This window comes from Neovison vison, chromosome 4, assembly GCF_020171115.1.
Source record: "Neovison vison isolate M4711 chromosome 4, ASM_NN_V1, whole genome shotgun sequence".
In the NCBI taxonomy this organism is placed as follows: domain Eukaryota; kingdom Metazoa; phylum Chordata; class Mammalia; order Carnivora; family Mustelidae; genus Neogale; species Neogale vison.
This window is the reverse complement of record NC_058094.1, coordinates 79766316-79910494: the sequence shown is the minus strand read 5'-3', so window position 1 is coordinate 79910494 and position 144179 is coordinate 79766316. Positions and strand designations below refer to the sequence as shown.

The 144179-nt window shown below is 41.0% G+C and overlaps 1 protein-coding gene, 1 long non-coding RNA gene and 3 pseudogenes across 3 annotated transcripts; 1 reads left to right on the top strand and 4 right to left on the bottom strand.

The window, feature by feature from the left end:
- The first annotated feature begins 3753 nt into the window (after window positions 1-3753).
- On the top strand, window positions 3754-10564 carry MRPL15 (mitochondrial ribosomal protein L15). The gene is given in 5 exon segments (XM_044245588.1): window positions 3754-4098; window positions 5112-5266; window positions 6065-6230; window positions 9398-9521; window positions 9968-10564. Coding segments are annotated over 5 exon segments (1128 nt in total). The 3' UTR covers window positions 10306-10564.
- A 13913-nt stretch (window positions 10565-24477) lies between these two features.
- Window positions 24478-24794, bottom strand: LOC122905352 (annotated as a pseudogene).
- A 12596-nt stretch (window positions 24795-37390) lies between these two features.
- LOC122904595 lies at window positions 37391-74574 on the bottom strand. 2 transcript variants are annotated; one of them, XR_006384237.1, is made up of 4 exons: window positions 74444-74562; window positions 56098-56205; window positions 40055-40931; window positions 37391-39293 (listed from the first exon to the last, which is right to left on the bottom strand). It is a non-coding gene; the product is annotated as an uncharacterized LOC122904595 (long non-coding RNA). The 2 variants fall into 2 exon arrangements; XR_006384236.1 differs by lacking the exon at window positions 37391-39293 and having other exon boundaries at window positions 40028-40931; window positions 74444-74574.
- Window positions 74575-92866: 18292 nt separating this feature from the next.
- On the bottom strand, window positions 92867-96189 carry LOC122905351 (annotated as a pseudogene).
- Window positions 96190-112345: 16156 nt separating this feature from the next.
- Window positions 112346-112717, bottom strand: LOC122903965 (annotated as a pseudogene).
- Window positions 112718-144179: the final 31462 nt, after the last annotated feature.

Here is a 144179-nt window from a genome sequence, read left to right as displayed (position 1 = left end):
ATCTTAAGACAGGGGAATATACAATGTCAAAAATTGATCAAACAATTAGTGATGTAGTTTAAATTATAAATATGGAGACAGGGGCGCCTGGGTGGCTCAGTGGGTTAAGCCTTTGCCTTTGGCTCAGGTCATGGTCTCAGGGTCCTGGGATCAAGCCCCACATCAGACTCTCTGCTCAGTGGGGAGCCTGCTTCCAGCCCCCTCTCTGCCTGCCTCTCTGCCTGCTTGTGATCTCTCTCTCTGTGTGTCAAATAAATAAATAAAATCTTAAAAAATAAATAAACATAAAAATATTTTAACAAAATAAATGTGGAGGCAATCACCAGATGAAATAAAAATGGAAAGTTAAAAGTGATTGCCTATGGAGAATTCTGGTTTCTCATTAGAAACTCTTCCTATACTATTTAATTTTTCTCCAAACAAATGTATGCTTTACTATACTTTAATAAAATTAAAGCAAGAACTATTTAGGTGTGAATGAAGACCTACGTCAGGACCAACCTTTGATAAAAGTTGGTAGGTTTTATCAAAGTGACATTTATTTCCATCCCCTTTCCATGTCCACTTCTTAGCCATTTGGGTACTGTTTCCTCCCAATATCAAAGGGATACACTCACTCCCGGCCCTGACTTCCTCCCCTCTTCACTAAGGAAAATCTCATCTCCAGTTTTTTTCTGATTCTCAACTTTGATAAACACAAAATAAGCCTATTCTTGGGCTCATTCTAAAGATGACTTGTTCTTGGCTCATACTAAAAGTCAGTAATGATCTAATAACTAAAATTCTTTTCCTCCTGTTCCCATCCCTGCCAAATACTCTTTAATGTGTGATTCCACTTAGGAAGAGAGTTTTATGTGCATGTTTTTGTTTTGTTACTTTTTCATCTCAGAAACAGAGGTAAATTCAGTGGATCAGACTCTTCACTTAGTAGTCTATTACATATGGTTCATGTAAAGTACCTTGTATGATGGATTTATCCCTCTATTTTCACCCCCCCAACTCTTACTCTCTATTCACTTTGAGAATTTTCATTTTAAATGAGTTCAAAGGAATTAATCTGTATTAGACTGTTAAAGACCCTTGGATAAGTGGAGGAAGATTATTCAGAAGTATGGGAAAGAGGCCTTCCCAAGGGATTTTGAGTCATACCATCTTTACAGGATTCATTTCATTCTTTTTATATAAGGATTCAGTAGTCATTATTAACTCAGGCTGGAATCAGGATAAAAGTTATTGAGATGTTTTCTTATTATGAGGTCTACTTGAAGATTTAAATAGGGTATAGTGTAATATCGCAGTTCTGGAGGTGCTTAACAAACTGATTCCTGAAAATGACCCCTAAAAATATAGTCTTGCAGGTGCTTAACAAATATTCTCATGCAATAATGATGGTGTATACTTATATAGGTGAAGGTTAGGATGAATGACTGACTTATCACACGACCTTAATTTATGTTTGTACAACACAGATGATACTCATCAAATTGATAGTTTTATATGCTTCATAAACATTTTGGATATGGGATAAATAGGTAGCTTACAATTAACAATTATTTCCACTATTAACTGATGTCTAGTAATAACATTATGTAACCTACACATTGAAGAACATCTACTTCCAAGAAATGCAGCACATAGTTTTATGTTTCCTGTATCTCATTTATTCAATAAAAGTTTTTGTCTGATTAAAAAATGTTATTAGTATTAACACTCTACTTAATGCAAGCAATGACTTTCTAGGTGAAGAAAATAATTGACTCTTTCTACAGATTAGGGCATATTATGCAACATATTTTGCGGTTTCCTTCCCAGAAGTGTATGAAATGTCTAACAAAAAAAAAAGATAAAATTTATTGAATTGAGGCACTTCAAGTCAGGAACTAGCTTCTATTTTCCTGTATTTTCTTTTGTATTTCCATATAGTCTACACTGTGTATTATTTCACAGTCATATTTGTAGTTTTCATTTAACTTTTATTTTCATTTTTATAAAAAAGATTTTTTTTGGGGGGGGGAGAAAGAAAGAGAGAGAACGAGTGGGGAAGTGGGGAAGGGGCAGAGGGAGAGGGAGCAGACTCCCTGCTGAGCAGGGAGCTGGACCTGGGTCTCAATCCCAGGACCCTAGGGTCATGACCTGAATGGAAGGAAGAGTTTTCACCAACTGAGCCACCCAGGCACTCTTTTACCTTTTAAAAAATACTCAATTTGGGGGCACCTGGCTGGCTTGGTTGGAGTCAGCAACTCTTGATCTCAGGGTTGTGGATTCAAGCCCCATGTTGGGTGTAGAGATTACTCAGAAACAAAATCTTTAAAAAAAAATACTTAATTTTGTTAAGTTTCCTCTCCTAGATTTGGGAGCAAGATCCTATTTGACTTCATCTATGTATATTTCTTAGGAACAAGTTAGTGACTTGCTCATAAATATTGCTTAAAGAAATAAATGCACCTTTTTTTTTTTTTACACTTCATTTCAAATAACTTCAAAAAGGTTTAGTCAAACATAGTAGTTCTCCTCCAATCGTTTATTTCTCACCTTCACTATTCGTTATCACTAACAGAAGAACAACTCCACATTAAGACAGTGAAATGTAAAAAGAATAAAAAAGGAACATGGTCTTCTGTATTATACTCCCTTAAAACAAAAATAGGGAAGCTGATTATTTTTTGAGTGAAAATAATGGTATGTGTTTTGGGCTGCAATTTTATATTAAAAAAAAAAAACCTACTACTTTGTAAGGAGGCAGTGCAAGTGAATCCTGGCTCCGCGGTTTGTTGTCAGATCTTGGTCCAACTACTTGACTTCCGAGCCTTACCTTCCCCGAGTGTAAAAATACAAACATCTACCTCTAGGACTGGTTTTTCAGGAAAATCTAATCAGGCTGACTCAACGCATTTGACACACAGCGCCCATATGGCTCCTAACATTTTAAATAGTAAGTGAAGTTAGTTATCTCAGTGTTTCCGCCAAGGCAGTATCTGTAGGTAAACAGGAAAAAGAACGCACAGTTTAAGTCTTATTCACAGGTTGGCATTTTATTTTCTTTTTTAAAGATTTACTTATTCCAGAGAGAGCGAGCGAGCGTGCGAAGGCGCGCTCAAGCGGGAGAAGAGACAGGAGGGAAGGAAAAAAATCAAGCAGACACCCGGCTGAGCAGGAGCCCAGGGTGGGGCGGGGCGTGGTGCTCATCCCAGGACCTGGTGATCGTGACCTGAGCTAAAACCACCAGTCCGATGCTCAACCTACAGTCACCCCGGCGCCCCTGCCAGGCCTTTAAAAAAACTGATCTTGGGTATTATTTTCGTATCTCATAGCGTGTAATTAAAACGAAGTTCAGGGGCGCCTGGGTGGCTCAGTGGGTTAAAGCCTCTGCCTTCAGCTCAGGTCATGATCCCAGGGTCCTGGGATGGAGCCCCGCATTGGGCTCTCTGCTCAGTGGGGAGCCTGCTTCCTCCTCTCTCTCTGCCTCTCTGCCTACTAGTAATCTCTGCCTGTCAAACAAATAAATAAAACCTTAAAAAAAAAAAAAACCTTAGTTCAAAACTCATGGTTTAGCGCTCACGTTATTTTATTCCAGGCTCTACGTGGAGCTCAGGAAACACACTGCCTCACAAGGACTACAAGACCCCAGGACAAAATATTCCAGGCCAAACACTGACTCAAAGATTCCCTACCGCACAGCGTTTTCAATGCGTGCATTTACGAAGCGGGAGAAAACGTACGTTCAGAGACGAGGCCAACGCACGATCTTTAACTATGCTCACACCACCAGTGAACTAAAAACAAGAAACGTCGAGAAACACTGAGACAACAATGTTGCATAACGCCCGACGCTATCCAATTACTCCGGGACACTGGCGCGGCGTGCGACAGAAAGTTCAGCAATTCCTGCGGTACGACAGGGGCGGTGCTACGGCCGTAAAGGAGCTCCGGGAGACCACGTGGGCTTTGAGACCACCCCCGCGACCTTGGAGGGTCTTGTCCCTGCTGCTAATGGCTGGCAGGGTGCAGGGCGCAGGCTCTCGGGCCCTGGACCTGCTCCGGGCTCTGCCCCGTGTGAGCTTAGCCAACCTAAAGCCGAATCCGGGCTCCAGGAAACCGGTAACTAGCTGGTGGCGGTGCGGGGAATCGCTGGGGGATGGGACGATGGAAGCGGCCATTCCCTCCCCGTCGTTTTCCGGGGCTCTTTTTTCCAAAAGGGTGTTGGGATGAACTAGGGTTGCCGAACCCTTGTTCTCCTTACCTGCACAGAGGAGAGTCTTCCCATATGGCCCCAATTCTTAGTAAGTTTTATATTTTAAACCATAATTACGTTAATTAGGGCGGAGGAGTGAAGTCACACAAACTACAAAATGATAGTCTCAGTGAAAATTGAATTTAAAATGAAGTTATGTTCTTAGTATCTTTATTTTCGTGGGAAAGATTTTAACTGATTAGGGTAAATGCCTCTGCAAATCACTGAATATAGATAGAAAAGCTGTTGACATACTGCCTTTTATTTATCTAATTTTTGAAAGCTTTTATTTTTAAGTAATCTCTGCACCCGATGTGAGGCTCTAATTTACAACCTTGAGATCAGGGGTCGCTTGCCTGGCCCACTGACGAGCCAGGCACGGGGATATGCTGTCATTTTTAAGAAATCAGTTACTTGTTTTCAGGAAGTGAGAGAAAGTTAATTTTAGAAAAATATTTTCTGTACAAATTAATGTTTCAATAATATACATGCATAACGCTAATGTATTTACAATTCCAAAATAAATGTTTCAGAATACGGTATAAACCTTGTTTGTTGGGGATGTTTGATTCTAGGATTTTTTTCAGTTGCAGTCTATCACAGAATTCTTAGGTCCATCCCATCCTTGGGACTTTGCCTTTGAAACACAGCTTGGACTTCGGTTACAAGAATTCACTACATCTTTAGAGGCAAAGATGCTAACTTAAGAGTGTTTGGGGGTTAGAGAAACAGAACAGTGCTTGACACATAGTAGTGTTAGCCAGTACTGATTGACTGAATAAATGAATGGCATCATCACAAAAAAATAGGTGGTGAAAAGATAAAATACAATTTAAAAATGCAGCTGCAGATCATACAAAACTCTCTTCTGTCCTCCTAGGAAAGACGACGAAGAGGTCAGAGAAGAGGTAGGAAATGTGGTCGAGGCCATAAAGGAGAGCGTCAGAGAGGAACCCGGCCCAGACTGGGTTTTGAAGGAGGCCAGACTCCATTTTACCTTCGAATCCCAAAATACGGGTTTAATGAAGGTCATAGGTGAGATTGCTTTGCTTTTTAAAGTAAAAATCCCTAATTTTCACTCTCAATCACCAAAACAAAACAAAACAAAAAAATAGCTTGGTAGAAATTTGAATTCACTTTGAAACAAACTTTTGTTGCTGTTTCTCTGAAATATTTTTGGTAATGAAATTTCAGCTGGATTAGTAGGAAAAAAAGCACAGACTTTGTACTCAGACCTGCAAATGGAGATAGGAATGCCTGCTTCTGTGGTTGGTTAGAGGCTGAGCAACAATATATATAAAAATTTGGAAAATTTTAGTCACTCAGTAAAGGAAAACTACTCTTGTTACTTTGAGCTCCATTAATGCATCATTCGAGTAAAGGGTTACATTTTTGACAAATTTGTTTAAATGAGTGAAGTAAATGGAAGTGGCAAGTTATTTTAGTGAAATGAAATACTAGTTTTGTTTCACTAGCAAAAATCAAGCAATATTATATTTCTGTTGTACTCAGGAGGGTTTTATTTTATTTTATTTTAAGATTTTATTTGACAGAGAAAGAGATCATAAGTAGGCAGAGAGGCAGGCTGGAGGGGGAAGCAGGTTCCCCACAGAGAGCCTGACATGGGGCTCAATCCCAGACCCCGGGATCATGACCTAAGCCGAAGGCAAAGACCCTAACCCACTGAGCTACCCAGGTGCCCCAGGAGGGTTTTATTTTGTTAAGTCATCTAAATTGATGGAGGAAAATACAGGACAAAGCTTTGAGTTGATTTGAAGAAATTTTAGGAAGATAAGCTTGACTGAGTTTTCCAATTGTTACTTTGTTTTGTAGCTTCAGACGCCAGTATCAGCCTTTGAGTCTCAATAGATTGCAATATCTAATTGATTTGGGTCGAGTGGATCCTACTCAGCCTATTGACTTAACTCAGCTTGTCAATGGGAGAGGTGTGACTGTCCAGCCACTTAAACGGGATTATGGTGTCCAACTGGTAGAGGAGGTAAGTCTGGGCTAGATTTTTTAGTGTTAATAGAAGGCTGTATCTGAATTTCATATAATCAGTACTCTGCTTTTTAAATTTTTTTCTTTTGAGTTGTCAAAAACCCCATACATAGTAGTGATTGTATTTTTTTTTTAAAGATTTTATTCATTTATTTGACAGAGAGAGAGAGAGATCACAAGCAGGCAGAGAGAGGGGGAAACAGGCTCCCCGCTGAGTGGAAAGCCCGATGTGGGGCTCGATCCCAAGACCCTAAGATCATGACCTGAGCCAAAGGCAGAGACTTAACCCACTGAGCCACCCAGGTGCCCCGTAGTGATTGTATTTTGAGGAAGTTGGCATGCTGTATTGAGGGACCTTTGTACTCTGTTTCTGGGGTTCTTTATCGTGTATCTGTTCAGCTTGGTCCCTCAGTCCCTTTGGTTCTCTGTTAAGTGCCCTATCAGGAAGATCTTTTTTGACATCCTTTTGTAAAAGAATTCTCACCACTGCCCCCCACCCCCCACAACAGTCATACTTTTGTCTGCTTTACCTTGCCCAAAGTACTTTTCTTTGAATATATGGCTACCTGACCTTTATTATCAAGTAGGGCATTTATGTTTTCACTCCCTTCTTCACTATAGTGTAAGTTCTTTGAGGACAAGTACTTTGGTTCATTGCTATATTTTCACTATTGGAAATACTGGATCATGATAATTAGTTATGGAGAAAAGGAATGAATCAAATCCAGTTCCAGTTGCAACAAAGTTTTCTATTTATAGAAATTGGCCAAGAGTTTCATCAACAATTAAACTTGTTCATTAATACTTTTGTTTTTTCTAAGTCAGTGATACAGTTATGTAAGTAATGTCATGTCCACTAGAGGGAAGCATGTGTTTATGGAAAAACCTTTAAGAGTCCTTTGAAAAAGTGAACCCTCATGGATAAAAGTTTTCCAAATAAAATGATTTGAAAAGAGAATACAAAATACTCAAGTCTCAGTATTCTATTCTGGCTGTATAAGGGAATACACATGTAAATTAATAAGGAAAAATCTTTGACTTTGTTAGCCAATAAATGCTACATTCCAACAGTTTTCAGTGTCTATATTAAATAAGGAAAATAATCCTGAAAACTATACCAGGGCAACCTTTTCTGGATTTCAGATTTGCCATAAGTAATGGGTAATAAGACTGTTTTACTCTTTCAGCACAAAATTACCAACTTCAGAACATATGTTTTCAAGGAATACTAAAAGAAACCTAACTAATAAAAAGACATTCCTAAAAATGCTATTATAATACTGAAAATGCTGGAACTAACTCTAATGCCCAAGAATAGGGAAATAGTTGGGCAATTTAGAGTAGTTATTAAAATTCACGAATAATATGACAAGACCTTATTTTATTGAGTCAAAGGGGCCATTGATTCTGAAAATGCAGACCAGTATCATGGATGGAAAAAAATGTGAGAAAATGTGTCTTAGCACTGATGGAATATTTTTGAAATACATGAAAACTTCATAATTAATAAAAGGAACTTGATTGGGAGCCAGCTTGTTTCAACCACCACAATAGCAGAAAAATTCTGTCATCACAAAAAGAATGATAATACCAGCATCTTTTAATTAGAATCTGTTTTGTTTTTTTTTTTTAAAGATTTTATTTATTTATTTGATAGGCAGAGATCTCAAGTAGACAGAGAGAGAGAGGAGGAAGCAGGCTCCCCGTCGAGCAGAGAGCCCGATGCGGGGCTCGATCCCAGGACCCTGAGATCATGACCTGAGCCGAAGGCAGAGGCTTTAACCCACTGAGCCACCCAGGCGCCCCTAATTAGAATCTGTTTTGAAATTAGAGTAAAATGTGGTGCATCCTAATAAAAGTGACTAAAAACAGGATTTTGGAAAGTTCAGTTCTACATTTTTTAGTATTGACTGTACTAGGGAAAAGTAGACTTATATTTTTGTCCTTTTAGAGTCTGTAATAAAATCAATAGCAAATGTAAAGTGAATCTCTGTTGTATTCCTATGCCTTTTTTTCCTAGAGTGGGCTGATCCCTCCAAGGTCAGATACTGTTGTCAGATTTTTAAAAAATTGTTTTTATTTTTTAAAGATTTTATTTATTTATTTGACAGAGAGAGACCACAAATAGGCAGAGAGGCAGGCAGAGAGAGAAGAGGAAGCAGGCTCCCACAGAGCAGAGAGCCTGATGTGGGGCTCGATCCAAGGACCCCTGGACCATGACCTGAGCCGAAGCCAGAGGTTTTAATCCACTGAGCCACCCAGGCGCCCCTGTTGTCAGATTTTTTTTTCAACATTTTATTTTTAAGTAATCCCTATACCCAAAATGGGACTCGAATTTACAACCCCAAGATCAAGAGTCATATGCTGTATTGACTGAGCCTACTAGGTGCCCCTGTCGTCAGAGGTTTTGTTCTTCAGAAGATTCCAGCCCACTTGTCCACTTGCTAATAATCTCTTGGTCTTTTGCTAACTAAAGGATGAGGAAGGTAAGTTTTTTTTCATTTCAGTATGGCAGAATGTTGTGTTTAAGAACCCAGGTGCTGTGACTAGACCCCTGTGTTAGAATTCTAACTGTGTGAGGGGCGCCTGGGTTGGTTTTGCCTCCTGACTCATGGTTTTGGCTTGGGTCCTGGTCTTAGGGTCTTGGGATTGAGCCTCGTGTGGGGCTTGGTGCCCAGTACAGAGTCTACTTAAGACTCACTCTCTATCTCTCTCTCTCTCTAAAAGAAAGAAATAAAACTTAAAAAAAAAAAAAAAAATTCCTAGCTGTGTGATCTTGACAAGTTACTTAACCTTTCTGTGCTTTGGTGTCCCCATCTATGAAGTTGGCCTAGCAATAATTTCATCATTAGGTTGTTAGGATTAAATAGTCTACTATTAATGAAGTGCTGGAGATGGATGCTTATATTGCTATTTGCTAAATAGATAAGATGAAAATGTAGTCATCCCTGCTTATGGAGGATGAAAATTGGTAAAACAAAGTGGCCTAAAAACATATTAAAAAAAAAAAACAACTGCATATTGTTTGGTAGGACCTTAATGCAGAGGTATGTACTGTTGCATTATAAGCATTTTGGAGGAGAAAATGCAGTGTAAAAAGGAAGCGTGCCATGCTTACTTTTAGCCATGATGTCTACAAACAGACTTTGCTTTGACCTATTACAGGGTGCTGACACCTTTACGGCAAAAGTTAATATTGAAGTACAGTTGGCTTCAGAATTAGCCATTGCTGCAATCGAAAAAAATGGTGGTGTTGTTACTACAGCCTTCTATGACCCCAGAAGTCTAGGTAAGGTCGTCCTGCAGTCCCTTTCTTCTCCCTCTTTGTCTCCTGCCAGCTTTTACTTGAGGATTTTAAAAGTATTCCCAGCTCTTTGACTTGTGGTTTAGATACCTCAGATTTCTGTTTTAGGGCCTCCTGTTAATGGTGTGATTTCTTCTAATATACCTCAGTCAGTATGTCATAAAGTTTTTTGTTTCTAAATATGGGACTTCCATTTGATGTTACCTGTGTTTAGAAATTCAGTAATTGTTGGTAACCCAGGGATAACTTTGATTTTCAAGATGCAAATATTTGAAAATGAAGTATATCAATTTGCTTACTTAAGATAAACCTATTTAATAAAAAAAAAAGTTCTTGAATGAAGTTCTTGGCAGTATTCAGAAATAATTAAAAAGAAAATCATATGTGTATAGCCATTATTTGTATCTCTTTTTTATTTAATTTTTTTTCAGAAATTCTGTGCAAACCTGTTCCATTCTTTCTACGTGGACAACCCATTCCAAAACGAATGCTTCCACCGGAAGCACTGGTACCGTATTATACTGATGCAAAGAATCGTGGTTACCTGGCTGATCCTGCCAAATTTCCTGAGGCGAGACTTGAACTTGCCAAGAAGTATGGCTATGTTTTACCTGATATCACTAAAGATGAACTCTTCAAAATGCTTAGTACTCGAAAGGATCCAAGGCAGATTTTCTTTGGTCTTGCGCCTGGATGGGTGGTGAATATGGCAGATAAGAAAATCTTAAAACCTACAGATGAAAATCTCCTCAAGTATTACAGTTCATGAATTTCCTTCCAAGAAAGCAGAGTTGTAAAAGTTCTGGAAGAAAATGGACTGAAACATACATATTTCTCATCATCTTGTCTTGACTTGTGATTCTCTAGATGTTGATGTTAATTTTCTATGTAGCCCTATTTCCATTTTTGTCTAAAATTGAAATAAAAAATGGGATAAGCAAGGGCTACGTAGGGGAACTGAATCTGTGTGGGTTCTTTCTCAATTAAAGAAACAAACTCCCTGGTTTTCTGCCAGAGGAAGATGGTAACTTTTAGGGTATCTCTTGTTCATTTTTTCGTGATCTTTTTGTCCAGGTCTTTTGTTTCTGTTCTTGTAAATCAGAATGAATGTGCAGGTGGAATGGGATTGACTTTTTTTTTTTTAATAGTTTTTTTTTTTTTTTTTAAGGTATTTATTTGAGAGAGGATGAGAGCAAAAGAGATCACAGAGGGAGAGGGAAAAGCATACTCGTGGCCGAGCAGGGAGCCAGATGGACTTGATTCCAGGACCCTGAGATCATGACCTGAGCTGAAGGCAAGACACTTAATTGAGCCACTCAGGTGCCCCTGGAATGGGATTGATTGCTAAGCCTGCTCTGTCAAGGTTAAAGCAGTTACTCATGGTGGCCCATCTTAATCAGTAGCCTCAAGGAAGCTCTGCTATCCAGTGTCAAAGTGGAAAGTCTTCAACTCTGGATTATTAAGATGTGGGGTATGAGCTTAAGGGCTAAACCCAGTAAATAAGTAGTACAATATTTACTAGCAAAACTGAAGTGAAAACTCCCAAGTGAATTCATTTTCTTAACTCATCTGATAAGAGGAGACAGTAATGATTAAGCCATTAACCATTTTCTTGAAGAAGTGTTTAATTCTAACATACTTTACTTACTTCATTGATACTGGAGACTTGTTTTTCAGTCATTTTTAAAAAATTTTTTTAATACCTTTTTTTTTTTAATTTGACAGAGATCATAAGTAGGCAGAGAGGCAGGCAGAGAAGGGGTGGGGGAAGCAGGCTCCCTGCTGAACAGAGAGCCCGATGCAGGGCTCAATCCCAGGACCCTGGGATCATAACTTGAGCCGAAGGCAGAGGCTTTAACCCACGGAGCCACCCAGGCGCCCCTTTTTCAGTCATTTTAAATGATTTTTGAAAACCTCTTCAGTGATTATATAAGCCATAAAAACAACTGGTAATGTGAAAATTAAACTCAGTTAATGTAAAAGATTGAGCAGTCAGTAAGCTTCTATAGTTCTGCAAAGATGTGTTGACCTGGACCATACAAAAACTCAATTTATCCTGCTGCAATTAAATTTTGAGTAATTTAAATCTTGAGTAATCATAATTTTTCCACAGGAAAATAAAATTATTCCTGGCTGTTTATTTTCTTAAAATAAAAAATTTAAAAGCCTAAATGATACAATATTTTGTTTTGTTAATTTATCTATCTTCTATATTGCTGATCTGACATTCAATTTATAAAGTAATATATGCACCTAGAGTATGTATATTTAAATTTTTTTTTCCAGGATTATATAAATTGGCTTATTAAGCCATTTCTTCATGAACCAGAACTTACAAGAATCACTATTAGGACCGTCTTCTATGATAATCACCTATGAATTTCAAGGAACAGGCAAAAGTTTTTAAAAATTTTTTATTTTTCAGAGATTCCAAGTGAGAGTTGGGTTTTTAGGATTAGTTTTGGCTCCACCGATAGGAACCACAAATCACAGTGCTTTGAATGAGATAAAAGTTTATTTATTTATTTTCTTTCACAGAAGTCTGAGACCTTTCAGAGCTGATTGCTGGCTCAGCTCCACAATCTCAGAGCCCATGGCTTCTCCCTGTTTAGCTCTCCCACCCTTAGAGTGAGATGTGCATCTTCATGATCCAAATAGGAATCAGTAAGAGCCAACTTTTCCTAAGAAAGTGTCCCAGCAGCTTCCACACAAAACTTATTTGTAAATCCCATTGGCCAGAACTTGGATAAAATTCTCTTCTGCAGGGGAGCCTGAACTTTTTACTTTGGTAGCTTATGTTCTTAGCTGAAAAATTCCTTTAGGATGGATAAGTAAAAGTGGATATATCAGACAACCAGCAGGGGGATGACATCTGTTTGGGTACTGACCAAACTTCAACCTAAGACAACATAAAAAGTGCAGAATTCTTAAATTTGCTTAATAGTATATTCACCATTCTGGAATGCTGAGTTTAGTAAGAAATACTATGTCAATAAGTTGATTGATTCATCAATATTGGTGAGGAAAATGTTTCCAAGGAATGATGATAAAGCTCCAAAGAGTGTCCAAAGAGTGATTTACTTTTTCTCTGCTTGTTTTTTCTAAACATTTTAACAATAAATCTCTCTTACACTTGCCATGTTAGGTATCTAAACAGATATTTAGTATAATGTATGGAGGAAGAGAGATGATAGGTTGCAAGGAAAAACAGCAAGGTACAAAAATGTTTTGGTTTTTAAGGTTTTATTTGAGAGAGCTTTTGCACAAGCAGGGGGAGGGGCAGAGAGAGAGGGAGAAGTGGACTTACTGCTGAGCATGGAGCTGAACTTAGGGCTCCATTCCAAGACCCTGGGGTCATAACTGGAGCCAAAGGTGACACTTGCCACTTAGGTGCCCACAAAGAAAATGTTTTTATTAATGATTATAGTGAGTCACTAAATGTTGAGTAGAATACATTTTTATTTTTTAACATTTTTTAAAAAACCACTGCTGGGAAAAGTTCCCCCAAAACTTTCTGTCATGAAAGATACTTATTTTGAAATGATGTAAAAACAAAGCATAAGAAGTAAAATCCATTACCCATTTCTCAGAGATAACTTAACCACTGTTAGTTTAGGGTCTTTTATTTATTTTTAAATAAAAAAGGGATAGCCTGTTGCACTGTTCTGACTTTGCTTACTACATCTAGTGTATTTCAAAAACACTTTTTCTGAGTATTTTTCATTAGGGTATTTAAAATTGTGCCTTTTTTTTAAAACCATTTTCAAATAGGATCCATTAGAGGAGTTCTTTCACCTTAACTGTGTAAAATGCAGTGACACTTTGTATAATCCAAGAGATGTTTTAAGTGACCTCTAAGGTCTCTGAGCTCTAATGCCCTTATGATAAAGTCTGCTTCTCCCCTCTCACCACCCACTCATGCTCTCTCAAATAAAATGTTTAAGAAAGAAAGAAAGAAAGAAACTTCCGTAGGTGCACCTGGGTGGCTCAGTCAGTTGGGTGTCTGAGTTGATTTTGGCTCAGGTTGGATCACAGGGTCACCCTCTGGCCATATCTGGCTCCACGCTCAGCAGGCAGTCTGCTTCTCTCCCACCTCTCTCAAACAAACAAATAAATCTTTAAAAAAAAAAGAAATGAATTTCCTTAAACTTAAACACATCTATTCTGTATCTGGGCATGAGATATGGAAACAAAGCCAAGAGATACCATTTTTTGTGTACCAGAGTGTGGGGACATTGCTCTAGGCAAGTTAGTGCCTCAACTTATTTGTGCTGCTGGATGTTTTCCTTTTGTGATTCAGTTCACAACTGCTCTTTCTGAGGAGCTGGTATTGCCTCCACAGGAAAAGTTCATAATTGGAAATGAGGGAGAAGTTAGTCATGTAAAGATGAATTCCCCCGGCAAAAGCCCTCTAGCCTCACAAGCACTTTTGAGGGCCCTTAGGTTCTCCTTCCCCTTCCCCTCCATGCACAATGACTAAGTCACTCTGTGTTAAAGATGGAAAAGGACACAGGCAAACACAAGACTTGCTTAATTGTAGTTATGGCCTACAGGTGAAGGGAAATCAGGATAGAACGATAGAGGGAATAATGAAAACAGGAAACAGATGCCTGGTGATGTAATGCTTGGACAGTACTTATTCGGTGAGTCTAGGCTTAGTCACAAACAGCTGTATCCTGATCTTAGTATTATAATTGTGCAGATAATTCTCAGCCCAAACAGGCACATTCCACAAAATCTGTCCATTCTGTTTTTTTTTTTTTAAGGTTTCAAATGTACTTTATTTCTTCAATCATGCCATATGTTAATGGGTACACAGTGCTTTCACTTGCCATCAATTGTGAGTTGGCTTTACACCAGTATTGCACCAATTGGGATAATTACTGATTTCTCCATTCTTTTGGGGCGACTCTGCCAACAGGGGATAGGGTCCATGCTATTCCAATTTGTGTTGCTGTACATGCCCACACAGCAATACAGAAAGTGGCTCCACTAGCTAATACAGTATTACCATATTTGTCATGAAAATCAGGTGTCCTTTTCTGGTGGCTCTGCCTTGCCAATTTTTGCGGAATGCTTTGAACTGCTCAAAGGGCAAATAAATTAAAATTACCAAACAATTCTGCAACATCTCATGAACTCAAAATTCAGGTCCCCCGAGTGGATTTCTTTAGACTTCTCTTTGAGATGGCTTAGAGTGGTTCTGGCCACGGGAAACATCCTGAAGCTGAAGACAGAACGTGCAAGAGCAGCTGCTGCTTTACTACAACTTCTTGCCAAGTCTCCTTGCAGAAAGTGTCCATTCTGTTTTACAAAGGCAGTCCCTAATTTGCTGTATAGCAGGGAGACACGAATCTATTTTAATTATGTAACAATGCTGGACTCCCAGGTCCTGGTCTATTGCTGGTCATTTACAAGGATTATGAGGGCACAAGGATTATGAGGGCAAGAACACAGTGGCAAATGGTAGAGTAGCTTTATCTTGTTAAGATCACATCTCTTGGAAATCTTCAGTAGAAAAGCAAGAAACTTTCTGTCTAGATTGAAGTCCTTACCTGGTGTGTGGCTTCAGCCTGTTTTCGGTATACAGAATGGCCTATTTGCATGAAAGACTATAGGAAAGTTGAAGCTGATATGCATTAAAAAAGATTTTTTTTGATATCTTAGAAATAATTACCATGGATTTCTTGTTTATTGAGTTCCTGAGTTTATTTTCTTTTTTAAATGTTACTCTTCATTTATTGGAAAATGGAGTGGCTCTGGAATAGTGGGAAAAATGTCAGCTAACAGCAGAGTAACCCAACTTTGTGTCAGAGAATAAAGTATGCTAATGCTAATACAAGTCCCAAACTGGCTGTATCTCTAGATGCTTTGCTGGAGACCCATATAGCGTGGTGGAAGTTAGCACAGCTTTCCCTGTCAGTTCCCTGTTTGGTTGTCTGAGGTGTGAAGCTGGGATCATAATTCCCACCTCTTTTTCTTTCTCTCTGTGTGTGTGTGTGTGTGTGTGTTTAAAGATTTTATTTATTTATTCGTGAGAGACAGAGAAGAGGCAGAGGCAGAGAAGCAGGCTCCCTGTGGAGCAGGGAGCCTGATGTGGGACTCGATCCCAGGACCCTGAGATCATGACTTGAGCCCAATGCAGACGCTTAATCAACTGAGTCACCCAGGCATCCCGTAATACCCACCTCTTTCTGTGCCTGGGGACCCCACGAGTTTATCTGTGGAGAGGCACCAAGCCCAGAGAGCCAGTTTGCAGAGCCACCAGGAGTGATTTACTTGGGCTCAGATCCAAGTAACGTCCTTGTGGCCACGATTTAACTTCTCTGTGCCTCAGTTTTCCCTGAAAATGGAGATAATAATAGATTCTAACACATGGTTATGATGACGGTTGGAAGAAGTCACTACTTGTAAAGCACTTAGCACAATGTCTGGCACATAAGCGCCTGTGTTTGTGAATTGTCTCTTTTACAGTCCCTCTGATGTGGTAGCCATTCTGTACATGTTACTTCCTTTTCTCCTTAAGATTTTCATATATGGGGCGCCTGGGTGGCTCAGTGGGTTAAGCCGCTGCCTTCGGCTCAGGTCATGATCTCGGGGTCCTGGGATCGAGTCCCGCATCGGGCTCTCTGCTCAGCAGGGAGCCTGCTTCCTCCTCTCTCTCTCTGCCTGCCTCTCTGCCTACTTGTAATCTCTCTCTGTCAAATAAATAAATAAAATCTTTAAAAAAAAAAAAAGATTTTCATATATGGTCAGTATCTTCTTAATGAAAGGGTTGCTGAGTCTGCTGAAAAAGTATACTTCGGAGAGTCAGCATGGTAGGAATTAGACCCAGAACCAGGAGAATTAAGTTGAGTTTCAGTGATGTAGCCACTGATTTGCTCTGCCATTAATTTATAAAAGGCATCTACCTATCTGGAAAAGGTACTGAAATTGAGAGGAAAAATAAAAAATCTGGAAACTAGGGGTGCCTGGGTGGCTCAGCTGTTAAGAGTCTGCCTTTGACTCAGGTCATGATCCCAGGGTCCTGCGATCCAGCCCTGAGTTCGGCTCCCTGCTCAACGGAAAATCTGCTTCTCCCTCTCCCACTCCCCCTGCTTGTGTTCCCTCTCTCGATGTCTCTCTCTCTCTCTGCCAAAGAAATACAAAAAAAGTCTTTTTTTTTTTTTTAAAGATTTTATCTTTTTATTTGACAGAGAGAGATCACAAGTAGGCAGAGAGGCAGGCAGAGAGAGAGGAGGAAGCAGGCTCCCTGCTGAGCAGAGAGCCCGATGCGGGACTCGATCCCAGGACCCTGAGATCACGACCTGAGCTGAAGGCAGTGGCTTAACCCACTGAGCCACCCAGGCACCCACAAAAAAAGTCTTAAAAAAGAAAAGAAACCTGGAAACTACAAAAGAAAAAAAGGAAGTGTTTTCTTTTAAGGTTTAGTTTTTTTATTCGAGAGTGTTAGAGAGATGAACTGGGGGAGGGGTAGAGGGAGAGGCAGACTCCCCACGGAGCAAGGAGCTCTACAGGGGACTGGATCCCTGGACCCAGGGATCGTGACCTGAGCCGAAGGCAAATGCTTAACCAACTGAGCCACCCAGGCATCCCAAAAAAAGGAATTCTTATATCCTAAGTGAAGAGGCAATAGGAGTTGTTTATGTGTTGTGCCATTATCTTCAGATCTCTCGTTTTATAACTCCACAGCTTTGTACCTTTGGTCTGCCTTTCTCCTTTTCCCTGCTGCCTCCGTGTTTGTTGATCCCCTGGCAAACCATTACCACTGCAGCCCCATTCCAGGGTAAAGATGATTCTATCCTCCTCTTCAAAGAGGCTCTGTGTCCTTGGCCTGGCTAAGGCCTGTGCCTCTCCATCAAGCACTAATATCACTGTTTTTAAAAGGTCAGGTTCATAGAGGTGTGATTTTGCATCTAGTAAAGGTGTTTGGGTGTGCAGCTGAATTATAACAACTATATAACCCTGTACCTGACACTATCACCACAGACTATTTCCATCACCTGTACAGGTGCCTCTTGTTCTTTAGTAGTCAGTATCTTTACCCAAATCCTAGCAATGAGCAACCAGTGACTTGATTTCTGTCCCTGCAGTCTTTTTTCCATTTCAGCGATTTTAATAGGCAGGCAGTGGTATCTCACTGTGATTTTGAATTGTATTTCCCTAATGACTTAATGATTCTAACATCTTTCATGTGCTTTTATTACCATTCAAATATCGTGGATGAAGTATTTTCCTAATTTTGTCCATTTTTACATTTGATTGTTTTCCTGTTATTGACTTTTGAGTGTTTTTAATATGTACTGCACACTAGTCCTTTATCAGGTTTGTATTTACAAATATTTTCTCTTTGGGACTTGTCTTCATTTTCTTAATGCTTTTTGAAGAAGAGATTTTAATTTTGATACAGTTCAGTTTATTAATTTTTTCTTCAACAGATCATGCTTTTGATATTGTATCTGGGGTCTCTGCCCAACCCAAGGTCACAAAGATTTTTTTCTAATTTTTCTTCCAGCAGTTTCCTTAATTCTAGGTTTTACTTTTCATTTCTATGATGCTTGTCAAGTAAATTTTTGTTTAGGGTGTGAGAATGGGTCAAAGTTATTAAAATTTTTTTTTGACACATGAATTTCCTATTGTTTCCAGCATCATTTGTTGAAAAGGCAAATCCTTTGCAACTTTGGGAAAAATCAATTGATCAAATGTGTTTGAGGGCGCCTGGGTGGCTCAGTGGGTTGGGCCGCTGCCTTCGGCTCAGGTCATGATCTCAGGGTCCTGGGATCGAGTCCCGCATCGGGCTCTCTGCTCAGCGGGGAGCCTGTTCCCTCTCTCTCTCTCTGCCTGCCTCTCCATCTGCTTGTGATTTCTCTCTGTCAAATAAATAAATAAAATCTTTAAAAAAATGTGCTTGAGTCTATTTCTGGACTCTTCTGTTTCATTGGTCTATGTGTCTATCCTTTTATCAATATACATGATGTCTGGGGAGGAGTCAAGATGCCGGAGAAGTAGCAGGCTGAGACTACTTCAGCTAGCAGGAGATCAGCTAGATAGCTTATCTAAAGATCGCAAACACCTACAAATTCAATGGGAGATTGAAGAGAAGAAGAACAGCAATTCTAGAAACAGAAAAACAACCACTCTCTGAAAGGTAGGACTGGCAGAGAAGTGAATCCAAAGCGACGGGAAGATAGACCCCGGGGGAAGGGGCCGGCTCCTGGCAAGCGGTGGAGCAACGGAGCACAAAATCAGGACTTTTAAAAGTCTGTTCCGCTGAGGGACATCGCTCCAGAGGCTAAACCGAGGTGAAGCCCACGTGGGGTCAGCGTGGCCTCAGGTCCCACAGGGTCACAGAAGGATCGAGGGTGTCTGAGTGTCGCAGAGCTTACAGGTATTAGAACAGGGAAGCCGGCTACAGAGACAGAGCCGAGGAGTGAGCTCTCAGCTCGGGGTTACCTTGAACAGGTCACAGGCTTGGTGAGCTCGGAGCACCGCCGGAGGTCAGGCAGACGGGAGTTACTGGGCGCTATACTCTGAGGGTGCACTGAGGAGTGGGGCCCCGAGCTCTCGGCTCCTCCGGGCGGAGACTGGGAGGCTGCCATTTTCATTCCCGTCCTCTGGAACTGTACGGAAAGTGCTCAGGGAACAAAAGCTCCTGAAAGTAAACCCAAGTGGATTACTCAGCCCAGCCCCTGGTAAGGGCAATGCAATTCCACCTGGGGCAAAGACACCTGAGAATCACTACACCAGGCCCCTCCCCCAGAAGATCAACAAGAAATCCAGCCAAGACCAAGTTCACCTACCAAAGAGTGCGGTTTCAATACCAAGGAGAGCAGCAGAATTCCAGAGGAGGAGAAAGCAAAGCACGGAACTCATGGCTTTCTCCCCATGATTCTTTAGTCTTGCAGTTAATTTAATTTTTTTTTCTTTTTCAATTTTTTCTTCTCTTCTTCTGCTAAATTCTCTTTAACTTTTACCCTTTTCTTTTTTAACGTTTTTAACTAGTTTATCTAATATATATATTTTTTCTTTTTTATATTTTTTCTGTATTTGTTTTCCTTTTTTAATTGTTTCTTTGTTTTTTTTCTTTCTTTCTTTCTGAACCTCTTTTTATCCCCTTTACCTCCCCGCCACGATTTGGGATCTCTTCTGATTTGGTTAAAGCATATTTTCCTGGGGACTTTGCAACCCTTTTAGTATTTTACTTGCTCCTTCATATACTCTTATCTGGACAAAATGACAAGGCAGAAAAATTCACCACAAAAAAAAAGAACAAGAGGCAGTACCGAAGGCTAGGGACCTAATCAATACAGACATTGGTAATATGTCAGATCTAGAGTTCAGAATGACGATTCTCAAGGTTCTAGCCGGGCTTGAAAAAGGCATGGAAGATATTAGACAAACCCTCTCCAGAGATATAAAAGCCCTTTCTGGAGAAATAAAAGAACTAAAATCTAACCAAGTTGAATTAAAAAAAGCTATTAGTGAGGTGCAATAAAAAATGGAGGCTCTCACTGCCAGGATAAATGAGGCAGAAGAAAGAATTAGTGTTCTAGAAGACTAAATGACATAGAATAAAGAAGCTGAGCAAAAGAGGGACAAACAGCTACTGGACCACGAGGGGAGTATTCGAGAGATAAGTGACACCATAAGACGCAACAACATTAGAATAATTAGGATTCCAGAAGAAGAAGAGGTGGGGGGAGCAGAAGTTATATTGGAGAGAATTATTGGAGAGAATTTCCCTAATATGGCAAAGGGAACAAGCATCAAAATCCAGGAGGTGCAGAGAACCCCCCTGAAAATCAATAAGAATAGGCCCACACCCCGTCACCTAATAGTAAAATTTACAAGTCTTAGTGACAAAGAGAAAATCCTGAAAGCAACCCGGGACAAGAAGTCTGTAACATATAATGGTAAAAATATTAGATTGGCAACAGACTTATCCACAGAGACCTGGCAGGCCAGAAAGAGCTGGCATGATATATTCAGAGCACTAAACGAGAAAAACATGCAGCCAAGAATACTATATCCAGCTAGGCTATCATTGAAAATAGAAGGAGAGATTAAGAGCTTCCAGGACAAACAAAAACTGAAAGAATTGGCAAACACCAAACCAGCTCTACAGGAAATACTGAAAGGGGTCCTCTAAGAAACGAGAGAGCCTAAAAGTAGTAGATCAGAAAGGAACAGAGACAATATACAGTAACAGTCACCTTACAGGCAATACAATGGCACTAAATTCATATCTCTCAATAGTTACCCTGAATGTGAATGGGCTAAATGCCCCAATCAAAAGACACAGGGTATCAGAATGGATTAAAAAAAACAAAACCCATCTATATGTTGTCTACAAGAAACTCATTTTATTTTTATTTATTTTTTAAAGATTTTATTTATTTATTTGCCAGAGAGAGAGTGTGAGCACAGGCAGACAGAGTGGCAACAGAGGCAGAGGGAGAAGCAGGTTCCCCGCCGAACAAGGAGCCCAATGTGGGACTCGATCCCAGGATGCTGGGATCATGACCTGAGCTGAAGGCAGCCGCTCAACCAACTGAGCCACCCAGGTGTCCCAAGAAACTCATTTTAAACCTGAAGACACCTCCAGATTTAAAGTGAGGGGGTGGAAAACAATTTACCATGCTAATGGACATCAGAAGAAAGCAGGAGTGGCAATCCTTATATCAGATCAAATAGATTTTTTTTTTCAGATCAAATAGATTTTAAGCCAAAGACTATAATAAGAGATGAGGAAGGACACTATATCATACTCAAAGGATCTGTCCAACAAGAAGATCTAACAGTTTTAAATATCTATGCCCCTAACGTGGGAGCAGTCAACTATATAAACCAATTAATAACAAAATCAAAGAAACACATCAACAATAATACAATAATAGTAGGGGACTTTAGCACTCCCATCACTGAAATGGACAGATCATCCAAGCAAAAGATCAACAAGGAAATAAAGGTCTTAAATGACACACTGGACCAGATGGACATCACAGATATATTCCAAACATTTCATCCCAAAGCAACAGAATACACATTCTTCTTTAGTGCACATGGAACATTCTCCAGAATAGATCACATCCTCGGTCCTAAATCAGGTCTCAACTGGTATCAAAAGATTGGGATCATTCCCTGCATATTTTCAGATCACAATGCTCTGAAGCTAGAACTCAATCGCAAGAGGAAATTTGGAAAGAACCCAAATACATGGAGACTAAACAGCATCCTTCTAAAGAATGAGTGGGTCAACCAGGAAACTAAAGAAGAATTGAAAAAATTCATGGAAACAAATGATAATGAAAACACAACGGTTTAAAATCTGTGGGACAAAGGCAGTCCTGAGAGGAAAATATATAGTGGTATAAGCCTTTCTCAAGAAACAAGAAAGATCTCAGGTACACAACCTAACCCTACACCTAAAGGAACTGGAGAAAGAACAAGAAAGAAACCCTAAACCCAGCACGAGAAGAAAAATCATAAAGATCAGAGCAGAAATCAGTGAAATAGAAACCAAAAAAACAATAGAGCAAATCAATGAAACTAGGAGCTGGTTCTTTGAAAGAATTAATAAGATTGATAAACCCCTGGCCAGACTTACCAAAAAGAAAAGAGAAAGGACCCAAATAAAGGAAATCATGGATGAAAGGGGAGAGATCACAACTAAACAATTATAAGAACATACTATGAGCAACTCTATGCCAACAAATTTGACAATCTGGAAGAAATGGATGCATTCCTAGAGACATATAAACTACCACAACTGAACCAGGAAGAACTAGAAAACCTGAACAGACCCATAACCAGTAAGGAGATTGAAACAGTCATCAAAAATCACCAAACAAACAAAAACCCAGGGCCAGATGGCTTCCCGGGGGAATTCTACCAAACAATTAAAGAAGAACAAATTCCTATTCTCCTGAAACTGTTCCAAAAAATAGAAATGGAAGGAAAACTTCCAAACTAATTTTATGAGGCCAGCATCATCTTGATCCCAAAACCAGACAAGGATTCCATCAAAAAAGAGAACTACAGACCAATATCCTTGATGAACACAGATGTGAATATTCTCACCAAAATTCTAGCCAATAGGATTCAACAGTACATTAAAAGGATTATTCACCACGACCAAGTGGGATATATTCCAGGACTGCAAGGTTGGTTCAACATCCGCAAATCAATCAATGTGATACAACACATCAATAAAAGAAAGAACAAGAACCATATGATACTCTCAATAGATGCTGAAAAAGCATTTGAGAAAGTACAGCATCCCTTCCTGATCAAAACTCTTCAAAGCATAGGGATAGAGGAAACATACCTCAATATTGTCAAAGCCATCTATGAAAAATCCACCGCAAATATCATTTTCAATGGAGAAAAACTGAAAGCTTTTCTGCTAAGGTCAGAAACACGGCAGAAATGTGCATTATCACCACTGCTATTCAACATAGTACTAGAAGTCCTAGCCTCAGCAATCAGACAACAAAAGGAAATTAAAGGCATCCAAATAGGCACAGAAGAAGTCAAACTATCACTCTTCGCCGATCATATGATACTATATGTGGAAAACCCAAAAGACTCCACTATAAAATTGCTAGAACTTGTACAGGAATTCAGTAAAGTGTCAGGATATAAAATCAATGCACAGAAATCAGTTGCATTTCTCTACACCAACAACAAAACAGAAGAAAGAGAAATTAAGGAGTCCATCCCATTTACAATTGCACCCAAAACTATAAGATACCTAGGAATAAACCTAGCCAAAGAGGCTAAGAATCTATACACATAAAACTATAAAGTACTCATGAAAGAAATTGAGGAAGACACAAAGAAATGGAAGATGTTCCATGCTCTTGGATTGGAAGAAGAAATATTGTGAAAATGTCTATGCTACCTAAAGCAATCTACACATTTAATGCAATTCCTATCAAAATACCATCCATTTTTTTCAAATGAATGGAACAAATAATCCTAAAATTTATATGGAACCAGAAAAGACCTCGAATAGCCAAAGGAATATTGAAAAAGAAAGCCAAAGTTGGTGGCATCACAATTCCAGACTTCAAGCTCTATTACAAAGCTGTCATCATCAAGACAGCATGGTACTGGCACAAAAACAGACACATAGATCAATGGAACAGAATAGAGAGCCCAGAAATAGACCCTCAACTCTATGGTCAACTAATCTTCAACAAATCAGGAAAGAATGTCCAATGGAAAAAAGACAGCCTCTTCAATAAATGGTGTTGGGAAAATTGGACAGCCACACGCAGAAAAGTAAAATTGGACCATTTCCTTATACCACACACGAAAATAGACTCAAAATGGATGAAGGACCACACAAAAATAGTATAATAAAAATTCCTGTGTACCCATCAAAAAAAATAAAAAAAGATGAATGAATAAGCAAAATGTGGCATATCCATAAAATGGAATATTATTCAGCAAGAAAAGGATGAACTACTGATGCATGCTACAGTGTGGATGTACCAAGTGAAAAAAATGAGATGCAAAAGATCACATCCTTATGATACAATTTATGTGAAATTTTTCAGAATGGGCAAGTCTACAGAGACAGGAGACAGATTGGTAGTTGTTTTAGGATGGGAAGGGGAGAAAAGAATGGGTAGTGGCTTCTCATGGGCATGGTTTCCCTTTGTGATGATGGGACTGTCCTATAATTAGACTGTGGTGATGGTTGTATAACTGTGACAGTATACCAAAAACTATTACACACCGAGAATCAGTAAATATTATGATATGTAAATTACCTCAATAAAGTTGTTTTTTTCATTCCCACCACAGCTTCATGCCCGGTCACCTGGCTCTTTTACACATACTCAGTCTTACACTTTTCCAATGAGTATTTATTATTAGTTAGGCCATGATTCAGAACCCCGGGGCGGGGATCACCATGCACCCAGGTGCCCCTTCACCACCCTGGGAGAAGGACGGAGGACAGAGGAGAGGTGGGAGGGGCCAGTTCAGATCTTCCCAGGCCTTCTGCCTGGCGGTTGTCCCAGGCCGACACCCAGGATATGGGGCAGAGGGACTTGTACGCACACCAGTACCATTCACACACAGAGACATTGCCCCCCTTAGCAGTCATTGCCTTCTCACAGCGGTGGAAGTCCAGGTAGTTCTGCCTGCAGTTCCTGGTCTGGTTTTGGTTGCGAGGGGCTGTCATAAGGAGCAGTCTGGTAGTTCTTGATTTTGGTCTTGAGGTCTTCTGCCATGGTGCTGACTCTAAACACAATACAGCAGCACCTCACAGCTCAATGTGACCCTCAGCCTCATTCATCTGTTGATGCACGTTTGGGTTGACTTCACCTTTTTGGCTCTTGTGAATTATGTCACTATGGATGTGTGTGTACAAGTATCTGGTTCAGTCTCAGCTTTCATTTTTTTGGGGGGGGCTGGTGCATACCTACAAGTAGAATTGCTGGATCATATGATAATTCTTTAAATTTTGACCAAACTATTTTCCAAAAATGATTTTTTTAGATGTAAAAACACCTCATATATGCAAGGCACTGTGCAAAGAATTTTCAAATATTCATTTATTCTATTGAGCTTTCAAATGCTTGTTTATTGAACACCTCCTAAGTACTGGACCCTGAGTACGCTGTGCTGAATCAAACAAAATCTTGCCTTCCCACAGTTTAGTCTGATTGGCAGAGATACTCAAGCAAATGGATTTTACATGGTAATGGTAATAAATGCTGGAAATGGGACAATGAGAACATATAAAAGGAATTTAATTTCATTGGGGAGGTCAGGGAAAGCATTCACAATGGTGTGTGTATGACTACTGCTTCTGTCTAATTCCAGAGCATTTTCATCACTCCAAAAGGAAAACTGCACCCATTAAGCAGTCACTATCCATTCTCCCTGTCCCTGGCAACCACCAGTCTTTCTATCACTATGGAATGATCTATTCTGGATATGTCCTATAAATGAAATCATACAATATGTGGTCTTTTGTGCCTGGCTTCTTTCACTTAGCATAAGGCTTCCAAAGTTCATTCATGTCGTAGCATATATTTAACCTCATTCCTCTTTATGGCTGACTGATACTCCACTGTACGTATGTACCACAATTTTTTTTCAAAAGATTTTATCTATTTATTTGACAGACAGAGATCACAAGTAGGCAGAGAGGCAGGCAGAGAGAGAGGAGGAAGCAGGCTCCCCGCTGAGCAGAGACCCCCAATGTGGGGCTCGATCCCAGGACCCTGGGATCATGATCTGAGCTGAAGGCAGTGGCTTTAACCCACTGAGACACCCAGGTGCCCCATACCACAATTTACTTATCCATTCACCTGCTGATGAACATTTGGGCTATTTCCACCTTTTGGCTATTGTGGTTAGTGCTGCTATGAACATTCATGTGTAAGGATTTGTCCATTTGATGGTTTTCTTGGGTGTATACCTAAGAGTTGAATTGCTGGGTCATCTGTTAATTCTATGTTTAACTTTTTGAGAAAATGGCAAACTGTTGTCCACATTAGCTGTACCACTTTACATTCCCACAAGCCAATGTACCAGGTTTCCAATTTTCCACATCCTTGCCAAGACGTTATTGTCCGTTTTAAAAATTTTTATTTATTTATTAATTATTTTTTTATTGTAGTCTTTCTAGTGAGTGTGACACAATTTCTCATTGTGGTTTTGATGTGCATTTCCCTAATACCTAGTGATGGTAATCATCACCTTCATTAGTTTATTTGCCACATATATTTCTTCTTTGGAGAAATACCTATTCATGTCCTTTGCCAATTTTTAAAATTGGCTTATTTGTCTCTTTACTGTTGACTTGTAGCAGTTTAAAAAAAAACTTTTAATTTATTTTTTAAATTGCTTTTCAGTGTTCCAGAATTCATTGTTTATGCACCACACCCAGTGCTCCATGCAATACGTGCCCTCCATAATACCCACCACCAGGCTCACCCAACTTCCTACCCCCCTCCCCTCCAAAACCCTCAGTTAACTCCTCAGAGTCCACAGTCTCTCATGGTTTCTCTCCCTCTCCAGTTTCCCCTAACTCACTTCTCCTCTCCATCTCCCAATGTCCTCCATGTTATTCCTTGTGCTCCACAAGTATGCGAAACCATAGGATAACTGATTCTCTCTGCTCGACTTATTTCACTCAGCATAATCTCTTCCAGTTTTAGCAGTTTTTATACACTGAAGATACAAATCCTTATTAGATATGTGATTTGCAAATGTTTTCTCTCATTCTGGGGGCTGTTGCGTCACTGTTTTGAGCATATCCCTCCATGCACAAAAGTTTTTAATTTTGCTGAAGTCCAAATGATCTATTTCTGTTGTTGTGTTTTGGTGTCATAATCTAATGATTTCCTAATCTGAGATCATGAAGATTTCATCATAGGTTTTCTTCTATGAGTTTTATAGTTTTGGTTTTTACATTTAGGTATTTGACTTACTTTAAACTAACATGGGAGTCCGTCTTTATTCATGTGGGTTTCAGTCACCTCAGCACCATTCATTGACATGAGTATTTTCCCCATTTAACTGTCTTGACATCGTTGTTGAAAATAAATTGACTGTAAGTGCAAAGGTTTATTTCTGGCTTCTGAACTCTATTCCATTAAGCTACATGTATAATTTGGTGCTAATACCACACAGTCTCAATTACTATAATTTTATAGTAAGGTTCGAAGTCCAGAAATTCCAAGTTTTTTCCTTTTCAAGGTTGTTTGGGCTCTTCTGAGTCCCTTCTATTTCCATATGCATTTGAAAACTGTTTGTCAATTTCTGCAAAAAGACAGCTTGGGTTTTGATAGCAATTGCATCAATTCGGTAACTATTTCCACTTTAACAATTTTAAAACTTCTAATCCATGAATGTGGAATGCATTTCATTTAAATCTTCTTTAATTCTTTTTCATATTTTGTACAGGTTTTATTTTTTTTTTGATAAATTTATTCCTAAGTATCCTGCTATTTTTAAAGCCATAGTAAATTAAATTGTTTTCTTAATTTCACTGTTGAATTGTTTATTGGTAGTGTTTAGAGAAACATATGATCTTTGAATATTGCTCTTGTTATCTTATAAGCTTGCTGAATTCATTCATTAACTGATTTGTTGTCGTGGACTTTTTTTTGGATTTTCTTTTTTTTTCAAGATTTATTTATTTATTTGAGAGAGAGAAAAAACATGAGTTGGGAGAAGGGCAGAGGGAGAAAGAGAGCAAGAGAGAATCTCAAGCAGATTCTACACTGAGCGAGAAGCCCAATGCGGAGCTCTATCTCATGACCCTGAGATCATAACCCGAATCAAACGCTTAACTGACTGAGCTACCTGGGCACCTCTGGATCTTCTATATACAGGATGACATCCTTTATGAATAGTTTGCCTTCTCTTTACAAATTGGATGCCTTGTGTTTCTTCTTTTTCTCTTTCTTTCTTTTTTCCCTCTCCCCTCCCTCCCTTCTTTCTCTTTCGTTCTCTCTCTCCTTCCCTTCCTCCCTTGCCTTCCTTCCCCTCTTTCTTCCCTTCCCTTTTCTCTCTCTTTCTTTCTTCCTTCCTTTCTTTCTTTCTTTCTTTCTTTCTTTCTTTCTTTCTTTCTGTCCTATCCTAATTGTCCTTACTACAACTTCCAGGACAATGTTGAACAGCAGCAGTGGATTCAGTCAGCCTTGGTCCCAATCACGAGTAAAGCTTTTAATCTTTTCACCATTGACAACAAATGTGGGCTTTTTATACATGCTCTCTATTAGGTTGGGGAAATCTCTGTTTCTATTTTGTTGAATTTTTTAAAAAATCATGAAGGGGCATTGGATTTATCATCTTTTATCATGAATGGGTATTGGATTTTGCTCTTTCTGTTCTTTGAGATGATCATGTGGTTTTTGTCATTCATTCTTTTAAAGGTATATCACTTTGATTTCCAGATATATTAAGCAAACCTTGTATATCTGGGATAAATTCCACTTGGTCATAGTATATAATCCTTTTTATATATTGTTGGATTTAGTTTGCTAGTATTTTGTTGATTATTTTTACATACATAATTACATTTGTCTGATTTTTAAAAATGTTTTGATCTTGTTTAGTATTGTAATACTGGGGAAATGGAATAATTTGAAAGTGCTCTTTCTTAGAGCGCCTAGGTACAGGGTGGCTACCTTCAGCTCAGGTCATCATCCCAGGGTCCTGGGATCAAGATCTGTGTTGGTCTCTCTGCTCAGTGGAAAGCCTGCTTCCCCCTCTCCCTCTGCCTGTTGCTCTGCCTACTTGTGCTTTCTATCTCTCTGTCAAATAAATAAATAAAATCTTTAAAAAAAAAAGTGCTCTTTCTCCCCCCCACCCCACTTTGAAAGAATTCACTAGTGAAATCATCTGATCCTGGACTTCTCTTTGTGGGAAGTTTTTAAATTAAATTAAAATTAAATTTAATTAAGTGATTTATTTGAAAGTTTAAAAAATTACTTATTTAATCTTTCCAAATTTTCTATTCTTTTTGAATCCATTTTGGTAGTTTGTACCTTTCTAGCAGGTTACCTAATTTGCTGGATACTACTATTTACAGAGTTCTCTTATAATCTTTTTTATTTTGGAAGGTTGGTATTAATGTCTCTTATTCATTACTGGTTTATTAATTTGCTCTGTATGTGGCAAAGATTACCTTTTCTATTATTTTAAGTAATATTATTTAAGTAATCTCTACGCCCAACATGGCGCTCAAACTCCTGACCCAAAGATGAAGAGTCAAATGCTGTACTGACTGTGCGAGCCAGGTACTCCTTATTTTAAAATCAAGACATTTTCCAGTGTATAATGCATTTAAAATGGGAATAGTAGACATACTACATGCCATGCCCTAAAACCGCATCCATCCGGTTTGTTAAAGTGTAAGAATTCTATACTTTTTCTTGTGTACTTCCTACCAGTCTTTAAACTTTTTCTTAGCAATGCCTTTTCACACAGAAGCTTATTGGCCTTTCTCTTCTCTGCCTCCAGTAGTATTACGTAACATCAAGTCATCACTCAAAGATGATTTCATAACACAAGACCATAGATCTCAAGGGCCAAAGACTTATAACATAGTAGGTGTTACAATGAGTAAGTTTATCTTGAGCAGAAAGAATGACTGTGGTCCAGGGAAGTTCTTAGGGGAGGTGAATCTCTTTTTATTGCCTCTCCAGTGTGTAAGTAGGGACAATTCCTCAGGTAAGAGCTGCCCCAGAAATAGGTCATGGTTATCATTCTTGTTCCATGGATAGAGAAGCTGCTGAAGGGAGAGGTAGGGATTTGCTCTTCCTTGATGAGAATTTGGGCACAGCCCACCTGCCATGGAATGATGTTGGTACTGGGGCTAGTGTTGCTGTAGAGTCACATTGATTTAACAAAACTAATGGAGCAGTGGGGGTGCAGACGTCGTTCTAATGTACACTTATTGTTTCTCATTTATGAATGTCATTTGTAGCATTCCTGTAATTTCATTGTATTGATTGAAGAATGAGAAGGAAGAATTTCAGAGAAAGTGTTAGATGTTGCTAGAGATTGAAGTTGGAGAAGAAGCTGGTGTCCATTCTCAAATGAGCTGAATGGATTGTTCATGCCCTTTTCCTTATTTACCTAACAATCTCTTGGCCACGTGTACACAGTAGCTATTGAGAGTGAGATGTTAGCCTTCTACTTTGATAAACGGAGTGAAGGACTCACAAAAGTAATGAACAATGACCTCTTTGCAGCTCGAAGTGGTTTCAGATGGTTCTCCTTTCTTCAAGTGGAGATTCAACATCTTTTTTTTTTTTTCTTTTTTAAGATTTTATTTATTTATCAGACGGAGATCACAAGCAGGCAGAGAGGCAGGCGTGGGGAGGGGGTGGTGGGGGGAAGAGGGCTCCCCACCCAACAGGGAGCCCAATGGGAGGCTCGATCCCAAGAACCTGAGACCATGACCTCAGTGGAAGTTAGAGGCTTAACCCACTGAGCCCCCCTCCCCAATTCAACATCTTTAAAAAACAAAACAAAACAAACAAAAAAACCCCTAAAATTAGGCAAGGCTGCCACCTAGTGGCCAAATATAAACATTTCTAGGGGAATTTCCCCGTTTGACCTTGGCCTGACTAAATTACTTATTATTCATGAATTTATATATTCAACAAGCATGAAGTGCTTACACACCAGACACAATGCTAAGCACTGGAATACTAAAATCAGACAGGCAGAGTTATTGTCATACAGGCACACACAGATCAGTAGAAGGGAACAGATAATGAATGAACAATTAAATTGTAATTATCATATGGATTCACTTATTTGTGAGCATAACAAATAGCATGGAGGACAAGGGGAGTTAGAGAGGAGAAGGGAGCTGGGGGAAATTGGAAGGGGAGGTGAACCATGAGAGACTATGGACTCTGAAAAACAATCTGAGGGGTTTGAAGTGGCGGGGGTGGGGTGAGGGTGGGAGGTTGGGGGAACCAGGTGGTGGGTATTAGAGAGGGCACGGATTGCATGGAGCACTGAGTGTGGTGAAAAAATAATGAATACTGTTGTGCTGAAAATAAATTTAAAAAATTGTAATTTGGGGGCGCCTGGGTGGTTCAGTTGGTTGAGCAACTGCCTTTGGCTCAGGTCATGATCCTGGAGTTCCAGGATCGAGTCCCGCATCGGGCTCCCAGCTCCTTGGGAAGTCTGCTTCTCCCTCTGACCTTCTCCTCTCTCATGCTCTCTCTCACTCATTCTCTCTCAAATAAATAGATAAAATCTTTAAAAAAATTGTAATTTGGTAAATGCTATAAGTGATTTACTCCCAACACTCAAGTCTGCCTTTAATTTTAAAGGAATTAGAACTTCAGTCTAGGTATGGCAAGCCTAAGTTCTTCACTGCTTGTAGATAGTTACCATAAAAAGGAGGAGGAGGAGGGAAAGGGAGGGGGGCATGAGGATGGGGGAGGGGAAGAAAACCAAAAGTAAAAGCAATGGCGTTTACACTGATTTTCACTGAAGTCTCCCAGAGATATTATAAAGCTGTTTAGATGTTGACTTTCCCAAGTTTCCAAAACTGACATTTACAGTACTTCCTAGCCCTATACAGACAGAATAGATAAACTCTTCCTTTTTGAGATCATATATTACGTATACATATTTGAAATTCAACAGCAAGCTAACTAAGGAATAAAAGCCCAGAAGTTGTGCATTCACAAGCTAGTGTTAAATGTGGTAGCAAAGGGGTTTAAAACAAGAGTTTTTGAATGAGGTGGTCCTGGGTGTGTGTCAGGAGTCAGCAACTTACTCTGGAGGGCTACCAAAGAGCTAAGCCTCAGCAGCTTCCTTGACCAAACAGCAAGAGTCGAAGTGAATTCCTCATGAGGCTGTGTGCTCGTATGATGGTGAAGGTATAGAGATCATTTAGTGAAGGTCCCATAAGCATTACTCTGGTGAAGACATCATACTGATCACTTCAGGGAAGATAGTCCCTGACAACACAAACTTCTTCCCGGATGTAACCTACTCTCATAATAAATTGCTTGGGTTAGGTGTCCCCGCAACCTCATGGCCAGAGGTGAGGCATTTCGTGCCCACCTGCTTTCCTTCTCTCACCTGGAAAATTAATCCCTCTAGACCAATAGGCTGGGCATCTGCTATAATTTAATCAATGCCAGCTGCTAAGGAGATAAATTAGAACATGGGAACATTGCTTTGAGAACGGTTTTAATGGTAAAGAGTGGGCAAAGCAGTAAGTGGGTATGTTCTTAGGTGTTGTAGTTACAAAAGTAAGGGCTGATCATTAAAGGAATTTCATTTAGGGAAATTAGCTGCTCTGAAATTTGTGATTCAACATCACCATTTTAAGATTTTATTTAGTTATTTGACAGAGATCACAAGTAGGCAGAGAGGCAGGCAGAGAAAGAGGGGGAAGCAGGCTCCCCGGGGCGCAGAGAGCCTGATGCAGGGCTCGATCCCCAGGACCCCGGGACCATGACCTGAGCCGAAGACAGAGGCTTTAACGTACTGAGCCACCCAGGCGCCCCAAGACTCTGCAAGTCTTAACAAGATCCACAGATGATTTCTGCAGGCTTTCAAGTTGGAGAAGCTGTGTTACAAGTTAGGACGGGCAGACTGCAGTAGCACACGAAGAACGCTAGGAGGACCCATTTCTTCATATTTCCTACGGCTTCTAAAGGGTGAATTAAAAACTGCCCCTCTAAGTTGTTTCTACATTTTCCCCCCATTGGAATAAATAACATTTTGCTCTTTAAACGAAGACAAAACAAAGATGATACAAAATATGTTATATATGACATACAAGTTGTATCTGATGAATGACTGTGGAGAGGACATATTTTAAACATTCTCTGTTCAAGTCTAAGACACTTTAGAAAGACTAAAACAATTACTGTTCTGAAAATTCTGGCAAATATTTGAAAATAATATGATACTATATGTACCATAGGTTGGGATGGAGCTGCAATAAAAATGAGTAAATAGAAAAACTAAAAATAAAACCAAAAAAACCAAAAACAAAAACCAACAAACAACCTAAAAAACTAAAAACTAAAAAAAAGTAAATAGAAAACATTTTGCTTTAAATTGTGTATGTGTTATAACTTATTACAAGAGGTATACTCATTAAATGTGAAAAAAATATAAAAACAAGGATGGCGTCATTTTATAATGACATAAATAAACTCCGATGAACCTTTAACCCATTAAACTTCATCATCAAAGACATCTAGTCAAGGTCACCGGTAAAAATGAACTTCCTGCTTCTTTCCTTTAGAATAAACAAAGAAATCTATAAATTGAGACTCCAGGCTTACTAGCCACAGGGAACTCCAAGGAGAGGCTAAGTGACCAAATAAAGAGCTTGTAATCACCCTGCAGGACCCCTACACCCTCCCCCCACCTCCGTTGCCAGGGGCCACACTCCCCTGGCTTTAGTCTTCACCCAGTGAGGGCTGCCCTACCTTTTTAGGAAGACTGAGACCCTGTAGTTGCTCCCTGAGGCACTTTTGTCTTCTCTGCCTCCAGACGGGAGGAGCAGGCTTCTAGGGAAGAGGTTCTCAGGTCCTTTTGGGCCTCAGCCGCTGAGAGCATTCAGTCTCGTCTGTCACATCAGTTTGTTAGCTTGTGCTCCCCGCTGCCCAGTCAGTTAGCATGGATATTCATCTCCTAAGTTACTATGGCAAACGGCACATGACTATCGATTCTAGAAGCCATCTGAGAGAGAAATGAGAAGTTCAAAGAAGTTCCTAAGTCTGAAACCTCCATAACCTTATCAATGAGGGAATAATCCTCAAAGAATCCAGTGTTGGTGATAATGTGTACAGATGGGTTCTCTGTCACCATTGTTGGGGCTGTATTTTGGCACAGCGTTTTAGAGTATTTGCTAGGATAAACATAGTCCTACGTTTCCCCTCAAAGCCATATATTATGCTAGAAATGGTGTTCTAACACGAGGAGGCTGACATGCTGGCCTACAAATGCAGACAGAAGGCAAGGGCTCCCAACTACTTTCGTTTTCCTGTGCGCCTGCCCCCCAGATCTAAGCTGTTTATTTTCATTATACAGATAAAACCAGAAAGAGCAGAATTTTGTTCCCTGGAATGAATGAATGGTCACATCAAGATTAAAAATACTCTTCAATTATTTCCATTAGAAATACCAAATTGCACCAAAAGCAAATGCAAGGGAATGGGACTGAGGGTTTTTAAAATGTCGTGTGTGTGTGTGTGTGTGTGTGTGTGTGTGTGTTTTTAAAGAAGGATTGTGAAATAAAGGCTTTTCCAGTGGGCCTGAGCAACCCCATCAGCCAGCTGACCTCACGCCCTTCCCCTACCCCACCACGGTCTCCTCCCCGCTCTCTGATGATGCGTGTGGCACGTGGTCAGAACTGGGAGAGGGGGTCCTGGTCTTTGTTCCACACCCTCCTCTGACAGGTCTTCCACAGCCAGAACCTTTTCCATCCTCCCCACCCTCACCACCCCCAGCTCTTGCTTGGTGAGAAAGGTGTATGGTCTCATGGCCAGAAATAGAATTCAGTGTTCCAAGTCTTATAACACAAAAGAAAACCAATGAGGCTGTTTGGGGTTCCCAAGTACACTACATACTAATGAGCTAAGTTTAAATAGAGATGAAAAAAAAAAAGTTATTTAGTCACTTGTATTGAACCGTAAAGAATGTCCCTCCCTCCTTGCCACCAGCCCTTTGAGCTGGCCTGAATCCTAGCTAAATGGTTATACACATTTAATTGTCATCAAGAGGAGAGCAGATCTCAGGGTCTCTGGCAGAACTAAAGAAAATCGGTTCCAGGGGTGTCTGAGTGGCTTAGTGGGTGAGGCATCTTCCTTTGGCTCAGGTAGTGATCTTCGGGTCCTGGGACCAAGCCCTTCATCAGGCTCCCTGTTCAGTGCGGATTCTGCTCGTCCCTCTCCTTCTCCCTTTGTGTTCTCTCTCTTTCTCTCTCAAATAAATAAATAAATAAAATCTTAATTAAAAAAAAAAAAAGAAAATCTGTTTCACTTATCCATCTCCCTCCCGAGAGTCACTGATTGCCTTACAGATTTCTTTTGAAAGCTTGCAAATGGGAGAGCGGCTCATTTTACCCTGTCCTCCACGTGCCCTGTTCAATCTAAATAAAGAGGTGCACCTCTATAAAACAGTTCTAATTTGCTGCATCATTTTATTTTATTTCATTTATCTGAGAGAGAGAGGGAGTGAGAGAGCACAAGCAGGGGGAGAAGCAGTCTCTCCGCTGGACAAGGAGCCCAACTCAGGGCTGAATCCTGGAATCCCGGGATCAAGACGTGGGCTGAAGGTAGACGCTTAACTGACTGAGCCACCAGTCACTCTGCTACAAGTATTTCTTGAAGGTAGAAAATACCTGAAGGACACCTGCGTGGCTCAGTGGGTTAAGCCCCTGCCTTCAGCTTGGGTCATGATCTCAGGGTCCTGGGATCAAGTTCCACATCGGGCTCCTTGCTGGGCAGGGAGCCTGCTTCTCTCTCTGCCTCTGCCTGCCTCTCTGCCTGCTTGTATTCTCTCTCTGACAAATGAATAAATAAATAAAATCTTAAAAAAAAAGAAAACAATTAAAAAAAAAAAAAAAGAAAATGGCTAACATTTGTGGAGTACTGACAGCGCGCGGACCAGGGCTAAGTTCTTCACGTGAATGAACACAAGCCTCACGGTGGTCCCCTGGGTGGACGGTCGGCTGTTGCTTGTGAGTTCTGAGGGATGGTGAGTGGGGTGGGAGTTCAGGTCATGCCTGGTGGTCGTTACTCTTGTCTCATTGCATACACCTACTTGTCTTATGTGGCATAAGAGGATGCCCACAGACCCTTGATGTTTCAGGCAACAAAGCCCTGGAGGACCATTTGGGAAGGCCTGTGTGTGTGTTCTGAAAGCCTCTTGATACCTCTGCTAAGGTCAAGAAAGCAGCAGCGCCAAACCTTAGAGTTGGGTGTCTGAGGCTTGCTGCAGCTCCAGGAGAAATCGGTGGAGCTGTCTTTGAAGAGATGCTGCCAGTGACCATGATAGCCCAGAGACCAGCAGCCAAAGGTGGACACATGCGGAGATTATGACCAGGCCAGGGGTGCCTGGGTGTCTTCATCAGGGAAGCTTCTGACTCTCGATCTCAGCTCAGGTCTTGATCAGTCATGAGTTCAAGTCCCCCGTTGGGCTCTAGGCTGGGTGTGAAGCTTACTTAATGATGCGAGCAAAACCCCTGCGTCCCGCCAGGAGGTCGCGGCATAAATCAAAGGAAAAGAGAGAGAGAGAGAGACGGATGCGATGTAACTCACTTGATCTTTATTGGGACGAGGTCCGCACCACAATTGTCGCGGTTTGGCAGCTCGTCAAGTTGTCATGATGAAGGAGACGTCGCCTCACAATCTAGACAGAGAGGTCACTGCAGAAGTTGAGACTGGGCACCAGCGAGTGGTCGGCAACGAAACTGTCGGGCGTCGGTAGCACCGGCGATGATGTTCTCCCGACAGGGAACTCGCTTCGCCTCAGTCCAACCCGATGCCTCTTTATATCCTGTGCTAAGTCTCCATCTTAAACACATTACATCACTTGTTTTTCTCGTGCTGGCACATCACACACACATACATTGTAAACATGTTTTTGCAACATCATTTCACTGGTCAAAATATTTACAATTTATTACTCCGCGCTAATCTTATCGCTACACGCACATTTGGGCTAAGCTTGTTTTTTACCTGTTTACGTTTAGTTGGAGTAGGGGAGGCCTACTCCATGTTTATTTATTTATTTATTGCATTTATTAATTAAAGGTTCACACTCACTACACTTAAAACAAAAACAAAAACAAAATGACGAGACCAACAAGCCATTTGGGAGAGTTGGGCTCTGAACTGAGAAAGATATAGAAGTACCCTAATTTATTTTTATTATATTTGCCTTTTTTGTATGTATGAGAGTGACATGATTAAAAAAACCCTGTATCTAAATAGATCTACTAAGGATCTTTAATAAATAAATAAATAATAATAATAAATGAATAAAACAAAAAAAATGTGAAGTGATGAGAAAGCCGTGTGGCGTAGTTTAATTGGCAGTGTTTTCTTTTAGTGGCTCATAAAAGAACAGTACATCTTACAGCTGGCAACATTTCAGACTTGTTAAAATATGGAATTTATTAGGATTTATTTACTTATTTGAGAGAGAGAGGGAGTGCAAACATGCTGGGGTGGGTGGAGAGAAAGAAGAGAGAAGCAGAGGGAGAAGGAGAGAAAGAATCTTTAAGCACATTCCCTGCTGAACACAGAGCCAGACATGGGTCTCAATCTCATGACCCTGAGGTCATGACCTGAGCTGAAATCAAGAGTCAGTCACTTAACCGACTGAGCCACCCAGGTGTCCCTGGAATTTCTTCGTTTAATTTTGCAGACGATTTAAACAATTTACTCAAGGTTGCCCAGCTTGTTGGTGATAGGATGGGAACAAAAGAGTCTGCCTCCAGGATCTGAACCCTGAGCTCCTGAGGTACATGCTCATGATCCACATTGGTCCGGTTCTGTGCTGTGATTTGGGCTGGACTCTGGCCTGACTTGCCTTTGTTCCTGTCCATTTTCTGGACCCAGCTCTCTAGCCTCCACACCGAGCAATTCAGTGTGTATCTTTCCATTTGAATCAGCCACGGTCAGTTTCTTTCACTGATGACTATGCCCTTTAAAAGGTCCCCTGTAGATTTCACCACAAAGTGACTGTGCCCAGGGGGAGGTTCAGTTTCTTGAGAATGAAAGGGGCCTGTGGACTTGGGAAGTAAGAACCTAAATGGGCTCCTTTGCTTTACCTTTTTTTCCTTCAAGTTCTGGTCCCAAGTTCTGGTCCCAGTGTTATCATTAGGCCTTCCATGTTTCCCACTGAAACTTGGGATTTTCTGCACATTTCCTTCACGTGTACATTGATGCCATTTCCTCAATCCAGTGAGTGCTATGGGGTAGTTGCAAAAATTTATGCCATCACAATATCCAGACTGGATTATTTGCTTTTAGAGCACTTTCAGTTTTCTTCTGTAGTAATTCAGACTGTTGTAGGTTTATTGTTTATAATTATTTGTTTGATATCAGCTCTTCCCATTATGCTAAGCTCATGGGGCTAGGGATCTGGGCCGTTTTGTGCCTGGTATTAGGTAAGTGCTCAGAAGTCATCTTATTGACCTGGAATTTTAGAGCCTGAATTCTGAGACACCCTCTGATTACACACTGTTAGTTCACAAAGGAGGGAGCCGGCTGAGGTCTGGCGAGATGATGCACCTTGTTCTCTGTCACAGAGGGGGAGGGGAGGGGCCGCCTGCCCTGGATCTGGATTACATCACTCCTAGTTCCTCCTTCAGTCCTCCAGGCCTGGTCTCTGTCTGGGTCCCATTGTATATATCCTTCCTGCATATTCTATAGAGAAGTCAGGCCAGTTTATTATACCTAAACAAATGTGTTTGTAAACGGTAATTTGCAGTGGTTCAGCCACAAGTTAAGAGATGGGCTAGAAGGAAGCAAAACAATGGATGAAAGTCAAGGTTGAACCCAGGCATCCTGGGAAAGGAGAAACAGCAGTAAGAAATGGAGGGGCAGCTCTGGAAGGGAACCTCTGCAGACCTGGACAGGAGCCTGCATTTCAGGATAAAGCAGCCTCTAAGAGCAGCTTATGTAGCTTCTGAGAAGCCGGGAGACTGGTGTGCCTCTTTGCCCCATTCCCCACACCTTACAATATGTCCTTTGTTCCCTTACCCGAGGCAGTTCTGCTTGGGGGGCTTTCTGAATTGGGGGATGGCTACAGAGAAACCTCTGAAGATTTAAGCAACCCTTGGATACAGGTGGCGTCTGGAGTCCTGTCGTGCATGTACCAGATAGCTCCTTTTCCTGGACCGTGTCCCTAGAGTCCCCTGCCCATGATGTCAGCTTGACCACTATGACCAGACATGGTGGTCACGGGGAGCCTGGGTCACCCACACTTGTAGTCTAGAAGACAGCCACTGTGGAATCAGCAGTGGGTGAGTCACAGGGAGGCAGTGGAAATGACATCAAAAGCAAACTCTATTTTGCCTCAGAAAAGGGGTAAGAGGTGCTCAAAGTCCTGCTGTGATTCCACTTCATACAGAAACAAGGGAAAAAGGAAGGAATGGACGAAGCTCTTCTCTTCTACTTGGAAACCTTCAGGAGAACCGACGAATCCAGCCCCATGAAGATAAAGGGGGTGGGACTGGCTGTCTCCTCGTCCCTTGCAGGCGATGGGGCCTCAGGGATGCTGCGGACAGGAATTGAGGGAGGTGGTCAGGGTGGGTGCTCACTTCACCTATAATCAGCCCACTGCTATCACCCTTTCCCAGAAAGCCTGGTGAGGCCTCTAGATCCTCCCCACCACTGTCATGTGGGCATGCCCAGGAAAACACAACTGATCAAACCACGAACTCCTATTTTACAAAGAGGAGAGATGCTTATATCATCTACCCGAGGAAACTAATCATATGAACGGGAAATATTAACCATTGTAAATGAGCGGAAGTGGGAAGTTAACCCCCTCAACTAGCTGGAAGCAGCCTAGTGTGAGGGCAAGCAATCTTGCTAAGAATACAGATTGCTGGGGCGCCTGGGTGGCTCAATGGGTTAAGCCTCTGCCTTCAGCTCAGGTCATGATCCCAGGTCCTGGGACTGAGCCCTGCATCGGGGAGGGGGGGCCTCTGCTCAGTGGGGAGCCTGCTTCCCCCTCTCTCTCTGCCTGCCTACTTGTGATCTCTCTCTCTGTCAAATAAATAAATAACCTTTAAAAAAATACAGATTGTTGTCAAAGATCCTCCAAAATGCTGAAGCTCACCTGGAGCCTTTTTTTTTTTTTTTTAATATTTTATTTATTTATTTGAGAGTGAGCATTGGGAGGGTGGCAGAGGAGAAGGAGGAGAAGAAGACTCCCTGTTGAGTGGGGAGCCCAACTTGGGGCTCGATCCCCGGGATCATGACCTGAGCCAAAGGCAGACGCTAAACTGACTGAGCCACCCAGGTACCCCTCACCTTTAGCTTTTGATGGATCCATCCTCTACCATTTACCAGGGATAATGCCAACAGCTCCTGAGAATGAGATTTTGGTGGGTGGGCATCCGTCTCAAAGGTTAAGTTGAGGAGAGTGCAGTATTTGAGAGACAGAAGAGGAAATGTTAAGGAAGCTTGGCTTGCAGGGCTACCTCCCATTGTGGTAGATGCCTGGCTGCCCCCTTCCCTTGGACCACTGTCTCCCAGATGCGTAGAAGACCAGATAGGTCATAGGTGTGCACCTGCTCTGATTAAGCATGTCTGGTTTTTGTCTTTAGTAACTCTCTTCTGAACGATGGCTTTTGCGATGGCTGTTGGAGAGGTAGACTTCTTGGAATATGGCGTTGGTCATTCCCCTGCTGCTCCCAGGCCTCCTGTGGGCACAAGGCTGATCACGGTGCCAAGGAGGTGCCCTGCTCTTCCCCCTTCAAGATGCTGAAGTGTCTTTGAGTCATTTCACAAGCCTCTGTCCCTCACTTAGGAACTGTTGAACTGGCTTGCCTGTTTGCTTTATACAACTTATGTTCTCTTAAAATCCTTTCTAGGTGAGCTTCCTCTTCACTGCTTTTTACGACGATGCTAATATCCTAGGAACGCGTAGGCAAATTCACTCTGAAGAACAGATAACCTCTTACAAATTGTTCTGTTTCTTTCTCTGCTTGTTTGGTGTCAATAAGACAAGTGGCTCATAGGTGTGGGGTCTGTGTAGGAAGTCTCCTACATGGCCACACTAAGAATGTTTATTGTAGAAAGGGAACTTTTGCCCTGTGAAGTCACCTCCTCCCAGTCACCAGTAGCTTTCTGATATTCTATCACAGGAAATTCCTGGTGGTCCACAAAAGCAGTCTTCTGAGCACAGCTGCAGAGAGAGAGAGAAAATAATTGCTGAATTTGACAGTCAGGTCTGGGGACCCATGTTCAAGGGTGGCCCAGCACCTGGGCTCTGTGAAATGCACACTGGAGGCTCTTTGAACAATGTCAAAATAATCCAAGGAACCAAGGTCAACTGACCTCTCATTGTAATGCATTTAATGCAGAGAAAAAGGTACGGGAGGATGTCTTTTGTGTCCTAACATGGTAGTGGGGGAATTATATTTAGATTTGGTTTCTTTGAAACTGTAGTGACTTCTCCCCATCCTTACCTAACACTTGATGTTAATTATCAAAACCTTAGCTTGAACATTTGGATGAATTTTTGACGTGTTTGACGTGTTCGAAGCATCAGATTTTGAATGAAGAACTATTTTCCATCAGTGATTTTGACTCAGAACGTCAACCTGCCCAAATACCTTACAGATAGTTCTCCAGCAGACTCACTTCACAGCATGACACAGGCCCAATCCCTTAATTCCCCAGGCCTTAGTTGTCTCATCTGTAACTAAAGGACAGTCATGAATCTCTAAGGGCTCTTTCAGAGTTCAGATCCTGTGATCTAAGCCTTTCTATGTCTCTTGCTAGGAGAGGAGCAGGCAGCATCTGCTCTGCTGACTGAGTAAGGAGCCAAAGCCATGTTTCTCTGGGTCATGCCCAGGATTGAGAATGTTGTAGTGCAAGTGTTTTTTTTTCCCAGAGTATCTGTGGCTCCAACTGTGGTACAAAAATTAGAATGAGCAAGGCAAGCCTGGAAGAACAGTACAGATTGAATTAGAAATGGACTCCCCTCGGGGTACCTGGCTGGCCGGTTGGTTGAATGTCTTAACTCTTGATTTTGGCTCGGATATCTATTTCAGGGTCCTGGGATTCAGCCCCACTTTGGGCTACACACGCAGAGCTGAGTCTGTTTGAGATTTCCTCTCTCCTTCTCCCTCTGCCTTGGGCTCTCTCTAAATACATGAATAAATAAATCTAAAAAAAAAAAAAAAAAGAAAAGAAAGAAAAAAAAAAAGGAAATTGACCTCCCTAAAATAATTATGACCCTTCATTTGAGGTTGATTCTGGGCTCTTTGAAGACCACTTCTCTAGCTATTTTTTTGGGGAGTCCCATGGGACAGATGTAGACTTTGCATTACATCTTTAACGTTCTCTACCAATATGTTTTGAGTGCCTTCAATGTGCCAAATAGTTTGCTTGATGGCAAAAATCTCATCTGGTATTTTCTGTTTTGCTGCAGTAGGACTGGCCCAAAGAACACTTAAATGTCTTCATTTTTCTCTCTGTGGTAAGCTAGAAGGCCAAAAAGTGCCATAAATTGGTAGGACCCAAGGTACCGATGAAGTTGGGAAGGAGCGATTCAACAGTCTTTGTGGCCTTCTGTTGGCAGTTGGCATTTTCCAGCCACAGTACTGGCGGCTGCTACATACCTCCCACCAGCCACAACAATTCGTGGAAATTAATAAATGCATTTATTGGGAGAGGTCATGGGTAAAACAGGAAAATCAGTCCCCCAGCTTCCCAGACAAATACTCTGGGATCGAGTTTCAATAGAAACCAGCAGCTCCTTCACAGCACTGAGTATTTATAGCAAACAGAAGTGGTTCAAGTTCTTAGGTAGTTCAGCAAGGTTAAGTATGGTTCTTGTATTTATTTAGTTAACAAATGTGTTTGGAGGAGGTTTGTCCCACAGAATACCAAGTACTAGGAATTTTGGAATGTGAGAAGACTGAATTAATGAACCTAATTTTCCTCCTGTCAGATTGTGCTCATACAGAAACAGAACCTTTTTTTTCCCCCTTAAAATTGACACACAGTTCAATGGGGTGAAAATAATCTTTTCAATAGGTGGTGCTGGAAGAAGTGGATACCCACATGCAAAAGAATTAGATCGAATCCCTTTCTTATATCATACACAAAATTAATTCAGAACAGACCACAGACCTGAATGTAAGAGCTAAAATGATTACATTTTTAGAAGAAAACATGAATAAATTTCTGTGATCTTGACTTAGTCAAAGGTTGTGTAGATAATGACACCAAAAACATAAGGAACAAAAGAAAAAATAAACTTGACCTTATCAAAATTTAAACTTTTTGTGCTGCAAATGATATATCAAGAAGGTGAAAAGACAGAATGAGAGAAAATATTTAGAAATCACATATCTAATAAGAAACTGGTATCCAAAATATATAAAGAACCCTTATAAGTCAAGAACAAAAAGATAAGTAACCCAACTAAAAACATGGGCAAAAGATTTGAATAGACATTTCTCCAAAGAAGATATATAGCTGGCCAATGAACACATGAAAATATGCTCAACATTGTTAACCATTAAGAAGAGGCAAATTAAAACCACAAGGAAATACCACTTCAAAACCACAGGACAGCTATAATAAAAAAGAGAACAATACCAAGTGTTAGCAAAGATATGGAGAAACTGGAACTCTCCTATACTGCTGCTGGGTATGTAAACTGATGCAGTTGGTGTGCAAATTAGTTTGGTGGTTCCTCAAAATGTTAAACATAGGGTTGCCCTATTAGCCAACAATTCTACTCCTAGGTATATGCCCAAGAAAATTCAAAGCATCTATAAACTTGCACATAAACATTTATAGCAGCATTATTCATAATACCTCAAACATGAAAACAACCCAGATGTCCACTAATTATAATAAATAATAAATTATTATATAAATTATTAAATGAATTAATTATATAAACTAATCAGTAATTAGTGGACATCTGGGTTGTTTTCATGTAAATATAAATATATATAAATATAAATATAAATTTTGTAATTTATATGATAATTAATTATATCCAAATGTAGCACACTCTGTCATTTGGCTATAAAACAGAAAAACATTCCAATGCATGCCACACCATGGATGAACCATGAAATCATTGTGTTAAATGAGAGAAGTCAGGTGCAAAAGACCACATATCCTAGGATTCCATTTATATGGAATGTCCACAACGGGCAAATCTATAGAGACAGAAAGTACCTTAGTGGTTTTCTAGGGCTAGGGATTGTGAGGGAAGTTTGAGGAATGATTGCTAATGGGTTTCAATATTTGGGGGGATGTGATTATCCTAAATTCCGCTCATAGTAATACTTGTACGTTTCTGTAAGCATATGAAAGTCATGGAACTGTGTACTTTACATAGGTGAATTTTATGATATATGAGTTGTACCTCAATAGGTCTTTAAAGTAACTAGGTGGGTATGTGATAAGATATTATGATGTACCTGTTCTCTCTGGGCCTGCTGTGCCCCCTGCTGCCCTTTTCTCCCTCTACCAGATCCTGGTCCCAGGCAGCCCAAGGGAAACCTTTTCCAGCTGGGCCATGAGAAGAGGAGGGGTTGTGTTTTCCTGCTCGTTCTTTCTACTTGTCTGAGTTTCAGAAATAGAAAAATCTTGAAGAAATCCCTCCAGCTGTTTGTAGTTACCAGGAAAAGAAAAAGGTGATATGTCACGTTGAAAAAAAACATACAGGGCACCTGGGTGGCTCAGTGGGTTAAGCCGCTGCCTTTAGCTCAGGTCATGATCTCAGGGTCCTGGGATCAAGTCCTGCACCGGGCTCCCTGCTCAGCAGGGAGCCTGCTTCCCTTCCTCTCTCTCTGCCTGCCTCTCTGCCTACTTGTGATCTCTCTCTGTCAAATAATAAATAAAATCTTAAAAAAAAAAAGAAAAAAAACCTACAGACATATTAATGTGCCTTTCTCTCTGGAGCTTTAAAGATGGCCTTTAGTTTTTCATGGAATTTTCTGAAAGTGTAAGTATTTATGTATTATGCATACTTAAATATGTTTTGTAAATAATATTTACAAAACTGTCACTACCATGTTAGGACACAAAAGGCATCCTCCGGTACCTTTTTCTCTGCATTAAATGCATTACAATGAGAGATTAGTTGACCTTTCTTCCTTGGATTATTTTGACATTGTTCAAATATGTAAATATAAAGATGTTATTTATTACATGTAAATTGACATTATATATGACACTCAGTCTAGTTCTTTTCCTTTTATGTATCCACAATACTCATATAGACATTGATATGCTTCTGCAGTTTTGCTATTTGATTTTTTCTATTTCAGAGTCTTAGTACCCTTTTCCCTTATAATGTGATTTAATGTGGAATCCTTTTTATTAACCATAACTGGTCATGGTGGCTGTAAAAATGCACATCTTGGGATTTCTACTTGCGGAGAATGTGGTTGGACACAGCCTTATTTGCTGAGCAAATATTCATGTCTACATTTGCACAGAAAGCAATGTCCATGGCTGCTTTCAGCCAATGGCTGAACACACCAGGGATTCTAAGACCCATTCCTGGGATACCTCGGATGGGTTACTTTGCCTCTAGGACCCCTTGTCAGCCTTGCTGAAGCTTTTCCAGAACAACCCTTTCATCACCCGACCCTACTCCCCTCACAAAGTGGGAGACTGTATCACATGGGACATTTGTCCTTGATTGCTCCTGATAGATAGACTACATTGGCCACTTAAGCCCTTTCAGGGCTGTTGATAGTGTCTCACTGCTGTTGATACTTTTTGAGGTTATGATGTTTTTGTTCTAGTTCAGTCATCAACCTCTGCCAGAGCATTGTGGCTTGTGAAACTGATCCATGCCCCGTGTTTGGCTTTCTGGACCATTTGCATTGGGACAATGGTGAACCTTTTATGGCAAGAGCTGCTCAACCCTGTGCTGGTAGTCAAGGATTTGATGGACCTCCTGTGCTTTCTACCACTCAAAAATCGACAGAAGAAACTTTTCGACTCTATTTCCTCCCCTTTGCTTGGTCTACACATCTTAGTGAGACATTTGGTCACTGAATTTGGCAGTCCCCAGGGAGGAGTGGTCTTCTCCTTGTATGCTTCTGGGTAATGATCAGGACGAAAGAATTGGTGGGGGCAACCATCGAGAACTGTGAAGGGTTTATCCTACTTGCAGACTAAAAACCGTAGCCTGCTATCATTTCAGTGTTGCTGGCAGAAGACATGAGACTCCCGGGTTCCAGAGGGGGAGGACTTATTACTTACAGCAATAGCAGTTGTCAGAGCTCCTGAGCCCAATTCCCACAATGTGGTGAGGGGCAGGTGAAATCTGCACATGCCGTGGGTTGCATACATGAAAAGAACCCCAAGTTCAAGGAGCCCAAATCTTTAATAATGGGCAAAGAGACTGTCTGATGATTGCCCTAGAGAGAAGCATTATTATGCTGGAAAGCTAACATAGCTGTCCTTTGCTCTGGAGGGAGACAAGGTCTTCATCCTTCAGGGCTGTGTGGTAGACAAATATTCTGGACTAAAGAGTCCAGACCAAAGGCAGTCAGTGCCTTTGCTCACAAAGTGTGCAGAGAGACACCCTGGGGAGCTGTCTCCCAAGAGTTATATAGACCTCTTTTTAAAAAATTGGGCTATTTCCCTTAGGATAACTGATCGGCATGCTCCTTCCTTTTACCTATTGGCAGTTCTAGGCTGGCCTGTGGCCCACTTCCTAGGGCAGGCCAGCCAAAAGGAAAAGTCTTACACATGCAAAATTCTGATTCTTCCACCTAGATTCTCTTGTTGGAGTAACACAGCCCTAGGTGAAAAAGATAATGGTCACATGATTGAGTATATTGCTTACCAATTCTTCCTACAGTGGCCCACATAGGCCAAGGTGGGGGAATAAGTGTTGTTATGGGCTGAATTGTGTCCCCCTGCTACCCCCTCCCCCCTCCCCAGTCATATGCTGATATCCTATCCCTCAATGTGACTTTATTTTTAGATATGGCCTTTACAGATATAATTAATGTTAAATGAGCTCATAAGGGTGACTTTAATCCCGTAGGACTGGTGTCCTTATAAGAAGAGGAAGAGCCACCAGAGATTTGCCTCTGTTCAAGCACAGACAAAAGACCATGGAAAGACACATTGAAACGGTGGCTGTCTGCAAGTCTGGAAGAGCGGTCTCACCAGCAAGCAACCTTGGCACCTTAATCTTGGACTTTTCAGCTTCCAGAATTGGGAGAAAATATCTGTTGTATAGGCACGGAGTCTGTGGTATTTTGTTACGGCAGCCCTAGCAGAGTATCACAACTGTTCTTGTACATTTTATAAAAGTGCCCTTGTCCCTCTTGGACTTGACCTTTCCAGAGAATCATCTTGGTTTGAATGGTGAAATATCTCACAAAGGGTGAAGTTATAGGTACTAGAATGAGTCCACACTAATTTTCTGGTATTGATAGAGGGAGAGCAAAAACCTGGCACTTAGGGAGGGAACATCTGAGAGCTCTTGAGGGGAAATGAGGGACATTAGTGATTGTTCTCTAGAGGATCTCTCAAAAAGGAAACTATCCTGGTGCAGCTTCTCTGTACTGTTGCAACTTACTTAAATCTAAGACTGTGGGATCTGCCACCTTCCTCCAGGTGACTCTGACCACAACTGATCATCATTTACTTTTTTTTTTTTTTTAAAGATTTCATTTATTTATTTGACAGAGAGAGATCACAAGTAGGCAGAAAGGCAGGCAGAGAGAGAGGAGGAAGCAGTCTCCCCACTGAGCAGAGAGCCTGATGTGGGGCTTGATCCCAGGACCCCGAGATCATGACCCGAGCCGAAGGCAGAGGCTTAACCCACTGAGCCACCCAGGTGCCCCCATCACTTACTTTAATCTTACTGAGAAATTTATTGGGCATGGCAGCGAAAGACTCTCGTGCCAAACACTTTTAGCACCAGTGGATTTCCCACCCTCATTCCCGGAGTCATTGTCCCATCATTCTGTGGGGGTGAGTGAATACGGCTCTTCTGGTGCCATGTACAAACAGGATAGATTTCATTCTAAAAATAATGACTGGGATCATTTATTTGAACTAAACTGAGACCCATATGAGCTACCCAGGAGGTGTGTCATTGGAATTGTCAAACTTTTCACACACACCCCGGTGATGTAGGTGTCCTGTGAATGGGCTCAACAATTACAAATGACAACAATTACTTTTTTTTCTGGGAGCACCATGTGCACGCTCAGTATTGTATGTCTAGTCTGGAAGCCAGGTGTTAATTTGCCTTTCTCATGAAAATCCAGGGACTTCATGTCTAAGGGTGGCCATAGACCACTTTCCAATATAAAGGAAATATTATCAGGGGGTGAGGTAGCACTCAAACGACTGGGGAGATCTCTCACAAAACAGCTATGCCTTGGTTCTCAAGGGAGTGTCATGGAAGATAATTGGCTTATTATTTATATGCACTTCACAAGCGATTTTTCTTGTGATGGGAGACATCCAATTAGAAGTGGCATGGAATCTGCCCCTGATTTTAGCTGGAGAGAATAATGATATGATCTTATCCTTGAAAGTCAGTCCCAACTCATTGGCCAGGTTACAAGATCAGTACACTAAGGTAAAGAGAAAAAGACCCTGGTGATTTTTGGGATTTGTTGAGCTTCTTTGGATCCAGGACACTCAGGGGCATGGCTGAGGTCAGTACTGGCTTCATCCTGCTGTTTGGAGTTCCTTAGGCATTAGTTTTAATGAAATGCCGAATGAGATGAATTGAATGGTTTTTTTCCTAGCCTCTGTTGGTCAGATAAATTGGAGAGGATGAAAGAGTGGCATATTCATGGGAAAACTTACCAGAAACCAAGATGGTGCAGAAATGAGGGGTGAATATTACGGGGAAACAGTTTTCCACGGATCTCTTGAGTTCCTGCAAATCTTGCCTGCAGAAGTATGAACTGCCCTATGTTCCAGATTGTCTTTTCAAGGATACTTATGCAGCAAATCTCCTTGGATGATACAGATAATGTCTCCCTGGGGAGCAAAGGGCAGATAGGCCTACTGCTGGGTATAGAGGATTCCCTAAGCTCAGGATTCTCTTTTGTATTTTAATGCAGCTTGCTGTGTGTGTTCAGGTATCATCTGGGCTCACCTCAAACAAGCTCAATGGTGACTGGTGATTGCAAGAAGATTTTATTTGGGGGCTAGAGTAGCATTAATAAAAGACTAAGACACTTGGGATGTTTATTTTATTGTGGTAAAATACACGTAACACAAAATTTACCACTTTAGAGTGTACAATTTGGTGACATTAAGTATATTCGCTATGCTGTGCAACCGATTACCACTATCCATTTCCAGAATGTTTTCATCATCCCAGATAGAAACTCTGTATCCATGAAACAATAATTTCCCATTCTCCTATCCCTCCAGCCTTTGGTAACCACTATTCTACTTTCTTTTTCTATGAATCTGACTATTCTAGGTACTGCATATAAATGGATCCACACAACATTTGTTCTTTTGTGTGTGGCTTAGCTCAGGTCGCATATGTTTTCAAGGTTCATCTATGTTGTAGTCTGTATCAGAATGTCATTCCTTTTTTTTTTTTTATTTTTAAAGGTTTATTTATTTGAGAGAGAGAAAGAGAGATGGAGAGAGCCTCAAATAGACTCCCTTCTGAGCACAGAGCCTGATGTGGAGCTCAGTTCCACAGTCCTGAGATCATGACCTGAGCCAAAGAGTCAGATGCTCAACTAATTGTGCTACCCAGCCTGTGTTTTATTTTTTTCCAATTTATTTATTTTCAGAAAAACAGTATTCATTATTTTTTCACCACACCCAGTGCTGCATGCAATCCGTGCCCTCTATAATACCCACCACCTGGTACCCCAACCTCCCACCCCCCCGCCACTTCAAACCCCTCAGATTGTTTTTCAGAGTCCATAGTCTCTCATGGTTCACCTCCCCTTCCAATTTACCCAAATTCCCTACTCCTCTCTAAAGCCCCATGTCCTCCATGCTATTTGTTATGCTCCACAAATAAGTGAAACCATATGATAATTGACTCTCTCTGCTTGACTTATTTCACTCAGCATAATCTCTTCCAGTCCCGTCCATGTTGCTACAAAAGTTGGGTATTCATCGTTTCTGATGGAGGCATAATACTCCATAGTGTATATGGACCACATCTTCCTTATCCATTCATCCGTTGAAGGGCATCTTGGTTCTTTCCATAGTTTGGCGACTGTGGCCATTGCTGCTATAAACATTGGGGTACAGATGGCCCTTCTTTTCACGACATCTGTATATTTGGGGTAAATACCCAGGAGTGCAACGGCAGGGTCATAGGGAAGCTCTATTTTTAATTTCTTGAGGAATCTCCACACTGTTCTCCAAAGAGGCTGCACTAACTTGCATTCCCACCAACAGTGTAAGAGGGTTCCCCTTTCTCCACATCCTCTCCAACACATGTTGTTTCCTGTTTTGTTAATTTTGGCCATTCTAACTGGTGTAAGGTGGTATCTCAATGTGGTTTTAATTTGAATCTCCCTGAGGGATAATGATGATGAACATTTTTTCATGTGTCTGATAGCCATTTTTATGTCTTGATTGGAGAAAAATATACAGTGGAAAAAAGACAGTCTCTTCAATAAATGGTGCTGGGAAAACTGGACAGCTATATGTAGAAGAGTGAAACTCGACTATTCTCTTACACCGTACACAAAGATAAACTCAAAATGGATAAAAGACCTCAACGTGAGACAGGAATCCATCAGAATCCTAGAGGAGAACATAGGCAGTAATCTCTTTGATATCAGCCACAGCAACTTCTTTCAAGATATGTCTCCAAAGGCAAAGGAAACAAAAGCGAAAATAAACTTCTGGGACTTCATCAAAATCAAAAGCTTCTGCACAGCAAAGGAAACAGTCAAAAAAACAAAGAGGCAACCCACGGAATGGGAGAAGATATTTGCAAATGACAGTACAGACAAAAGGTTGATATCCAGGATCTATAATGAACTCCTCAAAGTCAACACACACGAAACAGGCAAACACATCAAAAAATGGGCAGAAGAGGGCACCGGGGTGGCTCAGTGGGTTAAGCCGCTGCCTTCGGCTCAGGTCATGATCTCAGGGTCCTGGGATCGAGTCCCGCATCAGGCTCTCTGCTTGGCAGGGAGCCTGCTTCCTCCTCTCTCTCTGCCTGCCTCTCTGCCTACTTGTGATCTCTCTCTGTCAAATAAATAAATAAAATCTTTAAAAAAAAAAATGGGCAGAAGAATGTCATTCCTTTTTAAGGCTGAATATTTCAGCTCCGCCTGATGTGGGGCTTGATCTCACGACCCTGCCATCATGACCTGAGCTGAAACCAAGAGTCTAATACTTAACCGACTTAGCCACCCAGACATACTTCAGTTTCCTTATTTTAAAAAGCAGAATAATAACATTTATTCTTTTATACAATAAACACTTACAGATACCTATTCAGTGCCAGGCATTCTTATAGAAGATACGGTAGAAATGGATAAACAGAGAAATAAATCTATGCCCTCATGGGGCTTACATTCTGTGGTGTGAGAAATGAAGCAGAATAATTCTCAATTCACGTGTTCAACAAGGAAATGGTGTTTATTTATCAAGACTAACAGTTCATTCACTAAGTCCTACGAGCCTCTCACTTCAGTTTTCCCAGTAGAGCCATCTGGTCCTCAGCCATTTGGCCCAGGCTAATACATCATAAATTGCCTACTCCTGGCCAATTCACCACCTGTGAGATCATATTTGACATCACCTCGCTCAGGCCCTAAACCCTTAAAAATACTCTTTAACTTTTAATTTTTAAATACTACTTAGATTCTGTCAAGGTGGTCTGCTCCCTTACTGCAAGAAGTCTAAGAAACTTGACCTTTCGGTTTTTCCAGTGGGTGGTTGGGCAGTTGGGGTTACAAACAAACAATAAATTAGGGTTGTTATAAAGAGAGGAGGGGAGAGAGCTAATGGGAAGGGGCCTTGCAGGGCAGATTATTTGACTCATTTGACTTTACTCTGAGTAAGAACGAGAAGCAGTTAGAAGGTTTGGGCAGGAGAAGTGGCATGATCAGATTGATTATGTGGCCGGAGGGTTCCGGCACCCGCGTTGAGCAATGCGTGAAGTCAAGGAGGATGCCAGGCCACTTAGGAGTCTCAGCCTGGGGGGTAGGAATGGACTTGTCAAAGGTAGTTGCACTATCTGTTCTGATGTGGAACCCACAGGATTTGCTGATGGATTAAATGCAGTATGCAAGGAAGAAGCATGCTCGCCTTACAGATGTCATGAGCTTTCGATGCCATGATGCTTGTCACTTGTCAACAGCAGCCTCTTGGAGGATTTATACATGCTTCTCCCGTGCCTGGAGCCATGTTTCCTTGCCCTTGTCATTTGGCAAACTGAGATGTCACTTTCCCTGAGGCTTCTTTCCTGATACCCTCTGTCAGGCTTCCGAGTCTTCTTTGTGCTTCCATCATTCTCGCTCCTTCACATGTGCCTCCTTGTAGCCCGAGCACTGTAGACTGATACTGGCCCTTACTTGTGTTTCTCCCCCTGCAGACTCCCTATGAGCTGGCTTCATCTCCCTTGTTCATTATTGAACATACTGCACCCAGGACAAAGTCTGCAACATAGTCAACAATCAGCCCAAATTTGACTATTATTGGCAGCTTAATCATCGTCTGTCGTGAGGCGCCTGGTTGGCTCAGTCAATTAAACGTTTGACTTCAGCTCAGGTAGTGATCTCAGAATCCTGGGATCGAGCCTCATGTGGGGCTTTGCACTCAGCAGGGAGTCTGCTTTTCCCTCTCCCTCTGCCCCTTCCCTGCTCATGCCCTTTCATACTTTCTTTCTCTTAAACATAAAAAATCTTTAAAAAGATTTAAAAAATCATCTGTCATGGGAAAAAAGGGTAGTTCCTTTATCTCAAAAATGGAGTTTGGGATTCACTCACAGGGGTACCACTTTCATTGAAAAATCAGGGTCAACTATCTCTCAAGCATGGCTAGATGTGGGCGAACAGGCAAAGTAGCAAACATGGATTTTTTTTTGCACTAACTGATTTAAAACATGTTATTTGTCTTAATTACTGAATTTTTTGGCATCTTTTGGAAATTATTGTTGTGTGTGTGTGTGTGTGCCTGGTGAAAGTGCCTTTCCTTCCTCACCTTAGTCCTGATCCTGCTGGAGGGCAAGTAGGTGATAAGGAAGGTGCTGTGGGATATGGAGTTAGGGCATGATATCTTTCTGACTGTTACATGAGGAGCTTTGAAAAGAAAGTCTTGGAGGCCCCAAGCTGGGCTTGCTAGTCTGCTCAGGTAGCCATAATGAAGAAACAGACTCGGGGGGCTCTGGAGGCTGGAGGTCCGAGACAAGGTGCCAACAGGGTTGGATTCTGGCTTGTAGACAACTCTCTTCTCTCTGTGTTTTCATGGTTTCTTCTCTGTGTGCTTCGAAAGAGAAGATCTTTAAAGTCTCTTGCTCTTCTTAGAGTAACCTCGGTCCTATCTGGTTAGACCCCCACCCTTATGACCTCATTTAAACTTAACCATCTCTCTGAAGGCCATATCTCCAAATACACTCACTTTAGGGGTTAGGGCCTCAACATATAAATCTTGGAGGACACAGCTCGGTCTGTAACAGTGGGCTCCCTGCTTCCAGGCACACATGCTGCCTGGGTGGCAGTTTGGCACTGGAAGATGGATGGATCAGGGTTGGAATTTGGATTCTCTCTCTGATTAGCTGTGTGTTTCCCTTTGGCAAACCAGTTGGAATTCAGGAAACAGAAACTGGCACTGTAATTAAATTAAGCAGTTCTGCTCATCATCTTTAGGTAGCCAGAGAGGTTACACAGAAACTATCTACTATTGAATTTTAGTAGCTGCACATCGTTATCACCAATGTTAGATCTTTGAGCAGGCATTGGTCCAGAGTCCAGGGCCCCACAGATATCTGCAGGTCCAGTAGGAACCTTTCTAATGCAGCTGAATAGGAGGGAAAAGTGCCGAGTCATGGATTTGTTTCCTTCTGAGTCTGTGTGGTTCTTATCATGTTCAGGAAACATTAGCACACCCAGCTATTAATAATGGTGATGAAATGAAGTTTCTGACTAAATCTGGGGTGGAGGTAAGGGTCACCTGCCCAGCTAAACTACACTTCTATCTGTTCAGGAAGGAAGGGATCTATCTGAAGGCACGCTGTTAAGATAGGAATGTACATTCTGAGAACCCTCGACTTCACGCAACAGGGCAACCAGAGCCTCCTAAAGGTCATGGTTGAGGGGAAGGTGAGGATGTTGTCATTGGCAGATTTTTCTCAACCATTTCCAGAATCCCTTAGTAGGCAAAGAGTCCAGATAAAAATACAGTATCTAAGGCCTTACAAAAAGTAGGATAATGGTCCTTGTCATATTGAAGAATGAAATATTTGTTTAAATTAATAGAAGACTCTACTTAACCCTCAAAATTGATGAAATATTTTTCTTGGGAGACTTGTTCTATTTATTTATTCCTCTCTGAGTGCCCCCCCCTTAAAAAAGATTTTATTTATTTATTTATTTTTAATAAGAGAGCAGGAGTGGAGTGGGGAGGGGGCACAGTGGGAGGAGGAGCAGAGGGGAAGAGAGAGGGAGAGAAAGAGAATCTTGAGCAGACTCCACACTGAGCACAGAGCCTGACTTGGGGCTTAATCCCCCAACCCTGAGATCATGACCTGTGCTGAAACCAAGAGTTGGATGCTTAAATGACTGAGCCATCTAGGCACCTCTTCCCTCCCCCGGCCCAACTTTTTTTTTTGTTAAAGCATGAGATTTCGCAGATGAAAGCCCATTCCTTCCTGTACTCCTTCTCCTGCTCTCTCTAAGTCCCCTCAGTGGGTCTAACTGGTGTTGATAAGCAGGAGTAGTATCAGATAACGATTTCTGTTTGGTGCCTAGAACCTTCTGGAATTTATGGATACCAGAGTGAGTCACAAGAGAGACTTTGACTCTTATTTTTTTCTCTCAGAAGGTGAAGGACAGTTATGGCTGTGCCCCTCAGTGAATAGGTATCTTATGCAATTGCCTGCACTATTGGGTTCAAAAGCTCATTCTTCTACCTACAACCTGACTGGAAAACTTCCCTCAGGTGATGGAATATGTATTATGCTCCTATTGTCCAACAAATTCAGACCTAACTGACATAAGGGAAAGTTTATTTCAACTATTTTTGTTCCCTTCCCCTTATCAAATTCATACTTGAGAAGTTTTCACAACAGAATTTAATTTCCAACACTTAAATCGGGTTGATAATTAACTCAACGAACCTGGGAAGAATTCCTTTTGCAATGAGTTACCACAAATAGAGTTGTAGAACTTACTAAAGCAACAGACTTGCGTAAGTCACTCAACACCTATGGCTGCACCGCTCACTTCAGTAGCCACTAACCATACACGGATCTTTAAACTTAAACTACAATTAGTTTAAACTAAAAAACTCACTTCCTCAGTCACACTTGTCACATTTCATGTGCTCAGCAGCTACATGTGGCTTGTAGCTACTGTATTGGGCAGACAGGTACGTTTCCATCGTCAGGGAAAGTTCCTGGGTCAGTGTTGGTTTACAGCCCAAGTTTCATCATCTGAGAGGAATTAACAGAAGAGATACTGTACTATTACAAGTGGAAACACTTTGTTCATTGTGAAGTGCAGCACAGACTGTGTCATTACCCTTGATTTGTAATTTGGGTGGCTACAGAGTGGATTCCAGATTTCCTGAAGCAAAGTTTCATGAAATAATCTGACTCCCTAGCATACATGTCTGATAGTTTTACAGGTCAGCTCTGTTTCTCCCATTATAGTCAGCAATGCTGAGCATTCACTTTTCCTGGGCAGAAAGAGATGGAAGCCCTGTGCTCTCTAACTCCTGGTTTCCCATGTCCTCAAAGAGCCAGCAGCTCCTCCTGCACAAACTCTAGGACTTCTTGGTACCTATACCCTTAGCCATATTCTGAAACAACACAGTACCTGGGGGAGGACATAAAACTATCCTCCCCCCAACCTCCCTCCTCACCCAGAGACCCTATCAGCCTCTGCTTGCATGTGCTTATTTTAGGAATTTTATGATAGAGATGTATACTGGAGAAGTAAGAGCTTTGACCCTAACACTCACCTTCTGCACTTGACTGTGTAACTTTGGCAAGTATGTTACCTTCCTGAAGCAAAGTTTTTGTTTTCTTTAATTTGTGTAAATGGGGATAAGGTTTTCACTTTGCATAGCTAGATGAGCTAATAGACTTGGAATGCTTAACAAAGTACCTGGCACATAGCACCTGGCACATAATAGATGCTGTGAGGAGCAGTAGATGTATTTACCCAAGAGTTGTCCTCAGTTCTGGGGGAAATGGTGCTTTTTCTTTCTCTTGCAGTGCAGTGGAAGCCTCCCAGATATTTCATTTTCCGGATCTAGATCTGTCTAAACATCTGTGGGATGGGTATAAACAGCTTCAAGTAAAAGCGCCAGCAACAATAGGCATGTTGCAGTAAATACTGTTGGTAGTCCACCTAACAGCCTCCCCCCCCCTTATTCTCTTTGATAACAGAATCTAGATTTTGTTTCTGCGTCTGGCATCCAGGATTTCTTCCCCAGGTCCAGAGTGTTGAATATATTTTTTTAAGATTTAATTTATTTATTTTGAGAGAGAGAGAGAGAGAAAGAGGGAGAAAGAGAGAAAGAGAGCAGGGGGAGGGGCAAAGGGAGAGGAAGCGGGAGAGAAGCAGACTCCCAGCAGAATGGGTAGCCCTTTATGGAGCTCATCTCATGACCCTAAGTTCATGACCTGAATCAAAATCAAGAGGTAGCTTAACTAACCACCCAGGCATCCCCAGAATGTTGAATATTGATTGGTCCAAGCTTTCAGGTTAATATTACTTGTATTGCTAGTGACTGATATAAGAAAATGATATAACTCTGACAAGTAAGATACAGAGGAAAGTGTGTGTGTGTGGAGGGGGCAGAGCCAAAATATATTTTTCTGTCCTTAAAAATGAAGGAAAAACAAAAGAAGCATTGGACAATGTTCTTTCCATATTTTGAAAGGAACGTGGAAGTGAAAAATGGCCCCTGCAATTACAGACCACTTCCACCACAAAAAATTAAAATAGAGGGTTGGTGGTGATGGAAGGCCTGAGATTATTAATATTTTGATAGATTCTACTTTTTTCTATTCTTTATGTGGTTTATCATCCTTCTAGGAGCTCTGAATTAGAAATTTGATACTGTCTTTGACTCTTTCCTCATGATTTACCCCTCATATCTGGAGAGTTGCCAAGCTCTGGTTATATCATCTTGGTTTTTCAGTTTAATCAAGGTAATCAGGTTTTAGGAAAACACTGGATTACACTGTCCAAGCAAATGAAATTGGCCTGAGACAGAAGGGCCATGTAATTTTTTCTAATGGGGGCTGTGTTTTTTCAGGAAGGAAGTCTACTTGGGAAGCTAAATCAAGGTCAAAAGCCTTCCTGGGGGATGGATGGGAAAGGAGACAAAGGTGCCAGAGCAATTGCCTGATATCCCCAGTGCCCTACATGGGTCTCCTGGTCGGGGCGGCTCTGCTCTTCCTACTGCTGGAAACTCACTCCCCCCTCCCTCTCCCTGTCTCCCTGCAGCTGCTCTCTCAGCCCTTCTCATTATGGCAATGAAAATGTAAAGATGTTAAGAAACATCAGGAGACTTGAGGCTTTCTTCTCAATTAGCAAACATTTCTGATGATCTGATAGGGTATTATCACTCTTCTGAAAATGCTCAGCATCATGAAAAGCTGTGTTTTCTCCCACCCCCAACAGCAGGATCTGCTCCTAATTCATCACACCCATCCACGCGTCTTCCCAATGGGCTGTTGGGCAGTTAATACACCTGTTTGATGAACTTCCTAGTAGAGTTGACCCCAGAGAAGAAATGTTGCAGCAGGCAATGAGAGCCTTTCTGTTGGATGTGAGTCAGAAGATTTGGGCACATGTAAAGGTCTGAAAAGCTCTGGTTCCATGCTGAGCTCTTGCGTTTTCCTCTCTAGCCATGCAACTTGCTGTTACTACTCTAGTCTGACAAAGGTAAGCAGAGAATTTTCAGCATGAGGTTTCATTGGAATGCTGTAACTGTAATGCTGTAACTGATTCCATCTTTAGAACAAAAGAACTTTGGCTTTTTCATCCCAATGAGAGAAGAAAGAAATGAATAAGAGGAAAAAAATGTATAAGGGAGAGGAATAACAAGGTCAGGGAAGAGAGCTTAGTAATTAAAAAAGTGGTAAAGAAAGACAAAGAAGGGGCGCCTGGGTGGCTCAGTGGGTTAAGCCTCTGTCTTTGGCTCAGATCATGACCCCAGGGTCCTGGGATCGAGCCCCACATCAGGCTCTCTGCTCAGTGGGGAGCCTGCTTCCTCCTCTCTCTCTGCCTGCCTCTCTGCCTACTTGTGATCTCTGTCAAATAAATAAATAAATAAATAAATCTTAAAAAAAAAAAAAAAAGAAAGGAAGACAAAGAAAATACCTGGTTAGAGGCTTAAAAACCAGGAAAGAATAACGACAAACAACACTGTTAGCCAAAAATTTTCAAATACAAATGGTCCATGAAATAGGAAAAACAAACAAACAAAGAACCACAACAAACAACTAGGTAGAAACCAAAGTGAAAAAAATAGAGGTATAAAAAAGATGAACACCTGTCAACTTGACTACTTTTGCTAAAATAATTTTTTCTAGTGTGTTTTAAGAATGATTTACTGTATTATAATTAGCAAAATTTTCTGATACCACTAATATTGTAAGATAACTTTCTTGCTATTATAAGTGGCAGTTGTCTGCTATGCTTTTCATCATCCTTTCCTTATAGAACCTAGAATTTTATTTTTTTAAGATTTAAAAATTTATTTTAGAGAGGGATGAGGGGCAGAGGCAGAGGGAAAGAGTCTTAAGCAGACTCTGCACCGAGCATGGAGCCCAGCTCAGGGTTTGATCCCATAATCCTGAGATCATTACCTGAGCCTAAACCAAGAGTCAGTTTCTTAACCATCCAGGTGTCCCAAACCAAAAATTTTAGAAATGAAAAGGGGTTTGGAGAATATCTCATGTTTGATCATTTTAGAGAAAAGGAAAACTTAGTCTGAAGAAGGGACTTTCCTAGAGTTGTGTAGCTGGTAATGTAGGAAAGCTAGGACTTGACCTTCCCTGAGGTGAGCTGGGAGCTGGTCAGATGTCCACTAGGGCCTCTTTTCTTCTAGGCCTCCCAGTTTCTATCCCTCTACCTGTTAAAATTTATTTGGCTTGTGGCTCATTCTGACTAAGTCTTATGAATTTATTTATTTATTTATTTAGATTTTATTTATTTTTTTGACAGAGAAAAATCGAGGGATCGAGTCTCACATCAGCAAGAGAGGGAATACAAGCAGGGAGAATGGGAGAGAGAAGTAGGCTCCCTGCTGTGCAGAGAGCCCGATGTGGGACCTGATCTCAGGTCCCTGGGATCATGACCTGAGCCGAAAGCAGACGCTTCATGACTGAGCCACCTAGGCCCCCCTGAGTCTAATGAATTTAAATTGGTATTTAACAAACTACTAAATAAGTAACATTCTAACAAGTGTATCAATTAGTATTTAACAATTGCTAATTATTTAGTATGGTAACAAGTTACAATTTCATAGCTAATATTTATAGAAATTTTACTATATAAATTTTGCTATTTATAGAAATTTTACTATTACATAGCTAATATTTATAGAAATTTTACTTAGTGTTGTGTTTAGTATTTTACATGCATTAACTCACTTAACTCCTAAGTGAGTAATGATATAACATGTTAAGCCTGGAATTATTGATAACTTAGTTAACATTTATAGAAATTTTACAGTGTGCCAGGTTTTGTGCTATTATGGGTTGAACTGTGTCCCCACAAAATTTGTTTGTTGAAGTTTAAGCCCTCAATGTCTCAGAATGTGAACTTACTTGGAAATGGGGTCATCGTTGATGTGATTAGTTAAGTTGAAGTCATTAGGTTAGTTCTTTATGACCATATGCTCTATATGACTGGTGTCTTTGCAGAAGGGGAAAACTGGACATAGAAGTAGACACAAGTGGGCGCCTGGGTGGCTCAGTGGGTTAAGCCGCTGCCTTCGGCTCAGGTCATGATCTCAGGGTCCTGGGATTGAGTCCCGCATCGGGCTCTCTGCTTGGCAGGGAGCCTGCTTCCTCCTCTCTCTCGCTCTGCCTGCCTCTCTGCCTACTTGTGATCTCTCTCTGTCAAAAAAAAAAAAAAAAAAAAAAAAAAAAAAAAAGAAGTAGACACAAGTATTGGAAAAGGCTGTGAAGACACTGGAGAGGATGACCATCTACATGACAAAGAGAGGAGCAGGTCCTTCCTTCTTGGTCCTCAGAAGAAACCTACCCTGCCTGCACTTCGATGATGAACTTCTGACATCCAGAACTGTGATATGATAGGATAATTTCTTTGTTTAATCTACCCAGTTTGTGAGACTCTGTTATAGCAGTCCTAACAAACCAGCACCAGGTGTTTTACAAATATGAATTCATGGACTCCTTAGCATCGAACCTACAAAACAGGGAAAATGGAGGGGAAAATAGTGAAGTACCACTAGAAGGAAGCAGTCCGGGGCACCTGGGTGGCTCAGTGGGTTAAAGCCTCTGCCTTCGGCTCAGGTCATGATCCCAGAGTCCTGGGATGGAGCCCCACATCGGGCTCTCTGCTCATCAGGGAGCCTGCTTCCTCCTCTCTCTCTCTGCCTGCCTCTCTGCCTACTTGTGATCTCTGTCTGTCAAATAAATAAATAAAATCTTTAAAAGATGACTTTCTTTAAAAAAAAAAAAAAAAAAAAAAAGAAGGAAGCAGTCCATCTAATCCAGAATGTGAAGCGCTCCACAGGATAGATGATATGGCTACCCCAACAAAACAATGTTGTGATTTAAAGAGAGAGAGAACTGATATTATAGAATACAAATGGTTTACGGGGCATGTGGGTGGCTTAGTGGGTTGAACAACCAACTCCAGATTTTGGTTCAGATCATGATCTGAGAGTTGTGAGATCATGCCCCACTTTGGGGCTCTGTGCTCATTGGGGAATCTGCTTCTCTTTTCCCTCTCCTTCTGCCCTGCCCCTTGCATATGTGTGCTTGTGCTCTCTCTCTCTCCCTAGCAAACAAATTAAATAAATAGATTTGACCTGACCTGAAGGCAGACATTTAACTGATTGAGATATCTGGTGCCCCTAAATTAAATAAAATCTTAAAAATAAACAAAAACCAAGTGGCTTAAGATGCATAGTAACCACATTCAACATTTGGACCTCTTGGCCTTCTGAGTGAATAAATCAACTGTAAAAACACATTTGTGAGGGCGCCTGGGTGGCTCAGTTGGTTAAGCAACTGCCTTCAGCTCAGGTCACGATCCTGGAGTCCTGGGATCGAGTCTCACATCAGACTCCGTGCTCGGCGGGGAGTCTGCTTTTCCCGCTGATCTCTCTCCTCTCATGCTTGCTCTCTCTCTCTCAAATAAATAAATAAAATCCTTATAAAAAATAAATAAAAAATAAAATAAAATACATTTTTGAGACAATCAGGAGAATTGGCTATGACAGATACTAGACGACAAAGAATTACTGTTAATTTTGCTAGCTGTGACAATGGCATGGTGACGATATTAGAAAATGTATACCCTAATTAGTCAGAAATGGGTGAAAATGGCATGATGCCTGGGATTTGGTGTAAAGGAATTCAGGCAAAAATGTTTGGGACAGGTGATGTACACCTGATAGTTCATTCTACTATTCCCTCTACTTTTAGAAATATGTTTGAGAGGTGCCTGGGTGGTTCAGTTGGTTAAGCATCTGACTCTTGACTTAGGCTCAGGTCATGATCTCAGGGTCCGGAGACAGAGCTCTGCATTGGGCTCAGTGCTCAACGGGGAGTCTGCTTGGGGATTCTCTCTCTCCCTCTGCCTTTCCCCACTTCATGCACTCACACACACACACACACACACACACACACACACTCTCTCTCTCTTAAATAAACAAGTCTTTTAAAAAATCTTTAAAAATGTTTGAAAATGTCTATAATGAAGAGAAAAAAAAAATCTGTGGATCTTACCATTGCTATTTTACAAATGAAGTAAATGAGGCTAGGAGAAGTTTAGTAAGTGCCTTGGAAGAGCAGAGCTATGACCAGTCAGTCTGGTTACAGAGTGTAGTTCCAAACAGGTATGTGATAATATTAATAGTTAATGAAAAAATGATACTTTGATATTCATCTTATTCATTTTATTCCAATATTCATTCTCTTCCAATCTGCTGAGCTGTGTGTCCCCTTCTGAGTGCACCCTCATTAGATATATCCCTAGTCATTGCCATTACAGAGGTGGAGACAAAAGTCAGAGATGACTTGGGTAAGGTCCCATATTCACTACAGAATGTTGATTCCAAGAGTAGAATCTAGATTTCTTGACTTCTAGTGAAATGCAAACACTTGCTCACATGGCCCAAACACTTCACATTTAAAAGGAAGAACATAGGTCCAAGACTTCCGGATGGAGTTCCCCACGGACAGTCTCCCCTTGGTCAGCTCAATGTGGAAAATGGAGGGAACAACTGCCACCCGGCCCCTACAAGGGTGGCAAACACCCCCAAGTGCTAGCCTCTTCCACGTAAGCAGTGTCACTGACCAGTTGGCATGAGGAGAAAAATATAGTTAGGGCCCTCACAAAAAGCTATTTTGAATGCAAAATGGGGCATGGGGAGTTTCTTACAACGTCATCAGATTTACACTCAGCAAAATTTCAAGAGCTTGAGATAAAAGTCAGGGCATAGGTGGGATGCACTCAGGCCATTCCTGGGAGGTGGCTTTACATTCCTGACCTTTCTCTTGGCAGTTGGGTTGTGGATGGTACACTTTTAGCCCTAACTTCTCAGAAGCAGCCCGCATTATCCAGTAGGGCTGTCCATCCAGTTCAAGTTCACAGTGATAAATCTCATAGCCTCCAAGGGTCCTCACAAAGCTGGGTGTGGTGTGCTGATAGCATGCATGATTAAGTGCTTTCCTGTGTCAAATATAGCCGTAATATACTACAAACAGGCAGTTGAGTTTTATACAAACTGATCTGGCTGCTATCAGCTGCTCTGACATTTTATACTAATACTTAAAATAAATCTAGAAACAGGAAAGAAAGTACAGAATTATTGTTTTAAGCAGCCTGTGTGAGCTTATCTTCAAAGTGGCAGAGGTTCTATTGTATTTAGAGAAACTGCTCACTCCACTGGCATAAAGGTTAGGAGCAAGACCGCCACCACCAAGGAGAGCCAGTTTCCCATGTGAGTGCTGGCCTCACAGCACAGTGCTTGTCCTTGGCCAGAGGCTCTGTCCAATTTTCATTTTCTTTTTGCAAACCTGAAGACCTTACAGTGCACCTGAAAACACCAGATACCTTTTAGAAGTAATTCAGAATTTCTCTTTAAAACAAACCAAGCCATCATGATGTTAAGGGTCATACTTAGAGTCTGAAAGCATTTCCCCTTTTAAAATATTGGTCTTGGGACGCCTGGGTGGCTCAGTTGGTTGGACGACTGCCTTCGGCTCAGGTCATGATCCCGGAGTCCCAGGATCGAATCCCACATCGGGCTCCCAGCTCCATGGGGAATCTGCTTCTCCCTCTGACCTTCTCCTCACTCATGCTCTCTCTCACTGTCTCTTTCTCTCAAATAAATAAATAAAATCTTAAAAAAAAAATATTGGTCTTGACCTCTATGAGTGGTGTCTTTGCATGTGTATATCTCACAGCTGAAAACAAAAGGAAGCTTGTGCTAGTCTGAATTTTCTTTTTGAATTGAGAGTCTGAGGGAAAAGTGTCCCATGAAATAGAAACCTAGTTAATTTTTTTCCTAAAAATTTTATTTTTTCATTTGAGAAAGAGAGAGAGTGCTGGAGGAGGAGCAGGGAGAGAGGGACAAGCAGACTCCACACTGAGTGTGGGGCGCAATGGGGAGCTCCAACCCATGATTCCTTGACTTGAGCCAAAATCAAGAGTCAGACGCCTAACCAAGTGAGCCACCCAGGTGCTCCAGGAGCCTAGTTTATGACAGAAAACATAGAGATCATGTCACTCCTCTAGTAATTCTCAACTCTGGCAATGCACTGGACTCAGTTGGAGAGCTTTTAAAGCTATTGAGGTCAAGGACCCATTTACCAGACTCCAATTTAACAATTTTGGAAATTTCTAGGGGCATGATACGTTTAAAAATCTCTGCAGGTGGTTCCAGTGGGCAACAGGATGGAAAAACCATTTATTTATTAAAATGACTCATTAAACAGAAGTGACATCTGAGGGCCAGAAAAGAGGAGCTGCTGGGATCTCCTAGAAAGTGAGAGGGCACTACCAGCCTGGGACCAAATAAAGACCAAGCAGTCTTTATTTGACACTACAATTTATTGGTATCCTGAAATAAATCTAAAAATAGATTAAATGCTAAATGCATACTTAAATTCACAATTGTAGGGCAGGGTCTTGCTCATAGTTTTATTTCATAATTCAAACTACTATTTTTCTGTAGACATAATAAATAAAAGGATTTTCTTTTTATTTTGTCATTTCTGTAAACTCTATTTTTTGGTTCCTCCTTCCTCTCTCGAAACAACTTTGCATAGGTTTGAGTTATGAAAGACTTTAGAAGACTTATGCTCATTTTTACTTTGTAAAGTTGAGCCAATAATTTAAAAAAACATGGCAGAGTTAGCACAGAGAAGAGCTGAATTAAGTTGGGAGGCTTCCTATTGAGTATTACTTCTGATTTTATTTGTAAGAATAAGAAAGCCTGTTACTCTTCTGTGCTAATATCCTCAATTTTGGCGAATATCTTCAAGATTTTCTACTAAGTATGTAATATATACAATATATCATTATAGAGATTAAACCTCTAGGATTTTCTGGGATACTCCTGTTTTAAATACTTTATATTCATATAAAAAGTAAAAAGGAACTAGAAATTTCAATATTTTGGTATCCAAATCATGTCTCAGAGTTTTTACTTGAAGCATTATACAAATTCATGGGAAGCTCGTGTGTTCCAACTTTTGATTTGGAGAAGAAGGTCACTTGATAGATTCTTCCATGAGACTGATGGAACCTGTTCAGGGCCCTAAGATGTAGATGTGGGTCCCTACTGGCCTGGAGATGATAAATCCTGCTCTTTTGAGTCTATCTATTCACGTGTAGGGAGCAAGTGACCCTTGTGGCCCACATGACAGCATAGCGCAGGGGCCCAAAAGATGCTCTTGTAAGCATGTCGTAGCTAGCACATCCTAAAAACAGTAGTGGGAGCTGATGAGGTTGCTTTGGATAGTCATGAGCCACTCTTCATTATCCCCTTTGATCATGTAGCTGTCTCTACTCCCTGACTCTTCCCATATCACTTCTACTATCTCAACCCCACCTTCTCTGTGCTCTGGAGCCTTACTGTACCTGGAATTAGGCCTGGCCAGACAATGTGGCAGCAGCCTTTTCACCATATTTCCTGCTTCACTCTTGTCTTGCCATTCCTTATTCACCACCACCACCATCTGGTCATGTTCCTCTCATCATTAAAAAGCAGAACATTCATGAAAGGCTTCAAACTACCTTCTCTACCTACTTTCCAGCACCAGCCCTCAGGTTCACCCCTGGCCTTTCTTTGGGATCACTCTTTGCCCTCCAGGATACTGGTTCTCAAATATGGCTACACACTAGATCACAGATGTCTGTGTCCTTACCCTACAGTCCTATTTATTAATCCAATGTGCAACATGAACATTGGATCCTCCCTAAGCGCTCTAGCTGATCTGATCAGCAGCTAGTTTGGAGAACCTCTGCTTAGTGTTTGTCAGCTCCTTGCATGTTGGCTCCTCTCCTAGCCTTTGCTCCTTTGGTCCGAATGTCCTCTCCCACCCACTTCTTTTGGAAATTTGTCCATGGCTTACTCACAAGAGGAGGCTATCAGAGAGCTCAGTGTTAGCTGTGGGCAAGGCAGCCAACGGGAAATTCAAGGGAGAGTCCACACTTAGAGGGCCAGCAAGTCATCATTTTGTAAGGATAAGACATTAGGTGGAGAAGGGCCCTCCCTCATGGAAAATGGCCTTTGTCTTTTAGTTCTGGTTGGCTGTGATTCCAGACCATGTTCTCTAATACAAAATAAGATTGAAAATGAGATACTTTGGAGAGCCTGGAGGCCATTCCACTCTTGAACTTCTGTGTCCTCTATGTTCTTTGTACAGCTTGTATGCTTACACTCAATGCCTCCCAACCCCCACACCCCCACCACATATTACAGAGAGGCAGAGTGCTCAGTCTTCAGGGTCTGTGGTGCTATTGGGAGTGGGAGGAATGGAGACAGGCAGAGGTTGTTAACATGCACTCAGGAACTGACCAATCACAGTGATCACTCCCCAAATGTAGGAACACAGATTGGCTTTGATCTCTCCATTCTGCTTGTATAATAAATACAGAGTTAGTGAATTAAAGCAGCTTGAAACTGATCATTGCCTTCAACGATCTAGTTATATCTCATACTCTCCTTCCCCGACAAGCGTCTTTGACATTGTCTTCTTCTGATTTGTACAGGAACTTAATAGATTTTACTTTGGAAACATATAAGGGAAATTTAAACAAAAACCCAAGTTCATGTCAATAAAGGAAAATTTTAGGTCAGTCCCATCCCCTGTCTCTTATAACACACTGAGTGCTATATGCAATCCCTGGTGTTCACAGAGGAGAGCCATTCAAATTGCTGTGAATTTTAGACACTATGAATAATAGCAAAGAACCTGAGGCCAGGATTCATTTCAATCCCACCTCCGGTATTTACGAATGTGTGACCCTAAGTTCATTCCCAACCTATCTGTGCTTCAATTTCCTCATTTCAAATATGGATATGATAATAGCCAGAGGCTGGTGTGAGGTGTAACACAGCAATTCCTTGTAAAGTACTTACCTGGTACTTGGTAGCAAATGTTAATTTAATAAATGTAACTCTAAAAAAGTGGTTAAATGCTGCTGGTGTTTTGATTGGAATGGCCTTGAAAGTATAGATTGCTCTGGGGAGCTTAGACATTTTAACAAGGTTTATTCTTCTGATCCATGAGCATGGAATCTTTTCCCATATTTTTGTATCTTCTTCAATTTCTTTCATGAGTGTTCTGTAGTTCCTCAAGCATATATCATTTACCTCTTTGGTTAGGTTTATTCCAAGGTATCTTACGGTTTTGGGGGCTATTGTAAATGGAATAGATTCTCTAATTGCCCTTTCTACAGTTTCAATGTTAGTGTATAAGAAATCAACTGATTTCTGTGCATTGATTTTGTATCCTGCCACATTACTGAATTGAGTTCTAGTGGTTTGGGAGTGGAGTCTTTTGGATTTTCCACATAAAGTGTCAGACCATCTGCGAAGAAAGAGAGTTTGACTTTTTCTTTGCCAATCTGAATAAATTTTATTTCTTTTTGTTGTCTGATTGCTGTTGCTAGGACTTCTAGTACTATGTTGAACAACAGTGGCATTTTTCAAAGTGCTGGAACAAATAATCCTAAAATGTGTATGGAACCAGAAAAGACCCTGAATTACCAAGGAACTATTGAAAAAGAAAAACAAAGCTGGGGGCAATCATTGCTTGATTTCAAGTTTTATTACAAAGCTGTGATCACCAAGACAGCATGGGGGCATAAAAACAGACACATAGACCAATGGAACCGAGTAGAGAGCCCAGATATAGACCCTGAACTCTATGGTCAAATAATCTTCGACAAAGCAGGAAAAAATATCCAATGGAAAAAATGCAGTCTTTTCAATAAATTGTTCTGGGAAAATTGGACAGCTATGTATAAAAGAGTGAAACTTGACCATTCTCTTATACCATACATAAAGGTAAACTCAAAATGGATGAAAGAACTCAACATGAGACAGGGATCCATCAAAATCCTAAAGGAGAACATAGGCAACATCAGCCACAGTAACTTCTTTCAAGACATGTCTCTAAAGACAAAGGAAACAAAAGCGAAAATGAACTTTTTGGGACTTCAGCAAGATAAAAAGCCTCTGCACAGCAAAGGAAACAGTCGAAAAAACAAAGAGGCAACCCATGGAATGGGAGAAGATATTTACAAATGACACTACAGACAAAGGGCTGATATCCAAGATCTATAAAGAACTTCTCAAACTGAACACCCAAAAAACAGATAATCATGTAAAAAAAAAATGGGCAGAAGACATGAGCAGACACTTCTCCAATGAAGACATACAAATGGCTAACAGACACATGAAAAAATGTTCATCATCATTAGCCATCAGGGAAATTCAAATCAAAACCACATTGAGATACCACCTCTAGTTAAAATGGCAAAGATTTTTTTTAAAAAATATTTTATTTATTTATTTGACAGACAAAGATCATAAGTAGGCAGAGGCAGAGAGAGAGAGAGAGGGAGAAGCAGGGTCCCTGCTGAGCAGAGAGCCCGATGCGGGGCTTGATCCCAGGACCCTGAGCCACCCAGGTGCCCCTAAAATGGCAAAGATTAACAAAGCAGGAAACAATAAATGTTGGTCCATATATCCAATGGAATATCACTCAGCCATCAGAAAGGATGAATACAGAACATTTGCATCAACATGGCTGGGACTAGAGGAGATTAGGCTGAGTGAAATACATGAAGCAGAGAAAGTCAATTATCATATGGTTTCACTTACTTGTGGAACATAAGGAATGACATGGAGGACATTAGGAGATGGAAGGGAAAAGTGAATTGGGGGAGATCGGAGGGGGAGAGGAACTATGAGAGACTGTGGACTCTGAGAAACAAACTGAGGATTTTAGAGGGGGAGAGAAGTGGGGGGATCAGTGGGCCTGGTGGTGGGTATTAAGGAGGGCACCTATTGCATGGAATACTGCGTGTTGAACATAAACAGCGAATCTTGGAACACTGCATCAAAAACCAATAATGTATTTTATGGTGACTAACATAACACAATTAAAAAAAAAAAAGAACATATATACACTCACCATGAGAAGGAGTACCAGAAGAAAAAAAACACAAAAATGTTATTGGAATTACCAGTTTCTTTCTTTTGTTTTCTACTTCTTTTCACTTGGCTCTATTTCTTATAATTTCTGTGGAAAATTAAAGTCTACCTTTTTTTTTTTTGAAGATTTTATTTATTTATCTGACAGAGAGAGAGAGATCACAAGGAGGCAGAGAGGCAGGCAGAAAGAGAGGGAGAAGCAGGCTCCCTGCTGAGCAGAGAGCCCAATGTGGGGCTTGATCCCAGGACCCTGAGACCATGACCTGAGCCGAAGGCAGAGGCCCTCCCATTGAGCCACCCAGGTGCCCCTAAAGTCTACTTTTAAAAGAAAAAGTGGTTAAGATTTAGTTTTCTTCTTTTTTTAAAGATTTATTTATTTATTTGAGAGACGGAGTGCATAAGTGGGTGTGGGAAGGGGCAGAGGGAAAGAGAAAGAAACTTGAGCACTCTGCACTGGCTCAATCCCGGGACCCTGAGATCACAACCAGAGCAGAAACTGAGACTGAATGTCTAGCTGACTGTGCCACCCAGGGGCCCCAGATTTAGTTTTCTGCGGACAGTCTTCATCTTGGCATTAGTGGCACCTCCCTCTTTGAATATGTTAGACTAAACAGTTTCCATAAGTCAAAGATGGCGCAAGAAAAAAAGGCACCCTGTCCAAGCTTAGGTCGCTGCGCAACTACAGACTATCTGTGTTTGACCAATACAATCTTCAGAACATTTTAGCATTTTAGACCTAGAAGTGACATCACAGGTCCCATTCCCTCATTAAAAGGTAAATTTCAGGGGTGCCTGGGTGGCTCAGTGGGTTAAGTGTCTGCCTTTGGCTCATGTTATGATCTCAGTGTCCTGGGATTTAGCGCAGAGGTGGGCTCCCTGCTTGGTGGGGAATCTGCTGCTGCTTCTCCTTCTGCCCCCGACCCTTGGCTTATGCGCTCTCTCTCTCTTTTAGAATAATTTTAAAAAATGTAAATTTCAAGCTGCGAATCTGTCCAGTGACTCAAGATTCTCAGAGCTGGCTTAGCAGCAGAGCCGTGGTGAGTTTTTTTTTTTTTGGGTTTTCACAGGACACCAACCTTCCAAACTGCAGTGGGCATGACTTCCCTGATCACATCAGAGCAGGTGCTAATTCATCCTATCTTGTCATTTTCATCTGACAGTACTTAAATTAACTGGATGTCAGAAACGTGTATCACTTCTGAAAGGACAAATTTGCAACAAAAATACAGAGGAACATTTTCATCGTGACTCCTTTGCTGTTCTGCATTTTAACGGTTGCTCCTGAACTTGGTATAACTTGCAGAGGTAAAGCATGAGGACTGAGAGGATAAGGAGGAGAATCAATGTGTTAGGGACGAGGGTATTCCACAGCTATTTCCAAAGAATGGGCCTGCAAGTTTGTAGGATTAAACCAAATGGATATCCTACATTCTTACTTGAACAGAGAAAGAGCGAGATTTTTCACCTTGTGGGTTGACATGTGGAGGATAGTGCAGTCTCTTTATTGTCTACGGAGAGGGTAGGAGGCTTGTCATGACATCAGTATTAAGCAGCAGCATGAGCAGAGCTGGATAACATCAAAACTACTAGGAAAAATATTTCCACAAAAAGAAAGGAAGTCACCAAAAGGAAGAACTGGGTAACTTAAAGATATTTAATGTTATTTCCTCCTCTGCCTCTGCCCCCAGCACTTCTCTTTAATCAACTCACAATTAGGAAGTGTTGGATGATGACCAAGCATTTAACCAATCTGGGCCACTCATCTACCTGTTGCGGGTTTTTTTGGGTCTTTTATTTATTTATTTATTTATTTTTAACACAATCTCACACCAGGAAAGGTCTTAATGCTGCTTGTCTCAATCACATCATCCACACTGACAGCTTCCTAGTATGTGAAATATTTGGGTCTAGCAGCTATGAGCCTCATGTATAATCCAGAAGTGAAAATAGCTCAGGTGATCACACTAAATGAACCAGGTCCTCAGTCCGAATTTCACCAAATGCCTTTGAGATGAATCAGTCACAGGCTCCGCAAGCAAAAAGGAGGGGCATGGGTGGTGCATAGATGACATTGTTCAGAGATAGCCGTTGATTAGATGGCCCTTAGCACTGGGGGTCAATTTGTCCAGGTTTAGAGGATTGCTCTGCTGGGACACCACCTGTAGAGCAGGACAATGCTTAATAAAGCTTAGAACTGCAGCCTTAAACTGGACAGAACCCAAACAGATAACCTTTGGGAAGATCCTTAACCTGAGTCCCTCAATACCTGTAAGGAAGTCACTGTAAGATTAGAAAATGTAATTACATCTGATAAAGTGATTGCCAAGACATTGTTTGAAGAGGGGGCTTTATCAGCCCTATTGTGTGAAGGTTAATGGAGACGTGGATCTCTGGCCACTGGTCTCTCACCTCCAAAAGAAAGAAATCTGATTATATTAGAAGCTTGAGAAAGTAGCTCAATAGTCCTTAGAATTCCAACACTTTAGTTTACTCCATTTGGAATAAGCTAGCCATGAAATTGCACAAATCTGAATACTCCTCCCTACCTGAGCACATGCTTTCAGAGCCCTGACTTCATTATGTTACAGTTCTGTTACTCTGATTTTCTCCCCCTAGGAGATGGAAAGAGCTTAAAAGACAGGCACTCACTCACTTACCTTGCATTCCCAGAGCCTAGCACAGATTTTATGAGTCAATTCCCATATAATTGCTGACCTGAATTAAACCCACCCAGAGAAATCTTCGGTTCTCCCACTGATGAATATTGGAGAAGTGGGCAAGGGTTGAGTAGACCAGAGGAATCCAAGAGGACTTCTCCCTCCCTCCACTAACTGCCCCTATGGATGGGTTGACTATTTACTAAGCTCTGGAAAGAGGAGGAGGAAAGGGTGGGTGGGGACAGAAAGAGAAGAGAAAATCCCCTGGTGAAAGGATATTGTTTACTCAATTTTTGAACTGGATAGAATTATCTAATCCAAAGTCCTCATTTCTCAGATGGGGAAACAGAGTTTGTAGGAGTCATATGGAAGGATTATAATTTACCTTATTATTTTTTACTATATCATGACGAAGTTTCCACGTGACATTCAGTCGCCCTGCCACCTAAGTATTCACTGAGGCTGGTGAAGGGAATGCAGTATTTACCTAGATAGCACACATATTTCTATTTGTTCACAATCAGAGAGGAAAAAGGATAGCACTTTTATGAATCAGGGTATTGACTAAAGATCTAAAGAATTGGGACCCATAACATCTTAAAAATACATATTGTGTTAGACACATAGAAAAGAGGCATTTTAAATTAAGATGATCATAAAATGATTTAGAACATGGAACCCAAGTCTTGTTCACCCAAGTTAGGTTTGATCAGAAATCGCTTTCACAAAGATGGCACTGAAGGTGAAGATGAAGGCCTACCACTCCCAAAGCTGAAGCCAAAGCAAAAGCTTTGAAGGCCAAGAAAGCTGTGCTGAAAGGCATCCACAGTCACAGAAAAGAGAAGATCCACACGTCACCTACCTTCTTACAGCCCAAGACACTGTGTCTCTGAAGCCACCCCACATATCCTTGAGAGAATGTCCCAGGAGAAACCAGCTTGATCAATATGCCATCATCAAGTTCCCCCTGACCACCCAGTCAACCATAAAGAAAATAGAAGATAAGAACACACTTGTGTTCATTGTGGATGTCAAGGCCAACAAGCACCAGATCAAACAGACTGTGAAAAATCCCTACTGAGGTGGCCAAGGTCAACACCCTGATCAGGCATGATGGAGAGAAGGCATATGTTTGACTGGCTCCTGACTGTGATGGTTTGGATGTGGACAGTAAATTGGGATCATCTAACAGAGAAACTGAGTCCAGCCAACTAAATCTAAATATAAATTTTTTCACCAAAAAAAAAAAATTAGGTTTTATCAAATGGTTCTGGTAGAAGAAATATATATTATGGTTTGTACTTCACCTCCCTTTGCCTATTTCCACCTTTTCCACAGAGTGAATCCTAACGGGCTCCCACTAGATCTGAGTAGGTATATTAGTAGGTCTCTCAACACCCCAACCCCCACAGAGGAAAGGAAGAAATACAACTTTAGCAAATATGCAAAGCAGTTCTCAACTCTCACCTAGTCAGTGTATAAAAGGAGGGGTTGTTAAGGAGAGGTCCACTTGTTACTAATAGATCCTGGAAGAAGAGTGCCATGAGTATAAGCTCAAGGACCAAGCTCAAGGACCATCCCTAAATGTTTGTTATCAACACAAAATACAAATAACTTCCTTGTATATAGCACTTTCAACTGCACTAGATCTCTTTGCTCCTCAACAATATCCTGGTGAGGATAATAGGATAACTACACCTTCATATTATAGATGGAGAAAGGGGTACAACAGAGAGATTGAGCAGTCAGTCCATTGGTCACCCAAAAAAAAGGGGGAGTGTCAGTGTTGGGATGATTTTCTTTCAATTACACTTCACAGGCTCCCTGGCCTGATATAGAAACTATATAGTATAGATATAGACTATATATCCTGGTATAGAAACCTATATAGAAATGAGTTGCAGAAACATTTCTGCAACTCATTCCTTTTCAAAGGAATCAGCCCAGGAGACCCCAAGACACAAGACTCTTCTTTCTGTGAAGCCTCAAGTCCAATAGCATTCTAATCTTGGGTTTTGTACCAAGGTCAGTCCATAGCAAGATCCTCTGACTCAGGTAGGGAGGAAAGAGCAGAGGACACGACCACAGAACACCCTGGCAATGACACCATTTCCCTTCTTGGAAATATCTGGGTTTTCATTTCTTTGCTTCTCTGTGGAAACCATCAACAACCAACATAAAACCTCCCTCCCCATAAAAAGGCACATCCTTCTCCATCTAGAAGTTGAGATACGAAGTAGATGATTTCCAGGCAAATTTCCAAGATCCCAGGGCTGATTAACCATTCCCAGGTGGCTGGTTCTCCTGTCCTTGTGCAGTCAGTGGCAATACGAAGATGTCATGTGACCCAGAAATGTGTCTGCAGCGAGAGCACTTGGTAGCCATACAGTGTTGTTTTAGTCCTGGGATTTTTTTTTTTAATTTATTTATTTGACAGGCAGAGATCACAAGTAGGCAGAGAGGCTGAGAGAGAGAGAGGAGGAAGCAGGCTCCCTGCTGAGCAGAGAGCCCTAAGTGGAGCTCAATCCCAGGACCCCGGGATCATGACCTGAGCAGAAGGCAGAGGCTTTAACCCACTGAGCCACCCAGGCGCCCCTAGTCCCAGGATTTTAAAATCCACTTAGCATTAACATCCCTTCCAGGCTTCTTTAAAGCAAAACACTTCCTTGCAATTTAAGTTCGTCTTTAAATTCCTTTTAAAATAAAAATATTAAATCATCCACTAATTAGCATAAAACTCGTCAAAGCATCTTCCATCTGTGTGAAACATTCTTAATAATTCCAAAGGTGGCTCTGTAGATAAGCCATGGGCCCTAGGTTGGCAATTCCAGGCATAGTTTTTCCCATGTCATCTCTCCGGAAATATATGCTATAGTCTTTACACTTAATAAAAGTCAGAGCAAGGTCGAAAGATTTTTAACGCCCTCAAATCAGATCCAGGCGCTTGTAAACCATTTGTACTTACACGCCAGCAAAGGAGGCAGCCCAGGCAGGGAGAGCAGTCCTGTCCTCAGGTTTACAGTCCTGGAGACTGAAAATGAAGGGAAAACTGGGATTTAACCAGCTTGTCTTTGCATTTGCCACAATGGGACATTGTTAGGCCTGGGCTCCATGAAACAATAGACTTCGATAGGACATAATACCCATTTAGGACAGGTTTACATCCTACCTCTTCAAGCACGCTGAGCTCCTTTTCAATTTGCTCTTGCTACACACAGTGTATGTGCAACAGATTATTTGTCCTGTCTCCCTGTTCTCCCTCCCCCATGTCTTTCCTTCTGTGGTAGACTTCATTAAGTGCAGGGTGATTTTTGTCTCCCGAAATGCTAGGTGATGTTCCATGAGACTCCACTGCTGAGACACACAGCATTGCTTTCCCTGGTCATTTATTTTTATTTATTTATTTTTTAAAGATTTTGTTTATTTATTTGACAGAGAGATCACATATAGGCAGAGAGGCAGGCAGAGAGAGAGGAGGAAGCAGGCTCCCTGCTGAGCAGAGAGCCCGATGCGGGGCTCGATCCCAGGACCCTGAGACCATGACCTGAGCCGAAGGCAGAGGCTTAACCCACTGAGCCACCCAGGCGCCCCTTCCCTGGTCATTTAAATGAGATGGGTGCTTGCATAAGTGGCTGGTCTGTCTGAATGTGCTTATACCCCAATTTCTCCAAGTATGAAATCAGCTCCCAGATCAAATTCTTGGCCACATTAGATGAAGAATCTATCATTTGTTAACAAAGGGCCATTTTCATTTTTTTTAAAAAAAGATTTTATTTATTTATTTGACAGAGAGAGATCACAAGTAGGCAGAGAGGCAGGCAGAGAGAGAGAGGAGGAAGCAGGCTCCCTGCTGAGCAGAGAGGCCGATGTGGGACTCGATCCCAGGACCCTGAGATCATGACCTGAGCCAAAGGCAGCCGCTTAACCCACTGAGCCACCCAGGCGAAAGGGCCATTTTCATTTTTAAGGGGGAATGCATTACAAATGTAAAACATCAAAGCCTTCATAATTTTTCCAAAGAATATAATCTACGAAGAGAAAAATGCACAAGAATAAATCTGTGCTCATAAAGAGACTTTTTGGGGCACCTGGGTGGCTCAGTGGGTTAAAGCCTCTGCCTTGGGCTCAGGTCATGATCCCAGGGTCCCAGGATTGAGCCCCGCATGGGCTCTCTGCTCGGCAGGGAGCCTGCTTCCTCCTCTCTCTCTGCCTGCCTCTCTGCCTACTTGTGATCTCTCTCTCTGTCAAATAAATAAAATCTTAAAAAAAAAATGAAGAGACTTGTTGTAGCATAAACTTGAATACAATATTCATATCCGATGTTATAAAACTTCCACACGGTGGTCAATTCTGGAGCTATGTTATGGGATAATGTGAGAACTCTGCTGGTAAATGAGGAACGTCACATAGGAAAGTAGAGTGTGAATAGTTTATTATGTGACAGAAACTAGGAGAAACCATAACTGCATGTAGACAAAGAATGCAAAGGAATAGCTAACAACAAAAATAGTTGTGGTAAGAAGGGGAATTCTGACCCTTTTTAAAATCACGTTTTTCTTTAAGATGGGATAGGGAGGGAGACAAACCATAAGTGACTCTTAATCTCACGAAACAAACTGTGGGTTGCTGGGGGGAGGGGGGTTGGGAGAAGGGGGGTAGGGTTATGGACATTGGGGAGGGTATGTGCTTTTGGGTAAATTGGAAGGGGAGATGAACCATGAGAGACTATGGACTCTGAAAAACAGTCTGAGGGGTTTGAAGTGGCGGGGGGGGGTGGGAGGTTGGGGTACCAGGTGGTGGGTATTATAGAGGGCACAGCTTGCATGGAGCACTGGGTGTGGTGAAAAAATAATGAATACTGTTTTTCTGAAAATAAATAAATTGGAAAATAAAAAAATAAAAAAATAAAAAAAAATCACGTTTTTCTTTAAATTCCAGGGAGTTAACATACAGTGTTATATTAGTCTCAGGTGTACAATATAGTGATTCTACACTTCTCTACAACACCTGGTGTTCACAACAAGTGCCCTCCTTAATCCCCATCACCAATGTCACCCAACCACACCCATCATGTTTGTTCTCTCTAGTTAAGAATTTGTTTCTTGATTTCTCTCTCTCTCTTTTTTCCCCCTTTTCTCATTTGCTTTATTAAAGAGAATTATGACTCTTTAAAAAATCTTTATTTTTAGCCTTTTAAATCATTTATTAAGAAAAACATCCCATGAGGATAGGGCAATTCCTGTGGGAATGACAATTTGTTCTTTGCATCTGGAATATAGTTTCTTATCCAGGCATCCTTTGCCTTGTACTGCAAGTTGACTTGGAAATAATCACCAAGAATTTCTGGAAAGCATAGCGAGGGGTCCTGGAACTAGGATTACCATTCGTCTTCCTAGAAAGTTGTTATAAAGGGTAAAGGAGAAAATTAACAGGTCGGTCCATTGTCTCCTACCCAGTGAGTATTAGATACTCATTTTAGAGAGGAGTGGGAGCCAGATGTTAATTAAATTACAAGGTCACTTGGTGAGGAAATAAATAGGCTAAGAGTTCGAGCCCCGGTCTAGGCTCTGGAGGCCATATTCTTCTCCTTATATCACCATGCTGTCCAAGGTATGTTGGCTAAGAGCATATCTTCCGATTTCCCAAATGGAACACAAGTCTCCATTAGACCAGAGAGGAACATTTCACCACTAGGGCAATGTCAGGATGGGTAATAATCAAGGGAGCTTCTAGTGCTTCTTTTCATATATTTAAATACATTTCTTATGCTCTTATTTGATCTCTACAACATAGTTATCGCCATTTACAATGGAAACTGAGGCAGAGGGAAGTTAGTCACTTGTGCTGGATTGCACAGCTTGTAAGCTGCAGAACCAAGATTTGAATGTCTGGTCCCTGAACAGTGTAGGAGCTAAAAAAACACCCACAAAATACATTTTCTTGGGGCTCCTGGGTGGCTCACTTGATTGCGTGACTGTCTTCGGCTCAGGTCATGATCCCAGGGTCCTCAGATCAAGCCCTGCTTTTGGCTTCTTTGCAGCAGGGAGTCTGCTTCTCCCTCACCCTCTGCCTGCTGCTCCCTGTGTCGATGCTCTCCTGTACTCTCTCTGTCAAACAAATAAATAAAACCTTAAAAAACCAACCAAACAAACAAAACAAAATACATTTTCTGCTATTCTTAGATCTAAGGCAAGCCAGAAGAGAAAGATATAATCAAGAAACATAAAAAGAAAAGAAAAGAAATGATGTCCTTAGCTTTTTTTTTTTAAACTCTGGTTCACCAAAGAAGGTGTTAAAGGGTGGATTCTCTGAGGGAAGTTCCTGACTTATCAGGGAGATAAGCTAATTGTGGCTTTCCTCGCGATTGAAGCTTTCCTACCCCCCAGCTCTCCCAGTAACTACTAGAAAGGCCAAGTTACCCTTCCTCCACCTCCTCCCTGAGAAAAACCAATTCCCTTATTACCATTCTCTTGGAGATATTATGCCTTTCATGGTCTGTTTTGCTCTTAAATTAAAAGAACTGGTTGTCTGTGGTGGAGAATGGCATGCCTTTTGCCTGAGACCCACAGCTGAAATAGATTTTATATACAAGCTAGGATATAGAATACACACACACATGCTCTCAACTGAAACAAAGTTTCATGAAACATAATTTATTCTTATCCACTCCAATATGTGTTTGATTAAAAGAATTCTGATCACAACTCTCTAAATTGACTGCAGAACCACAGATCGGAAAACTCTGGGTAGGAATCTTAACCTCAGCTTCTCCCAGAGAGTTCTGGAAATACACCCTCAAAATGTGCATCTCTAGAATATCCTCCATGCTGTCATAATCTTCTGGCTCTATCCAGCTGGTCAAGGTGGGTTCAACTCTGCCGTGCTCAACCATAACAAACATCTTCTCAGTGAGCCTTGAAAACTTGGAAAGTCTGTCTGAGAAGCTTCGTTGGGGCAAAGGATACTTCCTTTCTTCCTCCCTGTTTTCTTTCCATCAAAGGCTTGATGAATTAGTAGCTGGCCTTTGAACTGGTTATATATAGGATATGAGGATCCTGGTGAAACTTTCTGCTGTTCATATGTACAAACTTATGTTCAGGGAAACGGGGAAGGGAGGAGAGTGTGTGAAAACAGAAGCCCACACTTGATGTTAGCTGCAGACTCACTTCTTTTAGCTCCCTGCAAGGAAGGAAGCTGAAAGTGTTCTCCTTGGATGGAACATTAACTGGGGCTTTTACATCCCATAAGTGCGCAGATTGTCTCTCATTTGCCTTGTCACTAGGGAGTACGTGCTCACTAAGGAAGGAGTCTTACATTGTAGGAATGCACAAAACATTTGTTAAATAATACGTTGATTTGCTGACCATGCAGACAGGAGTGCACATAGTACTGCATTACCAACACTGGTAGCAATATGGAAGGCTGTTCTTTTTTCTTTTTAAAGATTTTTTTAAATTTATTATTTCATTTGACAGACACAGATCACAAGTAGACAGAGAGGCAGGCAGAGAGAGAGAGAGAGAGAGAGAGAGAGAGGAGGAAGCAGGCTTCCTGCTGAGCAGAGAGCCCGATGCAGGGCTTGATCCTAGGACCCCGGGACCATGACCTGAGCCGAAGGCAGAGGTCTTTAAAGCTCAGAGGCTTTAACCACTGAGCCACCCAGGCGCCCCGGGAAGGCTTTTCTATCCAAGCCATAAGCATTAGGAGATTTCAGAGCAGGAGGTCCTTTAGATCAGTTGGTCCCAGATGTGTGGTAGATCTGAGGAAGCCAGGTTCAGGGAGAAAGCTCTCCAAGGTCCTGTAGTGGGGAGACTGGGGATTCTTTCACTTTGCTAATGCGTTCTGTACTCCCTGGATTTTCTTCCTCTCCTGATTCTGCACTTTATCCCCCTAAGGATACAACATTGTAACACGAAGAGTGCCAGATTGTCTTTAAAATATGCTGTTACATTGTTTTAGCTATTTTTGAGAAAAGAAGGAAAGGAGAAGTGTGATATTTGAGTAGGGGGTCACATACTTGTAACAGTATTAAGTTAACAATATATACAGTATGAAGCTTTCCAAGCTCCAACCTTTCAGATAGAATCAATCATGTTTACTTCTGTGCTATTACCAGACAGAAATTTCAATTCTATGGTTCATTGTTGATTTTTTTTTTTTTAGTTTAGTTTTATTTATTTATGTTTGCATGTGCACCAGGAGAGTGAGCAAGTGCACAAGTGTGGGGTAGGGGCAGAGAGAGAAGCAGACTTCCCGCTGAGTGGGTAGCCCTGTGTGAGACTCGATCCCGGGACGCTGGGTCATGACCTGAGTCAAAGGCACATGCTTAAATGACTGAGCCACCCAGTTGTCTGCCGCTGTTTGGTTTTAAAATGAGACATGTAGAAGGCATACCAATAGGGCCAGAAATAGTATTTGGAGTAAGCAATATTTGGAGTATTTATTTGGAATAAGTAATTCCAGAAAACTCAAATATATATTCATTCATTCACTTATTACCCAGGGAGTGGAAACATGAAATGAAAAAATGATACATTTCTTACTGAGAGCACAATAGGTAAACAGGTGATTACAACATTGATAGTAGTGGTCGTGATGGAGGTATGGATACCAACAAAGCATTGTGGGATTTCATGGAGAGGTGGATAACAAATTCTGTCCAGGAAAGTCATAAGGGTTCAAAAAAGGCGACATTTAAACTTTGACATAATTATACAGAAAATCCATAAGACTCTACAGAATAACTGTTAGAACTGAGAAGTAAATTTAAAGTTGTAAGATATAAAGTCAATATGAAAAATTTATTCTTTTTAAAATTTTAAAAAGATTTTATGTATTTATTTGAGAGAGAGCAAGAGAGCACAAGTGAGGGGGAGGGGGCAGAGGGACAAGTAGATTGCCTGTTGAGCAGGGAGCCTGACCCTGGGCTCTATTCTGGGACCCTGGGATCATGATCTGAGCTGAAGGCAGACACTTAACAGACTGAGGCACACAGGCACCCCTGAGAAATGTATTTCTATATACTGACAGTAACAAAAATAAAACAATAAAATTAAATTATACTCTTTACTCCATGCTAAGACCTAAATGAGCATTGCAGAGAGACATTAATGAAGACATAAATGAGGGGAAGGATAACCATATTTTTGACCAGAAGACTCAATTTTCTTGGCAATTTTTTTAAAAGATTTTATTTATTTATTTGACAGAGAGAGATCACAAGTAGGCAGAGAGGCAGGCAGAGAGAGAGAGGAGGAAGCAGGCTCCCTGCCGAGCAGAGAGCCCGATGCGGGACTCGATCCCAGGACCCTGAGATCATGACCTGAGCCGAAGGCAGCGGCTTAACCCACTGAGCCACCCAGGCACCCCAGAAGACTCAATTTTTTAAAAAAAGATATCAATTATCTCCAAATTGATTTATTGATTCAGTAAAATCTAACCAAAATCCACCAGGATCTTTAGTTTTCTTATTTTTTAGTGTTACTTTTAATTTTTTGATAGTCACACATCTGCCTTTATTGTGAGCAGCATGTGCGACATCTCCAACAACAGTTATAAAATTAATTTAAGAGTTGCCTGGGTGGCTCAGTCAGTTAAGCATCTGCCTTCCACTCAGGTCATGATCTCAGGGTCCTGGGATAGAGCCCTTGCTTGTCAAAATCCTTGCTTGGCAGGGAGTCTGCCCTTCCCTCTCCCTTAGCGCCTCCCCCGGCTTGTGTTCTCTCTATCTCAAATATGTAAATAGAAGAATCTCTAAAGAGTCATTTAAAAAAGCAGGGGTTCGGCGAAGCCACCCATTTGGAACTGTTGGTGCCTCATCTATAAATGCCAATCCAGAGCAGCAGGAAGAGGGTTCCAAAGTCCAAGAAGAACAAGGTCACCAAGATCAGGTGGTACACCAGGTGTACCTGGTGGAGGTAACCTCATAAACAAAGGACCAGGTGGTGAAGCACATGCCAGTGGCCAACTGCACCGTGGTCAGATATGGGAAGACAGCTGGCTTTCCTGGGCCGGTGGATCTGCTCATAGCAATCAATCTCCATTTTGTGGGGCACAGGGTAATCCTCCACTCTGCCATCAGAATAGCATGTTGGCAGGAGCTTCTTTTAATTTAATTTATCTTTTTTTACGAAATCGATAAGATGATGGTAAAATTGTTTATGAAAATGCAAATGATTTATGATAGTCTTGAAAAAAAGAACAAAAGATGTAAAGCTATAGCAATGGTGTAAGACAGTATAGCATGGTGTAAATAGAACAAATAGATCAATGGAAAAGAATAATAACTTCTAAAATCTTCTGCTCATCAAAAGACATTGCTAAGAAAATGTAAAGAGAAACTGCATCTGAGAAAAATTTTGCAGGGAAAATATTTGCAGGACTTGATTTAGAATATGTAACCTTGTAGGTCAATAATATAATCAACCCAATTGAATCAATATGATCAATATGATCAACCCAATTGAAAAACCGAATTGAAAAAATGAGCAAAAGACTTGAATGACTATGTCACACAAAAATATATACACATAGCCAATAAGCTCAGGAAAAGGTGCCAAACATCACTAGTCATCAGGGAAATGCAAATAAAAAAGCCACAATGAGGTATATCTTACACTTACTAAGAGTGAAAATACCAAATGTTGATAAGGATGTAAAGCAACCAGACCTCTCCTACATTGCTGGAGAGGTTGTAAGATGGTGTGCTACCATGGAAAATTATTTGGAAGTTCTTTTTTTTTTTTTTTTGAAGATTTTTATTTATTTATTTGACAGACAGAGATCACAAGTAGGCAGAGAGACAGGCAGAGAGAGGAGGAAGCAGGCTCCCAGCTGAGCAGAGAACCCCACACAGGGCTTGATCCCAGGACCCTGGGATCATGACTTGAGCCGAAGGCAGAGACTTTAACCCACTGAGCCATTTAGGTGCCCCTACTTGGCAGTTCTTTACAAGGTTAAACAAACACAGAACTGAGCATCCAGCCATTCCTAAGAACTACAAAGACTATGTCCACAAAAAGACTTGTAGAAAAATGTTCATAGATACTTCATTCATAATAGCCTCAAGACAGAAACAACCCAAGTGGCCATTAACAAGAATGGAATAAACAAATAGTAGTTTACTCATACAGTGGAATACTAGACAGCAGGGCAAAGTGATAAACACAACATGGGTGAGTCTCACAAATATTATGCTGAACTAAAGAAGCCAGGTAAAAAAAATAGTACATATTGTCTGATTTCATTTATGGAAAGTTTAAGAAGAGATTTAAAAAAAAAACTAATCAAAAGAGATTGTTATCGGGGAGCCTGGGTGGCTCAGTGGTTTAAGCCTCTGCCTTCGGCTCAGGTCATGATCTCGGGGTCCTGGGATCAAGCGCCGCATCGGGCTCTCTGCTCCGCAAGCAAGGAGCCTGCTTCTCCGTCTCTTTCTGCCTGCCTTTCTGCCTACTGATCTCTCTAAATAAATAAAATCTTAAAAATAAAATCTTAAAAAAAAAAAAAAGAGATTGTTATCAGAAGAGTGGTTGCAGAGGGAACTTTCTGTATTGGTGAGGAATGATCCATGTCTTAATTTGGGTGTTGATTACACACTGTGTATATTTGCAGACCTCTTCAATCTGTATAGTTAAATATGTTCACTTTATTGTATGTAAAATAAAAGCAAATTGGGTTCTTGAGTAGAGATTTTTATATTCAGAAGGAAGAAGAGAATTCTAGGTGGAAGGGACTATTATTAAACAAAGACTGATAAATGTGATTGACACTTTATTTTCTGGACATGATGAAAAATTTTGTGTTGTTATATCATATGACTTATAGAATTGAAAAGAAAGGGTTAAAGGAGGTCAAAGTAGTAGCATGGAACCAGATCATACTCCTTCACTAGTAAGAAGGGTAATATGATCATAAAGTCTTAAAGATTTGTGGGGTAGGGTGAATGGCCTGAAGCAGAGGTTGGCAAGCTTCTTTCACAAAGGACCAGAGAGTAAATATTTTAGGCTTTGGGGGTTAAGTACTCTTTTTTGTACTCCATTCTGCACGGTAGTGTGAAAATAACCCATAGGCAATGCCTAAGAGGATGAGCGGCTGGCTGTTCTAGTACAACTTTGTTTATGGACACTGAAATTTTGGTTTCATAGAATTTTCATGCATCACAAAATATTACTTAATATTTTTTTAACCATTAGAAAATGTAGGGACCTTTCTTAGGTTGTGGGTCATCATTGTCATTGTTACCATTTTAGAAAACGGTTCTTTGAGAAATTACCACAAGCCAGAAGCTAGCTGCCCCACCCCCCACCAGGTAGTGACAAAGCCCATGATCTCCATTTCATAAATGAGGTACTGATGGAATTGCCTCCATCACAGTGTTGGTGACAGAACTGACCATGGACCCACACACCTGTTTACAGTTAGTGCTTAGGTCCTGTGGGCCATCAGGCCTCCTATAATGCTCATATAAGGCACAATTGATCAGGAACATGTTTAATGTCATGGATCTATATATGCCTAGTCACACGAATTTGGAAATAAAAAGCTAAAATAAGTAAGAATATGAAGAAAATGGATAAAACCCTAATTATTTTGAGAAACCAACATCTTTCTTTCTTTTTTTTTTAAATAATCTTTCTTTTTTTTTTTATTTAGGAAGTTCTGTCTGATATGACAAATCTCTATTTGATGCTCATCTTCAGAACTGTCCTAGCTATGCCTGGCCCTTTAATTTTCCAAGTAAATTTTTAGAACTATGTCAAATCCCTTTAAAATGTGTTAGAGTTTTGGCTGTAATAACATTGAATTTATAGATGAATTTGAGGGAAGTTGAAACTTTATACTCTCCTCATCCATATTTTGTTAAGTAGAACACTAATATCTGTAGGTTTTGATGTTATTTTGAAGGCAATCTTCTATTCTTTTATATTTCTTTTGTAGTTATTGTTACTGTATTCAACTGCTATCTCTTTCTTTTCTTCTTTTGTTTTCTTTCTTCCTTTCTCTCTCTCTCTTTCTTTCTCTTATTTCCGGTTAGTTAACATACAGTGTCATATTAATTTCAGGTGTCCAAATACTGATTCAATAATTCTATACAATACGGAGTGCTCATTATAAATGTACTCTTAATTCCCTTTACCTATTTGTCCCCTTCCCCTCCCCTTTGGTAACTATCTGTTGTCTATGGTTAAGAGTCCATGTTTTTGTTTATTTCTGTTTTTTTCCATTGTTTCCTTTGTTTTGTTTTTAAAATTCCACATATGAGCAAAATCATATGGTATTTTTTACACTGCTACTCTTTTGCTCCATTACTGACATTTTCTTACTAGGTAAATGAGTTAAACAAGCAAGTAAAAAAAAAAAAAAAAAAAAGCAAGACTACAGATGTCTAGACTATCATAATTAACGTGCTTGGACTGACAGACAGATATGGAACTCTTTTTACCCCCAAAGTGGAAATCACGCAGGCCACAATCAATAAACGAGTGTAGTAAAGTTATAAATGAGCAATAAAAGCAAATGAGGGAACAGAAGGAAAAACCAAAATATTGGGAAATTTAACAATATAAAATTAAATATAAGATAAATTTAACAAAATTATTCCTGGATTAAGGAAAACATCAGAATTGCAATTTAAAAGCTTTGCAAATGAAAGGCACCTGGGTGGGTGATGGGCCATACAACTCTTGTTTTTTTGTTTTTTTAAAGATTTTATTTATTTATTTGACAGAGATCACAAGTAGGCAGAGAGGCAGGCAGAGAGAGAGGAGGAAGCAGGCTCCCTGTTGAGCAGACAGCCTGATGCGGGGCTCCATCCCGGGACCCTGAGATCATGACCTGAGCTGAAGGCAGAGGCTTTAACGCACTGAGCCCCCAGGCGCCCCTACAACTCTTGTTTTCAACTTGAGTCATGATCTCAAGCCCTGGTCAAGCTCAGTCAGCTGGAGAGTCTGCTGGAGATTCCCCCTCCCTCTCCCTGCCCCTCCCTGCCTCAAATAAATAAAAATAAATAAATAAATCTTTAAAAACAAACAAAACCATTGCGAAATAACAGGTGCTTTACATATTAAAATCCACACTAAGCAGCTCTCTGAGTACCTTTAAAAGAAGAAACTTGGCCCTCCCCCCACCCACAACACCATGTAAAAGATGGACTTGGAGATGGCAGTGATGTGTGTATGAGCCAAAGAACACAAAGGATTGCCTGCAAGCACTGGGGGCCAGATAGAGAAGTGGAACAGATTCTTCCTCAGGCTTTCTTCAGGGCTCTTCTATAGCCATAGGTGGGATCCTGCGGGAAAGACAAGGACCAGTAGGTGTTTGTCTTGATCCCAAATAAGGCAGCCACCTCCCCAATGCCAGATCTGCAGATCTTGACCAGATATCAGAGGAATTTGGAAGGGTTGGGAAGGAACTCCTTAAAGAAGTTCTAAGAGGTTCCAAGGAACACCTTGATTTTGGACTCTAGTCTCCAGAATTGTGAGAGAGTAAATTTCTATTGTTTAAGGCGCCGGGTTTGTAATAGTTATGCCAGTCCTAGCAAACATACTATGTGGAATTTATGTTACATTTTATGTTATATACATTTGAAATCCTGGATGAGGTGGGTGATCACCTGGGAAATGTAAAGCCCTCATAAAAAGGCAAAAAACAAAAGCAAAACAAAACAAAAAACCAACCTTGAAATTGTGATCCACAGTCAGCCCACCAAAAAGTTGGAGACTGTACAGTTTTATGCAAAGAATCTACCTAATCTTCAGAAAAGTAGATATCCCCGTGTTATATACAGTATTCAGTGCATAGAGAAAGTGGAATGCTTATAAAATATTTCTAGAAGGTTAACATATCCTGTTAATAAAGACAGAGAAGGGGGGTGTGCAAAAAGAAACCAGTAGGAATATCTTATTTACGCACTTAATTAGTAAATTTCTAAAAAAACACAAAAACCCACCAACAATAAATCCAACCAAGCAGTGGGTTAATAAAATAATAAGCTATGGCCAAGCCGAGTGCACAAGGCTGAGGCAACGCAAAGGAATCTAGTTAACGGGGTTTAAAGAAAAAAAGTCCTAATCCTGTCAACAGGTGCTGAAAAAGCATTTGACAAAATTCAACATGCACTCCTGGTGGAAACAAACAGCAAGCAGCAACAAAGTCAGGAGACCCGAGTGACCTGGACAAAAGGCATCTGCCAAAGAATTGTTAAGGTAAAGACAGCAAAACAAAAAGGATGCCCACTGTCAGAGTTACAATTCAGTATTTCTTCTGGAGTTTCTGGACAATACAATAAGACGAGGGAAAGAAACGAGATGCAAGAATTGTTTTGTTTTGTTTTGTTTTTTAAAGATCTCCATTATGAGACCAACAGAACTAGTAAGAGTTCCATAAGACAGGTGGACTCCAGATCCACATTCTATCTCTGCTCTATAGCAGCAATGGCCAATGGAAAGCATCACTGAAAAGTTCCATGAATAATAGCTGCAAACTCGGGGCCCCTGGGAGGGCTCAGTTATTTAAGTGTCTGCTTTCAGCTCAGGTCCAGATCCCAGGGTCCTGGCATCGAGCGTTTCGTCAGGTGCCCTGCTCAGCCAGGAGCCTGCTCCTCCCTCTACTCCCCACCCTCCCCCTTGAGGTAGCAGCTACCTCTCTCTCTCTCTCTCTCTCTCTCTCTCTCTCAAATAAACAAATAAAATTTAAAAAAAAATGGCCAAAAACTCATCAAACAGCTCAGAATAAAGCTAACAGGTGCCTCAGTTTGTGTGAAGAATGAATACAACCTCTCTGGTGGCAGGAAAAGAAGACTTAAGCATGTGGAGGGAAACACCGTGGCACGTGTCTGGCCCGAAGCAGTACCCTCCGCCACCCTCAGCATATCATCTCTTTGAGAGGGAAGAACGCAGCATATTTGAAATTAGGCTTTTTCTGGAAGGGGTAGGAGTTGACATTTATTCGATGCCCACTCTGTGCCAAAACTTTTACAATTTTATTTCAGTTAAACTCTCTTAAGCCTCAGTTTTCTTGTCTGTAATACAGAAAGATAATTGTGACTTAAAGGGGCAAATACATTAAAACAACAATAAAGGTACAAACTTCCCAGTTATGAAATAGAGTAAGTCATGGGAGGAAAAGTACAGCATAGGGAACATAGTCTGTAATAGCATCATTACTTTGTATGGTGACAGATGGTAACTACACTTATCATCGTGAGCATTGCATAATGTATAGAATCGTTGAACCACTATGCTGTACACCTAAAACTAATATGATACTGTATGACAACTGTACTTCAATTGTATTCAATAAATAAATCAATTAATTAGGAATAACAACAACTCTTTATAGAGTCTTTCATGGAGTAAGAGCTCAAGAAAATGACAGGAAAAAAAATCCCATGTTATTTAACAAATAAGCTATTTACTTCTTATGGTAACACTGTAAAGAAAGATTTTTTAAAATTTAAATTCAATTAATGAACATATAGTGTATTCTTAGTTTCCGAGGTAGAGTTCAGTGATTCATCAGTCTTATATAATACCCAGTGCTCATGACATCGCTTGCCCTCCTTCATGTCCATCACCCTGTTACTGCATCCCTCCCACCCCCCTCCCCAAGAAGAAATGTTTATACTTGAGGAAATTGAGTCCACTGTGCAGTTCCTGTTTGAAGATTGTTCCCTCTGTGTTTTAAACTGGATCTTGTCCCTACACACCATGCAGTCATTCAGGGTGCATGCTGATTGGTTTGTAAGCAGATCCAGTGGAGAGGAGAAAAGGATGCTGGGGGAAGGAAGAATATATAGTCTGAAATCTGTTTTTTACTTTTTAAAAAAGATTTTATCTATTTATTCGAGAGAGAGAGAGCACAATTTGGGGAGAACAGAGGGAGAGGGAGGAGCAGACTCCCCACTGATCAAGGAGCACGATGCAGTACTCAACCCCAGGACCCCGAGATCATGACCTGAGCCGAAGGAAGATGCTTAACCAGCAGAGCCACCCAGGTGCCGCTGTAATCTGATTTGAGTATGGTAGCGGCTCAGTAGAAGCACCGCCCGTAACGACCCTCGACTTCCCTCCCTCTGCCATAGACCTGTGATAATCAGTGGCAGAAGTCAATTGAATTGTCCTGCAGATTTAGTCGGTCTTCTGCAAAGCTGGTAAAACAAATGAACCCTGAAATCCAGATGTCCCTCAGGGAACCTGCAGTTTTGTAGTTGAAAATCCAGTTCCTTCCTAAAGTCTCCCGGGCTTTGGGAGCTTGCTCACTGTTCTTAGTGCTGGTGGAATGGGCCAGACCCATCTTTTCTGCACTGAGGGGCTAATCTGTAGGTTTTTTTTTGTTTTGTTTTTTGTTTTTTGCTGTTGTTTTCCAGCCTCAAATGGCTTTTCTTTGTTGCCCTGTCAGAGTTCTTATTTTATAATGCCTTGAGTAATTTTTTAAATCTTTTGTTTATATTATCTATTGTACTCCACGCTCCAGGCAGAGCCTTTGTGAACAGGTGCTGGCCAGCGGGCTGCCTACAACTCCAGGGCTCTCTGAGGCAGGTGACCAGACTGCCCAGATTGTCTGAGGTGTGAGAGGTCTGACAACCCAGCCACCGCACTTTTGGGCCAGGAGGGAAGGAGGCCTTACCCCGAGGGCCTCCCCACAGACAGCGAATACATGTGGCTTTGGCAAAGCAAGTAGAAGTGCTCCCACCTCACCTTGCATGAAAAGACACTCAAGGGAGACACAATATTCCAATGATGGAGAGCATGGGACAGCACATGAAGTTCTAGGTCAGATTTTTGTAGATGAATTTTTATTGGAACACAGCCATGCTCATTCAGGTAGGTATAGCCTGTGGCTGCTTTCCTGTTAGAATGACGGAGGGGAGCAGTTTCAACAGACAGTTCATGGCCCACAAAGACTAGGATATTTACCTTTCTGGCCCTTGACTATAAGGGTTTGCAGACCTGTGCTCTAGAGGCCTAATTTGGAACCCTCTAGTTGGCACTCAGCAATCAGAAATCCTCCTAAAGCAATGGTGAGGCACAGCCCCAGCAGGGACCAGGCCTTAGGGGACATTTTGGTGACCAGTGTCATGGTTGTTTGTCCCTATTCATGCAAGGATGGGCAGTGTCTACAGCTTAAAATTTTTTTATAAATTTTTAATTATTTTATTATTTTTTTTTAATTAAGTAGGCTCCACGCCCAATGTGGAGCTTGAACTCATAACCCTGAGATTAAGAGTCACATGTTCTGCCAACTGAGCCAGCCAGGTGCTCCACCTTAAAGTTTTTAAAAATTGAAATAACATATACAGAACATAAAATTTACCGTTTCAATCATTTTCTTAAAGATTTTATTTATTTATTTATTTTTAGAGAGAGAGAGCATGAGCGGGGGAGGGGTAGAGGGAGAGGAAGAGAGAGAGAATCTGGAGCAGACTCTGGGTTAAAAATGGAGCCCTGAGATCATGACCCGAGCCAAGACCAAGAGTTGGATGCTCAACTGACTGAGCCACCCAGCACCCCACCCCCCATTTTAACCATTTTTAAGTTCAGTAGCATTAAATGCATTCACATTTCTGGACAACCAGTCCATCTCCAGAACTTTTTCATCATCTCAAACTGAATGCCTAAGCCTTTAACCATTTCTCCTATCTTGACATTTTCAGTGGTTAAGAGCCCATTTCTCTCATTCACCATGATAATTCATGAGTCACTAGTGTCAGCAAAGAATATCCATTTTTGATTGCCTGCCAAAGAGCAAATCCTCTGTGTCAACGGGATCTGTGTGGCAGAAGGCAGAGGAAGCTGCCTCTTTGCTGTGTTCAGGCTGGGCAGCTAACCAACTGCTCCCAGGGTGTATATTCTTGAGAGCACGTGGTCGGATTTAAGCTGAAATCAGCTGGCACTCACACACCTGCACACTGATAATACTGAAGCAATTTTTAAAAAATTTATTTATTAGAGAGAGAGAGAGAGAGATCACAAGTAGGCAGAGAGGCAGGCAGAGAGAGGAGGAAGCAGGCTCCCTGCTGAGCAGAGAGCCCGATGAGGGGATCGATCCCAGGACCTTGAGATCATGACCTGAGCCGAAGGCAGAGGCTTAATGCACTGAGCCACCTGTTTTCACAGGCGCCCCAATACTGAAGCAATTTAAAGTAAATCACTATAACCCGCATGAAGCATGGTTTTGGAGGCTTGGGAGGTGCTCCGTAAATATTTCCTGGGCAGAAAATGAGGACAAGAATGAATGAATCTATTCTGAAAGCAAGAGTAAAGAAATTGTCTTTCAGATTTTGGTTTTCATTGGTCACATTTTCAAGAATCTCACACTTCCGTTTTGTGGTTCTCCTTCAGGAACATGATTGTTTTAATAATTCTTCCAACATTGATAAGAACAGTTGTTTTGAACTGGACATTGTCAAGGGGTGTCCCAAAGTCCTGCTTTTCTATCCTTCACATGTGTCCCTGCACATCTCTCCTTCGCACCCCAGCTTCCTTGACCTGGGTATGTTCAGATTTCCACAAGAACTGCTTGGTGCAGGGGGGTGGAGTTCTATCCTGATTCAAAATGTGGGAGACTTCTCAGGTTCTCCTGCACAGGTATGCCACTGAGAAATTGTCAGGATTTGCACTTCAGTGGAATTTAAGATGATCCTGACTGGTTCCTCTCTCTCCCATTCCCTTCTCCCAAATCTGGTCAGAGACTCACTATAGAGATGGCAGAACTGGGTGTGTGTTTTCACACTGTAGGGGAATATGGGAGTGTGGATTTAGACGTGAGGATTGGAAATAGGAACCACCTTGGTTTCCACCCTAGGGAACCAGTGGCTGGAAGAAGCCTTAAAAACAACCAGAAGGGCACTACCACTGGGCAGATAGAGACTGAGGCCAGGAAGACTAAGTGGCATGGGGAGGCAGGCCAAGGTGGCGGATCACATAGGTCCTAGAGGCAGAGCCCTGACAAGCCTCATTTCTACATCCTCAAATAGAATGTTGAATTTCTTTTGCCCGGGTTGACTATTGTTAAAAAAAAAAAAAAAAAAAAGGGTGGGGAGGTTCCTGGGTGGCTCAGTCATTAAGTGTCTGCCTTTGGCTCAGGTCATGATCCCTGGGTCCTGGGATTGAGCCCCACATGAGACTCCCTGCTTGGTGGGAAGCCTGCTTCTCCCTCTGCCTGACACTCCCCCTGCTTGTGCTCCCTCTCTTGCTGTGTCTCTCTGTCAAATAAATAAATAAAATCTTAAAAAAAAAAAAAAAGGGACCTAGGTGGAATGTAGCTTCTACCACAGATGTTATTTATTTATTTATTTTAAGAAACGGTTATCAATTATTTAATTCTTGATAGAGGAATGGAAATAAATCTCAAAACCAAATATCATTCAGTCACTTGAGGAAACTATAGAATAAAGACCCAACAGTTTTGGCTAATGAAAACAAGATGCGTCCACCTCCCCACTTGGCTGACCCTGGCCTGCGTTGTACAGTTCTGCAGACAGCTCTTAGCATAGGTCAGTGGAGTGAGGTAAGCTGAAAAATGATGAGCTCTAGAGAGTATTCAAGCATTTTTGCTGACTGTATTGCATTTGTGTTTGCTTACGGCCACCTTTCTGTGTTTTGACGTAATTCCAATCTATACATCCCTGTAAAAGGCAATTGATTTGCAGGCAAAAGTCTTCAACACCAACCAACTAGAGTCAATCCATTCTCCATCACATCTGCAATTGAAGATCAATCCAAGATGGCACAAAGCCCCTAGAAGCAAGAGGTGCTGCTTTGCAAAAGGACTGTGTACCTCCCTTCGGGGCGCCTGGGTGGCTCAGTGGGTTAAGCCTCTGCCTTCGGCTCAGGTCATGATCCCTGGGTCCTGGGATCGAGTCCCGCATGGGGCTCTCTGCTCAGCGGGGAGCCTGCTTCCCTCGCTCTCTCTCTGCCTGCCTCTCTGCCTACTTGTGGTTTCTCTCTGTCAAATAAATAAATAAAATCTTTAAAAAAAAAAAAAAAAAAAAGGACTGTGTACCTCCCTTGATGGCACTAAGTGAATGAGCTTTCATGCTGGTGAAGGTGAAGAGACCAGAAACATCATGCCACAGGGATACGATGTTTGTTTGTTTTGTAAGATTTTATTCTTTTATTTGACAGAGAGAGAGCAGGAGAGCACAGGCAGGGGGAACAGCAGGCAGAGGGAGAGGGAGAAGCAGGCTCCCTGCTAAGTACAGAGCCTGATGAGATGCTGGATCCCAGGACCCTGACGATTGATCTCAGGACCCTGGGATCAAGCAACGATAGACACTTAACTAACTGAACCACCCAGGTGCCCCAGGATATAATGTCTGAAATGAAAGGGGGAGCAGATCCTATTGGAGCACGCACACTAAATGCAGCAGAATTGAAGAGAAAGTTTGTCACATATGAAGCCCATTATAATAAGAGGGAAATATGAAATCAGGGTTATCAAAGCAACCCAGCTGCCTTTTGGGGCCCATGGAGCCAATGGAGAAGCCACCTTCCAGTTGGTGCTCACTCTGCCAATTCTCCAGATTGAGGCCCAAGCCGGTGAAGCAGATGAGCCCTCAGCATCACAGGGGACAAACTCTGGCCACACGGCAAGACAGTGGCAGCAGCGTTTGATCACCTCTGCTTCTCAGTCAACAGTGAAGCACCAGAGCTCTCCACCTTCCCAATCAGTTACCACAAACTGGCCAGGTGGAGGGGCTGTGATACCCCTGGGTTGGCATGCAGTGGCCATCCAAGGTGTATACCTTGAGGGAGCTGTCGTAGCTGCCAGTCACACCAGGGAGCCCATGGCAGTTCATGACCACTGAGAGAGGAATGAGATTGGCCAGATCAGACCAAGGACGCTCAGCACAAAACAACCAGGCTGCTAGGGCTGCTGTGGATCTCCTTCAAAAAGCCTTTCTGAGTGCAGACTTGTATACGGTAGTTGCCTCGGTCAGCAGCCAGCTCCTCACCTTGACTGGCCACACAGAGACTGACTGAGGATTGAACATTCCTGGAATGCTGCCTTAGTCCCTATCTTTCTGAGAAGGAGGCACTGTGGGATACTGGCAACAGTCTCCAAACCCAGTGCTGAGCAGGTGAGGGCCCAGGGCTGGCCACCACTTCCTCAAGACTCGTCCATCTCTCTAAGTGTAACTGAGTTGGAGGCAGCAGATGTTGCAGGCTCCAAAGCCCAGGAATCTTCCATGTTGACTGTCTGAAGCTTTTTTAAAAAATTTATTTATTTTAATTTATTTATTTTTAAATTTAATTTATTTGACACACTGAGAGCGAGCACAAGTAGGCAGAGTAGCAGGCAGAGGGAGAGAGTGAGAAGCAGGCGCCCACTGAGCCGGGAACCTGACTCGGGGCTCGATTCCAGGACTCTGGGATCACGACCTGAGCCCAAGGTAGATGCTTAATAGACTGAGCCACCCCGGAGCCCCTTTCAAGGGCTTTTTAACAGCCTGCTTGATTTGGGCGGGGGAGGGGCACATAGCCAACCTGAGGAAGCTCCAAGGTCCGTAGAGTAAGCTCCCAAAGCAGGCTGGCAGTGAGCTCTGGGTCCTCTTCATCTGCTCTCTCCTCCAGTAGCCCTCCATCTGCCTGCTTGATCTTGGCCAGGAAGTGGTCACAGTGAGACACAGCCTGCACCTCTGCCATGGTAAGCAGGTAAGTCTGCTCCTCTACCAGTTGACTACTGGATTTCTCAATCTCAGCCTAAGAGCCTGTGAAGAACTTTTGAGAGCGAGTCAGCTCTTCCTGGACCCAGGGCTCCTCTGGCCCTCTTCCTGGAGAATTGCCTTATGCCTAGCCTGAAGGTCGTTGGAGACCCCTTCCAAGGCCACCTCCCTCAGCTGCAGCTCCCCACCTAAACTCCTGCCGACTTCTCTCCAAAGTCTTGACACCGCCCCTCACCTGCATTTTGGGTGGGGAGTGGCCAGGGGCCAGAGGGTTGGGGTCCGCCTCCGGGCCAGGCTCGCACAACACGACAGCACAACTCCGGCAGCCGCCCCCCACAGCACCCGCGCAGGAGCCGCCCCGCCGCAGCGCTACTGACCCAACAGCATCAAGGACCTTCAGCACTTTCAGGCTGTCTGTCAGCTGGGTGAGGCTGGTTATGCGGGTAGGGTTGCTGCACAAGGGACAGCAGCCACCACTGATGCTACTGGCCAGGAGCTTCTGCAAGCACTGGCGGGAGATGCTTGGCCACTGTGCTGACAGTTGGGCCGCTGCTTCTCTGTGAAAGAGTCCGCGCAGATCGGGTGCTTCAGCACGTCCCCGGCGGCTTCCAGGTTCAGGTGAGAAGCTGCTGCGGCTGCTGCTGCAGTGGTCACTGCGCTTCCCTCGAGGGATCTGCTAACACAACCCAGAGCTGAAGAGTTTGGTGTTCATGCTCCAGAAGGTCAAATCCTGCTGACCACCTGTGGCTCTGATGTGTCCACTGCCACCTTCTACCACAGACGTTTGAATAAGGATGTTAGAAGTTGGAAGGGACTGGGGACATTTATGGGAATGGGCTGATCTGGGGGCAGTGATAGGAAAATAATAGTGACAGGGACCTGATATATAAACACAGATCAGCAAAGGGCCCCACTGCCTTGGATATTCTGTGCCTGGCCTCCTGCCCGTCCTTCTGTGACAAGGGCCTTGCAGGTTGAGGGGTAGTACCCTCTGTACTTTAGTCCTCCTTGTGCAATAATTCATTGTGTAGGCATCGATTCATATATTCCCGTCTTACTGATCCAAAACCCTGGGGTAAGAGGGAAATATTTAAAAAAAAATTAATTTTGACATGAATTAACTTAAAACTTGCCTTGTCTTCAATGTTTGACCCTTCTGGGCTATAGCTGGTTCCTGGGTTTGCTTGCATTGAAGGGCACAGACCCTGGGTCATTTAGGCTAATGTGATCATCTGCCTCTTCATGCCCAGGTAATCATCTCAGTTTTCCCTCCCTTTGACTTGAGTTGGGGAGGGCTGGGAGAGAGAGGGAGAGGGAGAGAGAGAGAGAGAATGAATGTGTGACTGGAGCTGAGTTATCCTGGCATCTCTCTTTAAAGGAGTTGAAGACTAACTTTAACTTCTGACAGGGAAGTATTCATAATAATTTAGCGTATTAAATTATAGCTAATTATAACTTTTTTGTTTGTTTCTGAAAGCTAGAAATAAGCCAACAAGACGTTTGGCCAAGTTTGTATTATACTTGTCTCTTGGGCAGTCAGTGTTACAGATTAGTGAGGTAAACCAACTAGGTCAGCTGATCCTCCTTTTAACTTTTCCTTCTTTAAAAAGTAAAAGCTGGAGAAAGGAACTGTGACCTCTGAGGCTGTTTAGATTCTGTGCAGTTTTCTGGAAAACATCTTCATTGTTCGGGGTGAGAGGTTGAAGGTTTATTTTTATGCATCTCCGTTTTTAGCTGCAGATCAACATTGCTGGCTCACGGTGGAAGCCCCTTTGTATGAAACGTCCCTTATTGCTTCTGTCCCTTGAGCATAGCATGTGCCAAATTATCATTCCTAATAGGCTGGTTGATCTTCTGGAGAGAGGAAACATCTTGATAACTCCCTGAGATATGTTATGTCAGAGAAAGTGTGTCATGGATCCTTGACAGCGCACACAAGGGCATCGATAGGGATGGAATGCCAGGTGCCAGGCCTTCCAGCTCACCTGCTCAGGGACTGTTACCCATCATATCTCATTACCCAACTGTGTACACTTGGCTGCCATTTTCTCAAAGACACTTACGCAGTGGTATTTGGTAACGACGTCAATTCTTTTCCTGTCTGACCTAGAAGATTACAGTGACTCAATGTTGGCTGGTCAACCTTAAAGATTAAATCGAGGACATTGGCTTAATGATTTTAACAGCTAGTGTAAAGGATTTCCCAAGTGTGAGAATCATAAAATAAAATAGGGTTGGAAATTTTATTCAATCTTAAAGAGAAAGTAAGTAACAGAGCTCAAGGTTTATTTTATGATTGTATTCCTTAAAAAATAAGCTTCACATTTTAAAAGAATTAAACAGGAATATGATATAAGAGTCCAGTGGAGAATCAGCATACCCTAAACTTATAAAATGCCCTACTGTGTGAATGGATATCTGATTTTATGTTGGAAACTTTGTGAGAATCATTAGAATCCTATGATTATGATAATTATTTTCTTAGTTGAATTCCTTTGGGTAAAACTTTTATTTGCTTTAGTTCAGTGTCTCTCAGACGTTCATATGCATAAGAATCTCCTGGGGAGTTTGTTTATAATGCAGATTCCTGGGCCTTATCCTGAGACCTCAGTAGATATGAAGTGGTCTCCAAGAATTTAAGTAAGCACTCTTGCTGACTCCAGTGCAAGAGTTGAGATGGAGACTTTTTAGCCAACACTTAACCACCCTCTGGATGCAGATAGAAAAATGAGTAAAAATAAGGATTAATTACTTGCTGATGGCAAGTAAGCTTTATGAGTATACTGCCCTGAAAAAAAGATGCTCTTGAACTCTTTTACTCCATCTGGTATTCTAGACAGATGTACAGCTTGAGAAGAAAAGAATAGAGCCCTGGCATAAGATTTTTCTGTAGAGCTTGGTATATGGTTTAGAAATATGTCCTATAAAAAAAAAATCCTGCCTGGAATATGCTGGGAACACATCTATGATAAATGCCCTAGGATTCTGCATCCCAGCTTGAATGTGTCTGGTGTGGAGAACTTCATTGGTTAGCCCACAGTCTTCGTTATCCTGCCGGAAAATGGTGGGGCAGGAGCATCGGTGGTGAGGCTATGGTCCTGCTCAGGTAGGACTGGGGAAATGTCTGGGCAAGCTGGCTCCTGGGCTCTGAGTCACCTCATGGAACTCTGTGTGGGTGCTGGATTGCTGCACTCAGGTGAAAGAGGAGAAAGATGATTGTTAGCCAACTCCGTTTTTCACAGAATGTGTCTTTCCTCAAATTTATGAAAAATCTTATCATTTCTCTTTTAGGAGAATCAGGCCAAATGATCTTCTTTTATGGATGGAGAGAAAGGCAAAAAAAAAAAAATATGTCAACAATATAGATGCTTCTTTTCTGTTGGGATTTATTTTTCCTGTTGCTATTTTGGAAGGCAACAGTCATTTCAAACTTCTTGGAACAGTGGGGATGCTATATAAGATGACTGATTCCATCCTCAGTGTCTTCTGAGTCCTAAATCAATTGCTTACTTGATGTGGACACCTCACAGGAACCGTAAGCACAGTGTGCTCAAAAGTAGGTGTACTATTGAAATCCCAGTGACATCTTTTGCAGAAATAGAAAAAAAATTCTAAAATTCATATGGAATCTCAGGGGACCCTGAATACCTAAAGTAATTTTGAAAAAGGAGAACAAAGTTGGGAGAGTAATACTTTCTGATTTCAAAAACAGAGTACAAAATCAAGGTACAGTATAGTACAATATGGTATAGTATGGCATAAAGCCACATAGAACAATGGAATAGAATAGACAGCTAGAAATAAACCCTTGCATATATGCTCAAATGATCTTTAAGAAGGTGCCAAGATCATTCAGTGGGAGAAGGGCAGACTCTTCAACAAATAGTGTTGGGAAAGAAATAGTGTTGGGATATCCATTTGTGAAAAAATGCAGCTGGATCATTTTCTTACATTATATTAAAAAATTAACTCAAAACAGATTAAAGACCTAAATGTAAGACCCCAAACTATAAAACTCCTAGAAGAAAACAGGGGAAAATCTTCATGACATTGGATTTGTCAATGATTTCTTAGATATGACATCAAAAATACAGGCAACAAAAGCAAAGAATAGACAAATAGGACCATGCCAAACTTACTTTTGTGTGTCAAAGGACACTATTAGCAGAGTTAAAGACTGCCTATGGAATGGAAGGAAGTAATTGTGTTTTGCAGTCTTTTATGAGATGGTCAGCCAGGTTCAACCAAAAAGGGACAAGGAGAGGGCAGGATAATAAGATTTATATATTCACAGCTCCTAGAGACAAGAGGCATGCTTTGCCATGCAAGGCCGCATGGGGGGGAGTGTCCAGAGAGCCAGTTCAACCTAGCAGATGTGGGGGCTGAGGACACTAATGCCTTTACTGGGGAGTCAAGATGGAGTACACAAACAAAAGACAAACAAAAGGCATGAGGGGATTTCATTGGTGCATTTGAAGCTCATTAGGTCACAGTTAGGGGAGGATAAGAAAGTAACTTGCGGCAGGGACCAGCCTTATCACAGTGGTGCAACTGGTCACCTGGGCAAAGTGTTCACAGCCTCTTTGTGAGGTTGTTGAGGCAGCAAGAAAGTATGAAGTTGAAAAGTTTACAGTACAATTTGGAAATCATATATCTGATAAAGGGTTAATATCCAGAACAGACAAAGAACTCTTACAACTCAGCAACCAAAAAAATCAAATAACCCATCAAAAAGGCAAAGGACTTGAATAGATATTTCTCCAAAGAATATACAAGTGGCCAAAAGACATATAAAATGTTACTCAACATCACTAATCATTAGAGAAATGCAAACAAAACTATGAGGAGATATCACCCTGCACTGATTAGGATGACTTCTATTAAAAAAAACAAACAGAAAATAACAAACATTGGAAAGGATGCAGATAAATTGGAACCTTTATGTGCTAATGGTGACATTGTAAAATGGTGCCACCACTATGGAAAACAGGATGGCTGTTCTTCAAAAGATTAAAAAAAAAAAAGAACTACCATTTGATTCAGCAATCTTATTTCTGGGTATATATCCAAAATAATAGAAAATATGGTCAGGAGGAGATATTTTCACACCCATGTTCATAGCGGCACTATTTACAATAACTGAGAGGTGGAAGCAACCCAAATGTCCTTTGGTGGATGAATGGATAAAAAAAATGTGATACGTGCATACAATGGAATATTATTTGATCTTAACAAGGAAGGAAATTCTGTCACATGCTCTAACATGGCTGAAACTTAAGAACATTATGCTAAGCGAAATAAGTTGGTTGTAAGAAGAAAAATACAGCATAATTCTATGTATATGAGAAACATAGAGTAGTCAAATTGATAGAGAAAGCAAGTAGAATGGTGGCTGCCAAGTGATGAAGGAAGGGGGAAATGGGAAGTTATTTTTTAATGTGTACAGAGTTTCAGTTTTGCAAGATGAAAAAGTTCTGGTGATGGATGGTGATGATTGCACAACAAGGTGAACATACTTAGTACTACAGAGCTGTACACTTAAAATACTAAAATGTTAAAAAAAAATAAACCACAACTAGGTGTATCATTGTGACCTCTTTCTTCTCTGTACCATGAAGATTATTTATTGTAAGTCACCAAACTAACTAAATGATGTAAGCAGAAAAGGAATGGATTACACATACACTGTTTAACTGATTTGACTTTTTCCCTATCTTAGCATGTCTGGTATCAGAAACCATCACACAATCTCACATCTGTTAGTCATTTGTAGTAGGTAAAGTAGATGCTGCCCAGATCTTCCCTTCGAGTCTATCTTCTTGGAGTGGTGATAGAGGACAGCTCTCAGCTGGGTGTCCTTTTCTGTGATTTCCCTGCTGTTGGGAGGTTCTCCCTCACCCAAGGCTACACTCCACATTCAGTGACTAGTCTACACGGGAGTTGAGAGTTCTGGCTCCCTTCATGAAGGGCAACCCATGCTGAGTTCCCTAACTCTATTGCAGCTTAACTTCTCCCAATCCTGGGTCCTGCTGTCCTCATTTGTTTGCTATATTTTTCTGAGAGCCTTCCTCAATCAACCTTCTATACTCAGATCTCCTTGGAGGTTTTTTCCAAGAGAACCTGGCCTGATGGCTTGTCACCTTTTGATTGAGAATCTCTTTTTCTTTCTTAATGTTCCATGAAATAAAACTGTGACTGAACATTAATGGTGCTTAGAGTCTATAAAGTAAACTAGGAGTTAAACAGGTTGAAGAGTGGAGGAGGTGGAGAAGCAGACTGGTGGAGAGTAGAACTCAAAAGGCCTTGTATACCACCATTCTATTGAGTTGAGACCTTGCCTTGAAGGAAAGTAACATAAGCAAATTTGGTTTTTGGAGAGATTGCCTGGTTTGAGGGATGAGTAGTAGATGGGAGAGATCAAGGCTTGGAGCAGAGGAAACAGAACAAGGATGTTGATATAGTTTACAGTAGGGAATGGTGATCGTAAGTGATGCTAAGGAGTGGGTGGTGCAAGTCCTTCTAGAAGTGGAATTTACCAGATTGGGTGACCATTATGGCTAGGCAGATCTCTGGAAAGAAAAGACCCTGGCTTGGATACCGCATTTCAATAAGCCTAAGATGTGATTGCAGGGTACACCATGATTTTATGTGCCACTGACAAAGAAAAAAATGTTCCCAATCAAACTATGGCCTGTTCTGAATTTGAGGACACATCCCAATCGCAGATATGTCAGAAATTGTGCTTATGAGAATAGTTTAAGGTATCTGTTCTAGAACATTCTCTTGCATTCCTAAGATTATGTTAGATACTCCTCTGAGTGTTTTCTAGCAATTGGTGTGCTTAGTCTTGTTATAGGCATCCTGTTATCCTGATAGCACTATTTTAAGCTTCATGGACAAACATCCATGTGCCTGGCTCAGTTGGATAAAAATCTGACCAGATCTCTTATGTTGTTTGTTGTCTCTTGTCCAGTTGATGGTTGGCTCCTTGGCAGAGCACCATTGCTTCCCCAGTAGCTGGTGCATCACCTGACACACTGAGCACAATAAATGTTTGTTGTGAGGATGAATGAACACATTGGAGGACTTTTCTCTTGTAATTGAGGTCCAGATGCTTAGAACTTTATGCTTTAGGGGTGCCTGCGTGGCTCAGAGGTTAAGCGTCTGCCTTTGGCTCAGGTCATGATATCGGGGTCCTGGGATTGAGCCCTACATCAAGCTCTCTGCTTAGCAGGGAGCCTGCTTTCCCTTTTCTCTCTGCCTGCCTCTCTGCCTACCTGTGATCTCTCTCTCTGTGTATCAGATGAATAAATAAAAATCTTAAAAAAAAAAAAAAGAACTTCATGCTTCAGTGATTTTAAGAGAGCATGCCTCAAGATTTTTTTGCTCCCTCTGACCATTTTGAGCTTAACTCTTGGATCAATCTGCCCAAACTACTGCTATAATTTTACCAGGGTCAAAATCTTTTAGGGGGCATCCTTGTCACCCACTAAGACAAGTCCTGTGTTTACTGACTCTTACCTGTCTAGTTCTGGCTCATCTTTCTAAACTCACTTTTTTAAAAGATTTTATTTATTTATTTGAGAGAGAGTACGAGAGAGAGAGAGGATGAGCAGACCAAGGGGGAGGAAGAAGCAGGCTCCCTGCTCAGTGGGAGCCTGATGGAGGACTTGATCCCAGGACCCCGGGATCATGACCTGAGCTGAAGGCAGACACTTAACCTACTGAGCCAGCCAGATGCTCCTCTAAACTCACTTCCGATGACTTCTCTCCATCATTATTTGCTCACAATTCTTTGAGTCATTCTTGATTTCATATTTGCTTGGTTATCAGCTCAGTCTTGAATATTTACTTGTTTTCTCTCACCAGATCATAACCACACACTAATAGCCACCGTGGATCCCAGTTTATCCTGAAGTTTTCTTTATTGTCTCAGTTCACAAATTTATGTCTTACCTCCTGTAACAGTTGTAACTTGTGCCATCTAACTTAGTATGTCTCTTTTATTATGCTTTAATCATTCATTTCTCATTTCCTTAATCATATGGGAAATTCTTCATGGGTGAGAATTTTCTAACATCTTTATATACTTTTGCCCAAACACAGCATATGACAGTTAGAAGATATTTGGAAATAGCCTGTGAACAAAAGAGTGGATGGCAAGCTCCTGGGAGGGAAGGGAAGTGCTCCTGAGACATTCTAAGTGAAATAATATAGAAGAAACAGGCAAGGTAGTAAATAAAACATCATCTATTGATTTTAGTTTTTATATCAGTAAATATCTACATAGCTTTAAAATGGTACCTGGAGGGTTATATTGAAAAATAGTCATCTCAGTTTTACTCCACAGGGACAACTTCTTTCAACTCTTCCAGATATTTTTTTTACATTAGAAACTCCAAATTTCTAAATAACACGCTACTAGGTAATTTTTTTCATGAATCAATTTTCTGCATAGGTTTCTACTGTAGTAGGATCCCATGTTCCCTTTTTTTCTTGTTGATTCCCTTGTTTACTGAAGCACCCCATCCAGTAGCAATATGAGAAGGTATATATCAGAACTCTCTCTCTCTCTCTCTTTCTCTCTTTTTTTTTTTTTTTAAATTTTTATTTATTTATTTATTTATTTGAGAGAGAGAGAGACAGTGAGAGAGAGCACGAGCGAGGAGAAGGTCAGAGAGCGAAGCAGACTCCCCATGGAGCTGGGAGCCTGATGCGGGACTCGATCCCGGGACTCCAGGATCACGCCCCGAGCCGAAGGCAGTCGTCCAACCAACTGAGCCACCCAGGCGTCCCATCTCTTTCTCTCTTTTATTAAGATTTTTTTTTTTTTGAGCTGTTTTAAGTTTACAGCAAAACTCAGGGGAAAGGACTGAGATTTCTTGTATTCCCCTGCCTCCACACATGCACAACCTCTCCTTCCCATCTCTATCACCAGAGTGGCAAATTTGTTGCAGCTGATGAGCCCACACGGACCCATCATAATTACCCAGTCTGCAGTCTGTTATATTAGAGTTTACTTTTGGTGTTATAAATTCTGTGGATTTGGACAAATATCATATAGAGCACTTTCACTGTCCTAAAAATTCTCTGTGCTCTGCCTATTCACCCCTTCCCATCCACCCCCAAACCTCTAGCAACAGTGATCTTTTTTACTGTCCTCATAATTTTGCCTTTTTAAGGATGTGATATATTTGGAATCATACAGTATGTACCTTTTTCAGATTGGCCTATTTCACTTAGTAATGTGCACTTAAGCTTCTTCCATGTCTTTTCATGACTTAATAGTTAATTTCTTTACAGTGCTGAATACTATTCCACTGTCTGGATGTATCACCGTTTATTTATTCATTCACTTATGGAAGGACATTGTGATTGCTGCCAAGTTGTGGCAATTACAAATACAGCTGCTACAAATACCCGCATGCATGTACAGATGTTTTCATCCCCTTTGGGTAAATATCAACGAACATGATTGCTGGATCATATGCAAAGAGTATGTTTAGTTTTGTAAGAAATTGCCAAATTGCCAAATTTTTTGTAAGAAATCTTCCAAAGTGACTGTACTATTTTGCATTCGCACCAACAATGAATGAGAATCCCCATTGCTCTACATCCTCATCAGTGTTCTGAATTTTAGTCATTGTAATAGGTTGTGTGTGGCATCCTATTTAGTTTGCATTTCTCTGATAGCATATGACATGGAGCACCTTTTCTTTGCTTATTTGCCATCTTCTTTGGTGAGGTGTCTATTTGGGTCTTTGGCCCATTTTTTTTTTTTAAGATTTTATTTATTTATTTGACACAGAGAGGTCACAAGTAGGCAGAGAGGCAAGCACAGAGAGAGGAGGAAGCAGGCTCCCTACTGAGCAGAAAGCCCGATGCAGGGCTCAATCCCAGGACCCTGGGATCATGACCTGAGCCGAAGGCAGAGGCTTTAACCCACTGAGCCACCCAGGCGCCCCCCTTTGGCTCATTTTTTTTTTTCCAATTTATTTATTTTCAGAAAAACATTATTCATTTTTTTTTTCACCACACCCAGTGCTCCATGCAAGCCGTGCCCCCTATAATACCCACCACCTGGTACCCCAACCTCCCACCCTCCTGCCACTTCAAACCCCTCAGACTGTTTTTCAGAGTCCATTTTTAAAAACAGATTTTGTGTTGTTGAGTTTTAGGAGTTACTTGTGTGTTTTGAGTAATAGTTCTTTATCAAATGTATCTTTTGCAAATATTTTCTCCCAGTCTCTGAGTTGTCTCTTCGTCTCTTGACATTGTCTTTGGCACAGCACAAGTTTATAATTTGAACGAAATGCAGCTTATCCATTTTTTCCTTCATGGATTGCACCTTTGGTCTTTTATCTGAAGAGCATCATCAGACTCAAAGTCATCTAGGTTTTCTGAGAGCTCTATTGTTTTGGTCTTTTCACATCTGTAAAGGTTTTTATTCTATCTTCATACTTGACTTATAATTTGATTGGGTGTAGAGTTCCATTGGAATTTTGAAGTCGAGTAACACCCAGCTTTGTATTTGAGAATCTGATGACAGTTGAATGTTTTTTCCTTGGACTGTTACCTGCTTTACCTCTCTATCTTCCCTTTACATGTAAGGAACAAAGTTTTCAATGATATGCCTTTGTATGAATTAAAAAAATTAATTGTGGTGGGTATGCGTTGGGCCCTTTCAAGCCACTAACTCATTGGAGAAATTGTTTTGGCATTATTTTTTTTATTTACCCCCCTTTCTCTGTTTTATGTTTTTTCCCAGAGTACTACTTATCAGATGTTATAGTGTCTGAATTGATCCACTAATTATCTTATTTATTTCCTACTTTCTATATATTTACATTCTTATTCTACTTTCTGGGTATTTATTGGATTTGAACTTTCAATATTCCATTGGATTTTTAAAATTTCAGTTCTGATATTGTGCTATCCATGGTCTCTTCTTTAATCTTTTAAAATATATATTATCTTCTTAATATATAATCTTGGGGCACCTGGCTGGCTCAGTTAATTGCATGTCTGACTCTTGGTTTTGGTTTGGGTCATGATCTTAGACTTGTGGGATTGAGCCTCACATCCAACTGGCTCCATGCTCAGCAGGGAGTCTGCTTCCCTTCTCCCTCTGCCCCTCCCCCTGCTCATGCACTTTCTCTCTCTGAAATAAATAAATAAATCTTTTTAAAAAAAGTATATGTATATATTCTCTTCTTTCTTTGAGGTTATTATGACTTCTTTTCTCTGCATTATTTTTGCTTCTTTTCTATTCTCCTCTCTCTCTTCTGTTTGTTTCAGTCTTGGTGATAAATATTTTCCCTTGGCCCCACAAATCTATACTCAAAGTCACTCAGATTCATTCCTCTGCTTTTTGTCAAGGAGGCTGTATCAACAACAGGCTCCTATGCCTTTTGGAATCTCTGTGGGCTGGGCCTGTGGGAAAGCTGGACAGAAGAGAATGAATTTGGGGTCTTGGCTCCCACAGACAACCCACCGCCAAGATTCTCCTACCAAAAGCCACAGCTCTGGGTGATTAGACTCTCCATACAACTACATTCTCCAGATTTTGGCAGCTCCTCCTTCCTACTTACTCACCCTGAGCCCTGTTTATTTTTGCCAACTATCCCTTTGTTAAGTTATCCTTAAATTTCCAGATTTGGGTGTACCATCTGTTTTCTTTCAGATTTCTAATTGCTGTTGTCATTTTTGTATATAAGGATTTCTTCAAAGGCATGGTGATCTTCAGCTGTCCCTTCATAGCTAAGAGCTGGTGGGAAGTCCTCCATATTGTAGGGGCTTGTTGCCTGATGAGCCTCACTATAAAGAAATAGGGGACTATCATTTCTTTTTCTTTTTTTCTTTCTTTTTTTCAAAAAAGATTTTATTTATTTATTTGGCAGAGAGAGACATAGTGAGGGAGGGAACACAGCAGGGAGAATGGGCGAGGGAGAGCAGGCTTCCTGCTGAATAGGAAGCCTGATGCGGGGCTTGATCCCACTACCCTGGAATCATGACCTGAGCTGAAGGCAGACATTTAATGACTGAGCCACCCATGCTCCCTGGGGACAATCATTTCCTTGGTGCACTCCCAAATGTCACCATCTGGATATATTTTCTCTTGGACTTTCATCAGAGAATAATAATACTCTAATCTCCCATTGATGAGGGGATGGAGGGAGAAGTGGCCCTAAGCATGGATAAGAGGAGAAACTGCAGAGGGCTAGAACACAAAGGCCCACAGGTGGACCTGCACCAGACGTGCCATGTGGGAACATCCCCTTCCAGCCTGGTCCTGGCTCTGGTCTTGGAGGGCATGGTGGGAAGGAGCTACCCCTACTGTGGGATAATGTGAGGCAGACCTAGGGTCTGGGTCTTCTGTGTCCAGAATATCACACACTTTCCTGTTTTGAACAGCACCATCTCCTTGCCTTCTGTGAGAAGTTCCCTGGGATGGACTGGCCTTCTAAGTCAGTTACCTTCTCCCACATCGTATCTAAACAATTTTCTGACATTTCTTGTCTGAAATTTCTTGTCTCCTCTTCATTCTTTTTATAATTTTGGGTATATGTATTTTCTCTCCTGTCATTTGGCAGGATTTTAGAAAAGAGAAGATGGGCACCTAGGTGGCTAAGTTGGTTAAGCAACTGTCTTCAGCTCATGTCATGTTTCCAGGGTCCTGGGATTAAGCCCCACATCTGGCTCCTTGCTCAACAGGGAGCCTGCTTCTCCCTCTCCCTCTACCAGCTACTCTGCCTGCTTGTGTTCTCTCTCTCTCTCTGTCAAATAAATAAATAAAAATTCTTAAAAGAAAGAAAAAAAGAAAAAATTGGATTTCTTTAAAATTAAAAGAGAAGAAATGAATGTTTATAAAAGCCACTGTTTTGAAAAAAAAAAACAAAACACCATTTTGTAAGCAAAATCAAGAGACAGTATGGTTCAGAAATAGATCCAACTCTGTGACTTTATTTCCTTCCCTGTAAAAAGGAGAGGAATGTAAGGTTTAAAAAACAAAAAAGATTTATTTCTTTATTTTGGGGAGAGAGAGAGAGTGTGTGTGCATGTGCATGTGAGAGAGTGTGCAGGGTGTGGAGGGGCATAGGGAAGGGGGAAAGACAGAATCTCAAGCAGGCTCCCTGCTGAGTGTAGAGTCCAAGGTGCAGCTCCATCGCACAACTCTGAGATTATGACCTGAGCAGAAATAGGAGTAGGACGCTTACCTGACTGAGTCACCTAAGCACCCCAAACAGCATCTTCTTTACAGAAAGTTAAATTAGTTACTATTACAGAGTGCTTAAAACAGTATATGGTACCTAGTAAGCACTACTTATTAAAAAACAGCACAACACATTTGACTTCAAAATATTCTGTTAATAGAACATTTGTGAACAAAAAGACCCTGGTGCAGGGTTTTGAGACGCTTTTACACAGTCCCTGGGAAGCTGGTTCTACCAGGAACTGAGGTTGGACCAATCCAGAGACAGATCATCTGGGGTCACATTTGGGGGGAACAGGATGAGGAAGGTGGGCAGATAAATTCTGCTGCCCTTTCACGGAACAAGCATGAAGGAGAGAGGCTGAGGCAAGTCTACAGGAGAGGGAAGGGGAGCAATGGGAATGTGTAACCTTCTCTGGGCTCCGCAGTTGCTCTTATCCTTTTGGGTGACGCCCAGGCTGGAAGATGCAACTTGGACAACATTGCGACCTGGAACGATAGGATCCTGCCCAGAATGCTCTGGTAGAACTCATCAAGAGACCACCTGCGGAACAGGAAATAACTATGCATTTGAAAGACCTATTGCTTAAAGCAGTATTGCTGAAAATACAGAAACGATTTGAGAAAATCAATCAGTACATGTTTAGGCTGTGCTGAGCCTTGGAAATAAGTGTGAGATGTTTTAAAGAATAAAAGACAAGATCAACTTAGTCTGATTTCAAATGCTCAGAGCAATAGGTACATATTGTGAACATGGCCTGGTTTAATTGTGAAAATACTGCCTCTCTAATGGTCTTACTGATTCGTCCATGAAATATTAACTGAGCATCATATCCATGAAAGACAGTGTAATGATGTTAAAAGGAAAGATCCAGCTGTCCTTTTCTCTAAGGGGTTTTCGTCTAAAGGAGACATTAGCATAAGTCCCTGAGTCAGGGAGTAAAGTTCATTGATGTGATGAGCAGTAAAGTTCATTGATGTGATAAAATTTAGTGGAAGAAGTTCATTGATGTGATGAGCAGTAAAGTTCATTGCTGTGATAAAATTTAGTGGAAGAAGAAATAACTATAAACTGAGTTGATCAGTAAGAACGTGGGACCAATGGGATAAGACCTGGGTTTTTTTCCTCTCTGCTTTGAGTCCTGGCCACTGACTCACCCTCCGGTCAAGCTGCTCCAAAGCAGCGCTGAAACACATGTGTTCCTGCAAGTCACCCCATGTCTGACTCCAGACCTTAAAGCAGCTGATCCTTTTCTTTGCAGTGCCCTTCCTCCAGTGGCCAGGGTCAGGGAGCTCCCCAACCAATGAAGTCTCAGCTTTGATGCTGACTTCTCTGGGGAACCCTCTGACCACCCGTGACTTGAGAAGGGACATTGCCCCCTTTGTATAATAATTTAATATATGCCAGCCAAACAAAGTATTCATATCTTTATTGAATTCAATTAAAACAGACCTGCATGGTATACTGTGTAACATTCACTATATACACAGGACTTAGGCAGTGAAAGATAATTCTAGATGTGCTGATTACCCAACTATTAGTAAACTATGAATAGTACCAGTGATGTCCAACATAGATTAACAGTCTGTCTCCTAAATGTAAGGGCCTTTTGCTTGTTTGTTTGTTTTTGTTTTTGTGTTTTTTACATATTCCTCTAGCACCCCCGCTTATCAATTGCATTACTTAGCACAGTGTATTATAATTGGACATTTAAACACTGGATCTCTTGCTAGACAGTGGGCTGTTTGTGGTGGGTCTCTTTGACAGTTGTCATTCCGGCACTGGTACCTGACACAGATTCATGTTGAGGGCATACTAGGCAAGGAGAACAACAAAAGGAAAATGTGTCTGGATGTGTGTGCATGTGTGTGTGTGCACACATGTGTGTGGCAAGGCATGTTCAGCTTTGTACCTGGGGGGAGCAACCAGTAAGCTGGCATGGGTTCCCAGGGGCAGAGAGTGGGCAGTGGGTAGGGAAAGCAAGTTCCAGCCTGCAGCTGAAGGTGGTAGTCTATGGTTTGAAAATTCCTCTTTGCCTCGATCTGTGGTTTGAGAACCAGCAGCAGCAACATCACCAGGCAGTTTGTCACAGGCCCCACCTGGGCTGCACTGGATCCCAGTGGCCTTTTCCCAAGCTCCTCAGGGGACTTGCTTGAAACTTTAAGTGTAAAAATCATGTCCCATATGATGCCAACACCTCCCCAACCCCACCAACCTTACTGTAAATCATGTCTGATGGCTGCTTACTTCAACACTCCTAATACTTTTATATATTGAATTTTCCATTCCTCTTGCAAATTGTTGAAAAAGAGAAAAGGTTGAAAAAAAAAAAGCCTGAGAAAATAATTTCCTTTCAGAGAGCAAAGATTGTTCTTCTTGATCAAAAAATTTTTAGATTTATTTATTTGAGGGGAGTAGAGAGAGAGACCCCACAGAGGGAGAGGGAGAAGAGGCTCTCTGCCAAGCAGGGAGCTCAATGTGGAACACTATCCCAGGACCCTGGGATCATGACCCGAGCCAAAGGCAGAGGCTTAAAAATTGAGCCACCCAGGCATCCCCAGACTGTTCTTCTTCTTTTAAAAAATATTTTATGTATTTATTTATTTGATAGAGAGAGACACAGCGAGAAAGGGAACGCAAGCAGGGGGAATGGGAGAGGGAGAAACAGGCCTCCTGATGAGCAGGGAGCCCGATGCAGGGATCCATCCCAGGACTCTGGGATCATGACCTGAGCCGAAGTCAGCCGCTTAACGACTGAGCCACCTAGGCGCCCCAAGACTGTTCTTCTTTATCAAAACTTTTTAAGGGGCACCTGGGTGGCTCATTCATTAACTGTCTGCCTTTGGCTCGGGTCATGATCTTAGGGTCCTGGGATCGAGCCCAGCATTGGGCTCTCTGCTCAGCAGGAGGCCTGCTTCTCCCTCTCTCTCTGCTTGTGTTCCCTCTCTTGCTGTGTCTCTCTCTGTCAAATAAATAAATAAAATCTTAAAAAAAATCTTTTTAAAATTTATTTATTTGAGGAGGGTCGAGAGAGAGACCCCACAGAGGGAGAGGGAGAAGAGGTTCTCTGCCAAGCAAGGAGCCTGAAGTGGAACACTTTCTTCATCTGACAGAGCAGAGCCAGACTAAATGAGTTCGTATAACATTTTAAATCTGATTTAAGGAAATCAATGCCTGATTATGAGCTTGTGGAGGGTGGGACTGGATTGTAATCAAGCCAGAGCTCAGGAATCTAGCACTGCGCCTGTCCTGGCACATGCAGATGCTCAGTAGCTGATGTAGTCAGTTTATACATTAAATTAATTTATTTATTATTAATTTTAGAAAAATATTTATTTATTTACTTTAGAGAGAGGAAGAGAGCAAGAGCAGGAAGGGCAGAGGGACAGAGAGAGAGAATCTGAAGCAGACTCCGTGCTGAGTGTGGAGCCCCATGTGGGCTCTCATGACTCTGAGATCATGACCTGAGCTGAAACCAAGAGTCAGACGATTAACCAGCTGTGCCACCCAGGTGTCCCTGATGTTATCAATTTTTTTTTTTTTTTTTAAATTATGCCCCTACTATGTAACGTGGGCAGGGGTTATAATGACCCATGGGATCAGGTGCCTGTTCTTAAAGCTCTTGGAGACAGAGGTAGAGACAGTTATGTAGAATAGATTTTTCTTTTTTAAATTTGGGAGCTTTGCTGGACCCATACACAGAAGTCAGTGAGAGAGATAGTGTTTATTTCCTTGAAGATCCTGGGGGATTGGACTGAGTCAGGAAAGCCTTACTAGGGCAGATGAATTTTTTTTTTTAAAGACTTTCAGTGACATCCAATGTGTCGTTTGAGCTCACAGCCCCAAGCTCAAGAGTTGCATGCTCTACCAACTAAGCCAGCCAGGTGCACCTAGGACATCTGAATCTTAAAAAATGACTTGGTGTTCAATCAGTAGAAAAGGATTCATACGTCCTGTTTCGGCTTATTGTTTTCATTTGCTCTGGTTATAGGTATTTGTAATTATGTTCTTTTAGATTTTGGGATTGAATATGTGTTTCAAACTCACTGGTAACCTCTAGGTTTTTGAAAATTCACTTAATTTATGCCAAAATTTAACTTTCTGATTAAAAAAAAGAAGAAGAAAGAAAAATAAAGAGTGCCTTTCAAGTAGTGCTGTTTCATAGAGCTTTCTGCGATGGTGGACAGCTGTGTTGTGGAGTGTACAGACATAGGTACATATGACTCCTGGGCACTTTATTCTGACCAGTGTGATTGAGGTATGGAATTTTAAATTTCGTGAAATTTTTGTCAATTTAAAATGTGAATAGCCACATAATTAATTTTAATTATTTATTATTTAACTAATAATAAATAAATAACTTTAATTAGTTTAAATTTAAGTAGCCACCTATAAGATAAACTAGTGTCTCTCTTATTGGATCATGCAGCATTAGAACACTAACAAAGATCCACTGGGCATCACAGTTTAACAAGAATTCAGAGGGAAAATAGATGAAGAAGAGATGAGATATAATTTCCTTGAAATATTGAAGTTTTTCGGAAACCTGGGTGTCTGAGTTGTTAAATGTCTGCCTTTGGCTCAGGTCCTGATCCCAGGGTCCTGGGATCAAGCCCTGCTCAGTGGGAATCCTGCTTCTCCTTCTCCCTCTTTCCCTGCTTGTGTTCCCTCTCTTGTTGTGTCTCTCTCTGTCAAATAAATAAATAAAATCTAAAAAAGAAGAAGAAGAAGAAGAAGAAATATTGAAGGTTGTTAATATCAAGGGGAGTATAAGCCTGGGAAAATATTAATTTTTGTATTCTTCAAGACATTTTTCTCAAGTTCCTGGAATATGGCAAATTGGTTGACTTCTCTTTGCATGGGCAATTATGTAGAAGATGTTCTGTGAGCAAGTGTGGTGATCAGTGTGGGAGGCATTGTTTATGCTGAACAATTTTGTTTGTTTTCCATTCAGGCATTTTATTTTCACATGTGTATTTTCAGATCCTCAGAAAAAGAATCCCAAGATTTTCCCTCCTGTGTATTTGTGTAGTCTTCACAGTCCATGATATTAGCTGAGATGGTCAATACCTAAAACCAAAGTAATTGGACAGGATCAGATTATTCTGCCATTTTTCTAGAATTTTCCGTTGTACACCAAACCTGGGGGTGATCATTCCACACTTATTTAACCTGCCTATAATGTTCACAACAATTTTTCCAGCTCTGCGATCATCAGTGGTTTCAAATTCGTCCATGTAACCATGCTTCATCATCTCAGCTGGAATCTGGAGGGTGACTTTGGAGCACGACCTCATAAGAATTTTGGGGCATGCTTTATGCTCCTTAGAGCCTCAGCCAGGACATTTATGCACACCATTATGGTGGCAAGGAAGATGGCAGAAAGAGGTGGACAGTTTTGATTATCCATCTGTACAAAAGCTGTTCCAGGAACAAGAGGTTTACAACTTGTTAACATGGAGGCCGCTTTTAGGCAAACTCCACTTGAGCAATGGACACCTGAGTAAGGTGGAAGGCCCCAGTGACCCTGAGTGGAATGCAAACAGACCCCTTAGGTGACCCACGTCAAAACAACCATAAACTCTAGCTGGCCAATGGGTTACTTTACAGCCAGCACAGCTACCGAAAAAGGAAAATTCCATATGTTCCCATACCCCTTAACTTCCCCCCTTAACTGCAGCCCTCTACCACTGCCTCATGGCAGACAGTCTCTCCTTTGCTATCCTTCCCACAATTCCCTTGCAGGACATTCAGTAAAGTATCTCCTTTATTCTGCCTCCGGTGAATTCTTTATCACCCATGCTGCTTGACCTCCATTTGATCGGGTTGCAATTTTAAAACGTAGATATGGATTAGCAACGTCCAACTAACATTTGTGAATGGCAACAGCAAATGCATCCTGAATAGGAATTGGGAAAATATCAAGAATACTTACTTTTTAATGGCTTAAGGGGTCCAGGAGTCTCTCTCTTAACAAGACAGAAACTGTTCTCAGCTCTTCCAGGCCTTTGTATAGGGTTTACAGTTTTCAGTCTTATTCTCTTTACATGAACAAGTTGATTTGGGCTCAGGTGAAGAAATGAGTAATTTTGTATGTCTTTATGTTTTGTGTACATTATTCAGAAACCCTTCCTTTCTTCAGCAAACAATGGTACCGTCATGAATTTAACTCAGTGGGCCTCAACATTTTTTAAAAAATATTTTATTTATTTATTTGGGAGAGACAGAGAGAGCGTACCTTAGCACGGGCAGAGGGAAAGGGAGAATCAGACTCCCTGCTGAACAGGGAGCCCAATTTGGGGCTCAATCCCAGGACCCTGGCTGGGATCATGACCTGAGCCAAAGGCAGAAGGCAGATGTTTAATCGACTGAGCCACCCAGGCACATCGCCTCAACCTTATTTTTAGCTCTAGTACATTGGAGAGCGGGAAGCACTTCCTTTTGGGTAAGACACACTGTCTAGAGCAGGTGTCAGAAGAGGGGGAGAGGAGGAAGACGTGGCCTTCAGGAGAGTCCTAGGGCAGGTGAGGGAGTCTTAGGGAGAAGAGGAGGGCAGGATTTATATGGATAATTTCTTCAACTTTGAAAAGGACTCACAAGAATGTATACATACTTTTATCTTTCTACCGCTTGGATGTAGGCATTCCTCTGGGAAGAACTGTGTAGTTGGGCAGGTGGAAGAAGAAAAGAAACCGACTTTTCACAGTTTATCTTGCTCTTCCATTTGACTTCTGTTCTATTTATTAGAGAGAGAGAGTGCATGTGCGTGCACATGCGAGTGAGGGGAGGAGGAGAAGGAGGAGGAGAGAGAATCTCAAGCAGACTCGCACTGAGTGCAGAGCAAAGCCCACACAAGGGGCTCAATCCCATCACCCCGAGGCTCATGGGGCTCAATCCCACCAGCCGAAATCGGATGCTTGAGGGGCTGGGCCACCCAGGACCCCTTGCAAGTAGCACCTTTTTAAAAAATAATTAAAGTCATTCGATTTAAACCAGATGAAAACTTAAAAAGCTATCCCATTGTTAGCATCTCCTGAATTACTTGAGGTTAGTAAAAACTGTCTTCCTATAGTGAATATCTGTTTTAACCTGTAAGCAGCCTCCCCTAGGGTCATCTCTTGTCTCTCAAAAGCTGGAAAAAGCCCGGAGAAGATCACCACTCCTTCTCTCTGATGTCTGCCTCCTGTGAACTTTTCTTATCTTCACAGCTATTGTGCACTTGATCTCATTTCCATGGCTATCTGATTTCTCTGTGGGTTTCTCAGCTGAGGTACAGCTGGGGTGGAACAAAGGGCTGTTAGCATTGCATTTTCATACAATGTCCTCCTGCCGGTGTTTAACAACCTTTGGCTTGGTTTGCCTGGAAGTGTGTGGTGAATCTTACAGTAGGACACTTATCAGGTGTTCCTTAACTGTACCTAAGACCGTACCAAGTCTCGGGACGGAATACTAAGTTCCTAGTTTTTAAAATTTTAATTTACTGATACCGTAGTTAATGCAACAATATTGCAATAAAATAAAAGAATTTGGACAGTACTCTAGTCTCTATGTGTGTTACATGAATACTTCAAGTAGTCTGTGGACAATTTTTCACTTCACATTTACTAACTAAAAGTCAGCTAGCCATATTCAGTGAAGGAATGCAAGATTTGATGCTTTTGTAAAGAAGGCAATCACTTCAATAGACATGATGAAGACCAAGTAACATCAAAATATTAAGGTTTAACTTTGGCAAAGAAATTTTTATCCCAAACTGTAGGAAATTTCTTTTTTTTTTTTTTTTAAAGATTTATTTATTTATTTATTTGAGAGAGAGAGACAGTGAGAGAGAGCACGAGCGAGGAGAAGGTCAGAGAGCGAAGCAGACTCCCCATGGAGCTGGGAGCCTGATGCGGGACTCGATCCCGGGACTCCAGGATCACGCCCTGAGCTGAAGGCAGTCGTCCAACCAACTGAGCCACCCAGGCGTCCCACTGTAGGAAATTTCTGATGAAGAATTAGTAGGAAACCAAAGCTATGAATTTATACATAAAGACTATATTCAGATTAATCTCAACGACAAATAATTGCCTTACTTTGACTTTCCATGGGGGACAAGAACGGAGGAAGCAAGAGAAATATGTGCTGTCCACCTAACTGGACCAAACCAATAGATAGAATGCTGGAAATACAAGAATAAACCTTGAGCTTAATTTATGACAGTTTTTTTTTTTTTTAAGATTTTATTTATTCATTTGACAGACAGAGATCACAAGTAGGCAGAGAGAGGCAGGCGGGGGGCGGGGAAGCAGGCTCCCTGCTGAGCAGAGAGCCCGATGCGGGGCTCGTTCCCAGGACCCTGAGATCATGACCTGAGCTGAAGGCAGAGGCTTTAACACTCTGAGCTACCCAGGCGCCCCAATTTATGACCGTTTTTTAAAAATTAGTTTTGAGAGGTGCACCTAGGTGGTTCAGTGGGTTAAACCTCTGCCTTCAGCTCAGGTCATGATCTCAGGGTTCTGGGATCGAGCCCCCATCGAACTCTCTGCTCAGCAGGGAGTCTGCTGTCTGCTTCTCCCTCTGCCTGCTGATTCTCCTGCTTCGTCCCCCTGGTTGTGGACATGCGTTCTCTCTCTCTCTCTCTGACAAATAAATAAATAAATAAATAAAACCTTAAAAAAAATATATATATATATATATATATATATATATATATATCTCAACAGCAAGGGTAAACAGAACGCACATAATTCTCTCTCTCTGTGGCTTTGCCTTCCTGACTGATGTTGTGGTTCTGTGGGCCAGAGACAGGATCTGAGCCAGTGGGCCCAGCAGTGGGAGATTTTGGGGATCTAGACATACGCTTGCTCTGTGGGAGAGGCACAGATAGCTAGAGCTAACTAAAACTCTCCAATTTACCTGATGAGGGGCCACAAGGTGAATATCATCAATGAGCAGCTGATTTTAAGACTTCGTGAATATGGAATGCCAATATACATCTGTATGTTTTATAAAGCATGAATATCTAGTACCTTCCGGATTTTTCCATATCTTTCTTTCTACATTTGGCACATTTAGGTTGTTTTTTATCTGGTTGGACTATACTTAAAACATCTTGTGAATTCTAACCATGTCTCAAATCACTTGCTTCTATGCTTAATTTCTTTACCTACCTTATTTGCTTTCTCATCTCTACTACAGTTTTTAACATTCTCAAATAATGTGACATATACACATAACAAGTATCTTTTAATTAGAGCAGTTTACTCTCTTTTGATTTTTTGTTACTGTGGAGGCCAAGAAAAACAAGGCTGTACCCACCTTGAGTCTAGCCCTGACATAAGTGCAGCCATCTTGATTTCTTGGGTTCTGACCTACTCAGGTTAGCACTTTAAACAGTCCCTCTCTCCTCTGAGTCCAGAGACTCAGTTGTCTCTGTCTTTCATAACTCCCCTACACATTCTTCAACTGACCAGTGTTGACCTGAGTAGGTAGGAGCAACTCTACGCCTCTATTCAGCAGAAAGAAATTACAGAAGATGAGACCTTCCACCTTCAACAACCTTAAAAATTTAAGGGTCAAAATTGTTCAGGGGGAAATGTGGAGGCCGAGAAAATTAAGGCCATCCCACCTCAAGTTTAGCTGATCTGGGAAACAGAGGCAGGAGAAAATCATTAAAATTCCTTACCTACTGACAAGCCCTTGACACAGAGTGGATCTCCCCTGGGGACTTAACTGCCCTCACCTTGAGGTTTTGCTAAGGACAATCCTAGCCTGACCAAGCCCCTACCCCAACAGGTCCGACCAGGATCCTGTTAGTCTACTTCAACAATTCCTTTATCTCTTGCCTCCCTGTCCGAGGTAGTACTCCGGAATAGAAGAGGGCTTAATTTGTTGTTCCTCCAACAAGGGGGACTATGTGCCGCCTTAGGAGAAGAATGCTGCTTTTATGCCGACCATACCGGGGTAGTGAAAGAATCCATGGCTAAGGTGAGAGAAGGATTAGCAAAGAGGAAGAAGGAGAGGGAAGCACAGGAGAACTGGTTTGAGGCTTGGTTTAAAAGGACTCCCTGGTTCACCACCCTAGTTTCTACCTTAGTTGGCCCATTTGTTTTGTTTGTGCTCATTCTAACTTGCATTCTGAATAAGCTTATTAATTTTGTAAAAGATCATGTTAATACCGTCCAGCTCATGGTCTTAAGACAGCAGTGTGAGAGTTGCCCGCTCCTGAGGACCCCTACGACTGCCCTACAAATGAGCAAGATTCCTCATTATGAACAACTGAAAGAGGAGAATGTGAGAGTGAGTTAGCATAAGTACAGCCATCTTAGCTTGGGCAGCCATCTCAGGCCCAAGGGCTGAACTTTCCCCTACTTTATTTTCGTTCCAGGGACCCCCACCCTGCTTTAGTTCCAAGAAAGTACCCTGCACTACAACACCCCAGCAGCAGCTAATCAGCTTAAACCACCAGGGCGGCTAGGCGGATGCGCCAAGGGGACCAGATGTTGAAGAGAAGCAGGTTCCCCGGGATCATGACCCAAACCAAAGGCAGAGGCTTTAACTCACTGAGCCACCCAGGGCCCCAGAAAGAGGTTTTTTTTAAAAAATTAAAATCAGACTATGATTATAATTCAAAGAAGAAAACCGCCCCCATTTAAAAAACCGATGGGTTTGTACATACCGGAAGCTCGCTTTTAAAGTTTTCTTTCTGTCCTCCAAGTTTATAAGATTTGGGTCAATTATTACTGTCAGGTCAACTTTTAACGGAGCAGCGCTTTCATCGCCCTGCCCCTTGGAAGCAAAAGTGCCCATGGCTTTGTCAGCACCCAGCTCAGCAAGTAGAAGCCTCTCCCTATTCCTGGGCTAGGAAACCCCCTTGTCCCTGCTCCTCCCCACCAGTTCCTGTGCTTCAGTCAGGTCATCTGTCACTGTGGCATAATTTAGAATCTGACTCCCCAGAGTATAATCCACTGCAATCCAGTCCATATTCGACCATGAACAAATTGTCCCAGTTCCTAAAGTCCCAGCTCAAGGGCTCCCTCTTCTCATAGAGCTTTGGCTAAATGCAACACCTCACATTCCTCCCCGGTCATTAAAACCATCATGGGTATGATCTGGCCAACAGTGGGGATTTCCATTCTGTGGTGCCATGGAATATATTCGTATTCTTTCTGGTGTTTTCTGCCTTTTCCCTCAAAGCAGACTGTACTCATTTTGAGGGCAGAAGCAATGGTTACATTATAACCATACTCCCCATTACTTCTTTAATGTACTGGTTATATTATAGAACTCAGTGAATTTATATATATATATATATATATATATATATATATATATATATAAAGATTTTATTTATTTGACAGAGAGAGACACAGCAAGAGAGGGAACAGAGCAGAGGGAGTGGGAGAGGGAGAAGCAGGCTCCCCACGGAGGAGCAGAGATCCCGTTGGGGGACTCCATCCCAGGAGCCCTTATAATAGGGTGCCCCTATAATAGCACATTCTTAGAATAAATTCCTGTATTAAAATATGTAAACATGTTTCTGAACTCCAAAAGTAAATTGATAAAAAGCATGAATAAAGAAGATACACACACAAATGAAATTCACAAAGAAGGATATTTTACATATGTCCACTCACCAACAATCAAAGAAATGCAAATAAAACCAAAGCTGTACATAATATTATGTATAATTTGTGTGTGTGTGTGTGTGTGTGTGTGTGTACACAGGCACATATACATATATATACACATACATATATCTGGTATACATTTAAAAAACTAAAATAAAAATCTAAATGAAACACCTTGTCAATATTGTTGAGAGCACTTTGCCTATAAGAATTAAGAGCTTTAGAGTAACTTTTTCTCATTTTGTTTCATAACCTTTAGTAATAAGTAAAAGATATTACCCCTTTCTCATAAAGTTTTGTGCTATGTTTCAGGAAAAGAGGGGACAAGAGTGGATGCTTCCTACCCATCCCTTCTCCCAAAGGTAATGACACCTAATAGAAGAATATGGAAAAAGAGAAAGACTAACACCCAGTTATCATAATCCTGTTACCATTTTGTCTGGCCTCCTTATAGTCTTTTTCAAAAGCACATTTGCTAGTCTTGTAATATATCATTATGTCTTGCTTTTTTATATAATATTTAATGGAAGGAGTACTTTTTGATGAAGAAAAACACATTAATAAAACATTTTCTGAGGAGCGCCTCGGTGGCTCTGTCTGTTAAGCGTCCGACTCTTGATCTCTGCTCAGGTCTTGATCTCGAGGTCTTGAGTTCAAGCCCCGTGTTGGGCTCTATGCTGAGGGTGGAGCCTACTTACTAAACAACAACAACAAACAAACAAACAAAACATTTGCTGAGCACCACCTGTGTAGGAGGTATAAGGTGAGGAAGACAATACACATTAGGAAGGCAGAGTTCTAACAATACCTAACTTGATGATGATAGAACAAAGATTTTAACCAGTGAATAGCGCTGTTAAATCAGTGCAGGAGACCAATGCGTATTTATCGAGTAGCTGTTCTATGTTGTGCCCTCTTCTCCGTGCTGGGGATCTGACAATGAACAAATCAAAGGTGTGCTCTGTACAGCCAACCGTCAGTGAGGAAAATAGACGGGTAACAGCTAGACAGATGTGTAATGACAATAGTGCAAAAAGCAAAAGAGTGAGCAATTGGAGAATGATAGGGCTGTTCTTTGAGCAGACATCTGACTGAAGTGAGGAATAGAAGCTTATGAATAAAGGGGACAAGAGAACTCCCAGGAGAAGGAACAGCAGGTATGGTATTGTTAAGTCCACATTTTTATTCTCCAATAATGTAAGGTTTCTAAAGAGATGTTACATGGTGTCCTGATCTTTTCTTTGTTCAGGCAGGAAAAATGGTAGCTAGAAATAGGTTGAAATGATGATATGGTATCTCTGGATTTTTAATTTCATAAGCTAAGTACAGTTGACTCTTGAACAACATGGGTTTGAGCAGTGTGGGTTGAACAACATGGGTTTGAACTGTGTGGGTCCACTTATACCCAGATATTGTGGATAAATATAAGTGCAGTACTGTAAATGTGTTTTCTTTGTTATGGTTTTCTTTTCTCTAGCTTGCTTTACTGTAACAATACAGTATACAATACATATAACATGCAAAATACATATATGCAATACATATAACATATGTGTTTAATCGATTGTTTATGTTGTTCGTAAAGCTTCTGGTCAACGCTAGGCTATTACTAGTTAAGTTTTTAGGGAGTCAAAAATTATATGTGTGTTTTTGGCTACATGAGGGTCTGAAGCTTTTACCCCCGTGTTGGTCATGGATCAACTTAGTAGATTTGAGATGTATTTTTTTAAAGAGATTTCAGGACACAGAATACTGTTGAAAGTTATTCCAGGTGTGGAGAGGAGAAGTGGGTGAGGAGGATGGTATCTATCAGGAGGGCTGAGTTCTACCGCTACCTACTCTTGACTATGGAGAACAAAACCCTTTAGCTGTGAATAGGATGTACAAATGTTGAAGTTCCGAGAATTTTATCTGGAATGAACTCCCCTCACCTCAATGTTCTGTTTAGATTTCAACTATATACATTTACTTTATTAACATATTTCTTTCCATGATTTACTGTAACTGTTAAAATTTTCCACTGTTTTCAAAACCAACTTCTGACTTGCCATTTATCATTTCCAATATGTAAATGCAAAAGGTTTTTTAGATCTCCAGGTTTTTCTTTCCTTTTTTTAAGATTTATTTCTTTATTTATGGGGGGGAGGGAGGGGCAGAGGCAGAGGGAGAGAGAGAATCTCAAGCAGACTCCCAGCTGAGTACATAGGCAGTCACGGGGCTCGACCTCAAAACTCTGAGATCATGACCTGAGCTGAAATGAAGAGTAATATGCTTAACCGACTGAGCCACCCAGGTACCCCATTTTTTAAAAAATAAAATATTTAAAAAGGCAAAACAACAAACAGAACTTTATAAATGAGTCATACGTAACCACATATACTTTTGAATAGGGAATTGGGGAAGGATATATGCTTCATGCCAATTCACTGGATGCAGATATCTGGTTCCTGGTATGCATCAGTCTCGGGCCTGGGCTGTTTTGGATGCATGCATAAAGTGGAATGTGGACCTGTCACAGACTGACTGCTTAAGTAGTCAAAACTCACAAGCTGAGGCGCTGGGAATAACAACACCAGGCAGTTTTAAGTGCTCAGTATATATACACTAATCCTCCCAAAAAACCTATGGGGGTAGGTGCTATCACTGTTCTCATTCTACACAGGGGAGCTGTGGCCCAGAGTGACAAAGTGACGTGTCACCACATAGCCCAAAAGCTGCACACTGGACTTGAACTGGGTTAGTCTGTGAGCTGCTCTCAACCACCACATGCTTGTGCTTCTCTGGAAGGGAAAACTTTGGGTCTTACAAAGTCTCTAAGACCTCGGATAATTCTCCTCTAATCATTTTCAAGTTTCTGTGTGGCTTCACGATTTGGGCAACATCAACCACACTGGAGGGGCTGAGGTCCCCAGGCTGCAGTGGTGCGCGCATTCAGAGCACTCTGGATTCAAGCAATGCTTGTCCTCTTTGCTCTCCTAGTGACTGAACGATTTTTTAACCCTTGTTTATTGTCATTCTCTCAGAACTCAAACTGGAAATGCACTAAGTTGACCAAGTGCCCGATGAAAAAAAAGTGGAAGGTTTCAGAAGTTAGCCTGAGGCTCCTGAAAATCTGCAAGCTCTGAGACCTGCTCCCCCCGCCAAATTTCCCTCTCCCCCATTTGAAAAGCATCCCCAGCACCAGGCAGGTGCTCCCAGTGAGGGTCCAATCGGATGCAAATTTCTGGTTCCAAGTTAAGATTTTTTTTTTTTGCATTATCTATCACCTAGCCTTGAACTATCAGGAGAAACTCTCCACCTCCAAAGACAAGGCACTTTATTTTCACACCTGCAGGCTAGTGAGGAGGCAGGATAAGAGGCCCTCTCAGGATCAGATATTATGTGACAGACCATTAGAACAAACATTTATGGACCCCTTATTTTGTATAAAGCAATTGCAAAGAGCAGTCTGCTCCCAATAAAGGGTGGTAGACTTCTTAAATCCTGCTAATGAAGTTTCACAAGGAGGGTTAGGATTTGGGAATGGGGGATGGAAGGGGCTGTCTGGAGGACACACAGTTTTCCTTGGTCCCAGACAAATTTGGAACGCCTAAGGAGGAGATCCTGGTCCTCGGCCAGGATGCCTCTAGCCAGGCTCACTGTACTTGGCTGATCCAGACTAATGCTAATAACTTAGGGCTTCTGTTCTAAGCCCATGAGTTCACTTTGCTCAGTTCTAAAGAAGGCTCAATTCTCAGCGTGGTTTCACTGCAGAAAGTGCTTGACAACATGGTGAGAGCTAAGATTTTTTAAAAATCTCGTGGTTGATCTGACCCCAGCTTTCAAGAAGCCCGTATTCATCATTCTTGGGAATTTTGGCACTGGGTTCTCTCCCTGCCACTCCTCAATGCCCAGCAAATTCGTTAACTCCTTAATATGTTAGGAAATGTAAGCTATTAAAAAAAACACACACAGCTGGAGAAATGGTCCCTGGCAATGCGACTCACTCTGTAGGATTATTTCAGTGGTTGCTCCTGGAGAAACCTGTTACACCTGTCCCAGCTACAGTGATTTTTCTGCTCTGGCCTAGTTCCGGCACCACCACTGGCCACACGGGGGGCTCTCTGGCACACAGAGCACACGTCCAGGATCTTGGGAGTAGCTTGTTGACTTTAGGCCAGACTTGACTTTGCCTTACTGAGATGTTTCTTAGCCGGGTAGGGATTTGGATAATTGTGATAACAGAACTGCTGTCACGTTGGGTGAACAAGTTTTAGTTTCCACAACACATGCAGTCCTCACCAACTGCCTCTTGTCCTCACTCACAGCTGCGGTTTGCTGTTGTTTTGCTAATTTAAGGTCCAGTCCATTACCCCAGAACTGATCAACCTCCCAAGCTCAACTGTAAAGCAAAAGTTCATATTCTGAAACTGGGTAAGCCCTGAAATTGCTCTCAAACACGTTTTTCCTATTTACCACAAATGTAGATAGGTCTGTGTTAAGTGGACAAGAAATGCAAGTTTTAGTCTGGCAAGTAAGATCTGGGGAATTACTGAATGCGGCATGATAGAACATTCTTTTTTCTATTATTTAGTAAGAAGAGAAAGAAAATTTTTATAGACAGCAAATTTTTTGAAATATCCCACCCCCTTTTGAATAAATTATTCTCATGTTTGATTTTCTCTTGGGAGATTCTTCTCTCTTGTTGGAAAGCAGTCAGGGAACCCTGATAGGATGCTAGGTAACTGTCTTAAAAAAAAAAAAAAAAAAAAGGGCGCCTGGGTGGCTCAGTGGGTTAATCCTCTGCCTTCGGCTCAGGTCATAATCTCAAGGTCCTGGGATCGAGTCCTGCATTGGGCTCTCTGCTCAGCGGGGAGCCTGCCTCCTCCTCTCTCTCTCTCTGCCTGCCTCTCTGCCTACTTGTGATTTCTCTCTCTGTGTGTCAAATAAATAAAAAAAAACTTAAAAAAAAAAAAAAAAGAAATCAAAGTTAAGGGGCATCCGGCTGGCTCTGTGAGTGGGGTGTGCAACTCTTGATCTTGGGGTTGTGAGTTTGGGCCCCACACTGACTGGGTGTAGAGATTACTTAAAAATAAAATCCTTAAAAAAATTTGAAAAACAAAATTAAGACTCTTAGAAAACTTTCATGTTAATGGAGCCACAAATTATGAAATTAGTATGTTTTTAAAAAATGTAGTGTTAAGGGCATCTGGGTGGCTCAGTTGTTTAAGCATCTGCCATTGCCTTTGGTCATGATCTCAGGGGCCTGGGATTGAGCCCCACGTGGGGCTCCCTGGTGAGTGAGGGGGAGCCTGCTTCTCCCTTTCCCTCTGCCCCTCCACCTGCTCATGCTCTCTCTTTTTCTCTCTCTCAGATCAACAAATAAACAACAAATAAATAAATAAAATCTTCAAAATACTGTCATTCTGGATTCACGCACACACAGAAGAGCTGTAAATATGTGAAGGGTAAAGCAGAGTGAGAGAACTGGACGTCTCTGTGCTTAGATGACAGACCCTGGTCACCTGGGTCTGCCGCCCACTTCTATAGCCCCTTTCTCTGTAGTGTCTCTAGGCTGCTCCCCTTAAGTGAATTAAAATGTTCCTCCAAGGTTTCTTTTAGTTTGTATTTTTTTTTTTTATATATGCAAACAGTTTCACACCACTTTCTGAGTCTCCTTTGGGAGGTTCATTAAAACACCCTCTCCTGGAGGGGAGACCTTCTTCAGAGAGTTATGTCCCTATATCTATCATGTCATCCTTGCCTGGACACTGGGTCAGTATTTTAAAATACAGCTAACGAAGCTGTATTTTAAATTTTTATACATTTATAAATCATTTATGAATTTATAAATCATTTATAAATTAAAAATCATCATTTATAAATAAATGATTTATTTTGCTTTGTGTTTGGCCAGTAACAAAGTTTGTGAAACAAAAGACACATTAGTTATTTCAGTAAACAAACAACATCCCCTATTATCTCTTGATTTTTAATTTTTGTTAGAGTTAGTATTAGATTACAATAATAACTAATAACTCTCATTGACAATTTGAATATTCCTTCTGTCTTTTCACTTTAAAGGAGAGGCAGAGGTATTTAAGTTAGCCTGGGGTTAGATTCTGATGGGAGTGACAACTTGCAACTCAAGTATTCTATTTTTTTTCTTTTGGATAATAGAGATGTTAATTCACTTGGTTTTGTTTTGTATTGTCTAACATTGCTTGACATTTTAAAAATAAATTTTCTTTTTTTTTTTTTAACTGTTTTCGATTTCCAGAAGAATTGTGGCAATAGTAGAGTTCCTACATACCCTGCATCCAGGTTGCCCTGTGATGGACATCTCATGCTGGCATGGCACATTTGCTACAATTAATGAACCAATATATTAGTATTAACTAAAGCTCGTACTTTATACAAATTTCCTTCGTTTTTCCGCAATGTCTTTTTTCAGTTCCAGGATCCCATTCAGGACACCACGGTACATTTGGTGATCATGTCTCCTTAGACTTCTCTTGGCTAAAACAGTTTCTCAGACTTTTCCTGTTTTTGATGACCTCCATAGTTTTGAGGAATACTAGTCAGGTATTTTGTAAAATACTCCTCAGTTGTTTTTTTTTTTTTTTTTTCTTGCTGCTTTTCTCATGATTAGTTTAGCATGGGGTTATGGGTTTACAGGAAGACCACAGAGGGAAAGTGCTATTTTCATCACATTGTATCAAGGCTATATGATGTCAACATGACATCACTGTGAGTACTGACCTTCACCACCTGACTCAGGTACTGCTTGTCAGGTTTCTCCACTGCAAGATTACTTTCCTCCACTTTCCACATGGTCGTCTTTGGAATTAAGTTACTGTGTGTAGTGAACACTTCAGGAATGGAAAGTGCATTACCATGCATTACCTCCCTAAAGGTAGAGTATCGACATAAATTATTTGGAATTCTTCTGCACAGGAAATTGGCTTTTCTCCCCCATTCACTTATTTATTCAGTCATTTGTTTGTATCAGTATGGACTCATGGATATTTATTTTATATCCAGAGTTATCACCTAATACTAATTTATTTACTTTGTAGCTCAAATTGTTCTAGCTTTTGCTATGAAGAGCTCTTTCATCAGCTCCCGTGGCATATTCTCATCAATGTAAATTTTTGTTTTGTTTTGATCATTTCCTTATTTCCTGGTACTACAAAATGCTCCAGGCTTATCTTGTATATTCCCTGCCCCAGTCCTAGAATCAGCCATTTCTCCAAAAAGCTCTGGTTCCTTTTATTGGTAGAAGATATTAGAAACCAAGGTCGTGGGGCACCTGGGTGGCTCAGCCTGTTAAGTGGCTGACTCTTAGTTGGGGCTCAGATCATGATCTCATTGGTTATAAGGTGGAGACTGGTTCCAGCTCTGCGTTCAGCAGAGAATCTTCTTGAGGATTCTCTCCCCCTCCCCGTCCCCCTACTCATACACAAGGCATAGATGTGCATGTGCTTTCTCTTTCTCTGCCAAATACATAAAAAAACTTAAAAAAAAAAAAAAGATTTATTTATTTATTTGTTTGACAGACAGAGGTCACAAGTAGGCAGAGAAGCAGGCGTGGGGATGGGTAGCAGGCTCCCTGCTGAGCAGAGGGCCCTATGTGAGGCTCGATCCCAGGACCTGAGATCATGACCTGAGCCCAAGGCAGAGGCTTTAACCCATTGAGCCACCCAGGTGCCCTCATAAATAAATCTTTATAAAAAAAGAAAAAGAAACCAAGATCTGGGTGCTAGGTGTACTTGTTGCTGCTGGGGTGTCATTGTTTCTAGGCCCTTTAGCAGACAGGCAAGGAATATATATATATAGATAGATAGATATCTGTATCTAGCCTGTGTATATACACATATCTATAAGCATTTCCATATGAAGCCATCCATTCCTGTAATTAAACTAAACATGAGGGGGCCTGGGTGGCTCAGAGGGTTAAAGCCTCTGCCTTCGCTCGACCTGGGATTGAGCCCCACATCGGTCTCTCTGCTCAGTGGGGAGCCTGCTTCCTCCTCTCTCTCTGCCTGCCTCTCTGCCTACTTGTGATCTCTAGCTGTCTAATAAATAAATAAAATCTTAAAAAAAAAAACTAAACTAAACATGAGTCCATGCTGAAGCTTCCAACTGCATACATTACCCCACGGATCACACACGTCATCCACTTCTCTTTCAGCTTCTCTTCCCGCAGGGATAAATAGGACTCCCGTCATCAGCCATCCATTTGCTTAGTTGTTCCATTCCAGTGCACATGCAGTGTGGGACCAAAATTGTTAACATTAACCCCACGGGAAACACCTTACCAATTAGAGGACAGTGGCTCAGGTACAGTTTTATTTGCCTTTAATCTTACAGACTTCAGTCATTTCCAAGGTTACTTAGGTCAGCACCTCTCCCCATCCCTGAACCTTCAGTAAGGGTGTTTCATACATTTGTAGTATAGTTAGAGTCTGTACTACAGTCTTGTCACAGTCTGAATTCCACTCTGGGATACCCTGCCTCCTAAGTGATTTTTTAAAACTTTGCATGTATTAAGGATCACTCGATGCTGTAAAGTTCTGTGGGTTTCAACAGATGCACAGTGTTGTATACACACAACCATGGTATCATATAGAGTAGTTTCAGCACCCTAAAGCAAATGCCCTGTGCTTCAACCATTCAAAACCTCACCCCCACCTTGGTAAGCGCTCATTCTTATCATTGTTACAGTTTTGCCTTTTCCAGGAGGTCATATACCTGGAAGCATACAGTAAGTAACATTTTCAGATTGTATTCTTTCAGTTAGTAATGTGGGTTAAGATTCATCCATGTATTTTTGTGACTTGAGAGCTCATTTCTTTTTATCTCTGAATAATATTCCATTGTGTGGATGTACCAGTTTGTTTACTCACTCACCTATTGAAGTGTATTTTGGGATGCTTCCAGTATCTGGCATTTATGGATAATATCCATCTTATGGATAAAGATGTTGCAAACTTTCTCATGCAAGTGTTTAATGTAGACATAAATTTTCAAATAAGTTGGATAAGAAATTAGGAACATGATTATAGAGTCATACGATAAAATTTTGTCTTCTCAATTGCTATAGTATTTTGCATTTCCCCCGCAGTCAGTAAGTGGTTTACTTCCCGCGCTGGCCAGCAATTGGTGTTGTCATGTTGGGGGCTTTTAGCCATTCTCATAAGTATGTTGTGTCTCTCATTATCGTGGATCTTCTACTTTAATTTCTCCTTGAGTGGATAACTAAATTACTTCATGGAGTGAGTTGAATGCTGATATATATCTGCCCTTTTGTTAGAGTTTTTGAAGAGTTATGTTGGTTGTGTTCTAAAATAAGAATTTTTTTTTAAAGATTTTTTATTTTTTATTTGACAGAGATCACAAGTAGGCAGAGAGGCAGGCAGAGAGAGAGGAGGAAACAGGCTCCCCGGTGAGCAGAGAGCCCGATGTAGGGCTCAAACCCAGGACCCTGGGATCATGACCCGAGCCAAAGGCAGAGGCTTTAACCCACTGAGCCACCCAGGTGCCCCTAAAATAAGAATTTAACTGTTATGTCAGCATATATGCTTTGGTAAGTCAAATGTTTAAATCTTCTTTTTTAAGACATTATTTATTTATTTGAGAGAGAGAGCATGAGAGGAGAGAGGTCACTGGAGAAGCAGACTCCCTGCTGAGCAGGGAGCCTGATGTGGGACTCGATCCAGGGACTCCAGGATCGTGACCTGAACTGAAGGCAGTTGCTTAACAAACTGAGCCACCCAGGCACCCTCAAATGTTTATACTATAAGTTTATTTAGTTGGTGTGTAGTTTCTTTATGATCTGAAAATTCTAAAGAATTCAAGATGCAATCGCAGTGATGGAATTCCTATTTACTGGACACTTTCTGTGGCAATGGATAGAAAGTAATACTACACAAACTCTCGTCCTCCAAGTTTGTAATCTAATAGGTGTATATATCATTTTCACTGTAAGTGGAAGGAACCTCAAAATAATGATTTTAGGTAAAGCTGATTGAGAAGATTTGTTCTTGTTAGAAATTTAGGTCTTATTGAACCATGTGGTACCTTTTTAAAATTTAACCATGTATTACCTTTTCAAAAATGTAATTGGCTTTAAAGAAGATTAATTTTTTATATTCTGTTTTACAGCCTTAAAATAACAGAATATTAAATTCATCAAAAACCGTCTCTCTGTGGGACATTCTGGATGGCTATGAACTCCTGTGGTCTTTGCCCTTTATCATTGCTTGAATTTCTGTGGTGAGGCCAGGTTAATCTTTTGCTGCTCCTGCAAAGAGCCCAGAGAACTCATCTATCTTTGTAAAGTAGGTAATTCCTTAGTCCTCCCTGGGATTTGGGTTGGGTAAGAATGATTTATGCTAGTAGGTAATTTTATTCACATTTCTTCATTGTTTTACAAAGCTGAAGTTGAGTAATGATGTAACCTTTAACATCAGAGGGCCTATTTAACCCTACATTTGGTTTATTTAAGTTAATACTATCCGGCAGTTGCCTATTTTGATTTTCCCGAAACTTTGAACTTTGCCCTCTCTTTATTCTTGATAACCTGGGATCTGCCCTTACCATCCTGCTTGGGCTCTTGGGATTTGCAAATTACAGATCTGATTTGGTTTAGAAAAGACATTCCTGTGCATTTTAAAACCTCCACCCAAGTAGTTCCTGATATAATCACTGAACAGACTTGAAATCACCAGTTCAGTTACAGGATAAAGGAAGGATAAATCAGTGGGGATTGTGTCTCCCCGTCATGAAGTCTAGTCTTTGGCACGGAGAGTTAGAAAGCCTGACGGTCACCTACTGGTTTGTACTTGGTCTTTAATTCCTGGTCTTGGGTGTTAGGGCACCATTAGTCCGTTTGAGTGACCAGTCGCCTTGGTCCAGAACATTACCACAGTAATGCTGTGCTTCCAGGCGTTCATGCGGGTGAAGAACTGGGCATTTTCCCAAAGTTTTCTTTGTGTTCATGCCTACTTTAGGATCTGACTTAGGCAGGGCTGCCACGCAGTGAGGTTTGAGCTGTGGATTTGAGGCAAATATTTATCATTTTTCAGAAGTCAGGTTGTCATTTTTGTCTGTCTGGAAGCCAACATAACCTCAGAGCGTGTTTAGCTTTAAGTCTTCGGGAGAGAGACAACGTGAGTTCATTTACGCTGCATCAATCCACAATAATACAGAAACAGCCCGTGATCATTGTAGAAAATTAGAAAGTAGAGCAAAAATAAAAATGAAATCCTATCACATTCCTTCTGCCTAGACTCACTGTGGTCACACTTGTGCATACCCTTCTAGTTATGTTTCTATATGTACATATACGTCCATTATTATAAAAATGATATCATACTGTACAGTTTTGTGACCTGTTTTGTCAGCCAACCATTTCCATTTTAATAAATTTTCTTCTCATGTACTATCTAAGCCATGATCATGTTCAGATTTTCTCCAAATATCTTTACTGCTGGTTTTGCAAGTAAGTATCCAAGCAGATGTCATACATTATATGTGTGGTTGTTAATTATAAGGAAAAATTTCCATTTCTATCAGTCTTTGTCTAAAAGACACCAAAACTGAAGATTGTGTTTCATTAGAACCGATTCCAACCGACTGACAATTGATAAAACATGGCGGATTTTGAGGGACCCTTGTATATCAGACCCTGCTTAGGCCTCACTGAAGAATTTTCTTGAGCAGCAGTGGAATTTGTTTTAACCAGGACTCTGCCCTAATCAGAGTGCTAGTTTTCATTCCTTCCACCACACCCATACCCCACCATTTTTAGTCCCATCATCTCCCCCTGAGTGAACTACTCAGTGCATTTTTTTATTGGTGTGTGTTTCTTTCCTGGTCAGGAAATAATGACTTTATATTCTCATTTTCCTTGATCTCTTGGGGTCTTTGCTTTATTTGTTGAAACCCGCAATAGTAAGAGATTACCTAGTAAGCTGTTGATGGCAGTATTAAAATATTGGGCATGATGAGTTGATCACCACAAAGGTATATTAAGTTGGACTATTGGGAGACTTGACCTGAAGAGGAAGGCTCAGACCATGTGCTGGCTTCCCCATTCCAGGACTCACCTGATGCTGGCTTACTTGTTGGCTCCTCCCCCAGGGATGCATGTTTCTAGTGGTCTATTTTATCACACTTGCAGTCTGGAGATTCTAAATCTGTTTGCTTCTGTGTTTCTTTGAGGTCGGACAGAGTTGTCTTAGGAACAATTCTTCTGAAGTTTGTTTATTTCCCCAGTCTGTAGGTTTGCCCAGATTTCTTAGACAAATAATTGGATTTTTGACTCATCCACCGCAATGAGTAGAATTCACAAGTCTTCTTTGGCTGGGCCACATATGATGTATAATTCATCAAACTCTAGGGTCTCAAATTTTGTCTCACAAGCACTGCATTTTAGTTTGATGAAATGTTACTCAGCTTTGAAGTTTTTTTTTTTTTTTTCCTGAAGATTTTATTTATTTATTTATTTGACAGAGAAAGAGCAAGTGAGCATGAGCAGGGGGGAGCAGCAGAGGGAGAGGGAAGAAGCAGACTCCCCACTGAGCAGGAAACCCAATGTAGGACTCGATCCCAGGACCCTGAGATCATAATCTGAGCTGAAGGCAGATGCTTAACTGACTGAGCCACCCAGGTGCCCTACTTAGCTTTGAAGTTAAAAAAAGAAATTTATTTTTAAATTTTGAGGTACATGTTGCAAATAATAGACTGGTGAGTCAGGGGGATTGGGTGTTCTCTATTTCCTTGTGGGACATGCTGTATCCCACTGGACAAAGTGTTTACCTGCTCTGAAGTTTAGTTTCCTCACTGTAAAATGGCGATAACACTGTGAAAATGGAGAAATTATTCCTAAGATTAAAAAACAGAACTGCTTGAAAGCATTTATCTATAGGCATTGAATAAATGCTGCATGGCCTGAAAATGAAGTATTATTTTCACTTGCATTTTCTGTTATCTTTTAAAGTGAGTTGTTATAAATGATCCCAAGAAATAGTTGGCGTGGCTCCAGATGTCCGGGAGATGAAGGTTCATGTAGAACTTGCTCTAGTTCAGGCCCTTTTGTTCAAGGTTCAGGGCTTGGAATAAATCCTGGAGTCTGCCCTCTGACAAAGCAATCAATTTTCTGTTGAGAAAGGTAAAAGTGCCAGAGAGAGCCATCTATTGAGATTACTTTTTATTACACCAGGAAAATTTTGTATTTAAAATAACAATCCTAGGGATGCCTGACTGGCTTAGCCAGTGGAGCCTGTGACTTTTGGTCTTGGGGTCATGAGTTTGAGCCCCACACTGGGGATAGAGATTGTTTAAAAATAAAATCTTAGGGATGCCTCGGGGCTCAGACAGTTAAGAGTCTGCCTTTGGCTCAGGTCATGATCCCAGGGTCCTGGGATCGAGTTCCACAAGGGCTCTCTGCTCAGCCTGGAGCCTGCTTACCTTCTGCCTGCCGCTCCCCCTGCTTGTACTCTCTCTCCCTCCCTCTCTTTCTCCCTCTTTGACAAATAAATAAATAAAATCTTTAAAAATAAATAAATAAGGGGCGCCTGGGTGGCTCAGTGGGTTAAGCCTCTATCTTCAGGTGAGGTCATGATCTCAGGGTCCTGGGATCAAGCCCTTAATCGGGCTCTGCTCAGTGGGAAGCCTGCTTCCCCCTCTCTCTCTGCCTACCTCTCTGCCTCCTTGTGACCTCTCTCTGTGTCAAATAAATAAATAAACAAAATATTTAAAATAAATTAATACAATCTTAAAAAAAGATAACAAAGCTGGAGGATAAAACATGTTGGTAGGAGATAGTAATATTACTAACGAAGACTATGATGGTAATGACTATTTTTGTGTGTATGCTAACTTTGTTATCAGACACTGTTCCAAGGACTTTATATACATTTAATTCTTAATTCTTACACTGGCTTCATTAAAACAACACTATTCTAGTCATCTTGGCTTATGCTTCTTTTTTATTGTGGTAAAATATGTATAATACAAAGTTTGCCATTTTAACTGTTATTAAAAGAACAATTTACTTATTTATTTGACAGAGAGAGAGAGAGAGAGAGAGCACAAGTAGGGGGAGAGGCAAGCAGAGGAAGAGGGAAAAGCAGGCTCCCCGCTGAGCAGGGACCCTTTGTGGGACTCGATCCCAGGACAAGATCATGACCTGAGCTGAAGGCAGATGCCTAACCTACTGAGCCACCCAGGCGCCCCATTTTAACCATTTTTAAGTGTATAGTTCAGTAGCATTAAGCACATTTACAGTGTTGTGCCACCATCATCACCGTCGATGGCCCGAACTGTTTTACATCCCCAAACTGAAACTCTGTCCCCACTGAACACTAACTCCTTATTTCCCCTCCCACAGCCCCTGGCAGCCACCATTCTACCCTCCATCTCTATGAATCTGACTAGTCTAGGCACCTCATGTAAGAGGACTTCTACAGTATTTGTTCTTTTTGTCTGGCTTGTTTTACCCAGGATAATGTCCTCAAGGTTTATCTGTGTTCTGTAGCCTGTGACAGAACTTTATTCCTTTCTAGGCTTAATAACTTTGCTGCATCCACATTTTATTTATCTGTCTAGACACTTGGGTTGTTTTTTGTTTTGTTTTTTACTTTCTGGCTTTGTGTATGATGCTGTTATAGACAAGGGTGTACAAATATCTCTTTGAGTTCTTGCTTTCATTTCTCTTGGCTATAATCTCAGGAGTGGAATTTTTGTTATATGATAATGCTATGTTTAACTTTTTGAGGAATCACTGTTCTGTTTTCCGTATTAGCTGCACCATTTTACATTCCTGTTGGCAACACACAGGGTTCCAATGTCTCCACATCCTTATCAATACTTCTTATCTTCTAGGCTGGTAATTCTTTTTTTTTTTTTTTTTAAGATTTTATTTCTTTATTTGAGAGAGAGAGAATGGGCAAAAGCGTGGAGGCAAAGGGAAAGGGAGAAGCAGGTTTCCTACTGAGCAGGGAGCCCAATGTAGGGCTCAGTCCAGGACCCTGGCTGGGATCATGACCTGAGCCAAAGGCAGATGCTTAACTGACTGAGCCACCTAGGAGTCTTTAGGTTGGTAATTCTTGATAAATGACTTAAAGCTTGATAGAAATGGAACAGAATTGAAATGATTTATGATATTCACAAATAAAAATCCTTACAGTATTGTACATTGGCAATGCATAACTTTTATTGCCAATTCTTATGAAAATTTTTAATTTCTTTAAGAATTTGACTATTGCAGGGTGCCTGGGTAGCTCAGTGGGGGTTAAAGCCTCTGCCTTCGGTTCGGGTCATGATCCCAGGGTCCTGGGATAGAGCCCCACATCGGGCTCTCTGCTCAGCAGGGAGCCTGCTTCCTCCTCTCTCTCTGCCTGCCTCTCTGCCTACTTGTGATCTCTGTCTGTCAAATAAATAAATAAAATCTTCTAAAAAAAAAAAAGAAAAAAAAAGAATTTGACTATTGCTATGAACATTGTTTTTAATTAGTTAAAAAAAGGCCTTCAGTATGCTTGGGAAAAATGCATGTGGTTTTGTGTTAGAAATGGCTGAATTTTAATTATTACTCCTGCATAGGGCTGAAGAGAGCTTTATCACCTCAGGCAGGAAGATGATCTCACTCATGTGAAAAACTAACTGTTTTGAAGTTAGAGCTGAACATAGTTTTACAAAATGAAAATTTTAAAAAAAGACAATAAAAGGTTTGAAAAAAGATCCAAAAGGCTTTCTGGACATCAAATAACTCTTACAAGTCAGTTGACCTAAATAAAATAGCAATACAGACTACATTAATTTGAATTACTCATGGATTCCATAGTCAAGAGAAGGCAGAGTGGGACTTCATCAGCAGAGAGACCCTGTTTTAGTAACATTTGCTCACCTGGACATTCTATAATTGTAAGACTTCTCATTTTACTTTAGCTATGGTATTTAATCTCTTTGAAGATGGCAAGCTCTATTATGAGTTATTTTAAATCATTCTGCAATGTAAAATTCTTTTTCATATCAGCAACCTTTTCTTTTTCAAGGTAGAAGGTGAAGAACATGGAGTAGTGCCTTAAGTTGGGCCAGTAAGAGTTAAGCATGAGGATTTTCAATGAACTTCCCCTTCTATGATTGGGACAGTGATTATCCTTTCTTTACCACTTGCAGTGGCCCATGCCCTTGGTTGGTCAGCTGGTTCAGTTTGTTTCATCTTGTTCAGAACACAGGCATGCGTTTGCTCTTCACCTACGCCAATTAAATCTACCGAGAAAGAGCTACAAAGGTTCTCACCTCCCTTTCTGTTGCCATCAGCCACCTGTGCTGCCAAGAGTCATTTTTTTGGAGCATTATAGAGCAGTGGTGACAAAGCATCACAATATCAGAAAGAAGTGCAGAAAGTTTTGGCATAAATATCATCTGTGAGTCAAGAGTGACCATAATATAAAAGACTATTAAAATGTGATATGGAGGCGCCTGGGTGGCTCAGTGGGTTAAAGCCTCTGCCTTCAGCTCGGGTCATGTTCCCAGGGTCCTAGGATTGAGCCCCGCATCGGGTTCTCTGCTCAGCGGGGAGCCTGCTTCCTCCCCTCTGCCTGCCTCTCTGCCTACTTGTGATCTGTCTGTCACATAAAAAATAATAATAATAAAATGTGATATGACTGAGGTTTAGACTTGAAAAGTTCATCCTTACTTTGGAAATTAAAAGAGAAAATAGAAAAAGAGCACTTACTGTAAAATTACTGAGTGTGTGATTTCTTAGCCTGGATCTTTGTATTATCACCTTTGATGAGAAAAAAAGGTCCAGCAAAGCAGGCATTGAAATCTGTATCTCATGTGTTAAGACATTTAGCTCATTTAGAGAATTTAAGTAATTCTCTGGAGGTTAAAAACATGACAATATCTCTATGTACCAAACAGAGTGTTTTTCTTTTAGGCTTCATTTTCAATGTTTCTATTTCAGTAAGACCATTGTCTTCTTTGGTTTGGTCCCCTTGGTCGTTGTTCTGTGGGTCCTTGGCTCAAAACATTTTGGTAATTTAATATTTGAGATTTGTCTTAGGAGTCAGTTGATCATAGAAAAATAAGTTTCTCTGTGCTATTGACAGTTTTGTTGTTATTTGTATCTTTGGTCATTTTTCCATTTTACTGTTATTCCTTTTCCTCTTTGCATTAGAAGGAATATGCTTTCTTTCTATTATATAAATTCAAAAATGTCTTTTTCTATGTTTATCACTTTTTAAAAATTTATCTTATTCTCAAGTTTTTTGCCATGCATAATTTTAAAAAATTGGGTGAACTTTTTTTCCCACCCATTTACAAAATTGTGGCTAAATACATATAGCATAAAATTTACCATTTTAACCCTTTGTAAGTGTACAGTTTAGTGGTGTACCATCACCACCACCATCTCTTTTTGATTTTTTTAAAGATTATTTATTTATTTATTTGAGAGAGAGAGAGAGAGAGAGATAGCATGAGGGGGGGTAAGTGTAGAGAGAGAAGCAGACTCCCTGCTGAGCAGGGAGCCCCATGTGGGACTCGATCTGAAGACCCGATCTCAAGACCCGATCTCAAGACTCATGATCTCAAGATCATGACCCGAGCTGAAGGCAGATGCTTAACCAATTGAGCCACCGGACACCCCAGAACTCTTTTTATTAATTTAAATTTTATTTTAAAAATTGTTTTATTTTAATTCCAGGAGAGTTAACATACAGTGTTATATTAGTTTCAGGTGCACAATAGGGTGATTCAGCAATTCCATGTATCACTCGTTGCTCATCAAGATAAGTGTACTGTTAATCCCCTTCACCTCTTTTGTCCATCCCCCACCCACCTTCCCTCTGGTGACCATCTGTTCTCTATAGTTAAGAGTCTGTTTTTTGGTTTGTCTCTCTGTTTTTTTTCTTTTGTTCATTTGTTTTGTTTCTTAAATTCTACATATGAGTAAAGTCATATGATATTTGTTTCTTTCTGACTTATTTCACTTAGCATCATACTCTCTAGATCCATTCATGTTGATGCAAATAGGAAGATTTTATTCTTTTTTATGGATGAATAATATTCCATTGTGTGTGTGTGTCTGTGTGTGTGTGTGTGTGTGTGTGTGTGCGCGCGCGCCAGCCATATCTTCTTCATCCATTCATCAATCAATTGACATTTGCACTGCTTCCATATATTGGCTATTGTAAATAATGTTGCAATAAACATAGGGTTGCATATATCCTTTGAAATTAGTGTTTTTGTATTCTTTGGTTAAACACCCAGTAATGTGATTACTGGATCATAGAGTATTTCTATTTTTAGTTTTTTGAGGTGCCTCTATACTATTTTCCACAGTAACTGTACCATTTTGCATTTATACCAGCAGTGCATCAATGTTCCTTTTTCTTTACATCTTTGCCTGTTTTTGATTTTAGCCATTCTGACAGGTATGAGAATGGTGGTTTCGATTTATATTTCCCTGATGATGAATGATGTTGAGCATCTTTTCATGTGTCTGTTGGCCATTTTGATGTCTTCTTTGGAGAAATGTCTATTTATGTCTTCTGCCCATTTTTTAGTTGGATTATTTGCTTTCTTGGGTGTTGAGTTGTATCAGTTCTTTGTATATTTTGTATACTAACCCTTTATTGAATATGTCATTTGCAAATACCTTCTCCCATTTTGTAGGTTGACTTTTAGTTTTGTTGACTGCTTCCTTTGCTGTGCAGAAGCTTTTTAAATTTTTTTTTTAAAAGATTTTATTTATTTATTTGACAGACAGAGATCCCAAGTAGGCAGAGAGGCAGTAAAGAATAAGGAGGAAGCAGGCTCCCTGCTGAGCAGAGAGCCCGATGTGGGACATGATCCCAGGACCCTGGGATTATAACGTGAGCTGAAGGCAGACACGTAACTAGCTGAGCCACCCAGGTGTCCCGGGAAGCTTTTTATGTTAATGTAGTACCAGTAGTTTATTTTTACTTCTGTTTTCTTGCCTGAGAAGACCTAGAAAGATGTTATTAGACTAAAGTCACAGAGATTACTGTCTAGGCTCTCTTCTAGAATGTTTATGGTTTCAGGTCTCACATTTAGGTCTTTAATCTCTTTTGAGTTTATTTTCGTGTATGGTATAAGAAAGTGGGTTATTTCTTTCTTTTGCATGTTGCTGTCCAGTTTTCCCAACCCTATTTGTTGACACGACTTTTTTCCATTGCATATTCTTGTCTCCTTTGTGAGATATTAATTGACTATTTAATCGTGGGTTTATTTCTGGGTTTTCTATTCTTTTCATTGACTTATGTTTCTATTTTTGTGTCAGTACCATATTATTTTGATTACTACAGCTTTGTAATATAACTTGAAATCTGAAAATGTGATACCTCCAGTTTTTTTTTTTTTTTTTAAAGATTGTTTTGGTTATTCAGGGTCTTTTGTGGTTCCATACTAATTTCAGGATTGTTTGTTCTAGTTCTGTGAAAAAAATGCTGTTGGTATTTTGATAGGGATTGCATAAATATGTAGATTGCTTTGGGAGTATGAGCATTTTAACAATATTTGTCCTTTTAACTCATGAACATGGAATGTCTTTTCATTTGTGTTATCTTCAATTTCTTTCATCAATGTTTTATAATGTTCAGAGTGAGCACAGGCTTTTTACCTCTTGGTTAAGTTTATTCCTTGGTATTTTATTATTTTTTATACAATTGTAAATGGGTTGTTTTCTTAATTTCTCTTTCTGCTTCTTCATTAGTAGTGTCAAATGATCATTTTAACAAGCTTCTTCTTGTTTTAATGGCTCTGGCTTTCGTGATAATTAAATTTAATTGATTTGTTGTATTTAAAATGATCATCCTCATTCTGGGATTTTTTTTTTTTAAGATTTTATTTATTTATCTGACAGAGATCATAAGTAGGCAGGGAGGCAGGCAGAGAGAGAGGAGGAAGCAGGCTCCCCATGGAGCAGAGAGCCCAAGGCGGGGCCCGATCCCAGACCCTGAGACCATGATCTGAGCCAAAGGCAGAGGCTTTAACCCTCTGCGCCACCCAAGCGCCCTCATTCTGGGATTTTTGAAAACAACTATTCCATGTGCTCTTCTTGCATTTTATAGCTTCCTTTCTCTTTCTTTAGAATTGTAATCTTTTTAGAACTTATTTTTGTGTACAAACTAAGGTAGAGACATGGTAAGGGTGGAATTGTGTCCCCCTAAAATTCATACTGACATTCTAACCCCAGAACATCAGAATCTGATCTTATTTGGAAATAAGGTTGTTGCAGATGTAAGGAGATAAGATGAGGCCATACTGGGGTAACGTGGACTCCTAATCCAATATGATACTGTCCTAACAATGAGGGAAAATATAGACACAGACACACACAGGGAGAATGTCATGTGAAGATTAGAACTATGCAGCCACAAGCCAAGGAACTACCAGAAACCAAGAGAGAGGGCTGGGACAGATCCTTTCCTAGTACCTTGAGAAGGAGCACGGCCCTGCCAATGCTTTGATTTTGGACTTCTGGCCTCCGAAACATGAAAGATAAATTTTTGTTGTTTAAGCCACTCAGTTTGTGTTATTTTATTATAGCAGCCTTAACAAACCAATATGGAATACATATGACTTTTTTCCCACGCGGTAATTCGGTTATCCCAACGTCAACAACCATCAGAGGGCATTGATTTATAAATACACTTTTGCAATATTCTAAATTTCCTGTATGCATACAGTTTGACTTCTGTAAGTTCTAGTCTGTGCCATTGTCTCTTCAGACACAGGTTACTGTCTCGGGTACAGCTGTGTTATGATGTGCTTTAACATCAAGTAGGACGACCACATGTCCACGTCTGTATTTTTTAAAGTATGTTTTTGGCTCTTTGATAATCTTTCCATATGAATTTTAGAAAATTTCCTCTGGTGTTCTTAAATATTATTATAGTGTTTCTAGATCTGTGTTATTTTTCCCCTTTACATTTCCTCTTTGACAAATAATGGGTTCTTTTTTTTTTTTTTTTTAAGATTTATTTATTTATTTGACAGACAAGAAATCACAAGGAGGCAGAGAGGCAGGCAGAGAGAGAGGAGGAAGCAGGCTACCCGCTGAGCAGAGAGCCTGATGCCCAGGACCCTGGGATCATGACCTGAGCCAAAGGCAGAGGCTTTAACTCACTGAGACACCCAGTTGCCCCAAATAATGGCTTCTTAATTGGATTCTTTAATCATTATTTTTACCTCTCCATTTACATACTTTTTTTTTTGGTGGTTCTTATCTAGATTTTGGCACTAATTATTTATGATAATTCATAATCTTATTTATTTATTTTTAAGATTTAATTTATTTATTTGTCACAGAAAGAGACAGCAAGAGAGGGAATTCAAGGAGGGGGAGTGGAAGAGAGAGAAGCAAGATTCCTGCTGAGCGAGGAGCCTGATGTGGCGCTCAATCCCAGGACCCTGGGATCATGATCTGAGCTGAAGGCAGATGCTTAACTGACTGAGCAACCCAGGAGCCCCCAAAATTCTTAATTTTAAATGTATCTTCTCTTTCTGGATCTTTTTTTTTTTTTTCCTCCAGAAGAAGTTCCCCAATTTTATCTTCAAATCCAGTTTGATCCTCATTTGCATCCATTTTACTTTTCATCAATCAATTTTATGTTTGTGTGTGTATACACAAGTATTACATTTCTTATACCTAAAATGTCTTGTTGAGAGACAGAGAGAGAGTGTGAGTGAGGGCGTGGGTAGACAGAGAGGGAGAGAATCTTAAGCTGCACACCTAGCACAGAGCCCAATTCAAGACTCAATCTCATGACTCTGAGATCATGACCTGAGCTGAAACCAAGAGTCAGATGCTCAAGCAACTGAACCATCCAGGCACCTCTTAAATTATTTCTAATGAAGGATTGACACCAGGGGCACAGATTTGGATTATTCATAATTCTTGTTCATTGTACAGCCTCAAATTTTGCCTAAGCATCACATTTTTATTTATGGATAATGATATGTCAAGCCTCTATGAACCCACCAACGCAGGAGTTGGGATTTCGAAAACAGCTGACATCTGACAGTGGGTGCCACCTTCTTAGGCCCCTCTATCCTCTGCCATAAGAATCCTGAATTCCGAGTTCATCATTCCCTTACTTTTTCATTGTATTCACATAATTCCTAAAAATGTATCTTTTAATCTTATTTTTCATTAACTTTTGAAAAAGGGTATCAAGCTTTATGTAAGTCCTGGAAGCTTATTTTCTCTATGTATTATTAGATTGCTGAGATTCTTTCCTGTTGGGGTATCCTGTTGTAGTTCATTTGTTTGGGCTTCAGTGTAGTATTCCTATGTGGGACTATGCTACATTATTTTTCATGCATTCTCTCTCCGATGGACATCTGGGTTATTTCCAAGTTTCTGCTATTGTGAACAATGCTACTGTGAACATTTATGCTCTGATATACCTGGGTGAATCTGTCTTCCGACATGTATCCACATATGTGAATGTCTGCTTCTAAAGACAATATTAAACCATTTTTCAGTGTGCCTACTCCAACGTGCACTCTCTTGAGCAATAGATAAGAAATCCGTGGATTCACTCTCCAACACTTGTTATTGCTGCACCTTTAAAATTTTTGCTAAATAGAGGCACCGATGTGGCTCAGTCGGTTAACTGTCCGGCTCTTGGTTTCGGCTCAGGTCATGATCTCAGGGTTGTGGCACAGAGCCCTGTGCCACGCTCAGCAGAGAGTCTGCTTCAGATTCATGCACTCTCTCTCTCTCTCTAAAATAAATAAATAAATCTTAGTTTAATTACCTATTTAATTTTTTTGATAAGCAAATGGATTTATAATGATGTTGTATCCTGGTCTTGATTTGTATTTCCCTTAACTCCATGACAGTGAGCATCTTTTTGTATGTTTATTGGTCAAATATATTTTCTCTTCTGTGAAATACCCATTTCTGTCTCTTGCCTATTTATCTATCAGGTTATATCTGTTTTTTTCATTGGTAGGAATTATTAATGTACTACTGATATTAATTCTTTCTGGTGCATGTATCTTTTTATTCTAAGATACATTTTGATAAAAATTTGAATTGTAATATAGTTAAATTTATTAATATTTCCTCATAAAGTTAGCTTCTTTTGTGTGTTAAGAAATCTGTAACAATCTCAAGGGCCAAAAGAATTCTCCTATATATCCTTTTTAAATTTTTTTTCTCTTGTATATTCTACTAAGATTTTGAAATTTCATTTTTATGTTTGCATTGCCTTTTAGGTTAATTTTGTTATTTTGAAAACTTTATGTTCATGGAATCACACATTACCTATTCTTGTGTGACTGAATTTTTTTCTCTCAATATTATGCTTTTTAGTTTATCCACATTTTTGTATATAGCCCTGGAACACGGATTCATTTTCATTGTTTTACAGTATTCCTTTGTATAGATATTCCACAGTTTATTTATCTACGCTATTAAATTGACATTTAAATTATTTCCAGTTTTGACTATTGTGAATGGTGCTTCTATAAACATTTTGCATATTTTTTGATGCACCTTTCTTGTATCAAGGTGTATTTGCTGAGTGAATACCTAGGAATATACTAGGTGGGTCAAAGGTTTTGCTCAAATTGGGTTGATTGGTGGTTCGCAAAGAGTGGCCCATAAATCCTGGGGGCCCCTGAAGCACTTTCAGGGAGTCTGTGATTTAAAAAGTATTTTCATAATAATACTATTTGCTGTTTTTCATGGTGATGACATTTGCACTAATGTTACAAAAGTCATGGTTGGTAAAAGCACTAGTTACTTAGCCTGGCTCAAGGCAATAACACCAAATTTTAGTGGCGGTCACTGACCACCACTTTACTGCTCTACACTAGCAGAAAAAACCCCGTCAGTTTCACTTAAGAATGTCTGTGAGGGGACACCTGGGTGGCTCAGTTGGTTAAGTGTCTGCCTTTAGCTGGGGTCATGTTCTTATTAGGGTCCTGGGATTGAACCCTGTGTGGGGCTCACTGTTGAGCAGGGAGCCTGCTTCTCCCTCTCCCTCTGTCCCCCATTCCTGCTCATGTGTTCTCTCTCTCTCAAATTAAAAAAAAAAAAAAAAAAGTCTGTGAGGAAGCAGTAAAAACTATAAATTTGATTAAATCTCAATTTTTGGGGTTGCCTGGGTGGCTCAGTGGGTTAAGGCCTCTGCCTTCAGCTTAGGTTATGATCCCAGGGTCCTGGGATTGAGCCCCTCATGGGGCTCTCTGCTCCACGGAGAGCCTGCTTCCTCCTCTCTCTCTGTCTGCCTCTCTGACTACTTGTGACCTCTCTCTCTCTCTGTCAAATAAATAAAAAAAATCTTTAAAAAAATTTAAAAATCTCAGTCCTTGAGTACATATTTTTTTAACATTCTGTGTGATGAAATGAGCATTATACAGAAAGCTATATACCAAAGTATGGTGGTTCTTTTGAAGAAGAGTTTGTTAAAATTTTGGAAACTTGTATCCATCACTGTGAGTTTAGTCAGTTTCCAGTGATTAAAGACTTTATTTAGGTGAGATCCTGCAATGATTATAACAAATGTGATTTTTTTATAACACAACATGGAAAGTGTTAATATTCGGAAGATCTGTATTAAGTCGGCCAAAAATTTTCTAATGACCAATGTATGGTATTACACAATCATGTACAGTTAAACAATTCATTGAAGTGTAAACCAGAGGAGTGGATTTTAATGGAACAGTACAAATGTTTTCATTGATATGATTTCAGATTCCACATTGCAACTGTAAAGCTGAATACAGGAAACTTCATTTAGAATAGAACTGGAAAGTCAGAAGGGGGAGATATCATGCCCTACCACACATAGACCATTGCAGACCCCAACAGGAAGACACTCCCCTACCTTCCCAAAAGGAAGAAGGCTATGGTTTACCCCCACCCACCCCACACAGACAAGAGAAAGAAGAATCTTTCCTCTTCTCCTCTTCCATCAACAGCCCAGCCAATGAGAGACTGCCAGGACCCAGCCAACGAGAAGCTACAATTCCAACTCCCAGTTTACAATGGACTTTTTGTTTATAATCACTCCCACTCCCACTTTTACTCTGTAAAAGAGCTTTCCCCTCCTTTATTTTCTGGACTTGCTTGTGGTTTTTGTCATAGCTTGCTTGTCCTGACATCTTCTTCCCTGCTATTCCTGAATAAACCCATATTTGCTGGTAAAATAACTGACAGTTTTATTTTGAAGGGTA